The sequence below is a fragment of the Strigops habroptila genome, chromosome 4 (genome assembly GCF_004027225.2).
Source record: "Strigops habroptila isolate Jane chromosome 4, bStrHab1.2.pri, whole genome shotgun sequence".
In the NCBI taxonomy this organism is placed as follows: domain Eukaryota; kingdom Metazoa; phylum Chordata; class Aves; order Psittaciformes; family Psittacidae; genus Strigops; species Strigops habroptila.
The window spans coordinates 3408857-3513008 of NC_046358.1; the positions used below are offsets into that span (position 1 = coordinate 3408857).

General features: G+C 39.4%; 2 protein-coding genes across 11 annotated transcripts; both read right to left on the minus strand.

Annotated features, from left to right (window-relative positions):
- Positions 1-2972: 2972 nt before the first annotated feature.
- On the minus strand, positions 2973-28407 carry CTTN (cortactin). 6 transcript variants are annotated; one of them, XM_030484037.1, is made up of 15 exons: positions 28194-28348; positions 25022-25105; positions 24520-24593; positions 22937-23066; positions 19902-20012; positions 19477-19531; positions 17417-17527; positions 16126-16236; positions 14370-14425; positions 13219-13288; positions 12846-12994; positions 6559-6648; positions 6283-6466; positions 5285-5356; positions 2973-4706 (listed from the first exon to the last, which is right to left on the minus strand). In XM_030484037.1, the coding sequence occupies exons 2-15, from the start codon at positions 25103-25105 to the stop codon at positions 4570-4572; spliced, it is 1434 nt and encodes a 477-aa protein (XP_030339897.1). In that variant the 5' UTR covers positions 28194-28348; the 3' UTR covers positions 2973-4569. The 6 variants fall into 6 exon arrangements, with proteins under 6 accessions (XP_030339897.1, XP_030339894.1, XP_030339899.1 ...); XM_030484034.1 differs by lacking the exon at positions 28194-28348 and adding an exon at positions 25680-26172; XM_030484039.1 differs by lacking the exon at positions 16126-16236 and having other exon boundaries at positions 28194-28407.
- A 1508-nt stretch (positions 28408-29915) lies between these two features.
- PPFIA1 (PTPRF interacting protein alpha 1) lies at positions 29916-92536 on the minus strand. Of its 5 annotated transcripts, XM_030484032.1 has the most exons (32): positions 89194-92536; positions 87805-88068; positions 68083-68184; positions 67302-67466; positions 66362-66436; positions 65826-65927; positions 65354-65575; positions 64207-64353; positions 63179-63313; positions 62534-62608; positions 62034-62117; positions 61358-61489; positions 59130-59192; positions 57778-57857; positions 57385-57517; positions 56517-56740; positions 55889-56123; positions 52911-52940; positions 51982-52133; positions 51031-51203; positions 50098-50191; positions 43826-43907; positions 43497-43697; positions 42624-42686; positions 42100-42126; positions 40202-40377; positions 40016-40113; positions 37754-37929; positions 37114-37182; positions 35149-35314; positions 33832-33902; positions 29916-32492 (listed from the first exon to the last, which is right to left on the minus strand). In XM_030484032.1, exons 2-31 carry the CDS (start codon positions 88066-88068, stop codon positions 33844-33846), a joined length of 3804 nt encoding a protein of 1267 aa, XP_030339892.1. In that variant the 5' UTR covers positions 89194-92536; the 3' UTR covers positions 29916-32492; positions 33832-33843. The 5 variants fall into 5 exon arrangements, with proteins under 5 accessions (XP_030339892.1, XP_030339893.1, XP_030339889.1 ...); XM_030484029.1 differs by lacking the exon at positions 62534-62608 and having other exon boundaries at positions 31080-32492; XM_030484030.1 differs by lacking the exons at positions 52911-52940; positions 62534-62608 and having other exon boundaries at positions 31080-32492; positions 65354-65577; positions 65822-65927.
- Between the last annotated feature and the right edge of the window lie 11616 nt (positions 92537-104152).

Genomic DNA, 104152 nt, shown 5'->3' on the forward strand with positions numbered 1-104152 from the left:
GTTGCCCCCCTTTTCTGTCCGAGTTTCCCAGATTCTAGGACAAATTTGTCAAGTAAAGCTCTTTGGATCAATTCAAGATTCCCTTTTTGGAAGCCACCCAAGGCAGTACTCTGCACACTTAGTGTTGCACAGCTGAGATCGATTTTGGTTCTCTTCCACTTTCCATGTACTAATATATCAATTTCCCTTTCACCACCTAACTTTCTAGCAGTAAATCACAGTACAAGTAGTGGGCTCAGCGTGAGGAGAATCTGAGGAAGCTTCTTCAAGCTTAGTAAAAATTAAGCACCATGTCATTAGCATCCTGTGGATGCTTAGATATGGACAAGCATGCAATGACATGCCACATTACTGCAGCCTGAATCTTGAAGGCTCCATGTCCCTGTGTAACACAGAAAGCATGCAACAAGGTGAATACTAACTACATGAAGTTGCAGCAGTTTTTGAACTTATACCAGAAGGAATTAACTTGCTGGTTGGGTATTAAACATCTGTAGGTTGCACTTCGAATGCTCTTATTATAGGCTGAGGTCTCAGAAAATCACAGGTGGCTTTAGGTCTGCATTTGCAAAAGCTCTTGTCTAAAAGTAGGTGCTTCAGATGAACATTCTTGGTAACAAGCATTTACTCAATAGAAAGAGGACTTACTTAAAATATAGAATATGCTGAGGATTGTAAAGGTTGACTTTCCAGGCTCAGAGGAAAACCTGCAGAGGACACACAGACCACACGCACTACGAAATTTGCACTGGTATGTGTTTTATCTCTGCCAAACCACCTCTTTCCTGGGCTTCATTTTGTCGTTTCCCTGCCTCCCACTCCCCTGCCTTGGTTAGAAGTCTAAAGCCAGTTAGGCTGAACCTCACTATTGAATTAACAATAGTCAGAATTAATAATCAACAGCCACCAGTGTCCTGCAATGGGGGTTTTAATGCAGCTGCAGCTTCTGCCACACCACTGTGGCAATGCAGGACAGCAAAGGTTATCACCTCTCTGAGCATTTCTCCACCTCCCATGCAACTGCTTTTCAAACTATGTACTTACTGTTGCTAGTGATTATTACAGAAATAGGCCAATGAAATATTATACCATAAAGTATTTATATAACAATTACTTTGAGTGGTTTTACTATGTGCTTAATTATAATTAATTTAGAAGAATGACTCTTGAGTGTAAAATCAATTGATTACACAGTGAATAAAATGGGTGCTGCTGCTGCCTTCTGTCACCTGAAGCCCCAGCGTGCTTCGGGGTGACACTGGCATTGCATTAAGAAGCAATGTGGTGAACTCAAGGTGCCAAGAAAGTAAATGGCTCACCCGAAGTCAGACAGCAAATCAGCAAGACATCCATTACCAGAAATGAACAGCTGCTCACATCAGTACCCATGAGGAGGGCTGAGCCAGCCCTGTGATGGTAAATGCAGGTCATTTGGGATGGTATTTTCCAGCAGCAAGTGTTTTAGATACCTTGAGCAATTACTGCTGATAAATAAGAGCAATCTTAAAGCTTCAGGACTTGACTGCCTCTAATCTCATAGTAGCAACTGTACAATCATAACACTGCTACCTAAATATACGTGACAAGATATTAAATCAATGTCATATAGAACATCTTGCTGCACTGTGATAGTGAAATTAGTACTTTAGAGATGAAACTTTCTCCATCAGGTGAAGCAATCGATGAATAAGCTCCTGAAACTTAATACACATAACACTGGTGACAGTGTCACCTCATTTGTTCTTCCAGTAACTCAATTCCTCCCCATCTTACTGTGACACAGGAGATGGACACAGCCTGCGGTGTTTCCCCATGATGCTATTTATGAAGATTACCCACAGCAAGTTCACACATGGAGATGTTTGTTCTTTTCCTTTGAGCTTTTCCCTCCCTGCTAGAAGCTCATTTCTTGCCAGGTGGGGAGTTGTGGCAACATCCTCCAGCCTGTTGGCCCAGACCTCAACCCAAAACACATCAAAAGGCCCTTGGCATGGCACCATCCTGCCACCAGGGAGGGCCCAGGGGCTCCTGCCCCCACCACTGGGCTTATCATCCACACTGGCCCCCTCAAATCTGCCTTTAGCAGCATAAAGCTTTAATAACCCCACCCTCCACCCCTCCCATGCACAAAGCCTAACTGTACCTGCACATCTCCGTCTCACGTGGTGTGTCTTTATCTGCTAAAGCAATGTGTCTCTCACTGTATTTTAGGACTGGTGATGGTGAGCTCTGAAGCTTTGAATTTCCTGTTAATGTAGTAGCATTAAAGAATAATTAGAAGAAGGGTGTTTGTTAGGATTTTCTTCCTTAGCATTTCCAGCAGCACATGGTCAAGTATCAGCTTCTCAGGAAAGGTCAGGATTAGAAACTGTAGAATATGGGCTTGCCCAGGCAGGAAGGCAGGACACCTTCCTGCAGCTGCTCACAGGAGCAAAGCTTTGACCTAAGGATCCCTGTCATGACTAAGAGCAGAACAGCTTTAAAATGATGTCAAAGCTTATTTGGCTGTAGCTGATGGCTGTTTTCAGGAGCACTCGATGCCCTGCAGCCATCAGTATTCCCAGAAGCCAGGAGCAACTCCTCTCACCAAAACCACAGCTCACCTGTATTATTTCAGCAGAAGTTACAGGCACATAAAAGACAAAAGAGATCCTGATGCTGAGATGTTTATAAAGAGACATTTAAAAAGCATCTCTCCTTTAAGTTCAGCCTAAGTTAAATTTTGCATTAATTATTTCCACATGGGAGTAGGAGTAAAAGACAAAGGAAGTGAGTTTCTAAGGAAGGAAAGAACTTGGAAGGCAGCAGCAGCAACTTAGAATGGAGGTGCCCTTCACGCCAGCACCAAGCATCCTGCAGCAGCTCTCTGTAGGCAGTCTGATGTGCTGGATGCAAGCTGGTCCCAGGTAACCTTGAGACAAGATGGAATTATCTGTAACAGACTGACAAAGCAGTTTAAAAATACCAAAATATTCCATGCAAATGGTTCAAAAAGTTTATTGAATACTTAATTTACAAAAATCATATCCCTATGAGGTGTTCTAGGCAAAATTGGATAAAATAAACTGCATAGAAAACCCAACCCTAGTAATGCAAATACAACATGGAAATGAGACAGAAGGAGGAAAAGAAATATATCATGACACACATAGGACATTCATTGAGGATTGTCCCAACCATCCAAGAATTGGTTCAAACATGATGCCTTCTCCCAAGTTACATTTTACCATTTTATACGGGATTTCTATATTCCCTTGGTCCAAATTTACAGTTTATAATAAATCTTTGCATTCTTTCTTAGTTACTGCACCAGTTCTGCCATTCCCATTTGGATCAGAAGGTGGAAAGAGACAGTACATACACTGAACACGTGCGCTGTTAGATGCAACTTCCTATCTTTGGTAGGGACCCTAAATCTGCAGTGAAGTCGCTTTCTAGAAGGACAAGAATTTCAGGTTAAGTTTTGGCAAAGAACAGGTTTAATTGTTATTTAGTAGAACACTACTGGAAGTTTCTGTTGACCACAGGAAAAGTGTAATTGTCTCTTGTAAGGTTTAATTTATATGGGGTTTAAATCTAATTATTTGTATTAACATTCCTTGACTCAAATATGGTTGCATTAAATGTCATTACTGCACAGCCTGTAAGAGCAAAGGATGTACCGCACACAGCAATTCCATCCTGCCTTTTCCCCCTGTTTAAAGCAGCGAGGCTATTCCTGCAGGTGGTCACACAGATTTGGATGCCAGTTTCCCTTTGAACAAGGAGGAATCTCGCTGAGTGTCTCAACACTTGTATAATAACTTTTCTAAGTTTTCCTGGGAAAGAGGAGGGTGAAACCAAAACACAAAGTAAAGAAATTTGGGACAATCGGTGCTAGAGTGTTTGCAGCCCTCCTCTGGGATAACAGGAACAGGAGGAGCAGGAAAACAATAATAATAAAAATCAATGTAAAAGCCAAGGAACTTCACTTCAAAAGAGAAGGAAAAAGTAACCAGACTGTTTCCTTCCTAACAAACATTAATATTCCATAAATATTGGACAGTATTTGATTAACTGCCATTAGCTGCAAATTTCAAGCATTCTCTTTGCTTTGTCAAGCACTATCTGGAAAAGAAAAGATTATGCACCCCCTCAGCCCTCCTCCCTCCTACTTTAGTGGAAATGCAAATAACCTGCATAGCCATGATTTCCTTAGCTGAAAACATTTAGTGGAAGACTAACTAGACTTACACACTAAGTAAATCTGCTCACTTATGAGTAAAACATGCAATATTACAACAGACAGCCAGTTGTCCTCCAAAAGGCTTTTTATGACAATTGCTAATTTGGCAGAGAGATGTTTCCAAATGCATGAAAATCATTTTAAGAGCCTTAGTGAAGAACATGGTAGTTACAATATATTAGCGATTTCTGTGGCATAAACATTTTAAAAAGCATCAGCAAAGTATTAAATATAAAAGCAATATGTATATACCCCTCCATCCTCAGAAAAGCATCATGATTTGTAGTGTATTAAGTCAGATTTATTGACTGGGGAATTAAGGCATAACCAGTAGACAAGAGTCTTCATTGTCTCAGCTCCACATAGTTGGCAGGGAACAACCCGTAGCGGCCTTTGCAGACACCCCTCCACCAGCCATCATCGATCATTTCTATGTTGGTGATAATGTCATCTGGGTCAAAGGAGATCTCGTCGTCACCCGCTGCAGAGAGAGAGTTGAAGAGGCTCAGTATCCACACAGGGGCAGCTCAGCTACCAACCCACCACTGCTAAACACATCACAGACACCCCTCACCTTGCCCTCTCCCATCAGGGCACCGGGCAATGGCAACCTGTAAAGACACTTCCTCATCCTCTGGCGTGATGGTTCTTACCTACTGCACTTTAAGTGCAACAATTCCTACTTAATGCACTGAGAACCACTTTACTGTCTTGATCTCTCCTCAGAAATAATCAGTCACGATTTTCAACAGCTCTGTTTGCCCAGGGTTTAACAGAGTGTTAACAGTTGGTTAAAAGAGATTTTGAGAACTCCCACTCTTTCCAGAAACAGTGGCTAGTAGTTTTCAGAAGTATTTCAGTGCTATTGCTAAATCACTACATCTTCACAGTTTTATCTCATATATTACTACAAGAGACTACGAGATGGGGGTTGAAACTAGATGATCTTAAAGTCCTTTCCAACCCTAACTATTCTATGAAAGCCAAAGGAAAAATCCAGACTTATCTGTGCAGAACAAAGTTTTCAAAGAGCAGGTTAAAACCAAGAGCTTTGCTTACCAGCTTGATAATCATAAAGGGCTATGGCTGTAATTCCAAGTTCATTTTCATATTCATCATAAGCATTTTCTTCTAGAGAGAGAGAGAGAGATGATAGGAGAAAAATCAAAAGCATGAAGCACACTAGCTATCACCTGGAGTTCCTTCCTGTGGTGCTCCTCCTTTAATTCCACTGCCAACCCACATTGGGCAGGGAACAAACTATGCAGGTTTGACACGTGCTGATGTTCCTTCCGAAGTGGATTTTTTTCCCTACATCGCACAAAATTAAAGCCTGAAGGAAGTGTCCACAAGTAGGTATTTAATAGGGTATAAAATAGACATGATCAGCCTTTTAACACTTTTGTAAATGTGACAGAACAGCCACTGAGCTCAAGATCACTGTGTAAGAGACTATTTAATACAAGTGAAGCATGCATACAGAGGGGAAGATATGGGCCTGTTTTTGTTTAAAAGTCCCAGCTTTTGCTACCACAGCAAGCAGGTTCATTCTTCACACCTCATTTAGTAGCCAGAAAAACAGGAATTCAAAAAACACTTTATCTTGCAGTTTCAATGAGTTTTGGACATCCTTACTCCACTCCATTAAAGGCACACAGCACATCACATCCATTTCAGAGTCCAAGAATTGCTGGCACACTGTTGTGCTTGGCAGGCCAGCGCACATTTTATCTCTGTGCTTTCTTCACAAGCTGAGCTGCATTGCACAGGGGGGGAATGGTGACCATTTCTGAATTTCTTTTTGAACTGATACCCTAGAGAGCACCAGAATTACTGCAACATCATCTCACAAGAGTTAGTTAAGTAATTCCAACCTTGCTCTAGCTGTACCTTCATTTCCTAATTAAAGTTTGCTGGTGGAAAATCTGAGAAGTCTCATCAGATTGAGACTTTAGAAAACTAAGACAGTGTCCTATCAGCACAACGATTCATTAAGTCATTGCACAAGGAAGTAATCTTTATCTTAACAGGTTTAATATCAGAAATAAACATTTTACCTGCTTGGTAATGGTCTCCCGCCCCTGCCACTTCATAGACAGTCTCTGGTTCATATTCTGCCTGTCGCTGACTCACAGCTTCTTGGTAGTCCGACTCTGCAGCTTTGTAGCTGGGCTCTGGCTCACATGCAGCTGAATATGTTGTGCTGTTGTAGGTAGACTCTGCTGCATAGGAAACTGCATCCTGCAGAAATACAGGTGGGTTTGGCAGGGGGTTGTAAACAGGTTCCTACACTTAGGATCAAAAAGCAGGTACTGGAAGTGATTCTAACCAACCTCATAGACTGGGCTTGAGGGTGCCTTCTGCTCAGCTGGCTGCGTGGCAGGCGATGGTGGTGGAGTTTGTTTTTTGGCTTTAGCTTGTTCCTAAATTGAAGAGAAAGAAAAATTTCAGTGCGGTTTAATCACTGATGTCGTGACTCTGAAGAAGAAACAACCCTCCAGTAAGAAAGAAAGACAGCCAGCATACGCGGCAATAAACTGATGCAAGCAGGCAGCAAAGAGGACTGGACTGGCTGGATCATTAGATCTGCCTGAAGGTTTAGTGTTGCTGTACAGCAAAGCCTCAGAAATGCAGCAAAGTAGAAGAGAAAAAAGTGAAGTAACAAACCCTGTGCAGTATGTACACATGCATGTGCTTAAAAATGCTCTTAGGCAGGTTTCCATAGGAGCTGCAGGGTTTGTGTGTCCAATATATTCATTTTGTTCATTCTGCTGGGCCTCATGTCCTGTTTTAGCATAAGTTTAGAGAACATGAAGCCCACGTGTTCTAATTGTACAAGTGATCTATTATCTTTGATTAGAAATGATCCTGCAAGCTCTTGCAGATCTGCAAAACACCTGCCAAGGCAAAAGACTGAATAGCTCAGACAAAACTAAGTCCTAGATACTGACAGTGAGGGATTCAAACATTCAGAAGGGTTCTAAGCAGTAGAAATAAAACCAGTATTGCTCTTGCATTCTGTAACATGGATCCGAATCAAGTGTTCTGGCACTCCAGCAGTTCATGCTGTGCCATCCCACCTGCAAATCAAAGGGCAAGTCCACAATCATCACTCGAAAGCCATTCATTAGGAAGCCAGGATCCCATAGCACAAGAAGTGCAACATTGCTTGCACGAGTTGAGAGACTTCAAAAAGACAGCTATTTTCTTTTGCCTTTCTTGAGCATAGGCGATAAGAAAACTGTGGATCTAGGGCCTAAGTTTCTTCTTTATTGTAGAAAAAGAAGAGAAAATACATGTTATGAGAGACTGTGCACTCCAGTTGTGCACTCCATCAAGCTGTAACTCCCCAAAGGATTCTCAGGATAAATTGCAGTCCAGAGGTGAAGGGGTAGGACTCTGCTACAAAAAAATAATTCTTCCTTGCCTTTGTTTGGCACAGCTCAGGAAAAATACATCTTAACAAAGAAAGCAAAGTGTGTCTTGAGAACAGAGCCAGCTTTGAAGACAATTCAAAGCCCAGTGCTGTCCCTTCTGGAAGCAGTCAGTCCTGATGCAAACAATCCTCCCCCCACTTTTAACTCCTGTGCTACAGGAACAAAAGCAGCAGCAAAGTGTTTCTTAGAAGTGGAATCTAAGTTTGGGGACAAATTAAGTAGCATCAATCCATTAACAATGTCAAACATGGCAACAGTTTGAGTAATTTGTGCTAGGAAATGGGTCTGTACAGTCCAGACTACAGCTTAGGACAGGCACAGAGTAACTGCCATGAAACATTTAAACTGCATTGCCCCCCCTCAGGCTGGGTTTCTTCCTCACTGAAATGCTCCATGGGAATCCTGCCTTGTTCCCTAAGGTAGCAGAGGCTGGCTAAATCATGAGGCACCTGTCAATTCAAACCAGCAGCTAAAGAGCTCCCTGAACACCATTTCACTGTGTGACATATGTGAAAAGCAAAAGAAAAAGGATCACCAGCAAACAGGGCTCTTGGAGGAACGCAGCCCATATGTACTTACCCGCTGTGGGAGTATGTATGCCCACGTGCTTTCTTGAAGTGAGAAAACTTTCTGTCTCTACAAGGAAGTTCACTTAAGTCAAAGTCCATCCCCACGCTTTACAGTAACTGTGGACAGTGTGGCTTGCATCCCTCCCTTTTTCCTGCTCAGCTTGTGAGCAGGGGCAGTGCAGCCAGTGCCATTATAGTTTCCCCTGAAACTCATTCTCCCTCCCTCAGTGCCTGCAGCATCACACAATTAACCATGGAGATGTTCAGGCTGGAAGAACATTAATCATCTGGTTATGGTGAAATTTAAATACCAGCTTTGGGGGAAATATCCAATGTGTCCAGGCAACAGAGTCTTTGATGAAGCACAAGAAAAAAAATCAAGCATAATGGTGTGAATTTAACCCACACTTACAGCAAAAATAACAGTAAAGAAAGTAAGTCACTTCTGAGACAGAATTGGATGGGGGGGGAAGACATAACAGTTCAATGACTCATGAGAACCTGTGTTACTACATTTAAACCCTTCTGGAAAACTGTTTCCTCAGCAGAAGGAAAGCTCAATGAAAAGCTGAAATGGGTAACAAAAGCCTAAATTCACCCAAAATGAACGGCAAGAGAGCTAATGGAGAAGCTGAACCTCTTCCTCCACTACAAACTCATGCAATGAAAGGGAATGCTAAGCAGAAAGCCTGGTTACTTTGGCAAGACACATATGAGCAGTCATCTTCTCACTGGTTAAAAAAATGGCTCCAAATGGGTTGGAATAGGAATAGTCTAATGGAGAGCCACCCAGCATCTGTAGCATGAAGTGGATTGTTTCAACATTGAGATGATCAAGACAGGCAAACTGTTCCACAGCTCAGACTGAGAGAACTGAAGAAGTCACTGAAAGGCAATGAAGGCCCAGTACCAAAATGGACAGGCCACAGTGCCTGGAGACATGGCCATCACACGAAGTACCTCCTTGCATCTTGAGGAACATCAGCGTGCTTGCAGCAAAGGTGCAGAGCACAAAACATACATGAAGTACAGAAAAGATCAGTCTGAGGTATCAGAGTTGCCACATGCCCTAGGAAAGAGACACTTTCATGAAGTAGTAGCCAAGAGGTGAAGCACTAAGATAAAGTATCCTGCAACAAGAGAACTCGTACCACCTGAGACTTGGTAATGAGTCAAGTTTTTCACTTCAGAACATTCACTTTAAGGCCCAGGTGTTCAAGGATGGACTGGTTACAGGGACTGGTCTTTTGCAGAATCCCCTAGAAACAACCAAATCAAAGTAAGGAAGTAACAGTCCTTGGTTGAGGAACGTTGCCTATCAACTACCATCAGCATCCTGAAGGTGACCTAAGAAGCTTCAGAAAGGCCAAGAAGTCCTAAAACCACCAGACACCTTATCTCAGAATGAAGCAGAAGTAGTGATGATGGAATGGAGACACTGCCAGGTGAAAATACAAACCTCAGGGGAAATAAATGAAAGAGCAGAACGAATGCTGAGAAAGCCCATTTTCCCTTGGGACTGATATTTCTTAGCAAGTCTCAGCAGTAACTGGAAGCAAGGGCAAGAAAGGGATCTCATGGGTGCAGAATGGCCTTATTAACAATGCAACACTTGTGATATCCATCACCTTGTATCATGGTTCTTCCTTATTTGGAGGTCTGTAAAAGTATCTGCTAAATTAAATCCTGCAAAGATAACAGTGCTGCTTGCTGTAAGTCACAAGTCTTGATGCTATCCATATCCAATGTGCTGACAGAAGAAAATGAGTGCCAAGAAGAGGGCGATCTCCTGCAGGAGTGAATCTGCACTTTCAAGAGCAATGCACACCTCAAGGTTGTCTCCAAGTTGTGTCCAAAAAGAGTATTTGTTCCCATTCTTCATCACCCCATGGGATAGACCCTAGAGCTGAGGGACTACAGCTCTTTGGTTAGTATTGCAGTCTTGGTGGCAAGGACAAGGCCTTAGAGAAGGTGAGGAGTGAAACATCACTTTGCTAGGGAAGCAGCTAGGTGCTAGACCTAGATCCTGGCAATGTGTAAGCTTAAACACACTGAAACAAACATGCTGGGAACAGTGGACAGTACTTCGGGAGCAGACAGCCTGGCAGAAGCTAGAGGAGTTATAGGGCTACCAGTTGAACAGCTACACCAGAAGGTGATGACACATGCTCACAGCATTTTGCTGTGGCTCTGAGTGAGCAAGTGCTGAGGCATTCAACCGTTCTCATCTGAAAAGCTCCCAGAGCAACTGTACAGGCTGGATGCATTTCAGCTTTACTGCTCTGAGGAGAGGGGAACCAAGAGACTCTCCTCAAGGCAAAGGATCAGCTTTTCTCTGTGTGCTGCAGGATGGTGCCAGTGCTAAGAATGACACAGAGCAGTCCCAGTTGACTGATGCTCAGAGTGGCATCCCAAAGCAGGCTCGATGACCCTATCAAATAGAAAAGACTAAATTCTCAACTTCAGCTCTCTCCCCTCTTCTCCTTTAAGATTTAAGCGTTAAAGGTGTAACAGGACAGTAAAGAAACCCAGTGGTTAGGGTAAGGTATTAAAATTTCACAAAGTCCACAGGGATGAAAGGCAGCATTACAAGAAATTACTGATATACAAAGATGAACTCCCATTCATCTTGTGATATATGCATGCAGTGAGCATATGGCTTCAAGATGTACTGTGTGAGCATAAGGCAAAAGAGGTGATAAGCTGTAAGAAAAAAAACCAAAGCAGCTATCATCACTTTAGATGGAGCGACTTGAGTTATCCTATAAAGCTAGAATTTCCCAGATTAGTTTCAGATCAGAGCTAGGTTACCACAATCCTACCATGCATTTAGTTTTTCATACTTGTAAAACAAATTATTTACGTCAAGTCTGAACTTGTGATAAATCAGACCATACTGATGGAATGGGATGAACACCAGAACCCTGACATCCTGTAACAGCATCCCACTAAGGGGAAGTATCTGCCACATGTGAGAAACCAGTCATTGGGTCTGTCCCATTTGTTGTCAGGCAAAGGACCAAACAGATCTGAAAAACCATCTGACAGTCTTTCCCAGATTCCAAATGTCTCCCAGAGGATGTTGAGACAAGTTCATATGCAAGAAGATGTATTAGTGGGGTCTGCAGTTGGTGGCATACACTGGCTCTAACACTGAAAGATACTTTTGGCAGAAAATAAAAACACAGGAGGAGAAAGCGAGAGATAAGAAAGAAGGAAACAGGAAAACTCCCCCATAGCCAGCCAGGAAGAGCAGTGACAAGAGTCCCAGACAAGTATTCTCCTCTGGAAGGGTCTCTACAGCACAGCAAGAGGCAATGAAGATGTTGATGAGGATGACCATATGACCACTTTTCCTGTGCATCTCCTTGAGTACTATGTGCTTTCAGTAAGGACCTGCTCAATTTCCCTATTGGATATTCCTGCTTGGGACACTATTAGCACTAGTTGTAGCGTTCTATTTTGGTATCCGTGTTTTATAGTCTCAATGCACATGTATGGCTAAGTAGCATTTATTCAGAATTTAAAGGACTATCTCCTTTTGTGTCCTGTGCTTACTCTTCTCTAGTGTAAACAAATATATGTAGAACAAGAAGAGAAGGAGGGGAAAACAGGGACTATTCTTATGCCAGCACCAATTGCTTCCCATTCCCTGCCATAATATCAGGGTTTATTAGTATGAGGCAATGAAATCAGAGTAACAGCATGGGAGTGCAAGGGAAACTGCCACAGAGGCTCTGGACAAACAGTGCTGCAGCAGCTTGCGTGAAAGGTCACACAGCTGCAGACAGAGGCCCTCAGGATTACTGATAAGGCACCTCAGGCATTGTGTAACAAAACAAATCAACAAGAGACAAAGGGTGAGCTACTATTAACACACGAGTCCTCCCACCTCAGCAGCAGAGTTTCACCAAATATACAAATCCTATAAAGCAGCTGAGATGTAGGTTCTGACTAAGCATTTCCTGCAATTATTTTGCTTCTGAATAACACAAAAATCACAAAGCTTTTAACCATGCCAATGCTGAACTAAGATTCTTAATTCCCAAATTAAGATTCAGTTAACACCTGGAAGGTTATTTCCCCTAATCTCATGGGCATGTGCTATACCAATGGATGATACCACCTCCATCTTCCATAATACTGGTTCCAAAAAAACAGCATCACCAACTATCACCATGGTATTAAACTACTTGAACAAGCACTCATATAGGACCACATGTCTCTCCCCTTATGAGCTGCTCTGTGCCCAAGGGAATCTGGCATTTATTACCAAAAGGCACAGCAGAAAAAGGTCAGGCTGCAAATGCCTGTGGTCACGACGAGCTTACATATTTTGGGATAGGCTTAATAACACATACACTATTAAGTGTCCCCCTATCACCCTATCTGATGCCTCATATACATATGGTGCATCTATCAGATGGCTGGAGTTGCAAACAGGTAAAGCACAGGTACAAACACAGGAAAACCAAAGAGCTTTATATCCTGGCTGGAAAAAGGAAATCTCTTCCTTAAAAAGGAAATCTTTTCCTTAAAAGATTCTTTTTTCTCCCAGCATTGCATTGAAACACACAAGACATGCTGCTCAAATGGGATTTGAATCCTACTGACCTCCAGTTTCCTTCGAGCCTCTTCCTGTTCTTGTTTTTCTCTGGCCATTCTTTGTGCTCTCTCAGCTTCTGCCTTCCTTCGGTCTTCCTGCTCTTTTTCCTTGGCTAAGTTTTCAAAGTTAGCTCGGATGCTGCTTGTTTTATTAGCAACTGTAACATTAAATTAAAGTCAAATGTTAAGGTTCTGAATAAAGGTAGCCTGGAATGAGTTTCTAGTACAAATTTCTTCTAGGATTGAACATGTTTCTGCTTTTCTGCTCTCTGAGCTCGCAGCCCATTCAGGAAAGCCCTTTTATCCCTCTTCTATCCCAGTGATATCCTGGGCTTTGGAACATTATTACCTCCAAAGAAAGGATTTGGGGCCACTGCCTTACCAGCTTCTATTGGCTTGGTCTTCTGGTAAGTTGATGCTGGTTTCTCAATATCTTCAAAAGTTGCAGCATTCTATCAGCAAGGAGAAAAACAGTACATTAAAAAACAGCAATTCGTAAAGACATTCGGACAGCTTCAATCTGTGACATTTTATTGTGATATTGCCCCTGGTTTTCAGAACACCAAAACAAAATCAGGAAGAATCAAAACTTGACAAACGGAATAATCCTTTCTGTAAATCGAACTACGTAAGAATTAATCTCCAGGGGCAGGTTTAAACATATTCAAATCCTATTAATTAGAAAACAAATGTAGCTTATGAACAGGTGACTCATCAAAACTAAAAATGAGTCAATGTCCTAAACATTTATTGTGTAGCTGTTGCTGTTCTAACCTATATTGTGCAGGATTTTCATCAAGGTCAAAGCATTCAGTTCCCTTAAAGAAGCAGATATTGTTAAAACAATATTGTATTTGAGAACAATATCAAAACATGAGGGTTTTTTAAATGAATGGTCTTGAGTCCTGAAGGCACAAGTAAAAAGATCCTACAGACTTTCAAACTTTGTTACTTTCTCACTTTTAAATGTCCTACATAAAGCTGAGAATAAATTTATTCAGTAGATAAATCTCAATGAGGACTTCTTTGTGTTCTGTTTTATTAAATTTAAAAATGGACAGGTAGAAGGGGTATCAGCTGCCCTTTCACTGTTACAGAATACTAAATCAAATTACCCTAAAGAGAAGGTTCCTGATAATCAAAGTGGGCAAAGTTGGTAGATATAAGACACCTATTTTAAGCAGGTCAGTAGGATATCCTCGAGATACAAGACACCAGCTAGTTGTTAGAAGACATGAATGAAATGAATAGGTTTTCTCATTCTTTTGTATAAATTTTGCTATTCTTCCATTTCCATGCTTCAGTTTTCCCTACTTAAATATATATACTACACCTATGTACACAGAGACATGTGTGTATAAACTGGCATCAGTTCTGTGTGTAGAAACTGGCTTTTTAAAGATTTAGAAAAGCACAGAACTCTACTGTTAGACTGGAGAAGTATCCAGAAATAGGGAGCTGAACACTACAGGTCCAACCAGACTATTTTGTATCCCTACAGACTATTTGTCATGGCTCTCTTAAGCAACTTACCTTATCCATCCGATCTTTCTGCACACCATACTTCCCACCAAATCCTTTCGCATAATCTAAAAGCAGGATAAAAAGGTTAGAGCAGGGACTTTGTTGCCCCTCCCATCTTTCTGCCAAATGCAAACAGCCATTTCAAATGCAAATAAATAGCCATTTCAGCTGCATGCAGAGGTACAGTGACAGCTGCCAAAGAAAATGCAACGTAGTTTTTGATGCAGAAAGGATATACAAGAGCCTTCAGGTACACCAGCAGATGACAGATTGTGGGCCGCATGCATTCTCTGAGTAAACATTAAGCTGAGGATTGATAAAGTATCAAGCAAGGAAAAAGGGATGAGCCCTTCTAATGCATCACTTCTGTAACACAGCCTTTCACAGCACCAATTCTTAGCCCTCTGCAATAATCGTATAACCTAAGCGATTTTGCATTGCTCAAAGGAGCGATATCGAGTCTTCGGTGACCACAGAGGTGGTGTTTTTTTCTCTTTAACTTGGTAAATTCTATGAATGGCAAGAAAATAGAACAAATTTCTCATTCTAGTGGAATTGTTTGTGATACTCAACTGATGAACATTAAAGTCATTGGTAACAACTCTTGTTCTACACATGGAAAGGGGCAATTCCACAAGACAGCGTGAGCCTGCAACAACTCACCAACACAGAAATGGGGTGGCCATGCTATTCCGTACCACCCTTAGGCTGCACACTCTTCTGCTCACCTGATGCTGACTCCAGCACTTGTTAAGACTCCAAAATCAGTTTTACTCACTAGTGGCATTAACAACAAAAACAACAAATGCCCAAAAAGCAGCTTTCTGCTCTTTGTAGTGAGTTATCCCGAGAGAAAGGTCTGATGAGCATCAGAACCAGCACAACAGAAGCAGAAAGAGTGTGTGGCTTGAAAAACAGTTTTCTGTTGGCAGTGAGCTGTAAGAATGTGCCCTTAGACTCTGTAGATGGACAGGCTTTCCTATACATCCCTGAATACAATTACTCCTTCTCCTCCTAGCCCCAAAACCACTTGGGTCCCCTAGCCAGCTATTTTAGTGTATGTACTTGGGCTCTGCTAAGGCACATCTGATGGTGTATTTGTGTCACCATAGCACTATCAGAATGAACAACCTCATTTTCTTCAGCTTGGTATGTATTTTCAGCCAGAATAAATGTACTAAACTTACATTTTCCTGATCCAGACTTCTCACTTTAAGATAACGGAAAACCAGGAATTCATGGTTTGTACCCCAACTATTTCACAATGAATAAAGAGAGCATGAATAAAGAGTATTTGCTCACCCAAGAACCACAAACATTCCCTATTTCTTGTTTTAAAGACTACAATCATTTTTAAATGATCTTGCCATAACTCATTGCTTGTTACTGGTTACATGCATGGTCCTTAGCTGAATATTTTCCCCACCAATTTTTCCAAGCAAAACTTGACATTTACTCTAAAACTGGTCAGCATGATGCCATTAACATCATACTACTAATAATGTTATTATCACACTGTATATATAACTATTAACTAAATGCATGTTACAGAGCTTTTAACTGAACATTGGCTATCTCTTTCCTGAAAACAGGCTTGCTTTATGTAACATTGGAAGAGTGAAGTGGAAGAACATTGCTAGATCATGTAAGAATAGAAGCGCAAGAAAGTGGCTGCATATTACTAGCATCAATCTACTCAGAGAACTATTTAAGACTGTGTAAGAAGTGGCTGCACTGTTAAGAGAGTAACAAGTGAAAACGGTGCCTTGTTGAGATTCATGCTTGGCTAGTTTCTCCTTGTAATCAAACCCCAGAGCAGATGGGTCCTGCCTTTCTGTCTGTACACCAAATTTCCCTCCGAAGCCACTCTTATAGTCTGAAAAAGCCACATGACACTCAAATTTTTGCAGTATTTTCAATCACCAATAATTTTGGATAGTGAACAAATAATCTCAATATACTTTTGTAAGAGGAAATTCAGAGGAAGTTCCCAGTTGAGATTAGGAAGAGGTCGACATGATTTATCAGACTTAAGAACACCATTCTGAAGTCACAGAATAAAGCACTTCTTAACATTTTTCATAGATACTGCATAATGCACTTGTATTTGATCAACATTACAAACACAAATACACACATTGTATGTTCACCAGAACAAAATAACACACAAAAGGATACAAGAGACTAAAATGTGTGGTTATCAGTGTGGTTAATATTTGTACACTACAGATCTGACTTTTAAAGAGGTGTTAAGGTAGGGTAGAGAGACTATCCTCCAGATATTCCTACACAGCATTGTTTAAAGGAAGAAGGAATATTCCTGCTTCTGCACAGCTTGAGCTAAGAGCTATGATCCATTCCTACTGCTGCCTTAGAAGAGCCATTTTAATATACGGTATAAAATGAAGGCACAAAAAGGGAGGGGGCCTTCAGGTAATCCTCCCAGAACAAATCTGAGGATCACTTTTCATTTATTTAATTAAAAAACAAAACAATTAATTTCATTTCTTTAAGTTAAGGGTGGTGATAGGCAGAAGGCTGGGGAGCAATCGTCACTTTGCAACTTCTCCTCTGGGTACCTGTATTCCATAGGAATAGGCACCTCCACAGGTAATGAGAAAGGACAGCATTAGATATTAGATTTCCCCTGCACAAAAATAGGGGTACATATAACAAAAACTAGAAAAGGAAGATTATTTGTGGAAAATACAAAGAAACTGTTAATGTGTGGTTTGAACAACTCAAGTGAAAAAGGAAAAACCAATCCAGGCTACCTGCAAACTCATAAAGCTTCTCCAGTGAGAATTTATTACTGGAGCGATAAATCTGGAGAAGTCAGAGCTTCTGGGGACTCAGTATCAGATGTGTCAAACCTGCTTTGCAGACACCAGTACAACCAATACACAGCAACCATTCAAACACAGAAAAAGGAGACCCGGGTCAGCTACTGTAAGGCTGTGGCCAAAGATACCACAGGAGGAGGGTTCACACAGGGAAGAGAAATGTCAAAATGAGCGAAGTCAGAAAGAAAGGCAAGGAATTGTGAACTGATATACCTATCTGGGATTCGTGCAGCTGCACTTTCTCCTGGTGATCCCAGCCAAGTGCACATTTGTCTTGTCTGTCTGTCTGCACACCAAACTTGCCTCCAAACCCCTTTACATAATCTGTATGCATGAAGTTTCAGAAAACATTATTGCAGTTTATGACTGTAGAGAGTATTTAATACAAAAAACACAGTAAAATGTTATGGGATAAGTTGCCCTCTCATTAATGACAGTATCTTTCCCTCTTTCCCCTCCCTGCTACACTGCCTCGGCAGAGGGGAAGGACACCCATTCAGTAACTCTGGGATCACGGAGCAAGGAAGCACCACAAATCCAGTGCAGGTTACAGCACACAGACTCAATGATATTCAAAGATGTGAAGAGTCTGATGCACCTCCTCCCTCAAGCTATATGTAGAGCATAGATACAGAAATAATGAAGGACTTGATACCTCCTCTGAATACCACGGATCTGTGCAATTACACATTTATTTCAATAACATCCATACAGACACGAAGTCCTTCGGAAATGTGCTTGTGAAACACTCAGGGACAGAAAGGGCAAAAACACACATTTACCACAAAAAACCCCCCACCCTAACCAAAATACTTTTCCCCAGGTTTAAAAGGCTACTTGATTTGAAGTAGTAGTTTGAAATAAAATGATAAACCACTTTCTGTGATTCATGTTCTATCTGTTTTGCCTTGACATTCAAAGCCAACAGCATTTTTGTCGACTTTGTCCTTGTCAACACCATATTTATCACTAAAGCCCTTGGAATAATCTAGAGATAAGAGTGAAGAATTTTGTTTGTAAGTGTTCAATAACAAAGCATTACCTTGAAAAATTGTGATAATCAGACCTGCTAACATTACATCAGGTATTAAATGAAGAACTGACATCCCCGGTTAATCTTGATTCCAGACATTTAAGTCATAAATACTTCAGAATTCTTTAACTCTTCAGGATGGAAAATGAAATAGCATCATGTGTAGTTCAACTGCTGGGCACTATCAGCAATTCTGCTACTTGATTCCTTGATAAAAGTCTTAAGACACTTAGAGCAAAGTGAACTTCAAAACCTGTGTCAGCAACAGCCTGGATGCTCTTAAACAAACACCCCATGGTACTCTCTGGCATTTCTAGAGTGTAAATTGAGTTTCTTTGAGAGAAACAGAAAACAGATGGCAAAAAAGTCACAATTTTTCAATGAAATGGTTGATTTTTGATCAGACCTGCCTGGAAACCTGACTAGCAACACAATAATAACAACTCTAAATCTGATAAATGCTTCCAAAGTAAGGGCAGTTGGCTCATCACTTAAAACCTGTGGTTTAGGTTTCTTTTTCAGAAGTCAAAGTTTTCAGCAAGCTCAATTTTATTCAGTGTTAACTTTCAGCACATTAGGAGTGCAACAGATGTAAAAAACTAGTATTTTACAACACTGCCTTATCATGACTGCCTACTACCTCGGAGGATGAGCCCACTACCATATGTGCCTACTCGCCCTTCTGTGGCTCATGTTTCTCTGTTTTCAAACCCCACTGCACTCTTGTCCACTCTGTCAGCCTGTACTCTGTATTTTCCACCAAAACCACTTGAGCAGTCTGCATCGACAGTAAAAATAAAATTATGAAGCTTTTAATAGAAACATCTCAGCAGTTGAGGGGAATATCTACTCCTTATTTCCAACAGTGTGCAATACACTAAAAAACAACTCCAAGTCTTCCTAAAATGATCCTCACTTCTAAAAGTTATAATTTTAGAAATGATCATTTCTAAAATGATCCTCACTTCCTTGATCCTCACTTCTAAAAGAAGACTCATGATGACAATCATGATGATGCTATTTCCTTGTCTTAAAACCTCACCGACTCATGAAACAGCTTTGAAATTCATTTTTTCATCTTGTTTTCCTCCCAACTCCCTCACATGTGATTCATTGAAAACATCACTAACAATTGCCTCACTAAACAAGGTCTTTTCCAAACAGTAAAAAAAGAGTAGAGATCTATTCTACTATTTATAAAATACATGTCTCTAGAGAGATGACCACCTCACCACTTTACCTCTTTGGGAGGCATGCTTCTCAGTTTTGCCCTGATATTCAAATCCAACAGCTGACTGGAAGAGAAATGAAATTGCATGACAAAGAGTTAGATAGTAGTAGAAAAACTGCATGCACTTCAGTGGACACAGCACAGAAAGTTCCTGTGTCTTTCCATACTGCTCTGACCTTCTTGATCAGGAGCATAAATACCTACTTAATTTTAGGCCATATTCAACTCATCTTAATTTCCCATTAGGGCCTTTTTCTATCTTGCTTTAAACAGTTATTTATCTCCATAAAAGTCAAGGTTATTTTACTGCTAAACTTCAAATACAGCTGGAAGAGCAGACCAGCATTTTAAAGTACTGGAATTTTTCAGTTGTACATATAAAATGAGAAAGCTAACTACTGGTAGTAGCTGCAGTACGAGATGGAATTGCTTACCTGATCAACTCTGTCGGTTTGTACTCCAAACTTGCCACCAAACCCTTTCACCAAATCCACTTGGGAGCAATGCTTAGAAAGTTTGGCTTGATATTCGTGTCCAACAGCTGACTAAAAAACAAATGGAAAGCTCAGAAACAGCCAGCAGTTCTACACAGTTCTGCATGGAAGAGAAAACACTGCATCATGGAACCTGGGGATAAGCCTCATTACAAATACGCATCACTGCCAGTGTTCTTGTTGAAACTAACTTCCCTGGAAATTGCTACTCACTTGAGAGGTCTTTGAGACCATCACCATGCTACCAATAGAGCCTAGGCAAGGAAGTGCCAAGAAACAGTCTGACAGCAGTGACTGTATTTCATGATGACTGTTTTAAATCCTGCATTTTTACTTTGAAAGCACAGGAATGATAAACAAGAAAGATACAGAGTCTTGATGGTGTTCATGCAGAATCTGAATTAAGGATTAGTCCCAGATAGTAGATTGTGACCAAACACAACTAGAGCTAGGTTTGCCATTGACATTCTTTTAAGGACGGACCCTGATCTTCCACATAAAATCAGGCATCTTTTCTCTATAGATTCTCCTCACTTGTAAAATGGCATCTCAACGTGAAGTGGTGCTTTCACGTTAAAGCAGAGCTCCCCGTGCCAAAGGCATCCCAGCACCATAGCCTCCAATTCAAGCCTGTCCCTGGAACTCAGCTGAACACAGCAAGCTGAGACACAGTTACACCACACTGTGACTGGCTTCAGGTAAGACACAGGGATGTGTAATTACACACCTGCAAGTACATCCAGATAGCATTTGCTAGTGTTACTTTAATCTAGTGTAGGACACCCTTCTAGATCCTGGGATCGATGCTAGAGCCAAGCACCTTGAGGGGTGCATAACATAGCAAAAATGCTTTCTCTTGTCCAGTGCCAAAACTGAGCTCTGACCAGAGCAACTATGCCACTTCAACATTTGAGTCTCAAATGCATATGACTGAGAGGTTGCACCCTGTGACAATCACCTCTCATGACTCAACACCACCACCCATCCCTGCTATACGAGGCAGTTGGCATCTGCATCTGCAGCAGGGAGCCCTCCAAGCAGCTGCCCCAAGTTCTCACCTTTAAGGAAACTGTCTTCTACCAGCACCAGGCAGCTGGACCGAGGTGAATTCATTCGAGGACACAAGGGGTCTAGTGAATAACTTGGCTTTTACAGTATTTACAGGGAACATTCCCAGCACTCAGGAAAGCAAAACATTACCACACATAATGGGTAAAGTAATTGCCAAGTAACAGAACAAGGATGTCAATAATAGGACACTACCTTAACTTACAAGCAATATAAAAGCTCCTTTCTTTTTCTGACTCACGAGTCATACTCTTGTTCATTTTGCAGGTGTTCTGTAGCAGAATAACTGTTAAATGTCACAGAAGAGGCTCCCACTTCCCTTTCTTCTTCCCATTACATTTATGAAAGACATGAAGCTCTGAAAATGCTAGGGTTTATGTGACCTCTCTTTTGCTGTAACAATTGAAGTAGGTGAAGTTTAAGCATGTTGTTTTCTTTATGTGGTACCAGAACTTTCTGAATTTCACCAAACACCAAACATTACCACCAACCCCTTTTTAGAAAAGACTTGGAAAATTATTTTTCTTGGAAATCTGTATTTCAGAGTAATTTGCCTTCATAATTCCTCAGCACAACACCCTGCTACATTTTTAATCGGTTATGGAGGTCTGCCATATAAAATGAGGTAACTGTTCATTTTAAGTCAGCACCAAGGTTTTGCCCTAAATACAGCAAAAACCTGTACGACCACTATGCTGCAGTTACACTCACGGATTTAGGTGAGTCAAGCTTTAACACCAGCACACCTACACAGAGGTATAGATACCTTTGAAGGAGAGATCTTAATGAGGAGGTTTTAGAATTACAGCTATTATTAAAAACCTAATTTATGAACATCTCCTGCCACCAGTATCACTCAGGAGAGGGATAAAGTGCTGATGCCAGGAGCTACACAGGACTAATGACTGAATGTGCTCAGCACTTCTTTCCCAGATTCAAAAGTTAGGCTAGCCTATTTCACTGAGCATTATACAGCAATTTACTCTGAAATATGAGAATCCAGCAAAAATTTAAAGCTGCCAAATTACTACAAACCCAGAAAGTAAATAAAGTAAGAAAATCAAATCATTCTTGTTCAGGAAACAGTCTGGCTCTTACTTTAAGAGTACATGAAAGAAACTAGCCAGAAGTTGATCTGCCTGTCTAACTATCACATGGCTAATAGAATTACCTTAAGAATTATAATTTCTTCTGTTAATAGAGTGTAACTTCAACTGCCATTAAGTCCTTATGTAAAACACGACCATCAGAATGAAGTACAATGATTTTTTTTAAAATACTTGGATTACTTGTCACTGTTGACAGTTTACCACTGTTTAAGAGAGCTGCCCACCCTTTTCTTCATTCTCTGGCACAGAATCGAAACAAAACTGGATTTATTCATGCATGAAGTACTTTGTTAATTTAAAAATATACATTTAGAAACTTGAATCTTGGCTCCAAGGGAATCCACTCAGGACATAAGCATGCAGACTTGCTCTGAAGACAGAGCAAGCATCAAACAAAAACGTGGGCCCCTTGCACATCCCAGAACTTCTCATCATCCAGATATTCCTAATTTGCCACCTGAAATACTTGTTCCTGATGCTTTAAGTGCTTTAGTTCAGTTCTTTCGGTAAGAGCACCTTGATTTATCTGGGGAACAGAACATGATGGCCTGACAGAATTGGGTAGTAGTGGTTACAAGTGTCCTTGATAGAGCACTGTAAGAATGCTGCTTCTGCCATCAAAGGGACCCACCACTGTATATAGCTTATGCCATGACCTCAGCTCCTGCATCTCTGAAAATAGCAAAGTTGGAACAATTTTGCACCTTCACCAAGCTTAACTCACATACATAGTTGTGCTGGCCACAGGCAAGTGAGGCAAGACTTACAATATCATCCCAGGGAAGCATTCATACTTACTTTATCCATGCGATCTTGTTCAACGCCAAATTTCCCTCCATAGCCATGGGAAGCTTTTGGTCCTGTTTCAAGCTCCTTCTCTTTGAGGTTCTGGTGTTCTTGGAATACATTCTCTCTCAGCTCATGAATACTTTAAAGACAGATAATTAAGCAGCAAGTTTTACTAAGAAAGTTTCAGAAGATAACTTCAAAAAGATGCAAAGTAGAAAGATGATAAAAATATCATTTTAATTAAAGTTGGACAACTTGTATTTTTCAAACCCTTCCCGCTTTATCAGTGCACAAAACACTTCATGATATTCTGAGCAACAGAATTTATTCTTAGAATCATAGAATAGCTTGGGCTGGAAAAGACCTTAAGATCATCTAGTTCCAACCTCCTGCCGTGGGCAGGGACACCTTCCACTAGACAAGGTCGCCTTTTTGGACAGTTTTTCTACTGCAAAACATTGGGTTTAAGACTGAAGGGTATTTTGCTACTTGAACAACCAATTACTTAGAATTTCTATGTGCCTGAAACATGTTTTCTTCTAATATCCTAATTCAAGTTCTTTCCAACACTTATTATTTAGATGGCAACTTTTCAGAAGAGGGATCATGTCTTATCAGACAGTCCCTATGGTAACGGGACTCTGATTCTAACTGAGCGTTCTGGACACAGCTGTAATGTAAAAGAAGGATGGAAGGAGACATGTCCCGCCTCTTCCCCAAGTGTTCCCTTGCAATATGCAGGAATTGAACTCACTGTAGCACAGGCTACATATGAGAAGAATAAGCCAAGGTGGTAAACTGCACCTTTAAACACTTCTCACCGGAGTTTAAAGCTTCCTCAGGTGGAATTCAGCCAGTAAGCATCCCCACTGCACTCCAAGTGAGGCAGATGACATTGATCCCTGAAGTAACCCACTTAGTTCAGTCTCTCTCCCTTTGCAGCACTGATGACATTTATTCTTAGCTTTCTACCACGAGGGTTGCTGCCCCAGAAATACACAAGCAAACCCAAAATGAACGTCACAATCACAGATTTCCTTAAACTGCTTTAAAGCTGAGTCTCAGACACTTCTCACAAGAAACACAAGACTCAGAAGATGGATCATTTCTGTCTCATATAGCCCTCCCTGACGCACTCATTTGCTTTTCTGCCAGAGGGCTCAGTTTGTCACTCTGCCAAGAATTTTTATGAGTTTGGTAGCAGTTTTCTCAACAAAGCCTAAGAATTAAGGGACCAAATGTACCCTTAAAGTACCAAACTGGAGCTGCTCAGATCACCCAACAGAAACTTCTCTCCTGGCACTATTGGCTCCGGCCCTAAAACAGAATAAAGAAACCTTCCGGACACAAAGAGGTGGGAAAAATAACATTTACAGTCACAAAGAAAGAGTTAAGAGTCCCTACACCATATTCCTGATCTTCATTTCAGATCTGAAGATACTGACACATTTGAAAGACCAGCAATTCTGGCAAATAATCTTCTACAGAGAGTCTTATTTAATTATGAAGATACAAGTAACTGAGAACATGAGTTGATTAAAAGTCACCTGGGATTGTGACTATTAATAAATTTAAAAAGAGAGCTGCTTTACTTGATGTGCTCTTGATGGCCGGATCCTTTCACAGTTTTAGCCCCCCAGCGCTGTTCTTTCTCACTCACATCATTCTGCAAAAGACACACATAAAGAAGAGTTAAAACCCCAAAGACATCGCCAGTTATCTGCGCTTTAGAGTTCACAGCAAAAGCCTTCAGCAGGGTAAGAGTAAGAAGAGCAGCTACTACCACCCTCACATCTCTTCTGCTGTGAGCCCTGTGCTTTGTCCCCTGCTGAAATGCACAGGGCAGACATTCAAGCCCCAAGAGGCTACAGCTTCTTGATGCAAACCTCTTCCGTACAGACTTCCCTGCAGTACCCAGCCAAGATAAGGTAGTTTTGTTAATCACCCACAGGCACAAAATGCTAATTCTTTGTCTTTAGGCATATGCTCCTATCAGTTTATTTTGCTGAGATATAGCCCCCACCCTGAAGAATTACTCTTTAACACACCACGTTACGCACTTCTGAACGAATCAGTAACATTCAAAAGCCATACCACAAAATCAGGATCCGTCTCCCAGTCATCAGTTCCGTCAACCTGGTTGATACAAACAGCGAGGCCTGCAGTAGCCTTCCACATCTGCAACACCAGCAGAAGCAGCACTGTCACGCTCCAGTCACATGTCAACCCCATTTACACTACGTATAAAGCTGATGCAGATGCAATCCCAAACTCCCAACGAAGGATGTTATTTAACCCCATAAACAGAAGCTACATTTGCAGTGAAAGTCAATTTGACCATTGGCTCTCAAGCTGGCTTGAAAACCCCTTTTAGTTCTCCTACTGCAAAAAGCTTAGGAGCAATCACTGACATGATTTCAAAGAGAACAAGAAAGCCTTTCCTTGATCAAATTAACATCTATCTTCATTCACTGCATTGAAAGACTCCTCTTCAAACAGGTCTCCAAACCAACATCCATTTCCAAAGACTGCTGCTAATTCTAGGTCCTATGCATATATTTAAAGTGTAGGAATGAGGTTTTTTTCCCTCAACCATTAGCAATGATAAGTATGATATTATTCATTACCAGCATAGCCTACGTTATATTACATTATACCTACCCAACCTCATTGCATAATGAGTTTCAGCATTATGAAAGAAATCCAAAGAACTGTAAGAATTTGCATGCAACCTAGACATTAGTCCACCTGCCTGGAACAACCAAGTTACTGTGTTTCTCAGATAATCCCTCGTGAAACACGTACACAAACTCAGTGTCTTCTCTGACTTCCAGGTGAAACAGAGGGTGAGTGCTGGAGTACTGACAGCAAGAGACAAAGTCATAAAAAGGCAAGAAATAACATCTAGAAACAATTCAACACTTTGTGCCAGGCTAATTAATAACATTGGACATCTCACTTTCTGGAAACCTTATCCCCAGTGAAGTATCAAGTTGGACACTTTTAAAGAACACTTTTGTGACTAGTGAGCAGAACAGCTGAGCTGCCAGGAGCTAGTGCTGTATTTTATATCCTTTATTCTAAGTAAACCAAAACAAATGAACTCTAAAAAGCTTTCTCTTCTCCCAGCTTTTCAGGTACATGAGTTAGAGGAAGGATTTCTTTTTTCTCATTTCTATTCCACTACAGTTCAGTTCTTTAACATACCATCATTCTGTCCACTTACCCTTCTCTAATTAAGAAGAAATTATTATGGACTAGTTCATTCATAATATATGGATAATTCAGTAGGTAGAATGAAAATTCTCTTTTGGATGCATAGCTAACAATCCATAGGTAAAGTGCATAGAGAAAAAAAAAAAACAGCCTGGCAGAATGAGCCGATGAGCCACTTGTAAGGGGCATTCCAGAAATTTCAGGACTGGTAACAAGAACGAGAGCAACTGCTAGTCAAACACCAAGATAGCAAGTGAGAGAGTGGCCTGGAAGGAGGGTATAAGAGCAGAGCAGATGATATCCTGATAAAAGCTTTCCCCTTATGCTTCTTCGGGTTTCCCATCTCTGAATTCCTACAGAAATTAAAGAATTAGGCTTTGTTATATTACTTAATATTCTGAAAACTTGTGAGACTGCAAGTTTATAATACGAACCTTTAGAACACTGGCATTTTACCATTCTCCTTAGAATATCCTGTCTAAAGCCTTCTCATCATATCTCAGGCTCTCCTACCCTTTAGTTTGCCACATGGCCATCACTAAATCAAATCTCTCACAAAAGAAAGTGCTGGAAAGCAGAACCAAACCAGCTCAATAACGAAACTCAACGTGGGGTGCAAGTTCTAACTTTGTCACCAAACCTAAGAGGGATGGTTTGGATCCCTCCCCCTATGCTCCACCATGCTGCATGCTCTGCAATTCATACAGAAATGGAATTCAGGTGCCAAGAGCTGAAGTGCAGGTGTGCATGGTTACTCTGTATTTGGTGCAAAACACAACTTGGTTCATGCATTCACTCGATTCCTTTAGTTTGCTTTGCACATTCAGCTGTGTTCAAGCATTTAAAAGAACAAAAGCTAGATCTTCTAGGTCTAGAAATCCAGATTTCTTTGCTTCCCCCTCAAACTCTCACAAACAATAAGGAAGGAAAAAAGGACTTCATGTGCACACCCTTACAAAATCCAGAATCCACCACGTTTCTGCCTAAATTATGCACATGAACGCCAACATCTTTCCACACCTCAACCCTGCATTCGATAAAGTGAATTACAAAAGGGAGCTCAGCAGCTTAGTAACAAGGGATCCCAGTTAAGACCTCCGATTGCTGGTGGGGAGCTGACAGGAATAAGCCTGGTTTCTGCAGCAGCTTCCTATTCCAGCTTCTCTTCCAAAACAGAATGGGGAGAAACATGATCTCTTTATGAGTCACTGACTCACATGGTCAAATTTCTGAAGGAAAAAGAAAACGCTGCGGTTCAAAGTGAGACTAAATATACGCTTTGTGTTTATCTGGCCAGCTCTGCCCCTCACCGCTGTTATGACTAACCAGCGGTCACACCGCCCTACCCAGCACCTTTAGCGGCACCTCGGGAACTCCCCTCAACCCAGAGCCTAGGATAAACTCCTGGAAAGAACAAAGGGAGGGAAATGGCAACACTTTAAGCCCAGACACAGCACTGCAGGCGAAGGGAAACCAGCAGCAGCTCTAGGTCGACGCCAAGGCACCTCGCACTTGTCCTGGACCCTTGGTTGCCATTCCCCCTGGGCGCTGAGGGAGATTCCTCTCTTTTCCGAGGGCACAATAACCTCAGACCCCACTTTGGCTGGCCATAGCGTGGCTCACCCCCTTGCCCCCTTCTCCAAGCCCCCTAAAGCCCTCAGCAGACACTTTTTGTTCTTTCAAGTTACCAGCTCCGGGGCTTTTATCCCTGGGCAGCTTCATGGAGTTTAAAACAACAAAAGAAGCGACAGTCACGTACCCCCGGCTCGGCCTTTCCCCGGCAGAGCGACCAGCGCCCTCCGGCCGCCTCACAGCCCCTCAGCTCCCCTCAGGGCGGCCGGGCCTGCGGACAAGGCCGCGCGCCCCCCAACACCAACACCGACCCGGCCCGGGCCCCCTCAGCCCTCGCCCGGCCCAACGCAGCCGCCCCGCCGGGCTCCCCCCATCGCTCCGCACCACCTGCACAAGGGGGTGTGGGGGTACGGCCCGCGGGCTCCCCGCTCCAAAGCGAGCCGGGGACCCCTCCGCGACCCATCCCCGCCGCGCTTACGCTGGCGCCCGCCCTCTGCTGCCTCCTCCTGCGGCCGCTGCTGCCCTGGCTCCCCGCCGGTGCTTCCCAGGCTGGCGGCGGCTGCTGCTGCTGCAATTTCCGCTTCTCCCGAGCTCCCACTTCCTCTTCCCGCACGGCGGGGCGGCTCCAGGTGGGAGAGGGACCCGCCCCGGCCTCCCTGTAACACCGCCCCGCAGGGGGACGCGGCTGTGGGACGGGCAGGCAGAGCCGCGGCAGCTGCAGCGCTGCTGTGAGGCGAGGGGTGGGAAAGGAGACGAGTACAGAGGGGACTATATATATAATTATGTTTATAATATATAAATATATACATTTCTATATAAATATTGTATAATATTTATAGTGTAGCCGCTCCTCTCCCTAGCTCTTAAAAGCGCTTTGTCCAAGCACTGCCACATCAAAAATGCACCGTCAGGAATCTGAAAATGGCTACAGCAGATGGGGTACAGCTTGAAAGAGGCGTTTTGGCTTTTTCTTTTTAAATATTAATACTTACTTTCGCACCATCATTGCAACTACGTCGTCTTGAGGGATTTCGATGTGTCAGTGAACAAAAGATTCACATCTGACTGTTCCTGAGGTATCTAAATTAAACAGATGCTAAAAGGAGAAGCAAACAGGTTTTCAAATGCAGCTTGAACACTTTGGGAGGTGTTTGCCCACTATTTTAGTCCCATCTTTTAGAGGAAGGGAAACAGACCCTTAGGACTGACATTCCTAGTGAAAAACATTACAAGTAAATACACACATTGAAACAGTAATAATGGACAAGATAAAAAAACCCAGCCAATCAGTTCTACAAGTTTTAGAGAGAGGAATACAACTTACTAGTAATTCCCAGCTACCTCCAGACACCTAAAGCCAAGCATAGTCAGGTCACAGTATAAGTAGGCTCAACTATTGTATTTTTCTGCATTAAGGATAGGGTAATTTACCCAATAAATTGAGTATGGCATATTTTAAAGAAGTGGTAAACTTAATTCTGGTAGATGAGAAAGCAGGGTCAGTGAACCTCATTCCTTTTGGCATTACTTCTGGCTCTGGTGCTGGGGAGTCTTCCCCTGTCCCTCTGATTACAGGAAGAAACACCATTTATCTATCACTTCTCATCCTTGCCATATAAACCCACAAAATGCTGCTACCTACATTAGACTACAACTGCGTTTTTTGCAAAAATTACTTAAGAAATGAACTTCGTAAGATATATGACCTTACGTTTAAGCAGTGCACCAAAAGTAGAGCCAGGAAAATGGAATCACCAGGAAGTGAAAAAACATGTTCTTTTTAAAGGCAAAGTAACTCCTTAGTTTCAAGAAAAATACCGCCCCTTAAACATAACTTTGGGTCAATTCTTATTTACCTGAAAATTAATGCTGCTGCCCTTCCCTCCCAATTTTAGGTCTACCCAGTTCCAAGCTCACGTTCTGCTTTGAACTACTTCACATGACCTCTGCTCTGAGTTTTGGCATGATAAAACACTACAGTCCATAAAACACTGCAAGAGCAGTGTTTTACTTCTACATCAAGCTTGAAAGGAGAAAGATGAAGTAAGTTATAACATCTGTTTTGAGATTCCCTGCCCTCTGAACATGCAAAAATTGCAAGTTTAAAGTTGAGATAATTCTACCACCTCTATATTGCAGATTAGTTGGAAAGAGACCTATCAAAGTATACATTTAAAGACATTTGGCAATTTACAAGAAGTTATATTTAACCAACCTTTATTTAAACATTACTGTAACACACCCATATGCCTTCTACACATGCATTTGCATGTTTTTCTTTCCAGGAGGGAGGGGAGGTTATTAAAACTGAGCCAGAAGTGTTTTTCCAGATTTCTCTTAAGATAACTTTGCTGCGTAATGCAGAAGGAAGTCAACACACGGTTTTGCCAGTTTGTGAAAGCTTTTCTATTTCACTCATTTATTCTAGCTCTCATGTCAATTCCATTGTTCCATAACAGTTAAGGTTTTACAGCCTTAAAATAATAAACATATTTTCTTTTCACATTTTACAAGTCTATTCCGCATCGTTTTCACTCTTGAGAAGCAACAATACATGACTTCGAACACCTACTACCACATCAGTGACCAGAAATGTCTATGCAATCTTTTTCTTAACAGTGAGTCAGGATCTTCTTCTGCAGTTTCATTTTAGCTTTTTTTAGAAAGATAGATTCTCTGAGAATATAAAAGAGACTGCAAATGATCAGATAGCAACTCATACAGACAAGCTAGGCAAACAGAGATGGTTATTGAACAATGTTTAAAGCATCAATCACAATGTTTCTCCATTCCATGCATTCCACATCCTGCTGTTGATCTAGAGGACATGATGAAATATGCTTCTCTACTGCTTCCATTATTCTGTAACTTTATCCTTCTGTCTTCTCTTCTATACAAGAAATGGTTTACAAATATATTAAAATTGACATAAGCAGCCCTATTGTGACCCAATTTTGTACCGGTTCCCTTAACTCCTATGTTTCTCCCCCAATATCACTATGGTCATAATCTCATTTTATTAACAAAGCAACTGTTGCTGCTGTACAGAACAGTACTTTAATCTTCATCATGTGGACCTGAACACACTGAAGTTGTGTGATGGTTTTAATAGTAAATCATAGCTCTAACTACAAGTAGAAGTAGGCAATAGAGCAGTTTTCTTTGGAAAAGTGGTTTTCAAAAAGTGATTAACACACATGAGCTTAAACAATTCCAAAGAAAATGTCACATCTAATGGAGTATTTCTCTACTGGAGAAGAGTCATCATTTGAAACAAGATCTACAGGGCAGCAAACAATCATTAAGATGCTTTATTGACAATATCCGCTCACTGAAAAAGTATCTGCCTGCATACAATTAGATCTTAGCTTTTCAATAGTGTTTTATTGGCAGTGGAAAATGCATCAGTACTTTATTGAAAGAAAGCAATAAATAATACTGTGATAAAAATAGTTCAAAAGTAGACTGTACATATTGTTACATAATCTGAAAATACACAAAAGATTAATAGAAAAAACAGAACAGTAACAATGGATTTCAGTTTTACAAGCGAGTTAAAAAGTGGAAAACAAACAAGGATAAAAGACATGCTATATATACTGTTGCATAATAAATAATGCACCATCTGAACAGATTCTTGCTGGCTTTTTAATATGCCATTTACAAGTGTTGGATACATTTTCTACTCATACAGTCCAAAATGGCTACAACCATCAAAATTAGAGTCCAGACAACTCTTTAGAAGTTTACAAAACACAAATGATGACTTACATAAGAAAAGTAAGGCCTTTATTAGAAGTTGCACTGCTTTAGTTTTCAGCCCCTTGTACCTTCATCTTTCACTACTCATTGACATGAGACTGCAGCGCTTCAAGGATTGGTCCATTAAAACTAGTGTCACGAGCATCTTTCCACAAGTGTTTTAAATCAAAAAGATCTAGGACAAAAAACTCTCTGTGGCTTGTGGATTACGACCAGGAATTATTATGAAGTCTATCTTCCTCAGTTAAGGAAAAATAAAGAGTCCTTGGTTTATGGCTTGTCTTCAGTCACTGTGAAGATACGCTACACAAGTACAGCAGAGAGTGTTATGACCGAGTCAATCACTTCTAAAACGTGTTCCGTAGTGTTATAGTTCCTCCCAGCTTTTAAAACAAGTTACATTTTAAATAAAGACAAATCTCCACTACTTGACAAATCCTCTTTGTGGAAAGGTACAGTTCTGAAAAGAAGAACAATCATGTACCATACCTCCAACAACAACATAGGCTTACCTGAAAAAAAGCTGGACTTGTTTTCAGAGCTAAGCTAACAGTTCAAAAAGACAAAATATATACTGCTTGGTGTCATGATACTTTTACAAAGGTATTAAAATCCTTTTCACCTTCAGTTTCATTATTAAAAAACAATGATAATTACAGTAACTGCATAATTTACAAAAACCCTATATTACTTATAGGGACATATACATACAAGCATTACAGTACATTCAGTTGGAAAGACTAAACTTAGAATAAAAAAAAAAATCAGCAATGATTTGATTTGTAGACTGAATAGAAACAGAAAAAAAGTAAGTAGCTATATAAATGAGAAGTCACATAAATATAAGAAACATTTAGATTCTAAAATATTTTCTCTATAGTACTCATGAATTTATTTGCTAATTAAAAACTCTGTAATAAAATATCTCAAAGTGTCCATTTAACAAGTATTAACAGGTTAAGGTTTCCAAATGTTCAAAATGCTGCACATCACCGGTAGAAATAGTGTGGGTAAACTGTAAAAAAGAAACAAAAAACACTCAAAAAGAACAAGAAATAATCCATTAGCAGGTTTTTACAAGCATTTCATTCTAAGTTTGTCACAAACAGCTCTGCAGTGTAGCAGTCATGCATTGAATTATTGCCATGCCATGATGAATACAGTTTTATTGCCTTCTGAAATCTTCAGTTGTAATGCAAAAAGTAAAGCACTTGAGGTCAAATACTTCTGCTTCCTAGATTTTTATCCTAGGTCATCTGACTATAGAAAATCCTGTAACACTGGGGAGAACTTGGGGGAGGGGAAGACTTTAAACTTCAGTGTCTTGAAACTAAAAGAAATTTAAAAGATAGCCTCTGCGATGAGATTATGAACTGATAGAGCCACATGATCTGAGTTGCTATGTGCAAGAGTTTCCCTTCTCAACACTTCATATGTAAGAGCTCTTTAGAGCTAAACTTATATATGCAAAAAGGTTCAGAACTTGAAGAAAAGGCAGCCAGTACATGAGCTGGTAGGGATATTACTGGTGAGAGGAAAGGAAAGAAGCTGTAAGCAGAAGAGACAGATAATTTACAGCTCATGGAAAATACCAGCTAATGAGGGAAAGATTTTAATTTTTTAAAAAAATCCAATATAGTATAAAAAAAAAAATTAGTTTCCAGACAGAGGAATACTGTTCCCTGAGAAAATACAGCAGAGAGACGCTGTGTCAAATCCTGGAGTAATACGTATCTTTCATAAGCCAAAATACACGTATTTTGTGTTACAACACCCTTGTGTTATCAAGCTCCTTTTTTACTGTCAGCACTGCTCACAGCTACCCAAATTTAGGCTGCAGGTAGCTAAATCCAATCAGAGAGCCTAAGCAATCACAGTGAATCCAAGAATTGGAAAGCTATGTAATTACCCCTATAATAATTCAGTATTGAAATATGTTGTAGTGGGGTAACTTTGACCAAGGGAAGACTCTAAAATATCAATAATCTGAACTGCAGTGTCACACAATCAATTCTTTCCGTTATATGCCTAATTTATTCCTTTCCCTCCTCCCCACTTTCACAAGCTGTTCCAGCCAACCTTTGATTTCAACACTTTCTACATAACTATTTATCATGGGTCCTTTCTGAAGCTGTTCAAAAAAACCCCTCAAAATAATACACTGTTTACAAAAGTAAATATTTAAACACTCATAGTTCTCCTTGTAGCAAATAAGTTACAAGTTTTCAAACAAGTACCAATCTATGTTGAAAACTTGAAACCAGTTTGAAGTGTGTAAATTCACTGTATTAAAATACCTGACATTTTACTTCATAAATAGCTGCTTTACCATTATACCTATCAACTTTACTCACCAGGAGAAGGCTTTAACAGGAGTAGGTCCTTACTGTAGCAGAATCCAATCTTTGTGTTCCTGATACACTGCCTATTTCCAGAAGCACGGGAAGACATGCAGAACACAGCATGCATGTTAGTTTTCAAAAACAACCCATCACAGCAATGTGATTACAGCTACGGTACTCACCAACTCTAAGGTTACAAGTTAGAAAAGCAGGATTTATTTTACAGTTCCTATGTTAACCACTTCTAGTTTCAGTGGCTAACAAAATGATTTCTAAGTATGTCTGCATGCCAACTAGCACACAGAAATTGACAAAGGTAATTCTATAAGTGACCTATTTTCTACTTTATATAGTTTATATATTTTTCTTTTTTGCCTTTTTAATACATATATCTCATAGGAAGAAAGGGGTTTTATATGGTAAATACCTCACTTATTTTATTTTACAGCATTTTCCACAAATTCTGGAAAATATTTTGTGCTACTGATAGTATTTATTTAAAACAGCTCACATTTTTAGAGAGTAACATCAGATGCGCAGGTTGCTTCTTTGAGCTTTACTCATAAATACAATTTTCAGAACCTGAGGCAAGTCTCAGGTTATGCTGAAATTCTTACCCCGTCTGTTCCAATTAAACTCTTTTTCCACTTATTTTTACTTGTGTTTCGTAAAACAAGTTCATGTAAAAGTTTATTCTCATGGTACTAAAGAGACTGTTTTTAAACAGACAAGATACCTCATGTGACACTTGATCAACTTCCACTTCCCACCGGGGTTTTTGGAGGGGTTTTTTCAACACGTATCTCTGTGCATGTGCACATGCACATATATATATAGATCATTAAGTACACAGCAACGAATGAAGTAGTGGCTTCAAGTATGATCGCTTGCGTGTCCAGTGCAGGGGAACTTTACTCAAGTTTTAATAACCTCAAAATTACCCAAGCGAGTTTAGTCACATCATTGTTGAATGCATTTTACTGCATTTCAGAAGTAGGACTTACATTAGTCTAATTGCTGCTACTTAGGAAACTACACATCACATGACTAAAAGACTTCTACTAAAATGTCATTTTATTTTCCTAGTTTAAAATAAATATATTTTTAATTAAAACTCTCATTTTACTACTCCAATGAAGTAAAAAAGAAACTCCACATTTAGTACAACTTCCTGACATGATAAAGCACCCTGTGGTTAAACACAGTGTTATATATACAACCATGCACAAGGCAGATGCTTTTATGCAGCAAAATGGTAATTTGAACTTAATTCCCCCGTAATCTCAAGCAAAAAAATGCATCATGCTAAAAATAATACAAAATCAATACCATCAATCTGCATCTTCTTTGGCTGCATAGAGGGTGAAGACATCGAGGTTGTAACTCTGAAATTTGCAGGAAGAGTCTCTGCTGATCCAGCAGCTAAACCTCTTATGTCCTTTGGTCTAAACTTCTTTCTCCATGAAGGTGCTCTCCTAAAGCTCTTATCGTCATCCTGTTACATTGATAAACATCATTAGTGATTCAAAAAAGTAGGATTGTTACTGACATTAAAAGGATTACTGACAATCTTAACTAAATGTATCACCAGTGAATGAATTCATGTGAAGAACAGTTCAGGTGCAACAGCAGCAGAGGTCTCAATTTGCACCAATCTGTGTTCATTTGCTAGAGTGCTGGCTCTTCAGCTCAATAACTATGGAAATTCATGGGCCCAGCACACTGAGGAAAACGTTCCGTACTTCAAATGTTTGCATTTCATGATTTGCAGTAATTCCTAAGTGTCACATCACTCATTCTTCGGGGATATGAGGAGTGGAGCAGATCATAAAAGCTGCTCTGGGAACACTAACAAATAGAGGTTTAATTTGAACAATGCTTTTAACCTTCAATTCCGACTTGCAGGAATGATGATACCACTGTTGTGCTTTCTCATGCCGCAGATTAGAGGAAGTGATAGTGAGGGGGAGAAATAAGGAAGTGTAATAAATATTATATTGCTGTGAAGTCTTTTGCTTAAGCACTTGGGTAAACTTAACATGTAATTACCCATGTGCATTTTCTGCCCATTAATGCTTCTGCATCTTTGAAGTAATATTCCACATCAGAAATATACTAGAGCACTTACTAAATAGAACAGTTTAAGACCCACTTCCAAAAATGTCTTTTGTAGTGAAGGTATTGTGTCAATGCAAATACACCCGTCATGCATCTCCATTTGCCAACTTCACCTTTAGAAACAGTTCAATCCTTTGAATGCCATTTTACCCAAAATTTATCCCCTTTTAGAATAAGGAGACAAGTATCCACATTATTTGAGGGGATTGCTGTGATCAAACTGCCCTGTGATGCTAGAGCAGAGCAAACATCTGTTTCCTCAAAGCTCCTTCTCCTGCAGTTTGAAAGAACTTAAGGAAAAATACCTTAGAAAACTATTAAACTGCTTTCTGATGATGTTACTAAAAGCTACATCTCTACTAAAGTAGAGATGCATGCTGAGAACAGATCCGTCAGGATGTGCTACAGAAGGCCAACAACAAATCCATTTGGCAAAACATGAACACAAAACCAATCAAGGTCTCTCCTAGCAGCCTCCTTCCTCAACACACTGGAGTATGCTTCACCTCACTTGATCTAAAAGCCATTCATGCCAGCACTTTCACTCTTCCCCTCCTCTTCCTCATACTAGCACATATGCTTGAAATACACGGATACGTGGTTCCCCGATCTGGTTAACCACATTAGGGTTTTGCCACTTAGCCTTAGTCTGAACCACTTCTGCCTACACGTGCCACCACTTGAACTCCCATTAGCACAAAAGAACCAGAGGAGAGTCAGCACAGAGTCGGGGTTTCTCTTAAGGAAGTAACACCAGCTTGAAACTGTTCACACAGTTACAGCATCGAGAAGGTTAAAGATGTAATACTCTCTCCCTTATGCTATGGGTTCACAGGGTCTAGAAAAAAGTCTCACACCTAGTTTGTTATAGCTTGTCCATCTGCAACACTGGTCACTAATTTTCCCACATTTTAGATAGAAAAAGAGGATTCAGCCCGAAGTGCTGCTATTAGATATTAACCACACAAGCAAACTTGCAAATCATCTCAATACTGTCATACTCAAATGCACAAACCCTGCCACATTCAGAAACTCTCGAACACAAAGAATTTCAAGTTAAGGTTTCTGTCCCTATTCTGTCAACAGCTTAAAGAGGTTCAAGCTAAATTCTTTCACTTAGCAGTTCTGATAAAGATCTCAGGACCATAAAATGGGTCAACAGCTCAAGTAACTTACTTCATCAAGTCTTCTGTCAGTGCCCACAGCAAGAAGGTTATTAAATTCCCTCTCCAGAACAGCACGAGCCTAAAATTTATAGTATGAAAGAAATGGAAATCAATTCCAAAAGACTAGTACTTAGTAACCTATAGTAATTCTTAGAACTTAGTACAACCCACATTGTTTATTATCTTATCAGTTTAACAAACATACTTAGTACTTGAAAAGTTACGATTTAATTTGTAACTTATTAAAAATTTAAGGAAGGCTTAAACAGCTCTCTCCCTTCCCTTAGTTGTGACAAAGTTCATGAATCCTGGTTCAAACTTGATTATTTCAGAACAAAAAATAGCAAACACAAAAATGAGTTTTACACTAATGTGAACATGGGCTACAAGGAAAATACTCAACCAGTATCCTCTCTTCAAGAAAATTTATCAACCAGAATTGCTATTAACACTTAGAAAACAGTAAGAAAAGCACAGTCTTTTGTTTTTATCTTACAGGATAATGGACAGCTTTCCATTTCTAAAGTTTTTAGAGCTGGGAATAGAAAGACATGCCCTTAGCTAACCAAAAAACCCCATTCAGTTCCATTTTTAACCTCAGAGAGAGCACAAAAATCCTATCAGCCATAATGTAACTACTTCCTGCTTACCTGTGTGTTTTGAGTGGGTATTTGCAATAAGAGAGCTAATGCATTGTAATCAAATGATTCATCTAAGGCCACAAGTGCACCATGAACTCCGCTCTCTACAAGGTTATTTGCGTATTCTTTAAGACCAATGGACACCACCCAATGGATCATTCTTTCATTGCTCCAGACAAGGACATCTACAGAGAGGAAAAAAAAGTTGCCTGATTTAAAACAATACAACTTTTTTGAACAAAAACCAGAGTCCTTTCTTGATCTGTAATACTTATGTTGGGATTCATTTTCACATATACACAATTCATTATAAATGCTTTTAAGTAGTAGCCTTCAAGGAATTTTGTTATTTAATTATGTTGTGATCTAATCTGTCCCTGCCTTTTTGGCGTGCGTGAAATGCTTTGAATTGGCAACAAAACTTCATGCTTAGACTCCACAACTCAATGTTACATCCTTATAGCAGTTTTCCAATACCTAAAGGGGGCCTACAAGAACTGGGGAGGGGCTTTTTACAAGGGCATACAGTGATAGGACAAGGGGAATGGCTTTAAGCTGAAAAAGGGGAGATTCAGATTAGACATTAGGAAAAAATTCTTCCCTGTGAGGGTGCTGAGGCGCTGGCACAGGGTGCCCAGAGAAGCTGTGGCTGCCCCATCCCTGGCAGTGTTCAAGGCCAGGTTGGACACAGGGGCTTGGAGCAACCTGCTCTAGTGGAAGGTGTCCCTGCCTGTGGCAGGGGGATGGAGCTGGATGAGCTTTAAAGGTCCATTCCAACACAAGCCATTCTATGATTCTTTCCATACAGTAGTTTTCCTTGCACTCAGAAGGAGTAGTCCTCACTCAATCTCCTCTGCCTAGACAGAAGCTAGTCACAGTTAGAGAGGTTCAGCTGGGCATAACATTCATGCAGATGGTGAACACAGGATATTCTATTTTATACAGCCACTTAGGGACTTGGATGTCACCCAAGGCAGTTTAAAAACTTCACTACTCAAAAGAAAAATCTTACAGCAGTTTCTCATGCAGTTCCTACTGGATTTGAACAGAGAGCTTTAGTTATTACTGTTCAAAGCTTTATTATTTATTAGTCTTATAATCTTATCTACCTTTAAGTTCTGAAGGTGTTCAATTTAGTAATGCACACTACTACACTCTTCCACAATCCTAAATTAAAAATGGCAACTAAATATACTGGAAGTGTGCTGGAAGGCATTTCATACTGTAACAGTTCAGCAATCATTACACTCTCGTCTTTAGAAATTTTTAAAGGATAAAACATTACAAAGCAGCATTTACAGGTTCAGCCCAAGTGTCAAGCAAAATATATGTCCTTACAAGTAGGGTTTTTTACACTACTTCGGAATGTCTATACCAGCTGAACTGTTGTAATGATCCTCAGCATGTTTCTGGCTTGTGTCAACTAGCATTTTCCCCAAACAATTCCCAGGAGGAATTTAAGAGTTACATGTTCCAAGGAGCAATTCCTTATAGGCAACAGATGCAGTCATACCATTTAGGAGGCTAAAAAAGGCCTACCAGCCACAACACAGGCTTGTTTCATGCCAGTTAGTTGTGACTCTTGGCAATGCTCTCAGGCACAATTAGCAGAATAACCACCAAAAGGTACCAACATAATAGGAAAGGGGAAGAGTGGGCACAGGGCCTTCTAAGTAAACTGTGTTCAAGGTAACCTAAAGTTCTAGTTTAAGATGTCAGAAGAGTGTGCTGATATTAGGCAGGGGACAGAATTTCTATGGGAAGTCTTAGAAAATACTGTGAATTTCCACTCTGATTTTTCTTCTTCATTCTCCCTCGTTCAATAATCACCCTGAATCTGGAAGATACAAACACCTACATCACCTCAATACTTTTTCCAAGTGCTGCGTAACAGAAATTACCAGCCACAAGCAACAATAAAAATTATGTAGATGCAAAGTTATTATGTCAGAGCAGGTGAGGGGAAAAAAAAAAAGACCCCCAAAAAACACACAAAAAGAAAAACAACAAAAACATTTTCAAACCCCTCATCCTCTTAAAACATTTAGTTTTGTTTCAAGCTTCAGAGCAGTGAGAGTTTCAAAATGCCTGCATTTGTAGCACATCTCTGCCCAAGTGACTGATTTAGTGATGTGTTTCATGATCCCCTGGTTGGGGCCTACATCCACACCCATCTCCTGTGTTTAGCACTTGATATTTTATAAATAGATTTTTGAAGCAGACCAGTGAAAACACATTAGAATCAGACCAAAGTCAAGACAATGCACTAACCCTTAATTTCCTTCTGGCTTTCTTCTCTTTTCCTTTCAAGTTCTTTCCGATCATAATTCAGTCTTCGTAGGCACATAATTCCACACTGAAAACTGTTTCTGTTTAGAAAAGGAAACAAAGAAAACATTTAGAGATGATAAGGGAAACATTTACTGTAAGTTAGGCCATCAATTTAAACCTACTGACCTGTGAAAGCTATCCACCATTTTAAGCTGCCCACGCAGATCTTTTTTAGTTAAGTGATCCAGCATTCGAGCGTCAACAAGACATTCCATGAAATAGCTGCGATACTGAGGGAGCCCCAGACTAGGAAGCCATTCGTTGCCAATCCACTCATGGTTCATATCACCATATGCTAACGTCTATTTTTAAGAAATGAAGGAATAAGCTTATTAAAATGAGAAGCAAAAGAGAAAAGCTTTTTCAGAAAACTTCAAAGAAAGTAAGTTAAACTAGGCTTATTTAATTCTTAGCCTGTAAAGATAAGCATATCAGAATATTGAATACTACATGTATGTTTTCTGAAGCCATCCTCATGAAGAAAAGCAAGTTTAGATACTCAGATCAAGTAAAACTGCCTTAAATTTCATGTTGAACAGTACGAATATGCAAAAGCTAATAAAAATAGACTAATCTACACCATTTTGATAGCAAAAGCCACAGCATTTCACTTTAAGATGCTGAAAATAGTGTCTCTTGAAAAGTGGGGGGGAGGGAGAGGATATTTTATTTGTCACAGTACCATATAAATGCAAGATATCAAAAAAAAACCAAAACCACAACAACCCACAACTGTGGGGGCTTTTATTTTCAGAAACTGATAAAAACCCACTACTGAAGAACAGACAACTCTAAATCCTACTCCTTATCCTAAAAATAATAAGTAAGTATATATATATTTATCTCACTGCATTTTTGACCTGCAAATCACCAGGCATTTTCTGGGAAAAAGTCTAAAAATAAGTTTGTAACTATGCATCTGATCATTCCTTGAGTAACAAAACCCAGCAGCTCCTTTTTTTCCAGAAGTTAAAGGTAATAATTCATTTTTACTGTGCTATTAGAAGTCAAAAGCTTTATTCCTCCTGTAGAGGAAGCACCTTCTGGAAAGGAGCAAGGCCACGTAGAAATGCATTTCTCCAAGCCATCACTAGGTAGCAGACTGAAAGAGCATGTTAACTCTCGTAGCAGGGAAACAAGCTATTATAGTTATCATTAACAATCTGCAAATGAGTATCTGAGGTGTAGTTAATGGGACTTAAAACAGGTTTAAGCTGAAGAGCAGCCAAGCAAGAAGAGACTATACTGTCCAAAGAGATGGATCACAGGCAAATCCTGTGTTTTGTTTATATCCCTGTATAAAACACTCAACTATATCAATGCCTGAAAATACAATTAGGATTTGTCACCACTTTAAGGCAAAACAATTAATCAAGGAGGATTACAGCTAAGCAGATTTCTGTGCACTAATTCTATGTAGTGTTCAGTATGTCTTGTGGCACACCTGGGATGGTAGCTAGGTTGAGCAGGGACATTCTGCACAGAGCAGATATTCCTGTTGGACTTCTGGCTCCCCAGAGAGCTGTCCCCCCAGAAAAGGTCCCATGCTTTGTATCATTAGATTCTTTTAAAACTTGATCTAGTGTGTTCAATACATGGAATACAACAATACTTATTAAGAAAGTGTAGCTACATTTTGGCAATTCATAAGCTAGAGGATAAGTATTTTGGAAAGCTAATGATGAGAGACTTCTGAATATTTTTCCCTCTAACAATCCTATTATTAAAAACCCTTAAGCATAGCTTTTTATGAGGTACTATGTACATATGTATTCTACAGAGTTTAAATGATGAACCACTGAATCTTGGAAGTTCTAGAAAACATTAAAATATTTAAATCAATATAAAAGTGTATCTTCCAAGTGTGTATTATACTGAGATAAGCCTGTAATTTCCCCCCCTCCCAATCCCCAAGCCACACCAAGTCACTACACAAAACTGCTATAAAGGAAAAACAGATTCTTTCATGCTCTAATATTATGACAGTTTACATATAATCTGTAATATTACATAAAGTTTCCAACCTGAGCCCAGCTTCCCTCCTCATCTTCCTGTTACGTGGTTAGAAAAGCAAAAGAACACATACATATTAGTATTTAAGTTTAGTAAGGAGATCCAAGTTAAAGGTGCACTGCAAAACTAGTCTACTGCATTCCAAAAAATCTAGATACAGCAAGCATCATGCATTGTAAAAGAATATGAAAGCACTCATTTTCATATGAGAGGTTGCAAAACCCATCTACTGATTAAAGTTTTCTGGAGAGAAGAGATTTCTGCACAAATGATTCAATTTGCCTATAAATCAAATCAGAGCTCCATTTTACAGATTAGAAACTGTTTTAAGTCTTATCAATGCTGATTTTTTTCCCCCTCTTCTGGAAAAAACTATCAAGATGTAAGTTACAAGGTTAGTCATTAGAAGAAGCAAAGATCCAGAATTTTAATGCATTCATTAAAGAAAAAAGAAGACCAAAAGGCACTTGATTCAAGTGTTCAAAAAGTGGGAAAAGCACTCTAAGAAAAAGAAGTGGCAACACCATAAACTAACCGTTTGTTGGGTGGCTGTAAGATTTTCCATTTCTTCATGTGTTACCCAGACATTTCCCGTGGTCTAATATGACCCCATAGGGAACCAATCCCATCCAGTGAAAGGAAAGCAGTAACAAAGAGGAGAGGTTGCAGAACATATAAGCAATCGGTACACGTAAGGAGCAGGCATGGGCAAAAGCAATGGTTTCTAAAGTCTTAAGTAAAGGTGTATCTATTGAAAGCAATGGCATGGAATAAAAGCCTATTAACATGGATCACTTTTCTTCAAAGAAACAATACTGAAGGTGATAAACAGCTTACACTGATGTAATTAATAGGCAAACACTTGACTCTGCTCTAATCTGAAAAACACATTTGTTATCCCAGGAATCACAGACATAACTTTAGACTGAGGAACGACTCATGACAGGAAATTCACACTAAGTGTCTAAATTTACTATAGTATAGTGAGATAGGTGGACTCCTAGTTTATGTGGCCTGAATTGTTATTTGGCGTTAATGGCCTTATTATTCATGGATTAAAAGAGCCTCCAACTCATTTACAAATTCCTGTATGTACATGTATACTTCATCTGTATTATAAATTCTTCTGAGGCCAAAAGATGAGGCAAATAACATGCACTCTAAGTGTTCCAGATTACACACTTACACTGATATAAACTTCTCTTTCCTTCATGAAAGAAAATGTAGTTATTCCTTCAATATCCATGAAAAAACCCCATCCTATATTTAAATAATGTGATCCTCTACAATTTAATGTTTCCATAAATTCCTATTGGAAGTTCAAATCCTTTCAGTTACATGCTTTCAGTAGAATTCTTGGCAACTCCACACTTTTAAGACATATATAATGCTGGATCACATTCCTTACCGTCCTTGAGGTGGGAGGAGCAGACGGACTTGTTAGTGACATGATTTCTTGAATGGCCAGCCTCAGCTTCAGTCTGTGCAGAGGGTTACTAATTCCAATTTCACGCTGTATTTCTGTATCAGACAAGGCTGACATGATAGCACCGCTTTTCACATTTGCTCGGCAAGCAGCCACGTACCAGGCTGGCATCCCAACCCACAGCTGGAACATAAATAAAGGAAGTAAGCAGGATCTGGAAAACATTCCTGACTCCAAAACCTTAAATTCTTTGCAAGTGTGTACACTGAGGTTTTTAATTTGTATTTATTTCTTTTGGAGGGACCACTTACCTCCAACCACACCACCACAGTAGGCCCATCCCACTGCGCAAAAGGCAAACCTTGTCTTCTGGCTTCCTCTAGCAACTCATGCCTACAATTATAGAAACAGTTATTAATAACAAAGAGAAACTAGTAAATAGGTGTTACAATTTAAACACTGCATCCAATTTACCACCTTCTTTCCAACAGTTTGCTTTCTTCCTTTCTCAGCCTTATATGATACACCCACTAAGGCAGCCACACACATGTACAAGGACTATGTAGTGATATAAACTGAACTGGATAGGAAATTTCATGATCTTGCCATTCAGAAACTGGTATGAGAAACTGCTACTGACACTCTAACCAACCAACACAAAGGGGAGATGTCAGACTTTTTTTATCAATCAAATTCTTAATTGCTGCAATTTTCTGTTCAAACTGAACCAAAGTGGTTTGTTTTCAACATGCAGATGTGAAACCTGGGGAAAGGTATGAGTACATCAGATACCTATGCCATCAAAAAGGTAATGTCCACCAGGCTGTTGAGGCTGGAAACTGGGACAGTAGCCATTTACTTGGCAAATTCCAGCCTGCAACAGTGAGCCTGTCAGAATTTCAGGCACAGCTTCAGACAACCATTACATTCAGAGCCCCACGCTTTGGCAATTGTATTCTGAAAGGCTGTGTACTGAAACTCAGCTTTCATCTCCTGTGATGACACCATTTCCTTTGTTATTCTGACACACAAGAGGCTGAAGTTTAATATTGACAATTCAGCTTACAGAAACAATGGAAGCTCACAAGAGCCCTATAAATAGCTGCCAAAATTGTTTGATAAACCAAGAGACAAAAACTACTGTTGTGGGTATAAGCACACAATGTTGCCTGGGTACATCTGTCCAAAAAAATAGATAAAGTCTGGTAAAAAGCATATTTAAGGTGCCTTTGAAAGCTAGTTGTGTGCTTGCATCTCCACTCTCCTCAGAAGTTTAGAAAATACAAATTCAACTAATTGGACAGATTTTACAGTCTTAGACTTTTTATTCATGCCTGCAAGTGTAGAAGTAGAAGATAGGCAGCAATACTACAGATTCAAGATTCTACCTGATATATTTATCATTTTCTCATCATTTAAAACAAACATCTCCCTGCCTTCAGAGCTGTATGGTTGAATATATCTAAGATAATAAAATATTTAAAAGTTACAGATATTAAAAGCAACCACACAAGATATCTTTAAAAGGGGTTACTGACAGACTAGTAGCTTCCTTTGCTACTAGTGGAAAACAGATGTGCAGTACTCAGCTCTTTTAGACATGCCATCATACTTAGAATCCTTAGGTTATATTGATAGATAACTAAATATAAAAAATAATCAATGAAGTAATAAATCTACTAGCAACAGTTTTATCAATAGATAGTACTTCTCCAGCAGCATGTCAATAAATTCCTATTGCTCTAGGAGAGCCTCACAATACTTTATCCTAACTACATGTGCTGTCCAGGGATGCAAAAAGGGAAGGGAGGAAGGAAGGAACTGCCAGACAACTGGTTACAAATAACCATTCTAATGTACCCATTTTAAGAGCCAGCAATTAAGATGGAAATAGTGTTCAGCAGTGAGCAGTCCAATATCTAAATTTCACTAACAAAGAGAAGACTGTAAAAGTTAACACATATTTGTACACTCAAAGATACATATATTTCTAAATTAGGAATAAAAGGATCAGCTATTTTCCTGCTACTGCAGAACATATTAATCCCACAAATCACTAGCCCTGAACACACTCAGTTTTGCTTCACTTTGTTGTTTAAAGATTTAAGAACATGAGAAAAGTTAATAAGATATTATAAAATACTGCTTGATAAGAACAGAATAAAATGCTTAATACTGCATTTGCCAGAAAGGAATACAATGTTTTTTCTAAGTGGTTTAACTTCAAAATTGGAATCTCTTCTTTTTGGTGGTTGTAGTAACACAACTGTGCAGTGGAGGGAGGACCACTAGTGATGAAAGAGCACAGACATGCCCAAAGCAGCCTCAGGTCTGACTAGGATGACCCCACAAGAGCAGGTCATCACTGCCTCTCCCTCAGCTTATAAAGCTGCTTGGGGTATTTCATGGAGTGCAGAGACTTGCAGTGTCATTTCTGGTAGTTTTATAGTCTTGCTGCCTACTTCAGGCTAACCAGGAAACAGTAAATCACCTGGAGATGAGTAGTATAGGAAATGTATCTAAAGCATAAGCAAAGATTATGGTGCAGAATTGAAATTCATGGTGGTTACTGTATGCCGGAAACAATTGTGTGGCTGGAAGGAAGTGTTATGTGATGGAGGCAAACATGTAGAAATAGAAATAAACAAGAAGTGTTTATGAGATAACTTACTGCTGAAATTATCCAAAGATAAATGCATCTGTCAAGTGGAATATTATGGAATTTGTATATATGCAAGAAGAGATAGAAAACTCACTTGCATGGGAAACATTAAATGGAAAGTTCATAGGAAGAATTCAAAGGCAGGTGATGTTTCATCTGTAAATAACGCATCAATGTGTTTTTCCTGTAGAAGAGAACTTCACTTTTCCAACAACTCCCTTCCAGCTTCACCAAGAAACTCACTGCATTCCAGCAATACATGATCAGATTACGTAAAGAACATCTGACACAATTTCACAGGCCATCCAATTATACCACTTAAGAAGTGGATGCAAAATCCAGCCTCATATCTTTGTGAGGAAAAAAATACTGCAGGAGTGTTGGCAGTGTTAACAGATGGTATAAAGCTGGCACTGTGAAGGACACAAGAATGTCAAGGGAGTAGCTGGCTACTGGTTTAACTCTTAGGTGACAAAATGAAGGGATAGATATCTACAGACTTAATAGAAGGTTGGCTGAACATCATTTGGAACAGAAGACCAAATGTGGTGCTGCAAGAGGGGAACACTTGTTGTCAGACACATTCAAAAGGCATCTAACACCAGCTGTGGAGAACAAAGACACTGTGGTCATATGGGATGAGAAATGATGTCGAAACTGCAGGTGGTTGATGTAGATGTGAACACACAAGACCCTTTAAAGGCCATCTGCAGTATTTGTGTTTAGAATGGCTCTTGGCAGGCAAGCATACGCTAACCCCACAAGGAAAATAAAGCAGCCTGGAGCAACACTTTGTCACTGTATTAAGACAGCATGGGAATGGATACATCCAGAACTTGTAGCCAAAGGGGAATACTGTATTCCAGATTTGTTGGATGGAACTGATAATCGATTTGGAGGAAGTTCAGAGCAGAGCTGTGTGGTGGTGAAGAGAGTGATATTGATGGGAATGACAGACTTGCAAGGTGTAAAAGCTGAAAAGCAGCCACAGCAGAACACAAAGTGAAAATAGACTAACTTGAGGTAGAGCACCAGTGGAAAGTTAATATCCTTATTATAAACTGATTTCAGGGATGCAGTAAACCTTTTGTGTAAATTTTAAGGAGAGTTATCTTGAATTTAGGGGTTTTCCTTTTCAACTAATGCAGTATTAAGTTTGTTGTGTTGTACACAATAAAGCACAAATACAGTTGGGGCAAACACTGTCGATGGCACAGCTCACAAAGATGATGAACAGCATGAACAAAACACTAAAACCAAGTTAGACTTCTTAAACAAAGAGCAACAGTTTTACAGAAATATATCTACCTTGGAAATGAATTGCCACAAATATCTACCATTGCTAACACAACTTTCACGACCCAAATTACAAAACTAAATGCATTCTAACTAGGGTTTATTATTTCCACTATAGAAAATACACACCATGCAAATTAAGACAAGACACTGAACTAGCACTGACACTGAACTACACAACACTGGATTTATTTCAGCAACACATTTTCCACAATAAATTCTTTTGAATCTAGTATCTCCTTCGTAAGACTTCTGAGAAAGTCAGCTTTTAATATATTGCTAAAAAATCCAAATGAGATTTATCATACTTTCACAACCATCCTAAGAATATAATTATAAACTTACCCTGATTTTGCACTACCACATCAAATGGTAAACAAAAGGAAAATAAAACAATGAAGGAAAGATTTAAAACGAGGATTAAAGCGAACTCAAAGGCATACAAAACCAGACAAATAACACAGACTGTAATTTAGCTCTGTAACTATAAATAGATTTTCGTTAGTAGAGACATTGAATACTGCCCTCAGCCTGTTTGTATGCAGAAATCAGAAAGATAAGGAAGCAAATAGAGATTAGAGAAGACTAAGTAGAACTAGCTGTCACTGTTCCAAGCATTCAGGTAACTGGAATTCTTTTTGCTGAATACAAGAGTTTATAAGCGAACAGTCAGCCTTGAGAATTTGTTTTAACCCCACCCTGCTCCAATATCAAAGTGAAAAGCAATTCAGAGCAGCTTTACCACCTTTTCTCTTTAATAATATTCCTTCTTAAATAACTTTTAAGGCGGCAGCAAAGGAGATGAAACAGCTGGATTCAAGTATTTCTCTGGAATTTTTATGGTAGATTTGCTTCCTCATGGAAGTTCAATGGGCCCTGCTGCTGCACTCAGCAGTAAGAGTAATGAAACTAAACATTATGATATATATCTTCAGAGTTTTTTTTCCTACCCACTGTCACTGAAATATCTGAATCAGAGATAGCTTGTGAATAAAAACATACTCATATTTAATAGTGAGGCAAGACAATTTCAAACTCTAAGTTTTCATTTGTCTAATATAGACACTTGCCTTCTAAGCAACCAACAACATGCAGCCATGAGGTATACTTAAGTAATATCAGTAATTTTTGAAATGCAAAAGAATGTTAACAAAAAAAAGTAATGATTGCAACTGCATTTTTTGCATTTATTAAAGCAAGACAGTGTAGATTGATTTATTACAGAATGACATTTATTACTGGCATTGAGAAAGATCTATATTGTTCAAAGAACAGGCCTACCCCTATTTAGGTATGACCAGAGTAAAAGTATTTATTCAACCAAGATGTGGTCTGACTTTAAAGCTCTGTAGAAAAGGGAAAATACCAGATCATAATAATGTAGGATTGCCTTCAGTGTAACAGTTTGAAGAAAAACAGCTGAGCATTCTGTTATACAAACAAACCTAAATTCCATTCTGACTTTTCAAACCAACACACTGCTGGTTCGCATTAGCAGTCACCAGGCATTATTCTTCTTTGTTAATAGAACTCAGGTACTGCAACAAATCTCTCACAAAGAGAAAATAAGCACACTTGCTTTCCAATAGTCACTATTCTGTATTCAGAAGGCAAGTGAAAAAGCAAGACATGTCTGATCTTGGTCAGCTTTTTCGACACAGAGTAAAGGCAGCTGAACAGAACAGAAGCAACAGAAGTTCAAGGTAGACGGCTCAGCTCTGAGTGGAAAAATGCAAAGAATGCCTGATCCTACTTAGAGAAATTTGAGTATTTCCTGTATTACCATATAAGCATCAAATCAAGACTTCTACTAGTAGCAATATCTATTTTTCACCTATGCTTATAGTCTTTGCTTCATCCCTTCTAAGTCTGGGAACAATAAAGCATGCAATACATACTCAAAAGTTGAACATTAAACTAAAGATTTTCCAGGACACACACTGAAAAAAATTCTCATGACTAGGAAAAGGTAACTGTGTATCTAAAAGGTGCCATAAAAAGAGGGAATATTCACAATTTATGGAAAAAAAGAGGAAATCAGGTTTATGTGGTACAAGTAAAGATTTCAGCTGTTAAAATATACAAGAGAAATTGTCAGGACAACCAGAAGCAAAAAGATTACTGAAGAGAGCAGCAATTAGCAGCGGCAACACAAAAAGACAGACTTTCAGAGTCACCTGCTAGCAAGGAACCAGCAAATGCATACAAAAGGATCTCTGTACAGAATATCTCAGGCTTTCACTCTGTCAACACTTTCACACTCTGCAGCAAGTAGTAGCCAAAGGCAACTTGGGGAAATCTTCTAAATGAACCAAACCCACAGCAGGTATTAAATAAAACAGATGTGGGTGTGGGTTTGATTTGAGTCCACTTTTATCTCCAAGTTTGCTTCTTGCAGCATTTCAACATAAGCTTTCAGCACTGAAATGCATTTCAAACTTAGCATCACCTATGCTACTGTTATTATTGCTCTGGAAATAATCGTACTAAAAGTCTATAGAGGCTTATTAGCCATAGCACCATACTAGGCAAAAATACCTGGAAACAGAAAAAAACAAAAAAGAACACATTTTTAAACAAAGCAATATCTTAACAATAGAGGATTACAAATATTTGGTAACTTACTTTTTCTGCATTTTCCTGTTTTTTTCTGCCTGACCTCCAAGCTTGCTGAGACCTAATGCATCCTGAGAGGAACTATCTGCTTCTGCCATACCACCTACAAAAAAAGCAAGCCAAAAAAACCAGTCTTGTTGAGTTCTCTTGTTCAAATTTCTCAGTTTTGGCCAGTTGTAACTCAGAAATCACAACTGCTTTTCTGAAGTATTTAATCCTTTGTAATCTTACTGATCAGAAATGTACAAAGCCAAGTCTATAAATCCATCTATTGCTCCTTTTTCTAGTTGAATACATACCCATCAAAATGGTGTATAAAAATAGGAAAATCAGATTGGTAAGACTCAAAGAGGTACTGTCTGAAACCAGCTGGAGTCACATGTTTCAGAGAATCATGTTCATCATGTCACAAGGTGTCAGAGAATCTCATGTTTCAAACACCTGTAACATGAATTCTCAGTGTTTCCATATCACTTATGGTGCCAACATCAAGGACACTGCTTTAATGCAAAGAATTACACAAGAGAGAAAGGTAACCATAGCATTTACTAAGCCAGCTGGATTCGTTTCAAGGCAGTTCCTTTGGGTACGAAGTGAAGACATGACTGTTGGTGTCAATACCAACAAAATCCTTTCACTTCTGAGATATAGTTGAAATTTTTGCTTCACAAAACAAGCTGTAACAGTTCAATAAGGTTCAATAACCTGGCTATAGGAGACTAAAAGACAGCAACACCCAACTAGTTGAACTTGCATCCTACAATCATAAAATGATCTATCAGAAGATTCAGCGTCACTAGTTCCAAAAAATGCTGCACATCAGCAGCAAAATAATCAGTCATAAATATGCAAATACTGATACATACATCATAACATTTAGCCTTTCACACCCTCTCCTACTGTGAGATAAAATAAGAAGAAATAAAAGTAAGGCAAACCAACCTTGTCCTAACATTTCCTTGCTTGTTTGTCCAGGTCGTCCCTTTTCTTTCTTGCCAAACAAGCGGCCAATAGAGGATTTGATCCCCTTCTTTTTGGGGGCTTTATGAAGGGAATCTTGGCTACTGTTACTGCTACTAGGATTACTTGTTTGCCCATCCTGCGAGCCTGTTGAACTTTACAAAAAAAAGGAGTCATAAAGGAGCATATGTACAACACAACTACTAACATAAAATAGTAAAGGATAAGTTCTAGCTTCTGTGCAAGTTAATGAAAGCTCAAACTCACTAGTGACATCTAAGTTCAGTTTTTAATGAGTCATTAAAAAGAAATGTATCTACTAAAACACGTGTCACTAAATAGAAAAAACAGTGGAAACAACTAAATTGTGCAAGAAAGGGACATAATATTTATGTACTATAGCAGAGAACTACAAGTTAAGTCTTACTTTAAAAAATAGAAGTGTTTAAAATGTCAATTTTGGCCCCTCTGAATTACAGCACAAGTTCCTGACAAACTGAGGCAGACAAGGGAACTTTGACATAACTTGAGTGGAATCCACCCCAGATACTTGGCCACTTTGAAAAGAACATTTGTCAATCAAAATGATGCTAATTTTGTGATTTATTTCTAAGACCATATCTAAACTGCAACCTACAAAAGTCAACTGGAATTGTACACCTTTTACTTCCTAAACATGAAGCAAACAATGCAGACCTTGAGTACCAGAAGAATTCTTCACATAAAGCCATTTCTGATCATTAACAAAACCTGTATTCATATTATTTGTGTCACACAGCCACTCATTTAGTTTCACACTCTTTACTTTTGAGAAACGCTTCAACATCCAGACTACAATCCTATATGGTGAACAGCTCTGCAGTGGTAGGATTTTATTCTGATGATCTGAAATATTAAGTTGCTGGTAAGCCTGACTTATTCACAGCTACTTACTTCCTAATATCCCTGATATCTTCATGGCTCACTGTATGCAAAGCTCCTTTTTGGACTCTGTCCAAACGCAAAGATCGAGGTGAAGAAGGCGGTGATGTCTCACATTTTATTGTAGTTTTATCATCTCGTACCTCTTCTCTAGAAGCTGGAGACTAACGGAAAATGAATGAAAACTTAAGGGGTTAGGTGGAAATGCCAGAACACGAACGCAATTATCAGCACTACACAAAATACAGAGAGGAAAAATCAATTTTTTCAGTGTTAAAAGATTACTCTTGCCCTCAGCATTCTGCAGTCGTCTATTTGACTTTTCTGAATTTTCTGTTACCTTCAGTGACAAGCTATTAAATATCAGTCTTAGCCTGTGTAACGAGCAAGTAGCACTCATCTTTTATTCATTCAGAGAGCTAAGAACTCAAGTAATGTCTTCAACACCATGAAACTAATATACCTGACTTCAGTTTAAGCAAACTGTAAAGACAGAAAACCTGAGTCTTGTGAAAGAAGGCATCTCAGATCTCACTGTTACATGTTTAGGCAATCAGCAGCAAGATGACCAATTATATGAGGTCAGTTTCTACATACCTGTGGCTATGGCTTATCTCAAAAGTTTGAGGAACAGAAATCAGGCTTATTTGTGTGTGCACTTACACATCATTAAATATTTGTTTCATGAAGACTGCAAAATAGTAATTACAAACAGAAAGAGTCCAAAACACAACACGAGAGTCCAAAACCAAACACCACACACAACAAAGCCACACTTTAGGTAAAACGATTTACATTTCACATTTAATATCAAAGAGCACGTAATCCTGCTTTATTATAGAGCTACCCTGCAAATGCTTTCTTTTATGTTCCTGCTATCCATTAATGAGTTTGGGAACAGGGAAGGAAGGCACACCAGTAAATAAACTAAAGATTTTTACCTTTCTACGGTGTTTCCTTAAATCACTAGGCTGACAGAGGCATGCAAAGGAAAGAAATTTGGAAAAGCTGTATTTATTGGAAACTGTAGCACAGACTGAAACAACTCGTACAGACAAAACATATTAGGGAGAATATAAACAACAATTACAATGGCACAAAGGTACACAGCATGAAGTACTCTTCAAATCACAAATTACTTAAATGTATCCCTGAAGAGGGGTAAAGGAAGTATAAAAAACATAAAGCAAGACTTACAGTTGGTTAGCTACAAAAATACTGGAGATATTTGAATGTATTGCTACCACAGGCAAATTAGCACACAAAATGTGCATTATCTTCAGCAGGAAACCAGCGAAGTACATGAGGGGTACAAGGTATTGCATTTAAAAGGTGAGAGGATTTCCACTCATATATCAAGGACTTGCCTTGAACTATAGCACCTACATAGTAGCTATAGCAGGCTTAGTACCTTGTCTGCACTAGTCCCTTCTCATACATCAGTGATTTCTGCAGTTGTTTCCTACAAAGCACAAAAAACTTTAATAACTGTGAAGGACAGAGTGCCAACAATAGCTGATTTCTATATAGTAACAGTATTCTGGTGTTTTTACTAAGTTTAAAGACTGGAATGTTTGAGCAAGAGACTACCACCAGTTTTGTTTTACCCTCCATCCACTCCAGGAGCCACTGTATCTCACTTCATAGGTACTTCTCGCCTCTGCCAGTGCACAGAGCAAGGCAGTAACCTGGAGTTACATCAACAATGCTGAGAAAAGTTTCATTTATATCATTTGTCTAATAGTTATCATTGCATTTAGTGACAAATTATTTCAAAAGGCTGTAACCAAAAATAAAGTCAGTCCCCTCTGAAGCTGGAAGAAGAGGGAATATTGTGTTGTCTTCCTCCCACAAATGACAATTTTTAAGCATTTGTTTTTATTTGGAATACATGCAGCATTATATTTGTTATTTATTGTTTATTTCTAATACATGCTGCATTATGCAGCATGAATATGCAATTATTAATATGTAACCATTAATATGTAAAGCTGTGTTCAATCTGACCATATAGTACTATGTTAATAAATTGTAAGTTCACAATATCATAAACAGGTTTGCTTTGGAAGGGACTTTTAAAGATCATCTAGTCCCTCCTCAAATTCTTTAACAAAGCACAGCGGACTCATTTTCCCCTTGCTGGATCTTTTGTCTATTAATTCTGACAACCCATAAAAATGAAAATATTTAGCATATGGAATGAAAACAGGAACTGTTCAAGAGAGCTGAAGGTTTCACAATTTATCATGTTCATACTTTTTAATGATTTTAATCATCACAGGGTTTCAGCTAACTGAACTGCCTACCACTGCTACTGAAGTCAGCATTAAGCTCATTTGCATACATAATCAGAAACTAATTCAGCTTTCTATTAAAACATTGGGGGAAAAAAACCCCACAAGAACTCATTCAGCTTGATAATTCATAACAGCCATTCCCAAAGTTTCTAGAAAGCTCTTGTTCCTTAATACTAGAAGCGTAGCTTCCTGTTTTGAAGTTTTCATGAATCAGTTGCCAGGTACAAAAACACCAGACAAATGCAACTGCAAAAAACAAATTAAGTGCTTTTGATTCACAATTCTTATGATCAAAAGTGAACTTACTTACAGTTTACTCTTCTTCAGTTACATTAGATTTGAACACAAGACACACATTCTTCTGATCTAGCTTTCATGAAAATAGCTACTTAAATGTAAGATAAGTACTTAAACTACTTATTACTGTGAAAAGTTAGAATACAAACCACTCCACATTTTGAAATGCGCTTGACCCTGGATATGCAGCTCGAACTAGTATGAAGATGTTTTTTAAATGCAAGAAAGGCTACATGATTCCCTTTTATGGAAACGGGATAGACTTTTTGGTATATGTACACACTCATTTTAAAAAGCCAACAGAAGTAGTTAGCAAAAATACTTAGTTTTAAGTAATCCTATAAAGAGACCTAAATGAGCCAAGTCTGTCATTTATAGTCCACCTGGTCTTAGAGTGATAGACAGCATTCCTTGCCTATTGATTGGTACGGTTTAGGCATGATACAAGTACAGCAATCCAATACAGTAAGGTGTAGTAAGTATGGTGTTGTATGTACAACAAGTACAGTTTCCAAATGCACATGCAAATCTGGAGACAAGGTAATGCGTATAGAACTAAACCAGAGAAGGACCTTTTCCTAGAGTGTGCTTGAAAATAAATAACTGCATCCAAGATGCTCCTTAGTAAAAGGCATCCCAAATATGAGAAACAGATTGCTTAACATTTATGTAAAAAACAAGAAAGTAGAATACTTGCACCTTGTTTTTACAGATAGGTTTATGTGCATTAAGCAGCTCCTACAAGGAGCAGTCATATGAATGTCAAAAGAATGGATCCATCTTTCTCTACTCGCTGAACTGCTAAGCCCAATCTACTACTTCCTCAGCTACTAGGTCTATCAGATACTTCTTTTACCTATCAACCTTTATAGGTTAAAACGAGACACTAGCGCTCATTAATATGAAAACAGCTATGATACCTTCACAGTCATCAAGATTAATGCAATATATGCAAATCCCTTTTTAGCTGAATACTTAGTAGAATGGTGGAATAAAGCTTAAAGCAGAGGGAGAAAGTGACTGCTGTAGCACGAGTTGAAAATATTATTTCTTCTAGGAAGAGGAGTCAGAAGAAAGACCAGAACAACAGAATGAATACTTAGGCATGAGATGTTGACCAAATAATACACTTGAGTTCTGAACATTTTTCCTAATCATTATGACTGTATCTTACACTTTATATAGAAGTTGAAAGGAAGCAGTAGAAAAACCTAGAGAAAGGAAAAATACAGCTGAGTAAGGAGAAGAGGAAGGGGAAATCAAACGACTCATTGCCTACAGAAAAGGAACACTCTGCCAAAAAATTCAATTTAATAGATACTTACCAGTGTCATGATACCTAGTCTGTCCACTTCCCGAGCTGGACTATGTGGAATTCGCCTTGGGGTGGAGCGACCACTGCCAGGCGGGGAGGAACCAGCAAGTGAACCACTTGCATAAGGAGGAGGAATGGAGCTCATGGACCGGAATCGGCCATGGGCATCCAAACTTCCACTACCCACTCTGCTCTCAATCTCCTCTGCACGTTGCTCTGTGTTTTCCTTTTCTTCTTGTATAAGTCTAAAAGAAAAAAGGTTCAAAGGAACATGACATTCAAACAAGACCCATATGAAGAGTGGCTGACTCAGGCATTCGAAAGCTGTACTTATCACACATAACAGACACACTGAAAAATCCTCTAATCCAGTTGGAAAGAAGTGGTAAACACTCCTGCTATTACCACCGTGAAGCGGTTTCTGTCAAACTAGAAATATACAATCCCTTCCATAAATGGGTCTGAAGACAAAGAACCTGAAAAAAGTACTTAGGCATAAGCAAACTAGTTACTACTGTCAACCCCCCCACCAGGAAACTGAATGGACAATCACCATTTTCCAAATGACCACACAAAAAGTATTTCTAGTGACACAGAAACTCATTTTTAACCAAACCTTAACAGCAGATAGACCATACCTAATCTCTTTGTTGATGGCATCCAACTGTTCTTGAAGCATCATGGCCAAAGTCTGAGCATCAGCCTGACCACTTGGTGACAGCAGATCAACTGAACTGAATATAGTTTCCCTATCATCCTCAACATCAGACACATCAACATCACTTTCAAATGCTTGGGCCACATTTGCCAATACACTTGCTTGCTGGGCTCGCTCCCAGTCCTGCTCGTTCAGAGTTTGAACCTAAAAGGATAAAAATAAAAAATCCAAACTCAAATGGGAAAAAACATGGTATTTCTACTGTTTTGCAAGACGTAAAATAAGTTTTAAAGAGCCCACTTACATGCTGAATGCATCCATCAAGACAGCAATGTTTAGAGAAATGTAAAGAAAAGAAGGTGTAATGTAGAAAGCTTTGCCTCTTACAGTTAAGTGAAATGTAAAAATGGACAGCCCCATTGAATAACTTTAAATGTCACATATCTTGGCTATATACACCATAAATTACAGTAGCATTTTGCTATCAAATCCAATGAGAATTTTGGAATCAGCTTTATGTAATGAGAAATCACGTGTCCTGAAAGGGACTTGAAATTGCTTCCAGAGCAGTAACATGTTAGATTAGTGTATGGACACTAAAGCAGGACTGTTTCAAGTGATATTTTACAGGCTTATCATACCTAAACCAAATTGGAGTTCAAAGTAATAATTTTGCCATTATTTGTTAACTATTAAAAAGACTGGTAGCTTTGCATGACTTAGTAAAACAGGAGCTATAAAATCTATCATTATTATTGCTATGTAATCCTATTCTAAAATCTCCTTGCAACAGATCAGCCTCATCTTGCCAAAGGGTTATATTTATTTTCATTTCAGAGGTCTATTACCTTTGAAGGTTCATCTCTGAGAGCTGCCACACGTCCCTTCTGGGGACGCCTTAACACTGAGGAGGTGCCATAGGAGTCTGTATGACTGTCAGCCACAGATGAAGGTGTCATTGGGTATCTGAAATCGGGTCGGCTACAACACCAAGAAACATATTTTATCCTTATGAAGGTAGGGGGAAAGGGGAAAAGAAACCCAAACACCCACCCAAATCATTCCTCTTATCCCACCAGTGCCATTTTTTCTAAGCAGTATAAAAACTGCTTTATATGCTCTAGAAAGAATCCATTTGATAGCTATGACTAAAATATTTTCAGTTATTATAGACAAAAATACATTTATCAAAGGCACTCTGAAGAATTAGAGAAAACTGAACCAGAATTAAGTGCTGGTACCTATGATGAAGTGATGTGGCTCTGAGTCTCACTTGGTCATTTTCAGCCCTTAATGTTTCAACATTCACTACAAGTTGATCCTGTAAAAATAAACAGATAAAATACGCTTGGAAAGAAAAAAATCTGTGTAAAATAGTGATTTATAAACTAACACTTAGGGGTTTTACCTCATTCCTATGAAATTCAGAAATCACAGATTTTAAAACATAGCCTTCAATGATGTAAAATGTAAAAGTGATTTTTGCTGCAGCAATATAGCACCATCACAAATGAGCATCCAAGTGTGATTCTGTTGCCTCTCTACACTGTGACTCTAGGTAATGACAATATATATTTTAAAAAGTTACTAAATAAGATTCACATATTACTAACTTTACTTGAAATAAGTGAAAATACTGAATATGAAACAAAAAGATTTTTTAAGCTCTGTGCACAAAGGTTCTAAATGCATTCACTTTGAACTTGGACATTTTTACATGCTCTTAGAAACTCAGAATTTAACAACAGAGAAATCCAATGAATGGGAAAACAACGAAAGACTAATAAAAAGTGGCTGATGCTGAACATCTGTGCCTTGTGTGAACACTGCTGGCCTACACATATAAAAATTCAAAGCATATTCTGCAAAATATTCTGAACGTGTTCTCCATTTTATTACAGAAGCACAGCCTCTACAGCATGGCCTAGCTACTTACTAGAGCGATTTGGGGAGATGCAACACAATTGTGATGTAATAAGCAATAAGAAGTATTATCTCAGAACAGATAGTGTGACCACAAGATCTACTGCCACTGCTTAAGGACGCAAAGGAATGAAAGGCCCCACCACTATTATTCGAGAAGGGAACTTGTCAGTCCCAGGACAAGCAAAACACCAGAGAGCTGCTATTGCAATGAACAGCCAAGCTTAACACAGATTTCTCTCCCTGGCCCCCCAATTCTTTAAACTTTATCAGGCAAACAAGCATTTCATGATACCCAATGCTTTAAGAAAAAAATGATGGGAAAATCCCCAATATTAAAAGCATTTATCTTTTCTTTTTACTGTTCTGGTTTATATATAAAACAGTATAGAAGTTCTACACAATCTTTAAACTTGGACAAATTGTCAGTATCTCCAGCCACTTCACATATTCAGAAGTATGTTAAGTCTTTGAGTAAAGCACTATGTATTACCTATTAAAACGTCATAAAGCTGAGGCACACAATACCAGAACATGAGCAATAACAGCTCCCTACTTTTTAAACAGACCAGGTAATGTTAAGTTTTATGGGGGAATTAAAACCTGGTCCTGCTATGTAGCAATGCAGCAATTATTTTCGAGCATAACGTATCAGAAAACCACATTCTACCTTTTCATGCTGAAGTTCCTCTATTTGTTTTTTTGCATTTTCAATTTCTCGGAGAAGTGAATTCTAAAATAAAATATATCACAAATTATGTTACTTATAAAAGCTTTCAACTCTTAAACCATAAGCAAGACGAGTACCAAACAAGTCAGTCAACACTATGCAGGCAAATGCATCTTAAGTTACAGATACTTTATTGCTTTCATCATTTCACTTTGATTATAGTTGGAGGTTTATAGTTCCAGGTGTACAGTCCTCTAAAAAGTGGATTTAGTAACAGTGCAAGTTCCACAAAAATTTAATATCAACCTTTTGAAGCTCTGTTTGACAAAGCTAGTAAAAAAACCAAAGGAGTAACAAGGCAGCTAAACTAATTCAAAGTAATTCACCGAATGCTTACTAAGGCATTACTGGCTGTTACCATTAGGTTTTCATTTTATTTTCACTTGCCTGACCTGCAAAATCACCACATAGAAATTTCTTGGATGTACTGTATCTCCAGAACTGCAACACTCCCTGACTTAAGGGCCTTTGTTAATATCAGAACTGTCACCTTCACAGTTATACCATGACTTCTAAACAACTCCTGTAAATATAAATACTTATGGCTACTACAATCTCTACTCAAAACAGTTTCCAAATTCAGACTAAGAATCATCTGACAATTAAGAAACAATCACTTTTCCTTTCCCACAATTGCCAAAAAGCTCTGTTAAACACGTTTCCTTGAGGTAAGTAATACCATTATGACATGTTTAAGATGCAAATAAAGTTTCATACAAACAAATCATTCCAGGAAAAAAAGACCAGGAAATGAATCATTCCACGAAAGTGATCAGAAGAAAGTCTTACAATTTTACCTGCATGATTTTTCCCAACTTATCATAACAGAATGAGCTGGAAGCCACAGCAAGAGAATTTTTCTAGAAGCTGTTATGGTGAAGGACAACTAGATTTTCCTCATTATTAATGAACATAGTTAAGGTTTGGAAGGTAAAGGTGAGTTAGGGTCACCCCTAAGACACACAACCCAAATATTCAAGCATTTAAAAAAGAATATATGCAATCACCTGTTTCTCAGATATTGAATTTATAAAGACTATTACAGAACAACCTTGTTGATATCATAACAAGGCTCATAATAAGAACTTCTGAAGTATTAGGAGCAGTTGGTGATGTTGAAAATAGTTACGTCAACTAAAAAAACTCCAAGTTTGCAGCCCTGAATGCCAGATGAAAAACACCTTTATCATTAACTCTAATGGTGAGAATCAGTAGGAGCTACATTTGTTCTGCACCATTTGATACCTCTCAACTCTCAGAGCACAAAAGCAGGGCAAAGAACCAACTAAATCTTTGTAATCATCTCAGTGGAATACAATCCTGGAATTCTGGAAAGAATTCATGTCAGATATCACATGAGATACCTGACTGATGCTTTGGGAAGGAGAAATGAGTTGACATGAATGCAAGAGAAAGCAAACATCTAATAGAAGTCTGAATACATTGTTATATATTGCAACTGAAGCATTTTATTGACATGACTTTAAAACAAAAGCCACTTGGCTTTTATTGACCAGCTGGTCATTTCACTCTCCAGTAAAAGAAACAAAGTTGTGGTTTTGCATTTTTTTTAATCCAAGACAACGCAATTCAAAGTCAGCATCAAGAAAAGTGCTACTTTAGAAGACATTGCTTTGTTCGATGCAGAATAAGGGAATCTAACTTAAAGGCATGCATGGAAGAAGTGGCCATATATTCATATACCCTGTCTCAAAATTATCTACCTGGGAAGAAAATGCAAGACTGTTTCAACTTGCAAGAATCTCACAATGACTCAGGGTTAACTGGCACAGACAAAAGTAGTGGGAAATAGAAGAAACTGAACTGAAAAGGTCAAAGTTCTAGTCTTAATTCTTTAGACTTGTGTATTACACTGGATAAGCCTATTAATGAAGTCCATGCCAGCCAGCTAAGAAAGCATAAAGCTTCTCAAAAGATACCTTCTCAATACTGTAGTACAATGCCCAGGGACAACCTCAAAAAGAGTCTGAAGAACCTATTTTCAAAATCTATGGTAGAAAACAGCCTTAACATGAACTATTTATTAATAAGGATTTAGTATTTCTTTACTAAAGTTACAGACATTAAAACACACATTGCAAAACACACAAATCACTACACAATGATGAGCATCTCATTAACATATACGCTGGAATGTGACTTGTTACCTTATCTTCCAAGGCAGCCATCCTTTCCTTGAGATGAAGTTGGAGCCTTTCATTCGATTCAGACAGAAGCTTATCAACAGTTTCTGACAAACGTTTATTATGCTCTTCATTCATCTTCTCTCTCTGTCTAGCCTAAGATACATAAAAGCTACTGAAATAACTTATAATTCACAATGTCTGTAACAATTTCCAGGTTGTAAAACCAGCGAGCTTTCTTTAAACAAAATGCATTTCCTTTAATAGGCATATTTTTCCAAAGGAATAAGCAACACTTGCATGTACCTCCATGACTCTGTAAGGGAGTATAAGGGACACTTAAGACTCTAGTAACTGTTCAAAGATCAGAAGCTTGAAAAGCTGAGCTTACACTTCAAGAAAAAGCACATTTCAGAATCAATTTTTCCAGTCATTTAATAGGCAAGTTTTTGACTTGTCTCCTCATCAGAAAGTATGTTTGGAAATATCTCATTGCTAGCCATAGTTTCAAACTTTCATTGGAAACTTTAAGCTTTTTCTTGAGGTCTAAGATTAGCCATAGTTCAGGGGCTCGCCTCTCCCAACTATCATCCAGCCTGAATCTCCGGCTTTATTTTCAAGATGAGGAATAAAAACAGCTAAGAAGGGGATTAGATTCTTTCTCTCAGCTTTGCATCTTTGCTAGAAAGATGTACGGTACCCTTTGCAGTTCTTGATTCTTTTCTTCTAGCTGTGCTTCCATCTGTCTCAGTCGTTCCTCTATATTGCCATGTCTCTCCTCAGCCTGTCAATTTGAAAACAACATTAGAATTTGTTTGTTTTACAAATATAAAAGGTTTCAAACGCATAGAAACATGGAAGCACAATAATATATCTAACATGCTTTGTGCAACTGCCATTTATGGTAATACACAATGCAGAACAGATGCCTTTCTGTCACTGAAAGAACCTAGCAATAGTCCATATGGTAACAAAATGATGAAGCCTCTCACCCAAAGAGTACCATGAATCAACTCCTATTTGCAATGAGCTTGCAACAGCAGAAGTTCATTCATATCCCCAAGAATTAAAAATAAAATAAACTGAAATGAATGCATTTTCAGCTTTTCTTCACCAGCCTCGACAATATGACCCTTTGTTAGTAACCATGACAAAGCAGAAAGCAGCAAGCAGAAACAAGGACTAATATACAAATTCTACCTTCCTAAGCTTGGTGGTAAGTTCCAATACTTTAGCATCTTTAGCAGCAGAGTTCCCAGGAGACAAAAGGTCAGACTAAAGAGCCAGTTAAGGATAGGAAAGATAACAGGGAAAGAAATGAAACTAAGACTTTAAAAGGAAACACATACACACATGCTTGAAAAGGCTTATTTGTAGTTATTACATATAATTCTTCAGACTTCATTATTCTATTTGCAGCCTTCTAAAAGTCTTAGTATTAATGAGTACCATTACTTCTCTCTCTCTCCCCACAGTCCTCACTTGGTTAACAGTGAAATTTGGCATTCCCCTTCAGAAATAGTTCTTGGTTTAGAAGACCTTATGCCTATTATTGACTGAATTTTAATAAAAAGCAACAAAATAATAACTCAGAGATGTTTTCATCATGTAGCAGGAAATCTACTCAAGTTCCAAAGAGAAGAATTTCTTTTAAAAAGGGGGAAAAAATAAATAGAGAGTGTTCAGAGAGATGAACAGAAAACAGAAAGCAAGGAGAAGCATTTTCTGAACTAGTTAGGAGAAAAACAGAAACATAATGTAACTAAACCCACACTAAGAGCAGATTTCGTGCAGCAGGACACCAAGGGAGAAGAATCTCTTGAGGACACTGTCCAATTGACTCACCTTTGAAAGTGCTGCAACTCTCTGTGCCAGCTCAGCCTCCACCTCTGGCAAAGTTTCAGCTTTTCTCAAAGTCTGCTGCAGCTTTTGCTCAGCCAGTTCCAGTCGTTCTTGCAATTGCCTGTTCTTATCTTCACTCTATGATCATCAAATGTTTAGTGTTAAAATGATAATTCATTTCAGCAAAGAGGAAAGTAAGGCTACAGATTACTGCCTTTACTAGACCTATGGAGAACAAACTCTCCAAAACTGGCTTCATAACCAAAAATGTGGCATCATCCCCTTCATTACAATTTTGTGTATTCTGAAGGCAACTATATTATCAAATAAACACAGTTATGGTATGGGAAGCAGCACAGAACAAGTTGTGTATTTTCTATATCAAAGCTGTGCTACGACTTGAGTTACAACAAGGAAAAAATATATTTTAAATAACACTACACAGTTTGTTTTTATTCAAAGTCTGTACAACTTCTTTCAAGAATTGCACTAAAAGGGACTTCTCTTCTTGACTACGTGTTGCCTGCCTCTACTTTGAAAGTGATTGCCTAAACAACTACTTCTGGTTTATAAAGTTGGACTACTTCATGACAAGCATATGTCAAATTTCCTGTACAAGAAGGCAACATTTTCTTCTATTACAGGCTACAAAAATCACTACACAAAGTTTAAAACTCTTTTAGCTTAGAATGAGTAATTCTCACACATGAAACTAAAGATGCTTGGATACACATATAAGAACTTGAAAATCCACAATTCATAGGGACAACAGCCCTCCTGCACTGTGATCAAGTGCAACAAAATGCTCAAAACCATTTGCCCCCCCCAATAAACTGTCTCATCTTCACTTCCAGGGTAAAACTGTGGAATGCACTTTTCCAGTTACTGAAAAACAATCACTAACAACAGCACTTTACAAATGATATTTATCTTCCTAAAAGCAAAATACTTTAGTACAGTATGAACATTAATTATTTCCACTAGTTTTATGCTGAGCAGAATGTACTTTATCTCTCATTTCAAACTACAACCTGTCGATGCATGGAGTCTTTAGTGGCAATTTCATTTTCAAGTTTATCATTGAGGTCATGCACAGATGTAGCTTCACGTTGTGCAGCGAGGTAGCGTTTCTCAAGAGTTGTGATTCTCTCTTCCATGTCTTCCTTTTGGGCCAGAGTCTATGCAAGACACAAGACAGAATTCAGAATATAAAGGATTACTATTTAGTGATCAAACTGGGAGAAAAACCCACAAACCAAAAGTAATAATAAGCAAATAGAAGTCCGATCGACTCTGTTATTTTTTTCAGTAAGAAATGAAGTAGAAATAATAGTCTTACTTAGGCTTATAAGTTCAATGACTCTTTCATTTTCTTTTCAGAAATCTGGGGAGGGGCTTTACAAGGGGATGTAAGTGACAGGACAACGGGGAATGGCTTTAAACTGACAGTGGGGAGATTTAGATTAGATATAAGGCAGAAGTTCTTCCCTGTGAGGGTGCTGAGGCACTGGCACAGGTTGCCCAGAGAAGCTGTGGCTGCCCCATCCCTGGCAGTGTTCAAAGCCAGGTTGGACACAGGGGCTCGGAGCAACCTGCTCTAGTGCAAAGTGTCCCTGCCCGTGGCAGGGGGTTGGAACTAGATGAGCTTTAAGGTCCCTTCCAACCCAAACCATTCCAGGATTCTATGATTATATTACACTACAGATCTGCTATTTGCCTTTTTGATGGTACAAACACAGCAAATCTTTACTTCCTGGGGACATACAAAGAGTGTTCTTGAATTTAACTAAGCTCTGCTTCTATTTAATAATGATACAGTACACTGCAATACATTGGACCTTGGAGATTGGTGACTGATCAGTAACAGGAACTGTCAATCACATCACTGACATTTAAGTGATTCCTTAACCACATCTTTAAAAAATTCAAACTCCATGAATAGGCTTAGCATTTATGTCAAGATCAAGAATCTTTTCAAGAACATGTTCAAGTTCACGGTGCTAAATCTTCTCTAACTTAATATATTCATGAAGTATCTAGTTAGTCCTAGATTTTCTTCTCACCTATCAAACCAAAGACATTAAAAAGCATAAAGGTATAACTGAGCACCAGCAAGACTGAAATTCTATATAGCAGTTACATTTGTGACTACCCAAATTCTGACAGTTTATTCCTCACCTCTCGTACATCTCTCTGTAACTTCGTATTCATTTCTTCAGATTTTATTAAGTCTTTTCTAGCTGTGTCAAGATCTTCTTCCAGCTCTGTTACTCTGCTAGACAAAGTAGTAAGACGTTCTTTCATCTGTGTCTGCTCTTTGTTTTGCTTATCTATGATGTCCTGGAGTTCAATCACTTTAGTAAGGTTTTCATCGTGGCATAAAGAACCATCAGAGGATCGCTATCGAACAGGGGAAAAGAAAACATGTATTTGCATGTTACACAGAAATGTGAAAAACAAACTGTTACCTGTAAACACCCCTCCCCAAGATCATTTTATTATTGGATAAACTGCAAAAATTGAAGTTGTGGTAACAGACTGTTTAAATAAATAACCAAAAATCTTTTATTATACTTGAAAATTAATGATTCATCATCAAAGTTCATGATTAAAAATCAGACAACAGCTAAAAAAAAGTAACTAGCGGTACCTTCCCATTTGTAGTTGGTGTATTTTCTTGTTCATGATTCATATCCAGCATCCCATCTGGAAGTGTTTTCTTCTGATTATTTTGCTCTTTCAGAATCATTAACTAAAAGAAAAGAAAAGTTTACATCCATATGTTTCAAGTCAATTCCTTTCTCAGTAATAATATAAAGAACAGCTGCAAAAGCAAAGGAGCAAAACAATTACTGAGCCTACTGCAAGGTATGTATTAATAAAATATGGCACAGGCCCTCAAAAGCTTATGCCACTGCAACCCAAAAATTCTTACTTTAAAGCTACAGGAACTCTTTTCGTTGTTTTGATGGGAGGGGATGGGTAGGGGGGGTTGAGGTTTAGGGGTTTTTCCCCCTTTCCTGCTCTTTCAAAGTGACTAAGAACTATAGTTATCCTGTTTGTCAAAAAATCTTATACAAGAAGTCAAAGTGAACCTTAATAACTGAATAAATTACTGTGTACAAATATTGGCTAAAAACATCCACAATGCACACATGAAGACTTCTTTTAAATAAAGAAACATACCTCTTTATGTGTAGTACCTAGTTCTTCTTCCAATAAGCTACATCTTTCAAGTGCTACTCGTAACCTCTCCCTTACCTGAAAGAGTAATTCCAAGTAATTTGAAACCATTCAAATTAACAAGAAATCCGTTTAATTTATTGCCATGCAGACATGCCCTTTCAAATAATAAAAGGCACTATTTCCATTACACTTAAGAGACCTGCATAATCTTGAGTCTAATTACAATATACACTCTAAAAAGCCTTCCAGAGAAGCAAATCATATCTTAAAATCTAGCTTTGCCTTTTTTTTCCCATTAACTTATCCTATCTCAACATGACCTGTACGTTAAGGCAATAATTAAACACAGCCAGAATTTGCTTATCCTTTTATAAGGCACAGAGTGTGAATGCTTTATTTACAACACGGAAGAGACTGAATTCCACTTAAAATAATTTGCCAGTCTTTATATGCAAGGGTCACAGAAGCTAGGCAAACTATGAGTTGGCAGCAAAATTCACAGTAAACTTTACAACTTGCATATCCTGTTCCCAACATCAGGCACAACTGAAGGGCGGAGTTCCTTTAATTCAGCTTTACTGTATATCAGAGTGTAGGCAGATTCCCCTCCTCCTGTTCTCTCTAGTCCATTTCTTGTATTATACAATCAAAAGGTTAAACCCTGATATTATCCAGGTAAGCAAACGTACGCATTCCTACAACAAATATATCACCCCTGAACCATGCTTAGTTTACACTAGCACACTTGAAGCACTAGAATAAATTACTACTTCAGAGCAACAATACTAATTTAGGAGAGAAGTTACAGTTATAGCAAAGCCACCACCTTAATACAAAGAAAGTTCAGAGACTTCTAAAACTTCAGTATGAGCAACTGCATGATCCACACAAAATGAAGAAGGGACAGGATGAGAAGATGCTAGCTACCATATTTCATTACCTTTTCATCAAGGGCTTTATGGTGCTCGAATAAAGATTTTAGTGCTTTGAGAACTTCTACTTCACTAGAAACTCCTGCTGGAGACTGAGCTTGTCTCTTTACAACAGTCATTCTGAGAGATCGCTCATGCCTGGAGACAAGACACTCCAAATGTTCCAGTAAGAGCTAAACAGAAACAAACAAAAAAGGAACAATGTTTATTTTTGTTCTGCAGAGCTACAGAAAACTTTGCCTCCTAAAACACCAGGTTTTGAGTTTTAAACTTCAAACCTGAAAGCCAAAAAGTATTGCATCAGGAGTAAGGACCTGTTCTTAACATTTCACCTGTGAATGAATTTGTATCAGAGCTAATGCATTTCCTGTGTGTCTCAGTCTACTTTTTTAATGAGATTCCTACTTAACCAAGGTCTTCTCAGTTCTGCCACCAGCCTGAGGAACTGCGTGCTTGTCAGAAGGATACACATAGGAAATGCTCTAAATCAGAGAGAAACCGGCAGCAGTGCAAGATGTTGAAACAGATCATGCCTACTGACAGCTTGCCTGCTCTATTCCTCTGATCTTGGGTGTTAGATGATTACAAAACTTTAGCAGCAAGAAAGCTGAATGACAGCAGTGCAGTCTTGCAAGCTTTTCCTGATTCTGCACTATTGGGAGCTGTGCATAAGCTTGCAAACTTTCTTTATCAAAATACTTCCGACGGATTCATGTGCAAATATCAGGGAAAAAACACTTTTAGTTGGAAGCTTTAACATGGTGATCTTGGAGAAGACAAGGAACTAACCCTGGTATTATTTCTTTCTGCTTTCAGTTCAGCGATTTCTTCTTCCCTTTCCAGCAGCTGCTCCCTGCATACATTCAGCTCTTTTGTAAGCGCTGCAAATTCCTGAAATAAACCAGACAGAAATATAAGCACATCAAATATCAGGATACGGTGAGAGTGGATTCATGCGAACACTTGACATGATTTCTTGAAGTATTCATTTCAGATGTATAAAGCCAATACAGTTGTATAGTCATGCTAAACAGGCTTATGTTCAAACACTTACAACCGTCACACTGTCAACTGTAAAGATAAAGGATGTTTGACCAGTACTTTTGAAGACTTATTTGTCTCCCCATGCAGTTATCCGAGTTGGGGTTTCCCTGGTAAGCAAAGGGAAAACCCTATTCGTAATGCACTTAGTTATTGTTTCAGAAAGTTGTGGGGTTTGAGTTGGTTTTTTAATGGCCGTTGAGGGAGACATGAAAAAACAGAGCACTAAGCACAGTAAAATACAGAAACTAGTAAAATATGACAAATTTCAAGTCAGTGTTTGTGAGAGACAATGCGTAACACTGGCAGCTACCAGAATACACAGGTTACCTCTTTATAGTAATAGAGCATTCTTGAAGCTTCATCACAGGAGGACTTGGAACTTTACCTAGTTCTCTACTTAAGCTACACACAGGAATTTCATTTATACTTACTTCCAAATCTCACATAACGGAACTGAAACAGCCCTTTCCCTACAGTCCTGCTAGAAATCTCCAGAGGGTTAGAATCAGAACGTTCTAAAAGCTGAGCCCTTAGGCTCAAAGCCCTCAAAAGGCTTTCCCTTCAAATTCAATAAAGCTTTCACCAAACCAAACAGAAGTGAAATAATACATGGAGTGAAAAGTTATCAGGGAACAGGAATTAAGCTAACTCACATCAGTTACTGCATGTTTATTATGGTGAACATTGAGACTAGTCAATATTAAAGAATATATTTCTACATTTTGGGGTTTCTGTCAGGAAGATATGATAGCATTGAGTACGTTAAAGAGGCCCTACATCTTAAAACATTTCCACTCTTTATCAAAAGCCTCAATAAAAATACTCAACATTAAAGGCATTTAAATGTTCTATAAACTCAATGAGCATACTCCAGATAGAATAACAGATACAACTATACACAACATTTATAAGCAAATATTGAGCATAACCTTATCTATCCACTTATTCTGGCAAAATTTAAGTTGTAATCTGAACTATGTTAGAAATTGTTATTAACAGTAGCGTGAATGTGAACAACTCCATACTTTAGAAGAGGGATTTGTAGGAAACTGAAGTAAAAAAAAAAAAACCCCTTGTGTCATCAATGCAACTTAGAATGTGAAAATAAATACACACTGGTCATTCCAATGGCCAGTGAACACTCTAGAAGCATTTGTATAAGAAAACACTGAAATGCCAGTAAATAAATTAGGCTTCTCTATTGTCTAAAGTAAGGAAAACACTAATAAACAAAAGTCACATCTAATAAACAGTTGATTAGTACAGCTGAGCTGGTGATGATCAAGATGAACAAGACAAATGGCCAACTAAGATCAACATAATACTGTAGAGACACACTGTGTGTACAAACACCATTTCTCTAAATCTTCCAAATCCTGCAAGATACACTGCTTAGCAGACAGTAACTGTTAAGTAAAGCATAAGTAACTTACGTTTTACTTACGTAACAGACAATAAAACATATCAAGTAAAAACTTAAGATGGAGCTGTTCTGCAGTAAAATTCAAAGTGACAGAACACACATGCTTAAAAACAAAACAACACATCAAATAATTATGTTAGCACATCTGCAAATTCTGACTCGCAGCCAAAATAGGCAGACATAGTCAAAAGATACTGTCTGCAAAAGACACTGTCTGCAAATTCCAAGATTAATTTGGTAAACTTCATTCTAAAACATACATGTGACTGGAAAGACAAAGAAGAAGTTGCAAAACATATACCTACAGTGAATTCCTTTGAAATTATTAATGTATGAGGCTTTTAGAAGTTGCTATGAAAGGACAGTAAAACCACCATCACAGAACGCACCTCCAGAATCCCTCTTCCCAAATATAAATCTGTTCATTGGAAGAAAGATTCAGTGGAGTCCCCCTACTTCATCAGCAAATGACTGCAAGGAAAATTCTTGATTTCTTTTCCTTTTTCAACTGCAAAAGAAAACCTCTATTTGATTTGTTTAGCATAATTATATTCAAGATAAATATTCTACTGCAGTATTTAGAAGAGAAAAAACCTGCCCTATTATTTTCAAGTAAAAATCCCTGTAAATACACTTACTAGAACAACCTGGTCCCTAAATAAAGGTACCGGAACTTTTAAATACACAAAACAAGCAAAGGAAAACCTACTTCAAGCTTCACAGGAGCCAATGGAAAAACTGACTCTTGAGTTTTCCCTGTAGAACACTCCTTCATGTCCAAACTTCTCCCACACCTTCAACATCCCACCTGTGGGAGCTTCCAAAACTCACAGGCAATTGACAGCACACATGCCTTGTGTTCCAACACAAGCTTAGGTAAACCACAATGTGGTTCCAAAGTCACAGTTCCTCACATGCCATCCCTACTATGTATTAGGTAATGACGTACTACTGAAACTACTAGGAGTACTAATAGATTCAAAGTATTCACAAAAGAGCTTCATATGAACTTATTTTCTTGGTGGCTTTTTGCCCTTTTCAAATTAACAATATAACAAAAACCTCAAAATGCCAACACTAACATTTACAACCATCAACATGGAATAAGAAAGCACGGAATGGAAAGTTCTCTATTTTTCCAGTCTCTATCTCAAGTCTGAAGAACAGGATAAAGACAGCATTAAAGACTACCAGATGCTGTTTCATCATCCTTTCTCAACCTAAAAATCACTGCATAGCATTAATACACATTTTATTATCTGCATGAGCTTCATCTTCTGAAAAACAGCTGTATATTTGAAAAGAAGTCTATTCACCCTTCAAATGATTATAGTACAGAGAGTTCTATTCCATTGCAGACTTCTGTGCAAATATAAATTGTAGCACAAACATATCATAATTATGACACAAACCATCACACTGTCAGATGACCCCAAAGGAACAATGCACACAGGAATTTACTTTGCTGCTGCATAAATAGACTGACATGTAGTTCTGGCATTGCACAATACCTCCATTGCTGTTTGGTTTGATAAAATATGGTTGCTTTGAGCCCATAAATTGCCTCTAGTTTCAGTTGACAATGCCAAGAGAGATGTCTTTATAGTTTTAATACTTACCTTCAACAGTAGATAATTTGTGATTTCCTCAAGCAGTTCAAAAAGGAAACTATTCGCAAGTTAATCATCTCAAAAAAGTCTGAGTTGTTTCTTAATTTCTTCCTTGGCATTAGATGAATGTAGAGAAAGAATTAAAGGAAAAAGAAAAATCCCAAGAAACTTTTCTACTTATCCATAAAACTGTATTACTCTTCTGTAATTAAAAGAGATTGAGAACATCAGAACGAAGTTTTGCTCTACTTCTGGTTGCCATCAGAATAATAAATACTCATCTCTGAGGATGACAAGAATGGGACTCAGAATAAGCACTTTAGAGCACTTACAAGAACCAGTCAGAGTGCCAAATATATCAGAAGAGCATCTCTTGTTGATTAGAACTTAGTGACAAACACCCATACTCTCTATACTAAATCGAAATGTTTACTGAAGTAACTTTCTAAATTAACAGAATCATTCCAAATATGACACTCACACTGCCAGAAATAAATACTCTGACCAAAAAGCTAAATTTGGCAAGTAAATGTGCTACTTTTCAGCAATACGTTTTCTGGGGGCTTTTATTCTTCTCTAACTACATGATTTTTTAAAGCTAGAGCATTTCTTCCACATCAACCTTCAGAACTGACCTTCAACCTTTAGTATTTTAGAGGCCACAACAAAAACATCCTTCCAGAAGCTGGATCAACTAGTGTCTAGCTGTCAAGCCTATACGTATTGCATGGCTGAGCTGACAGCACTTGGTTACCTGCAGAATCGTGGCCCAGGAACATGACAGCTTTCAGGGAACAGGCCTCTTCATGTTTATTACAAGCATAATTTATAGGTTACATACACAGACAGTGGTACATCACAAAACAATAAATGCTACATGACAGGAAAGACAGTATTTAACTTAGGGGAAAAACTTGAAAGAAACAGAGGTAATGCCTGAAAGTCAACTAACAAACTGTGTATTAGCGATGCTCTACAGACAAAGAACTAAGTTTGCTTGAAATTTGCTCAAGCAAAAAGAACTTATTCTACAATAAAATGCAACACAACTCAAGTGCATAAGGAATCATGAATTACAGGCAACAACATTTCTAGAAAGCTTAATTAAAGGATGAAAAGATATAGAACGAGAAACATACTTTAAATTCAAAGAAAATACTATTAAATACTATTAATATAGTATCTTCTAGCAATACAAGGATGAAGATGCAACTGTTGCATCTTTAGGAACATCTCTGCCAGAAACATGTGAATGGAATTTATATGTTTAATCTCCAAGTAATATTCTGTTTCACTGTTAACATTCTGTTCCGTACCCTGCATATCAAACAACCTACTCAAAAACCTGAGAAGCTGAAGAGAGCACGAAAAGAGCAACTGGGCAAAGCATAGGCCATTGGGGATGAGAAACCAACAGAATCTGAGGTAAGTTTCCATCACATTACATAGACTCCATATAAACCAGAATTATTCCAATTGAAGTGGGCATGAAAATGAAAAATACACACTCTCAAAAAGACAGAAACCTAAGAAACTCTGATCTTAACAGGGTATTTCATAGCCACTTCATTTTAAATCTAAGGGTTCTAGATAGCACAGTGACCAGTATCTCCAATATATTTGGAAGTTCCTAGCAAGCAAATTTTTGTACCTATTAAGTCACACCAGTTTAGGGTTGGTTGGTCGTTTAAGCTAGCAGTCAGAATTACACAATAGTTCAAGGGTATTTTAGAGTTAAAACTGAAAAGAACTGACAAGTTTTACTCCTTAAATCCAGCCTTCCAAGAGAACAGTTACACACACTTTAACAACAGAAATCCGGGAGAAACAACAAGCAACGCAAATTGCACTTTGCCTGTTCTACGTAATGAATCACATTGCTTCCAACCTTTCCCTATCTCTGGCAGGTGCTAATGGGAAAGAAAAAAATATCAGCCTGGAGTGTATAAAGAAAAATACTTTGCTTTTCACCTTCATTTCCAGTAAGCACCAAGCAGCCTGGATTTCCTAACCTGGAAATATAAAACTTATTTCAAGCATTAAGAGAATCAGTTCAATGAAATAAGTTTATCTTTTGTTCTCAAAACCCCAACAACTTAAAAGGGAATGTAAGAAAATACTTAAAGTAATATTAAGCTATGTTTATGGGGTTTTCCTACTAGAGCTAACTACCCACCAAAGTGAGAATACATCCATTATTAGCTAGAGTGTATCAGCCTCCTTTCCTATTTCTCCTTATGCACAAGGTAGTTCATAACTCAAAAGACCACCACCAAAAACACAAATGGAGATTTCTTTAGTATTAAAAAACTCTCACATTCCAACTAGTGGCATTGAGATATTTTATAACGTTTAATACCACCTTTGATCAACTCTCAGAAGTTCCTATTTTCCTTGACTCAAAAAACGTAGCTTTTTTTTTTTCTTACCTCCCTCTGGCAGAAGCTGTAAAACTGCATGAAAACACTCAAGCAGAATATTGCTGCCAGCTGACAGACAGTGACTAATTCTAAGCCTGAGAAACTTATCATTCCAGCCCTCTTTTTCAGTCTAGTATTCTTCAAGCTTACTTCTTGGAGTGACCTATCTAGGCTTTGTCATTAACACTGCTCAATCCTAAACAGGCAATTAGGTTTTAAAGTGTTTACAGTTGCATAATGTTACTGCTCTGGAATGAAACTCCCTGTTTCCAGCCCACTTAGGAGCTGAAAGTAAAATCAACTGCCTAGCTTTGACAAGCAATGAGCAAAAGAACTCTTAACACACAACCAGTAGGTACCAAACACATGCCCAAGAGCAAAATGGAAAAGCTTATGGTAAGACCAAGTCTCCATGGTAATAAATAAGTTTCCAGCTACCTGAGTTGCTGAAATTTATTCACTGAGCCTGAACTACAAAGCACTAAATCTGGACTTCATTGGAAGGAGCTTTCAGGAAGCACTGCATGCTGAAGTGCAAGAAAACATAAATGAAGGGTGGTATTTGGCAGCTTTACAGGAGGAATGCAGAAGTCACAGGAAAAGGGCAGTAGAAACACATCAGTTCCATGTTCTCCCTCCTGTAGTTCCCCTTCCCTGATCTAACATATTTCTGATAGACATGTTCTATTTTGGGTGGCAAGGGTAAAAGTACCAGAACATGGTATTCAAAAGTACTCAAACATGGCTGGACCCAGCCTCTCAATCCTTGAAGGATCAGAGGTTTTCCTTTCACTGCATTAATCAATACTTAAACTTTACACATGCTACGGGAACAGTCTGGAAAGTGAGCCTGTAAACCCCAGTACACAGAGCAAAGCATAGGTTAAAGACAGGCAAAGAGAGGCCACCTACACTCAGATCATTAACTACAGCCTGTATAAACCATCCAGACTAGCCCAATCATTACCACCTATACTCTTGCATTTAATTTTCTCTAAACCTCATAAAACAGTGCTGTTATGTATACAGGACTACGGGCAAAGCCTCATGCAAAAATGTATCTTTGTGCATAACTGGAGAGGCAACAGTCACTGATTATCTACTGTACTTTGCACTGCAACGTACGCATGGCAATCTTTGAGGATCTTCTAAGCTCCACCATTAATTAGACCTACATACAACACAGTGAATACAACAGTCATATGTGCAACAAATAGTATCTACAAGACCGCTTGCTGGTCATGTGCTGAAAGACAAAACTAAGCCACAGCTTCATCCTACAACTTCTTTGTAGATCTGTGGACAACATCATGTTCCAAGTCAGACAATTTCATCTAGTTACTCCTCTTTCAGTCTAACAACTGGTAGTTTGCTAAGCATCCTTCTGTAGGGCAATGAGACCTGTGATCATTGAAACATTAAGAAGCCATCATTTTTCCAGGTAGTTTCTTAATCTTTTCATCAGCCTTAAATCGCTGCCAGCATCTGAGGCTTGTTCAAAGTATAGTGGATCACACGAGGTATCTTTTAGAATCCCAGACTGGTTTGGGTTGGAAGGGACCTTAAAACTCATCCAGTTCCAACCCCCTGCCACAGGCAGGGACACCTTCCACTAGACCAGGTTGCTCAGTTAACCCAGAGTGGACACAACCCAGTTTTACCATAGCCTTTTTAATACAGCCTTACTTTTAAAGCTACTGATCTGTAATAAAGATTACATATGGAACCAGTGAACTATACCAAAGTACTTCCTCTCCCAAAGGTTTTCTCCAAATACTTTACTGGGGGGTTGAACCCTGCAACTTAACAGAATACACAGACAGTAAAAAATGAACTAGAAATAGTTTCTAGCTTGAAGCTATTTCCTTCTCTTGTCTTTGTAAAATACCTCTAAAATGTTGTCCCTCCTCAGGCAACACTGTGAATCTTCTGAGTAAGTAAGTCCAAAAGCAGAACCATTACAACAGCTGGAAGGTAACAGCTGCCTAGCAGCAAGCATAGGAAATACAGAAGCACTCTCCAGACTTGCCTGAAACTAGGCATCTATTCATATGCAATAGTAGAAAACCTTCTTCTATCACATGCCTATAATCTTTTCATTGTGGTGGTTATGCAAAGTGTTCCACCTTAGCTGGATGTACATGAATGCATCCCCTGAAAGGGCAGATAGGGAACAAAAGTATTTGAAACCATACCAAGCTTGTTCAGCTTGGGAAAATGTACAAGATCAGCTAAAATATGTATCAGGAAAACTTTAGTCATCGTTGAAAAACAGGCTTTTCAACTTGGGATGTGTCTGGCTACGGTGTGCAGAACTAACTGTTGAGAGCAGTCAATAACAGAGTAATCCTTTCCAATACTGTACTTGTCCAACTACCAGTATTCCAGAACACTTTACCTTAACGAAGAAATAAGTTCACAATACTTGGGGGGTGTTTGAAAAACAAATGCCTCTCAGTTACACTCTGAATCAGTGAATTCTGTGGGTTTCACAATACGAATTACCACATTCCTGCACCCCTAGCCTAGTCTATTTTGATTAGTAACTAATACAGTAAGCAGAAGCACAACTTCTTAGTTGTAGCTTTAGGCATCTCCATTTTTGGAGTCCATGTCAGTGAAGAAACCTACCCACACCCATACCCACTATGGCAAAAAGAGAATACAGTTGTACTTAATTAAAAAGGAAGAATCCTGCATTACCAGTTTGACAAGCTATGGGACAAAACTAGTTTCCATCTTTAATATGACACTGGAGAGCTTTCATTTCAGTTCTTCCATTCCACATAAAGTTGGTCAAGATGTCCTGGGATCCCACACACAGCATACAATGCTCCTCAAAAATGCCAAAATGTTCAACTACTGCAAGATATGCTGAGAAAATATAGCAAATTCAGTATTTTTCCTGGGACCCCCCCCCACTACAGGTGCTCAGCAACTACTATAAAAGCTACAGCAAGATCCTTTACGTCATAAACAACATTGAACTATCAGTTTCCATGGGCAAAGGAAGAAAAAGTAGTGTATTTCTATCAACTCTACACATACTGCACTCACAAGAAATAGCACAATTCTGGCTCAGCTCTCTTTTAATATGAAACTCCCATGAGGTTTAGAAATTTAAACTGATTTAATCCTAAATACTGCGTTCTAATGTGTTTAAAAAATTCATCCTCACATGACTAATACTATTCTTTTGGAAATAGAGCCAGGACAAGATCAGTCATGCATGATCATTCCAGTGACAAGATACTTCTGCTTGCAAAAGCTGCAAGCAGCAGCTGAGGCACTGCCCTGCCCTATTCTAATCATTCATCTTGGCCTCTAGTTGTCAGGTTTAGCTCTGTGGCTAGTAGTTGTAAAGTACTTTTTCACACTATGTTAAAAGGGAATGCTTGGGAATATCTGAATAAGGCTGGCCAAGCCACCTTATTAAACAAGCATCAACACGTACTTCCCCCTCCGTGCTCTCCTATTATATATATTTATTTATTTTGCCAAGTGATGAACACTTCAGTCTTATAACTTCAAACTTGTTTAAGCAAGTAATACTGAAGGAGGACAGACACATGCCTTCAGCAGGAAATTCAACTTACAAGCTCTTTACATGTTCTTTTTCTATTTCTTTGTACTCTATCATCCCAGTTTACATGCTAAGTGAATTTACTGGGCTAACTGAAGCTAAATATATCCAAATCTGCAATATTCAGAATAAATGCAACTGGACCATTGCATGGAAAAGTTGCTCCATTTTTACAAACAAAGGCAACTCAAGGCCATGCAAAAAGGGTAGTCTCAGGCCTTGCAACAGACAAGAGAAAAACTTGCCTCACCAACATAGATTGTGTGTCAAACAGTTGGTTTATGGGGTTTTCTTAAAGCTTTTTAACTTTCAAAGTAAATTTTGTCTTGCCACAAAAGATGCCCATAATCAACAGTTCCAAACTTCGTAACTACCTGAACCCAAAAATCATGTTACATCACAAAACCAAACCAGGGATATGAGTAAGACTGAAAGGCGGGAAGGAGAAAAAAAGACAGAAGAGACAAGACAACCTGTTAACATGCTGTAACCAGTAACAAATGCTGAAGCAGAAGCTGGATTGGTGAGGAACCTGGTCTGAGGAGACGAGAAGCTCCTAATCAACACTAGGCTACAAACAAGGGAAAGATGATGCAACAGGGAAATACTGCAGCCTCCTAATCCATTGAGGCATGGGCATGCTTGGCCCATTTCTCCTCTACTACCTCCCAGGACTTAACCTTTTATAACCATTGCACAAATGACAGAAGAGTTATGCAGTGTCTGAAGACTACAGTTCCAACAGGGGATCAGAGTTGCACTAACGTAAGTATCAGCATAACTAATACTCCAGGAGGGGAAAAGGACAGCTTCTTTCCTGCATGCACACAGCAGCGAAGAGCTAAAATCCTGAAAAGCTTTTTCAGATCCATTTTACATGAAGTAATTCCAGATTGTTAAAACAAAGGCTCAGCTTTTGGAAGACGATGTTGAACCACACCCCCAAAAGACATTCTGAAAACTCAAGCTGCATGTTCTAAAAGACATAAATTACAAGATGCACCTGCCTTGTGCTCTTCAACGCAAAGCTAAAAGAATGTTAGGACCTTCCAACCTTTCCCCCCTTCAACTACAAGAAGGTGATAATACTGCATGAAAAATACATTACTCGGGAATAAAAGTAATAAAATCCCCCAAAATTCAGAGTGGTATCCCAAGGCACCTACGACATTATCTAAACCAAGCTTTTAATCATTCACCCCAATGTAATATGGGAAATAAAGGAGCTTTGAAGAGATACTCTGAAGTTAAAAGCTCACCTGAGACACGCACGAACATGTAAGAACCACAACCAGATTGACCCATAAATCCAAGAGCACCCTCCATACATGCTCTGTTATTCCAGCGTTGGTGTCTCAGCTGCAGAGTCATCCTTTTCTCCCATTATTAGATTATCCGAAGAATTTTAGTACTACAGGTAACTCTTTTGAACAACTGAATCCCATTTAATTTTTTTAATTACCTTTGATTTGGAAAAATAGGCTCTTTTATTTCTGGGTTCCCAAATTAAAACACAAAAGGTAGCCTATGTCTTAAATCCTAGTAGTAGCAAGATATTCAAGTGCGAGATGTCAGGACTTTCAATACAATACACAAGAGAACCTTAAAGAACATGAAATAACACAGCGTTCAAGTCCCCCTGGGGAACAGTAAACCCACAAGTCTTACTTAAGCACAAACTACAGTGAAAAGCACAGCTAGAAACACAATTTAGGTCCAGCATTATCCATTCGGCAAGGTTAACAGAGACCCACAAACCTCACCATGGTAAAACACCATTTCAGCTCCTGGGGTTCCCATTTATGGACAGCAGTGCAAAGAAGAGGAGAGTCTGGACTATGACATTCTATTGGCAAAAGCATATATTGCCAAATTACTTCTGTGACAGGCTCACATTTGACATTAGAGAATCCACAACTCAACCCCACAAATCCACGATTTAAACCCCTGCCATTGATCAAGTCAGAAGTCCTTTCAGATGAATGCAGATCCCTTTTCACATTTTTCTTTTTTAAAACAACTTATTTACACACCAAATAAGCTTTCAGAGTAAGCATTTTGTGAAGCACACACTAAAACAAGCAAGCAATTCCACTTTCAGATACCTCTCTCCCTCTTTGGTGGCTTGTTTCATGATCGTGCTCAGAAACAGTGCTAAAACAGCTTAATAAAATTGGTTATTATTTACTGAGATAACCATGGATCCAGAAGCATTAAAATGACCCAGTACCAGTAAAATAACAGGATTTTATGATCCTTTTTATGGAGTGAGCCCTCTCCACATGAAAGAAAGTTTTAGCTTTTAGACCAAGGATTTGGGCAGCCAAAAATCTTTTTCATGTCATTCAAAACAAACACATTTCTCAGTACAGGAAATTGTCAATGTTGAAAAGACAACTATTCATAAACTTCAACTGCAAGGTCGTTTCTTACATGAACATTCACAATGAGATCTTTCAACTATACGTCAAGCCAGTCTAAACTTTGTATAGGTCAACGCTAATTCTTTGTTTAAACTGCACATCTTAAGGTGGCTTTGTTTTGTTTTTTTAACTAGGTAAAATATTCAGCTTATATAATTATATCGTTATACTGTGCACTGTTCTGTGAATTTGAGGGGGGAAAAAAAGAGTCTCACTTCTTTCAACAGTAAAGATTTTATTAACCCATGGTCTACATTCTTTATGCAGTTTTACCAGGTATTCTACCCTGCAATCCTTTATAAAAAGGTAAATATGCATTTAAAAACAATGTTTCCCTACATATAAACCGAACAGAACCAAATTCAATATATATATTTATATGAGAAGCAGGATTAAAAGAAGCAAGCACTGTGCTTCAGAATACTTCTAGACAGTTAGATGTGAAACAGAGTTTGATGCCAAACCCTACCATGTACTAGCAAAAGGAGTAAGGCACAACACCGCATGGCTCAGAGCACACCCAAATAGAGACTGCTGTTCTACAGAGGGGGAAGAAAAAAAAAACCTAAGTAGTAAAATAATAACAAATAATTTAAAAATCAAAGCCTGCCCATTTTCCTATCACAACAAATAGAAAACGCTTCTTTTCCAAATGGAAGCTCTTTTTTCTCCTCCATAAAACTAGAAGGACAGACATATCAAATTTTCCAAGCTTTTTTTCCCTATGGCCCTTTAAACAAGTGATGGTGCTTGTTTAAGATCTGCCCTGAAGACATCTGATTATGCCTAATACTGGTAGCATAAGGATCTTTTCATTAAGTAATCTTGGAGCACTTCATAGAAGTTCCAAAACAAAATACTATTTCTTTAACATTTATAATTCTGAAGACATAACCATATGAACTACAGGAAAAGATATGTTGACTGTTCTTATTCATATGTACCCATCAAAAGTCATAGTATCTCTCAGATGCAATCAAAATCATATTCCCGTTAAGATTGTCACTACCATCCTCAAAAACCATATCCTGAGTAGACATGAGCATAAACACATGGGCAAAGTTCAAGGCTAGCCACTGTGGAATAACAGAAGAGAAGATTAAGCAACAAAGCTTCTCTTCTTAAAAGTGCTACAGGCAACAGAGCCTTGTCATGCCCATAAGAAGAAAAGGAGCTGATATTCAGTAGAGCTTATACAAAACCCAAGGTAAAGTCTGAAAGAGATAAAGGTCACAGGCAAAATACCAAGTTAACCAACTCTTCACATCAGGTTACAGAGAACCTAAAGAAAAACACATCAGAATGAAACTGAGCATTAACTTTAACTAGTATTGTAATCATAGTACTCCTCCAATTCTGAATATACCAACTGGGAGAGTCATCTCCTCAAGCGACCTACAGCTATGTACCCAGCTCACTACAGAGTTATGTGGAGTTTACAAGATGCAGAAACACTATTTCCATGCACTCCCGTGAAAAAGTCCAAGTTGAATAAAAAACTCACTCCACTCAACAGCAAAATAATAATTCTTCTTTCAGCCTGGAGAATATGAAAACATTTTTCCTGGCAAGAACTGCCACACATTTCCCCATTTACACTTGTGGAGACTCCACAGGCAGGCTTACAAAAAAATACACTTGGAAAGTTATGAACACCCAGATTACCTGACATGCACAATATAAATTTATCCCTTCTCAGTATTTGTAGCTCAAGATCCACATGAGCAAGAGATTATGATAAGTATTCTCTAATATATGTCAACAGACACCAGTCAGCCTTACAGACTTAAAGTGACTTAAGCTCCCTAAATTGCTAAAGCAGCTTACATAGAGACCTCTATCATATTCCTTTAAAGCAAGAAAAATTTAAAAAAGCAAAAATAACTGTGAAGTGTATTAATTGAGCTCTGGAACACAGTGATAACATAGGAAGAGTAAACCCCAAAATTACTAATAGCTAAAATGTTCTCTCCAAAGATTCAAGTTCTCTGACATTGTTAACTATAAGGGATTTACACGTATCAAAGCACAAACATTCACTATTAAGATCAAATCCTATAATGAATAAAACCCACATCCACCTCTCCTAAATAAGTATCATAAAGGAGAAAACAAAGTCACAGACCAGTGGATGTTATAACATTAAGAACTTCTAAGGAGGAGAGGGGAGAGAAGAAAATTGTATTTAATTCATATTTATCTTTAAAAATAAAAATCCAAGAGTCTAGAAGGAAATTACAACTATGTAGCCACCCTGAATCTATAAGTCTTGCTAACAAACATCGTGAAAGTAGTTTTTAGTTATACTCTTAAAAAGAAGAGAGAAAAATGCAATGGCTTGCAAGCAAAGAATTCTCAGAATACCAAAATAAACACTACCTGTGCTACAAGAGGCTACAGGCAAGTTAGCATAGATGTGGATATATGTGAAGTTCACCTGGTTCTAAATACACCCTGAGATTTTAAAACAGCTTGTTTTGATTACAGCTCTTTTCACCCGAGCTTATATACAGCTGTCAGACTGCAAGTTAAGACTAACAAACATGAATAAATCCATTATCAGGCATTTGTACACAGAAGAGTAGGCAAAAATAATCACCAGCTCATCTTTCAAGGCTACATCCACTATTAAAAACAAAGAAAAAGAGCTTTTCTGTGGAGTCATCAAAACACTCTTCCTACAAATAAACTAAGGAAAATAAAAACAGTAGGTTTAGGCTTCACACAGTCTTTTTATTAAAGGGATTGATAGAACACTATAAAACCACTGAAATTCATCCTCAAATACAAGAAAACTTCAAACTAATTCCAAATCTTATCTAGCCAAGAGGTCTTTTTATAATCAAGACAAACTAAAAGCACAGTATAAACAGCAAGTTGCTAACAATAGGTAAGCAGAAGTCTGCTGGGTAGGGGTGGGATGTTCCAGTAAACTCACCCAAACCTCTTTAAATGAAAACCAAGAAGTCGGAACAAATGCTAGAGACTTGGTCCTCAATATACTCCTCAATGTGTAGCTACTCCTCTTTTTGACCAGTTATAGAGCATACTTCCAGATAACTTGATATTCTTAATGTTTTGGACAAAAATTGTCTGTTTCCATGCCTTGCAAAGAAAGAAATGTTAGGGAAGTTGAGGTTTATTGATAAAGTAAAGAACTCTGAACATTAACTCCTACCTCCACCTGACTTAAACTACTCTAGATAAAGACAAATCTATCCAGTAACTTACTAACAGCAAGAACCAAGTAAGATTTAACAACTGAAACTCAACATAGACAAGACTAAGATTACAGCTGTCTGAAAACGCAATGGGAAGAGTCATGTTCATCTTTTGAGGGAAGTGGAGGCTGTATCTCCTCTGACATACATTTGCACATCTGAAATCCTTTTGGATCTCTATCATTCCTGGACACAGGCGTCTCTGCTGAGATTAATGTCTTTTTATTTAGAAGTCAGTACCACATCTTGCAAAAGTAAGAACTAAAAGCTATGTCACCTCAAGGCTGAACAGCTGTGAACACTGTAAATGGAGTTGCACTTAAAATGCCAAGGAAATTTCAGCTGCTGCAAAGTTTGGCAAGCCCTTTACTTAATGTACTTTCTGCAACTGTGTTCTTCATATTATGTACAATTCAAAACCTTATTTCTACGTCTATGACATCCTGTATTATTTAAAACTTGTCTGGAGGAAATCCAACCACCACCATTATTAGAATGGCAACTAAATCCTTGAGTTCATCATTATAAAACAATACCAGCGCAGTCTTTGGACCAAATGTTTAGCTATTTCTTATATGTGAGACATTGAACAGTATTTCAGAGACTGTGTAAGGAAGATAATTCTACAGGGATGTACCTGACTAACTGAATACAAATATAAACCAACACATGCTATTTTTAACTGAAATGTGCTGTAGTGATAAAGTATTTCCTATAGATAGAAAGCAACTAGACATGGCCTGCTGCAGGCTCATTTTAAATTAAGACATGTTGGGCAATCTAGTAAAGCCAAAGCCAAACCAAAATTATAGGCAGCTTTTTTTTTCCTCCACATTACAGTAAAATGTTCTTATTTACACACAGAGCCTCCAACAAAGTTCTCATCTGCCCCTATATATATATATATTGCTGAATGCAGAAATTCTGAACATGACCAAGTAGAGGGAAAAACTTCTTTTACTTACCTTGCACAGAAATTAAAACAAAGTATTTAAGACCAAAATATTACAAGTGCAAGATTAAGATGGATCTTAGTGTTGCTGTACTAACAGATGTACAAATATTATGTTTCTGTAAGAGTTTTATAAGCTTACATATTAAAATTGCCATCCTGATATAAGTTGCTGTGAATTCATCAGCTGTGCTTTTACTTGTGCTAGGTACCAGAGTCTCTAAATTAAACTCTCGTCTCCTCCATCCAAAACAAGCATCTTGCTGTCATTTACAGAAACATCATCAGAGACTGGAGTGATAGGATAAGGGGTGATGGGTTCAAACTTAAACAGGGGAAGTTCAGGTTAGATATAAGGAAGAAGCTCTTCCCTGTGAGGGTGCTGAGGCGCTGGCACAGGTTGCCCAGAGAAGCTGTGGCTGCCCCATCCCTGGCAGTGTTCAAGGCCAGGTTGGACACAGGGGCTTGGAACAACCTGCTCTAGTGGAAGGTGTCCCTGCCTGTGGCAGGGGGTTGGAACTGGATGAGCTTTAAGGTCCCTTCCAACACAAACCATTCAATGATTTTATGATTCTATCATCTATGTTAAATTCTACCAGCAAAATGAACCCTACCCTGCAACACCTCAATAGCAAGAGCTGCTAGTCACTTGGACCTTGCCAAACTTCAGCTCAACATTTTACATCTAAACGCAGCAGCATCCTGTATGTTTCACAGATTAACTTTAAGCACTCAAACCTTTCCTTAGAATTTTGTAGAACACACTCCAAAAAGGCACATGAAGGGCATAATTCAATCCACTAAGACCATAATTAAATCAGAACTGAATGTGTTTACATTAAAAATAAAACTTCTTTAAGTTCTCAAAGTAAAATGTTCTTTTTTTTTCCCTGTGAAAAATTCTAGGCAGAGTAAAATCAATTTAAGTTCTGGCACAGCAATTTCTTGTCATCAAGTTCACGTTCCAAGGTCAGAGTGCAGTTTGACTGGGGTAATCTGTAATAGAAGGTAACTCCCAGAAAACAAAAAGCATTGCCAAGAATCCAGTTATTCTATCAAGACTGTGTTGATGTGTTTCATTTCCAGCTGTCCATACAAAAAAAACCACAGTCAATTTTACCCTGTGTAAATGTCACAGATAAAGTACATCTATAGAAGATTAGAATGCTCTTCTCTCTGCAAATTAGACATCCATAAAGAAGTCTTCTTACTCCAAACAGCTGTTATGGGCTTATGTGAGCTAGAACTGATGCCTTTAAATTACTGGCTGACCACCACACTATAGGTATACCAGACAAGTCAACTTCTCTGGCACTTCAGGAAATGCACATCACTGCTGCAGTATAAACTGAATTCACTTCTATGATCTACAAGATGGGCAAATACATAAGTACCCATTTGCCATTGTCTAACCATATACACACTAGTCTGAGACTCTTCCTTAGGCAGAGAAACTCAGTGAATGTCAGGAATTAAGTGCAGAGATGCCATTAAAAATTGAGTGCCTTCATACTAGAAACAGAGAAGTAGTTTTGGTATAGAAGAAATCAATCTGGCATTCCTTCTTTTATACAAGGAGTTTTCATCAGTCATCAAAACAGTGTAACTGGCTGATTCAGCTAAATGTATAACACAGGAAAAGCACACATACAAACAAGTCAATTCAATACCCCTTAAGACAAAGCACTCCAAAAATCAACGACAAAGATGTGTCGCAAGCTACATACCAAGTCTGAGGGAGAAATAATATATTGATTGCATTGTGCTTTAGCAATTCATGCAATTATACTAGTATTTGTACACCTAAACTGATCTTCTCACCTCTTTCTACTAAATTGAAAGCAACAACGATAAAAAACCTTTTTAAAACGTACACTACTAAATCTCTTCTTTCCTGAGAAAAATATAACACAATTGTCAGTAAATTTAAAGTTATCCTGCTTCTAGCCCTCCTTGAAATCCACAGCTGAACAATGGGTCATTTGAGGCAGTGTTCAAAAGAATGCTCAGCTTGAAATAATTAACAAAAACGTTTGAGTAGTTTCAGATATTACACTCACCACAGAGTTTTCCCAGGGAACACTTATTAGAGCTCAAAAAACCCCAACTACCCAACATTGTTTCTCCTCATCAGAAATTTACACCTCTGAAGTAACTGACTGTTCAGCATAACAAAAACTTGTCAAACACAGCAGTTACTTCTGATTGTAGCAAGGCTAACAGAACATTCTTGCCTTTTGAAAGCACCATCAATTATCACCTTCCACAATCATTCCAGCTTAAGCACCACAGAGGACGAGAGTGTCATAGTTTCACACCATGCCAGCAGTTGTTTTCACCAGCAATCTACAAAAATCCATACGCTGCTGTATGTTTATATACACTGCAGCAAAATTTCCCTCTCAACCCAACTATGAGACTTGCTTTCCTACAGATTTCACGTGAAACTATGCAATTATGACATTCCTGAAAATGGGAATTGTTTTTTTCAATTGCATTAATCCTTTAGAAATGTTTAGAGAGAAATGTTTACTTAAAAACTAAGCAGCTTAGGAGATTTCGGAAGGAAAGCTGAGAACTGAAAAGGGAAAAGAGGAACAGTACAGTTTAGAGCTTGGGTGATTCTACCCAGCCACAAATTCCAAGTTTACAGATCACACAATTGGTTAATGGCATCCATTAATGTACCTGAAATAGCAGCTAAAGAGAAGCCACAATTATTACAACCAAAAAACAACAAAGAATGATTTTTGCCTGCAGCACATGATTTAACCCAGGGAGCAACAAAGGTTGGAAACTTGTCCTTTCTGATTTCCATCATACCACTGTAACACAACTAGATTAACATGTATTACTTTCTAGTTTCTATCCCTTAGTAATTGCTAGTACATACCAAGGGTCATATAGTAATTATATGATAATGAGAGTAGAGGAAGCAGAAGGGTTTAAACCTGTTGTTTCAAAGGGTATCAACAGTAACTCCGGTATTTAAGGATATGTAAACATCTGTAAAAATAATAAGTATTCTTGTAATAACATATGAAAGTATAACATCAACATGACATATCTGGGACAACCAACCACGTTAGAAAGCGCAAGGCTATCAACAGTTAACTGAAAGCAGCCTCTGCTTTGCCTACAACCAAATGCTTTCCCAAGTGTTCAAAGTTCAGCTGTATTCTTTTTAACCAGAATGAATAAAACCAGAAGTTCTCTAGACACTAATCCCTTTTTCTAACTGCACACTACTGCCCTGTGTAACACATTTAGCACTACAGGCTTTATGTTGGTACACTGCATCCTCCAGAAGCCAGTCCAAAAGGAAGTAAATGAATTCAACACCACACTCAGACTTCTCCACTGCCATGACCACTCAGCATGTATTCACAAGGTAGCAGTCTTAAACTTAGCAAGTTTTTAAGTGAAAGTCCATTATGGTATCAATGTCTTGCTTTCTTTCGCAGAATGTCTGAAGTACGTGAATGAATCAGGCAGTTGGAAACAACATTAAAAAACAGTGACAGAAGAAAGTCCATCAAGTTCTACTAAACGAAAGAATGCAGACACAACCTCACACTCAGGCTAAGCCAAAGGAATGCCAGAAACCAGGAAAGCAGACTGGAGGGAAAGGGCTGATGTGTCCTGCTTGCCTTGCTTTTGTATCTTTCTCCAAGTGAGCAAGCACCAACAGATACTTCAGGGAAGTACTAAGCTAGATTCATCTTCCCCTAACATAACCCAACTTTGCAGCAAATTAAATATACAAAAAGCCAACAAAATCCCACAAAGAATACAAATATTATCGAAAAGTACCTTCCTTTCAAAATGTCCATACCTGTGGCAGTGCAGTATTGAGCTGTCTCTGCAAGGAATCTCTCTCATGACCAACTTCATGCAGCTTGCCCTGGGTCAACGCTAGTGTCTCCTGAGTTTCTCTTAGTGTCTCCAGAAGGCGATCCCTTTCTTCCAACATGGATACCATTAATTGCTCAAAATGGGAATCAGCATCTGACTGTAACGGGGAACCTGAACCATGGCCTCCATTTCCCCCAGAGGGAATCTCTGCCTCACTGATGGTTGGCATCACCTCACACATCATCTTGAAACAAAATAAGACAAAACAAAGACCATAAATTTAAAGTCAAACAAATCTAAACAGCATAAGCAAAAGAACTTGGGATACTACCCATAATACCAACTTAGCTTTCTCAATGATAGCATCAGCAAAGGTTGCCAGCACCTTAGTGTTTGCCACTGTTTCATTAAGACTGAGAGAGAAAAGGTTTACAATCCATTTAATCAAGGCATCACTTCCTAATGAGAATCCTGTGACTTCTTGCAAAACCAGATTTCTACAGCTGTGTTTCACACTGTGACCTCATTTTAATGGATTTATATTTTTGTTAAAAGTAAACTGCTGCTGAGATCTTTAAAGAAAAACAAAGATAAGTGTGCAGCGTGCCATCAAAAATTACAGACTTCAACCAGTAAGTGATTACACTGCATATTTTGAGAAGCATTATCTGCTTCTTCCAACGCTTGGAACATACAGAGATAGTATCTCAAACAGTACTTTGAGTTTATGCTGGCTGTAGAAAGTCTATGGTAAAAGCGATGCATGTAAATTAGTGGTAAATCCAAACAGTCCAATTCAGGTGATACACTGGTAAAGAAAGATAAAAAGCAAAAAACTCATTACAAAGTGGCAGCAGCCGTCACTGTGGATAACAAAAGGAAAGCTAAGCAAAAATAATGAAAGGCAGAGTCTGAATCCAGCTAACAATGCAAATTAAGTACTGTACTATTGTTAAACTTAAAGGACTTTTAAGAGACCCTAACAGATCCTTACAAGAGGTTAAATGCATCAAGCCTTTAAAAAAGCATGGGGAAAACAAACTGATTTAATTACTGCACGCTCTCACTGAACCATTAAGACTTCTTAAGTTTTTCAGCCAGCCTCTCAACATCACAACCCTGCAATAACCTAAGGCAAATCAGAAACAAATCGATTCCTCAATTCTCTCTCAAGTACGACAAAGTTTGTTTTCAGCCTTAAATTTTACACTCGTACGTGAACGTTTTAAAGAACAATTAAACTTATTTTGAGCCTGACTGTGGGACCTCTCGATCCCTTGAAAGACTTGGAACAGCCTGAAGTGCTCTGTAACATTTTCATGCATGATTACCATAAGCTCTGTATTTTCAACACCACTACATTATTTACCTTGCTCAATAAAATAAAAAGGCTTGGAAAACAGGCCCCAGGTTTCCTGCAGTACCAGTTCTTCTCTGTTTTCAGTCGGCTTTTGCTATCCCCAAAAACCTTTCAGATCGCAAAGCATCCATTCAGCTCTAGTCCAATGTCTATTTAATTGGAACACCCCGTGCACATGAACACAAATAAACCTGCCAAGAAAAGAGCAGATCCAGTAAAAAGCAGCAGCAGCTTCAGCTAACTGGCCAAGTCCCCACAATAGAAGAATGTGAAAATAAACTGTCTCAGCTTCCCATCCCTCTATTACTGGCCCATAGGTCCTGCAACAGCTGGGATGGGGGAATCATGTGCTGAAGAAAAGGAAAAGTAAAAACTTGTACAGTCTGATGCAGTGGCGCAACAAGCGTCAACAGTTCATCGCTCTTAAATTCCACTCAGGTCACAATCGCGTTATTAAACACAGTACGGACAGCATGGGAAAACGGCACGGGCTTTCTCGTAAAGGATTTGGAAAAGCCTCCCTTCTTTTCTCTTCTGTTAATTCCAGCGGGAGGCTCTCCTTCCAGTTCCCTGGGTCTTAGTTCAAACATTTATAATCCCAAGAGCAAGGCGCTGGTATCGCTTTGGCAGGCGAAGAGAAGAGACCTGTTGTTTCCTCTGCGTTAGTCCTCCGCCCGCTCTCGCCCTGGCCAGTCCCACCGACGATGCTTCAAAACCGAGATATCCAGCCGAGAGGGGTCAAAGAAACCGGCCGAGAACAGCGCCAGAGCCAGGAGGCAACAGGCGGGGGAGGAAGGCCCCGGAGTCAGGCGGGGGCACCGGCAGCTCCCGCCCGGGGCTCGCCGCTCCTCTTCGCCGCGGCAGGGCCCGACGAACAAAGATGCCGCTTGAGGACACGGAGCTTTTCTGGTCGTCCCCCTCCTCCGCTCCTCACGGGGAGCGCCGGGCCGGGCCGGGCCGGGCCTCCCCCCGCCCCGCCGGAGGCCCCAGCAGCGCCGGGAGCGCGGCCCCACAGCCCGCGCACAGTGGCCGGGGCTCAGCGCAGCTCCACAGGAGCGAGTCCGGCCGCGGAGGCCCTGGCACCGAGAGAGCCCTCCCTCCGGCCCCTACCGACCGGCGGGGCAGGCTCCCCCGCGGCGGGAGGACTCGTGTCCCTGCGGGCCGGGCCCGGCTCCGCCCGCCGCCGCCGCCGCCTCCTCCACGTCCGTGGTGGCCGGCGAGGGGCCGGCTGAGGCCGGGTAGGTGCCGCTGCGTCCCGCGGCAGCCTAGGCCCGGCAATGCCGCCGAGGCCTCAGGGGGCGGTAAAGGCCCTTCACGCTTCGGAGAGCCCCAATCGCTGCCGCCGGCCCCCGACCCGCCGCCGGCCCCGAACACCGAGCACCGCGCACCGCCGCCTCCCGCTTCTCCCAGCGCCCTCCGCGGCTCCTGCATAAATCAGTGCGGGCCCACAATGCACCGCGTGGGGAGGCTCCTTTCCCACCGTCGAGGACCCGGGTTCGAGACCCGCTCCGCCACGTAAGGCTGGGCTGCAACCTCGGCGAGCGCCTTTCCTTTCTCTTACAAGCGATACTCCCGCCGCCCACGGGTGTCCGCCCGAAAGGAGGGGTGCCACGGCTCTGGCGCTGAGCCCCGGGGTAGGAGGCGTGCTCGGGTGAGGGCTGAGCAACAGGGCAGGACTGCAGTCATCACCGCCGCGTGTGCCAGAGTTGCCCCGCAATCGCAGTCCTTCCCGCGGCCTGCGTGTCGCGGCATGGCCCTGCCGGGCGGGTCTGCCCGCTCCTGACAACAAACAGCCGCTGCCTGCCGCGAGCAGCGCCCGCTGGGCGGGAGCAGGGCTCCGTCCCGAGCCCTCGGCCCCATCTCGTCACCTCAGCCCGCTCCAAGCACCTCAACCTCTGTCCCATCGCCTCAGCCCTTTCCCGCTGCCTCAGCCCGCTCCTGCTGGCTCAGACCTCTTCCACCACCTCAGCCTGCTCCAGCCACCTCAAGCCCCATCGCCTCAGCCTGCTCTCATCACCTGAGACCTCTCCCATCGCCTCAGCCCACTTCCATCACTTCAGCCTGCTCCCATCACCTCAGTTTACCTTCTCACCATTGACCTGCTCCCCTGGGCTCAGCCCATACCCTCCACCTCCATCCTTGCAGCGTTTACTTGTGGGTCACAAAGCTGCGAGGTGATGGTTTTAACCAGTTAAATGGTGTAACTAACAGCTCTGGTGAGTGAAATGGCTGGAGGTGCCAGCGCCTGCGTGGGTCTCGGGGCTGCAGAGAACAACGTTTGAAGCTGTGTAAGGAGCCTTGTGCAACCATAATTCATACAACATGTGTGTGTGCTGTCCAAAGACTTGGCATGAGCGCCCAAGGCCTCTCCCACCTCACCCTGTGAGGAAGCGATGCCACCATGTCCTCAGCACAGCTCCAGCATGACTTCGCCCCTGTAGCTTATTCTCCACAGGAAACAGGGTTTGGCTTTACTGACAAAAGAACTCCTCTTTTTTTCCTGTGTAAGCTGTTTCCAAAACAGCATATAAACGTTTTCCATTTGTGTTTATATAGCTTTTACTCTGATCCTGGGGGATTGTTTTCCTAAAGCTTTTATCACGCACATAAGGTTGGAGTTTGTAGGCAAAGCTTAGAAAAATCTCTTTTCTCTCTTCAGTCTGGGTTACCACTATGAATAAAGCATTTGCATTTTGGACGTTATGTTTGCTTTTATAGTGGAAAGCTCTGAAAAGCATCAAGGAACAGTTACACATGCAGAGGCATGTCATGCCAAAAAGTAGCAGTCCCTGCACTGGAGGTTGTGCTGATTTGTGACTGAATTATGTGACACTTAATTTGTAAACACAACATATCAGCACCTAGGGCTGGTTAGAAAGGGTCATTAATGAGTCACACTTCCTTCCCCAAACACAAAAATCTTTACAATTGCAAAGTTACTACACTGTGCTCTTTCCCTTTGGTATTTGAACCTTTAGGGTGAATTCAGGTCACATTTCTAAGCCATGAGGTCTACATTTATTTTTTATTTTCCTCTTGAAGTTTTTGATGTAATCGCATGACTTTGGGAGCTGGAACTTTAAAGAAAAAGCCAAATATTATAAGGGACATTCAAATCACGAGTTCTGCCAAACACTGGTTAGCACAGATGTAATGCTGAGTAATAAATACACCATTGAAGTGTAACTGTATAAATGCTGAGATGTGATTTTTCAATGTAGAAAGAGTAGCAAAAAAATTCCCAAATCAATTGCGCTCTTCCTGAGGAAACCTCCCAATGTTATGAATTAAGCTGTGTTGTCAAATAGTTGCAGTATAAGCCAATGCTATTACCAGATAATTCTTTCCTTCCTCTATAATGCAATATTCAGGAGAGTAATATAAAAATAGAAGTCAAATTGATACCAGCCTAGTAAAGTGAGACTTTAAAAACTGAAAACATTTTAAAACAATCAAAGAAATTCCTCCTGCTCATTTTTAAAAAAAAGGTAACTTTTTGAAATATTAAAGGTTTTTTGCCTTATCTTCATTTTGTTGTCACTTACACTGCAAGTCTAATAGCAAAGTGACAGCCTGCTTAATTTTTAGCAGAAAGCCCTCAATATTGAGAATTACTGATTTCACTGTGAAATTGTTTAGTAATAATAGTCTAGACACCAGCTCTTCAAATAAAGCCCTGCAGGCAGAGTAGTCTTTCTACCTGTAGTGGCAGAACAGCCATTTTGGACATTACATCCACTGATCTAGGTCCAGTTTATGCAATTCTAGATTTCATGCTTACACTTGCACAAAAAATATGTGTGAAGCAAAGAAGAGTGTTACATGTTAATTCTGAGAGGAAAAAAAGCTCATTTTATAGACAAACTGATAAAGGTGTATCAAGAAATGCTGATTTTTCTGTTGTTTCAAAATGGAGACCTGCAGCTGAACTGTCATGAACTATTGCATGATAAACTTTCAATAAAATGGGCAGATATAACAAAGTATGCACAAAAAAGCTACCATCAACTGTATTCCATCAGCTGGAATAGGCTTCTTTATTACCAGGAAAGCAAAACTTTTCCACTGACAAAAAAGAGCCCAGAATTTCATCCCAGCCAAAGTTTCCACACTGCAGTGGCTTCAAGAAATTTATTCAGAGGGAACAATTTGTAGGATTGGGACCATAACTACATTTGGGAAAGAGATTGAAAAACTACAAAAACTACTCATGACAAAGTTATTTTCAAGAGTTTAAAGGAATTATCTTGTTGCTACTCATTGACAAGCAATGAACAGTTCCAGCATAGGGCAGAGATCTGAGTATGAGAGCCAGCGTAGGTGACTGGTTCCCAGTGCTGGGGTTTTCCCTGTGGCAGGATAGCTGCTGAGCACTAAGTCTTGTCTGCAGACCTTACAGGTTGTGCCCTGCCCCTTCCTAAACTGTGGTCTCAATTCTTGCTCCCTGCAAATATGTTCCTCAGGTGTGTCAGCTGTGGGGTGAGGGCGATGGAGTCATGAGATACCTTTACCGATAGGACAGTGCTCATTATTTTGTCCTTATCCTTTGGGAGTCACGAGTTCAAATGTGCTGGAACTGTTTGACCTGGCTTTGCCTAACTGATGTTGCAAGTGGAGGAAGCCCTCCCAGGTCTGAACCCAGGCGGACAGTGCATGCCAGGAAAGGCAAAATCCTCACTTTTCATCTTTATTACTTTTGCTGTACCACCGTGGATGAAGAGGACTTCAGCCTAAGGAACTGTCAAGGCAGAATCTCCAAAATAACGTGTTCAAGCAGATCCAGAACAAGGCTGAAAAATAAAGTGGAATTTACAGCTGCATGAACAAACACAATTTCACTTCAACTCATCCCACATAAAAAATGAAAACTAATAATGTTAGTAGAAAGAATCTGACCTGATTTTATTTATATTTAACATGAGTCAAATGGAGACTTTGTGAATGTAAGGGCAAAAGGTCAAACACTCCAACAGGCACAGAGTTGATTATCAAATTGGACACTGCAATACATCCAGTCGGATCAACTGATTTCAGAGCCAGGTTATGTGGAATAAATTAATAAGTGAACCTTGGTATTCACCTAGATCCTGAAAAATGTCATTCCAAGTCATCCCAAATGGAGAGAAAATGTAATGCGGTTGGTTTTAATTTGGAAACTAAGTTTTGTTTGGTCCTTAAATGGTTAAAACCAAATACCAACTACCAACTATAATCACACTTCCTTATGAAAGCAAAGAACCTACCACACAATTCCGAAATGGAGAGTGAATATGAATGAACTCCATATACTAATGTTCACTTCAACCACTTTGTTAACAAGGCACAGACACTCTCACATTCAGTTTTCTCAGCTCCTCACTTCTGTGGTTGGACTTCCCATCTAGGAGGCAGAAGGTTCTAGCTGTAGACCCTCCTCAGCCTCAAGGAGTTGTCACCTTTATCTTTGTCACCTTCAAATCATGTATCACTCTCTACACAAGTTTCAGAGGAGAGATGGAAATGTAAGTGGTTAGGTACTTTCTTCAGAAATGGGTTTCAGCCTCAGGTTGGAACAGAGTTCCCATGGCATATAAATGTCTGCTATATAAAAAGGGAGGCACTGTCTCCTCAAGTATAAAGAGCTAGGTACTCACTCATGCCCAGAAGGATGGCTTAGTCCAGGAGGGAACATGAATCCAGAATATCCTAGTCTAGGAATATGCCTCCCACATGACATGCTGCAAATACCTTCATTAGACACCTTGCTTTGTAAATGCTACACTCAAAGCCCAGACTGGGGACACAGCAGGATTTCTGAGGCACCTCAAATATATCTGAGAGGTCTCATTTTGAAGCCATATTGCTGTCCCTGTTTGCAGTCCTCCATAGCCCAGAGCAGATCAGCCTAGGGTCAGGGCTTCAAATGCTGTAAACATGGCTGAATAATCAGATCTTTGCACAATGCTCTGTGTTGCACGTAATACACATGAAATAATCAACTCAGGAGAACTGCCAGGTCCTGCAAATGCCAAAATACCGACATATTTCTGATTCCTATTTACTTTGTAGTACAGGAAAACTAAAGTACAGGAAAAAAATGTTTTCCTGTACTGTTTATTAAAGTACAGGAAAAATGTTTCCTTTCTTTTATCTCCTGGGCATGATATACTGAGATGTACTGTACGGGATGCAGAGCAGTAGCAGCTCAGAGCTTTTTAACTACATGGCTATGATGTCTCTTTTGTGAGTTCAGCATGAGGTCTGTCTCCCTGTCCATGTCATTTAGTGAGATGTAACACTTGCAGATATGTCCAGAAAGAGCCGTGCTCCACACCAGCTGACAGCAAAGTAATCAGTTCAGAGACCCAGGTTAAATCTCTCCCCACTCTTTACACCTCGAAACCACGTGATGAAATTCAAACAAAAGCTCTTAAAACAGGGAGGAGGGGGGGAAAAAAGCGCTTTCCTTTCGTGTCACATGATAAATTAGATCCTAATGTTTATCCAAGCTCAGCAAAACAGCAACCCCCTTCCTGCCAGCGAGGTGTCGTGCTCCGGCCCTACCGAGCTGCCTTCCCTGTCCTCCTCTGAGGACAAACACCTGCTGCCACCCGCTCACCATGAGGAAGAGCTTCTCACCAGAAGGTGAAGGAGCAAAGCACTCCTCCGTTCCCTTCACAGCAGTGCGGGGCTGCATCTGCTGCTTTCTCTGCCCACAGAGTGATTTATGGATCGTTTGCACTGAAATTTCCTTTGTGAGCCTCAAAGCCACCGTACAAAACCTCTGCTGAAAATAGTCCAAGATCGCCCACATGGTTTTCCTTCCAAGTCGAGCTGACAGTACCTTATTTACTCCTTGTCCTTTATAGATGACTTAGAAGCAAAATGCGTTTTGAACACATTTCAGGCATTTTATACCAAAATGAATAGATGAAAGAACAGGATTTTTGCCAACAGCACTGATTATTCTTTTGTCAGTACATAGATTTGACCTGGCCTATTCTGTTACCGTAACAAATGTCTCCAGAGGTTGCTAGACAGAAGAGACGCTTTGCCTGAGGGAGAAGGAATGAGAGGGGAAGAGGCTGGAAGGTGGCCTATAGAGAAGAGGACGGAGGTAATTAATGGTTATGCCCGTGTATAAAGATAAGTGCACTAGTAAACGTGTCAGCCCTTCGGCAACAGAAGCCATGACATCTAGAAACCATGCCTTGACATAGTTCTTCTTGACATCAACATTTATATAACATAAGTCCACATGGAGCTACATTGGATTTAGGCAAGTGTAAATCAAATCAGAATTGGTTGCTCTGAAATTTCAGAGGGTTTTGAGTTGGATTTACTGCATCTCAGAGGAAGAAAAGTCTCCACAAAACACATAAGAAATTGGAGACATGCAGAAAACTCTTAAAAGCCCAGATGACCTTACATGATTTATTTTAATGGGAATCATATGTTTGTGAAGACCATAAATATTTTCCAAATTTAGCTGCTGCTCCTGCAGCCAAAATCACATATGCCCACTCAAGTACAAACCCACTGAACTCGAAAAGGATTGCAGCTCTGTTTCAGCTTCAGTTGTGCAATCTGCAGTTCAGAGTTATTGCAGCTGTTGTCTTTTTTTGTATGGATTTACAGCAGCAGAAATCCCCTTGAGCTAGACAGAATTTCTGAAGTAAAGTATCATCTATTTCAATCTGGAGTGAAATATACCCCTAATGGCTAATGCAAATGTAGTTTATAGTAAGTGAATGTACTGATTTCAGCACATCTTTAAATAGTTTTTGGAACTACAATGAAATATCTACCTAAAAGTGCATTCAGTTATAAGATCAGGGCAATAGGGTTGCATGTTATTTAGCTGCACATTTTCATTAAAAAAGAATACTTTCAGGAAAGGCCAGATTCATGTGACATAGTTGTGAATAATACTGGAAGGAGAAACTGTCTGGAGTCAGGAATTCAGAACCAGCTGTGATAATGCAGCTCCTGACTAACTAGAACAGGTTTGGATACATTCCACCTGGCTGACCACCTACATCATGAACCTATTTACCCTCGTTTGCCTCTGTAATCAGTGGAGCAAGAGAGCCACTCCATGGGAATGATTCAGATCTTTGGTGTGGTCCATGAATCACCTGCTCGGGATGCTTGTCTCTTCTCATTGACTACAGAGGGAGCCCGGGGCAGCCGGACTCCTGCTGTGGGAGCCACAGTTAGATGTCTAAACCAGCTTGAGATGACTCTGGGCTGGGATGCTGGATACGTGCAACAAAGAGCACAGCTTGTTTGTAGGCAACAAGTAAGATGAATGTGACTGTCCATAAAAATAAGTAGTGCTGTTACCAGCCTCATTGCTTTGGATTTAGCAGCCCAAGGTTTGCCAGTATTGTTATTTTTAACTGGTCTGGAATGAAGTTATTGTATTTCATAGAATCCTGGAATGGTTTGGGGTGGAAGGGACCTTAAAGCTCATCCAGTTCCAACCCCCTGCCACGGGCAGGGACACCTTCCACTAGAGCAGGTTGCTCCAAGCCCCTGTGTCCAACCTGGCCTTGAACACTGCCAGGGATGGGGCAGCCACAGCTTCTCTGGGCACCCTGTGCCAGCGCCTCAACACCCTCATAGTAAAATTTGCCAAGACTGGAGCCTAGAGCTTCAGAGCCATGGCAATATCTCAGGACATGCAAAATATCAATTAGCAAGAAAAATAATTATGTTGTTTGTATTCCAAAACACCTTCATACACATGCACTGATCCCAGAGTGAGCTCTGTAGATATTGAGCTTTTCACCTGTTTACTTTGCAAGAGCCCAAGAGAGATAAGGAGTTGGTTTCTAATGCAGATCTCTTCAAAAGTGAGGCTTCAGCTTTAGAATGTTTTGAGATCTGTTAAGAGAAAAACATAAAATTGAAAGATTGTATTATTTTAATAATATATGCAATGAGCTTTCTAAATAATCTGACTAGAGGAAAAGGGATTTGCATGGGAAGTGACACTTCCACTCCTGTAAATCAGAGATTGAAGGGGAAAAAACCACTTTCTCTTTCACTTTGCTACGCAAAGGCTCCTACTGTTTCAAGCGGCACTGGAGTAGGCACTAAGCAAAGTGGACCATGATTTCTATGTACTCAGGATTCTCTGTTATTAATCCTTCCTACTGTAGTAGTTAAAAGCATTTAAAAAATACAGAGATCTCAAATAGCACTTAAGCCTATTTTTAATCCTTAACTGACGAGATTTCAAGTGATAACATACAGTTCATTATGTGCACATTGCGCGCATGAAATTGTATGCAGCAATCACTGTCTTCATTATTCAGATGCATGCTGAATTGAAATACTAACCTGTGTATGTGAAGATACTGTTGGTAAGGTATTAGTCCCAAATTGTATGTGTGTAAACAAGGAAAGTGGTTTTTCTCTGCAACCGGCATCGGTTTATAGGCAAATGAAAACGTAAATAAGGCTTTCAGTGAATCACTAGTTTATGGACATGAGTCAAATGTTTATTTTCCCTAGTTTAGAACTCCCCACAGTCTTCATAGTATTTACTATAAATATTAATTGCTAAAATGAATTGGCTGAGCTGGTGAATAAAAACCAGCACCGGCCTCATAATGAAGTCATAAAGAAAAGCGCAACAGGTAAGTTCTAAAAACTGTGGAAATCTGCAATGGCAGCAATGTGCTTTGCCAAAAACATCCCCAGTTTCAAGCAGATCCTAAAGCTCAGATGAAATTATCTGCCTGTAGATATGCTGTATTAAACTGCTATCAAAGAAAGTGCATTTCCCAATATTATTTCCCTGTTCTGATTAATAGCAATCCTGCCTAGGCAACCAAGTCATTTAAAACTGAATTTCACCTTCGGCATTTTGAGAAGAAGGGGGTTACTGGGTCAGGATGTGACATGGAAAATAAGCATAGGTATAAGCCATATCATAGTAAACATTCAGCTCAGACCACCTACCAGCAGCCTTAAGCAGCACAGTGACATTTAAAAGCAATCAGTGTCAGAAGAGACCCTTCAGGGAAAACAGACAATGCTTTAGAAAAAGCAGCTCTGCTTTTGCCAAAGGGAAACAACCAAGACCTTTGGGAACAGTGCTCAAGTCAACCTGAAACAAGTATTAAGGAAAATAATGGAAATACAGTAAGTGCTTCTCCTCTTTTGCAAAATTATAACAATGTCTTTGTAAGTAAATTCCTTCCCTGCTTGCTTCTGTTTAGGTTTGTCCTTACCCTTCAGTGGTGCCTGTGTCAGGAAGCGTTCACTACTCTGATGTTTAACTAACAAATACATGAAAGGTAGCACATCAAAAACCATGTCAACATATTAGCTGCACATGGTTTCATCTGTACCTTTTGAATTAAATCATGACTTTGAGCAAAATTCCTTGCAAATCCATAAACTCAAGCATGCAGCAGTGGGGAGGAGAACCCACAGTGCCTCACGGAGAAAGCAGGACACCAGCAGCATCCTCTGAAATGTCAATGGGAGCAGTAGCTGCCTCTGCACCGCCCTGCTTGCACAGGTTATCTCTATCTCTGGATTCACATTTCCCTTAAAGAAAGGCCATTTCAGAGTTCCTGTCTGAAATTGTAATTTTAGTGCTCCTAAGAGATTCTGGTGATGAGAGGTGTATGTTAAGGGTGCCTAAGTCCTTGTTGAAGCATCCTTTCAAGCAGTAAATAAAGCTACAATGAGGCCTTGCATCCCTTCTTGGCTTGCCATCAGCAGCGTGTCTGTTACTAGCCCAGCCAAATTGACCTTCCCCCTGCACAGCAATCTCCTCTGTGAGAGGAGGGAGCATGCAAAGGGTTTAAAAACTGAGGAATGCTTTCTGTAGCCCTTGGAGTTAGAAGTTATGGGGATCCAGTGCAATCAGTATGCATAGTCTAAATACCAGTAATTCTCCTCTCCACTATAAAGGCAGAGTACTTCAGCAAAATCTCCTCCATCAGTGTTATTAATCACCACATACGATAGCTTCAGGTAGCTACTACTGAGCAGTACTTGCATTGGAAACTGAAGCTAATGCTGCCCTAAGTAATTAGTGGCATGACATGGCTTTCTGTCTGTCCCAAAGACACAAGTGCCCAGTCCCAGATGAGGCTTGGCTTTGTGTGTACAGTGGTACCCATGCCACGGTGGTGTGTACAGAAACTCATGGCAGAGCAGCATCCTGAGGAGACAGCGGTGTTGACAGCAGGGATAACAGTGAAAACAGACTCCCACCATGCACCCCATCAACATGGACATCTATGAGCATGAACACCACAGTTTTTGCCTCTTGTAACTAGAGTCAGACTTCACATATGTTATGCTTTTTAACTTAACCCTGTGGATCACTCCTCTGAATTCAAGCATCTTACAGGAGGTCTTCATGTACAGTCTTTGACTCATTTTAGCTACCAACAAAAGATTTGTCCCTGTGTGGTGCCAGGTAATACTCTGAGTCACTCAAGTGTTCTTTTTGCCTTTTTCTGTTTGCCTGAATTCTTTGTTCCTCTGTATGGAGGTATTTACATAGCTTTCATCAAATCACAATTAATTAATGCTAGCACTTATTAAGAAAAAAGCCATTTACAATCTAGCTGCTGAAAATAAGATTTCATGACACATAGCTTGCAAGAGTAAAAAAAAAGAGAAAAGGTATGAAAGGTAGCTCTCTTCCTGCTCTTGGTGAAGAAATCATTATTTCTAGGAAGGTGGACAAAAGCTGAAGAAGCCTTGTTGTTGTCTTAAGTTAATCCTTAAACAAAGTAAGAGTGACAAAAAACCATTTAGGAAATGGCTGAAAACCACATGTAAGATATAAAGGGGAGTAACTTGTAATAGAAAAACAAAAGCTGACCTGACATTGTTCATCTGTGCCATAACAAGCAGGGCAAATGCTCTATTTCAAAGCTAAATTCCTTGTTCTCCTGCACACAGTTCATCTTAAAGACCCTTTGACCATCCCATCTGTTTGCACTGTAATTCACATTCAAAAGAGTGAGTCAACATAAACATTGACTCACAAACAGGTTCTAGCTTAGGCCTTAGGTTAAGCTGCCACAATACACTTAAGCTTTTGCACAAAGAGCTAGAGGAACATTGGTCACTTTTCTCTTTCATGTTACATACAATCAATCAGTCAGTACTCCAAATACGGGTCAGATCCTCTCACAAATCCAAATAAACTTGTAACTTTAACAATTTTAAATGCCAGTGCCTAAAACCTCCAAGAATCATTAGCATTTCTTCATACACTAATATGAAATATTTAGTCTAGCCAAGATGAGGTTAATTTGGCAGTTTCAGTCTCTTAAACTGTTGCCCTTGCCACAAAAGCCATCGAGGAACTTGGTGCTAACTTATTCTTTGGTCTTTTTACCTGGGAAGCCAAAGGCTGAAATGGCAGGGACTCATCAGTGTTCTGCTGTAATCATTTAGGGGCACCATAAAAGTATATACAGAACAAGAAGGAAGGATTCTTCCATTCACTTTGGTCAGGTATATCATTTCTAAACTGCACTCTCCAATGATTTCTTTGTTGTCTACAGCTGCTCCTGCAGGAGCAGAAGTAACAGGGAAAAGAACAGAGGGTTAATGTCAGCATCACAGATTTCATATTAACCCAAAATATTAGATTGAAGGCAAATGCTGAGCATTATAAGTAACGGATGACTGCTCTAATGTATCCTAGGAATTAAGCCAATTCTTGCATTTAAATCTGCAAGATTAAAACAATGGCTTAAAATCACTTTTGCTCTGCCTGCTCTTGAAGAGGCAGCAGCTGGCCCTGAATTTGTACTTCATACTTAGTGTTGGCCTAGAAATTGTTGTTTCTAGTAAAACTAGAGCTGTTCCTGGGGATTGTCATAGGGACATATTTCTTTACAGAGAGAGCATGCAGCTTACAAGTGACAGACATAGATAAATTTGAGAAGCAGTATTGAGAAATAGCCCTGTCAGGAAAGTCTTGTTTTCCAGGTTATATCAAATAACTTAAGGGTGTGTTATGTACACATATGTATACACACGCTATATACACACACAGACGTGGATATACACATACACAATTTAGGAGGCACGTCATTTTTGTGTCCAGCACTTACTTTTTCTCCTGTAACAAACTGTGCAGTTTCCTTTCACCAAAATAACATGGCACAAGTTTGATTCCAATATACTGTTAAGCAACGTACAAACAGCAGTGTTCCTTGCATAAGTATTCAGCTTTTACCTGCTACATGGATATTCACCTAATAATAAAGGAAATATTCAGTATAAGTGATACAACAAAGATAAGTTCTGCAGTACCGGATTTTTGCTGTGAACGGAATCATCAAATTTTATGCTAGCCAGAATCTACAGTGACAATTTGAAGTTTTAGGTACCAAATCCAGCAATGTTTTGCTGTATTCAGCAATATTTTACTGGATTGGGTTGTTTTATCATATATTCTGCAGATAGGTCAGGATGTCCAGTAGCAATGGGAAAGGTTCTTGACTCCCACTTTTAAGTGCTCATAGAGAAAGCATCTCTTACCTGTCTCAGTTTGCAGCCAAAATGCTGCAGAAAAGCCTGTGTATAGGGACAGCAGGTAGTTCTTAGCAAGGTTACGAGTGCAGGGGAAGGGTTTTTCAGCTCCTAGGGTTCGGTTTGGTTGGGGTTTTTTGTCTGCCTGTAATAATGCCACCTTTGTAGTACCAAAATATGAGACCAAAAGAAGCTGGCAGCATCCTTTGTCCAGCAGGTCCCCATTACTTCTCTTTGCATGAAAAGAAACAGGAAGCTGCCACTGTTGCTGTAACATTTGACATGATAACGTTTCAAAAACAGGATGTTCCCTGACCTGCTTACAGGTACCATGGCAATTCCATCCGTGCCCATTTTTCCCTAGCTGAGATTGTTGAATGCATTAAAAACCACTGGAACAGGCTGTCTAAATAACTAGGGATGATTCAAGAAATGTCAAAGTCCTCTACAAGCCACCAAGAAAATGAGTGTTTGTCCTCCCTCAAGCTTGTGTGTTATAATTGTTCCACACTTCATGATGTGTGTGGGGACAAGTTTGCAGGAGGGAGATAAGAGATGAAAGTAACCTTTTAAAGGAGAAAATGGGACAAGCGTATGGCGCACTTCAGGTACCATTTAAATAAAACTGATCTAATTTCTCCATAATTCTTCCTCTAATTCCTCTGAATTAGCCTGTGGAACTTCTCAGACCTCACAAAACAAATTGACCTGAACAACAGACATCTGGTGAGGCCTCTTCTGGAAGAAGACATGGCACAACCATAGAATCATAGAATAGTTTGGGTTGGAAGGATCTCCAAAGGTCATCTAGTTCTAACCCCCTTGCAATGAGCAGGGACATCTTCAACTAGATCAGGTCGCCCAGAACCATACTTGAATCACCCATTAGTAAAATGGTAACCCTTAAAATCATCAGTTCAACCTAAATGCAAGTATCTTTAATAATAATACTCTACAAAACAGTAAGACTACTAACCTAAGAAATGCACATTACATGATGTGTGAAAACAAATTCAGGATTTTCAAAGGTGTTGATTGATAATGAAATCAAGTACTCCAGCTGGTTTTGTGATGGTATCTACTCCAAGACTGTTGGTCTAGACACTTCTGCAAACCTTAATTTACAGAAGTAAAGATGGGTGAGATCTGTCTTTGGCTTTCAAGCTGCAAAATGATCTGGTCCTTTCACACTACTCAGTAGCTTATCCAGTGGAAATGATTACTGGAGAATCAGGAATTTCTAGGGCTGAGGATTTCTCACTCTGATGAGGATTCCTGTACGTTCCCACTTTAAGCAAGATGAGGAGAAAGGAGGATATACTCCCAGGGAGAAAGTCATGATCAGAGTATCCTATGCCACACTCCAGCTGTTTTTAGTTACCCACAGAGGCTGTAGGGAGCACAAGGATCGGTTATGCTGAAGAGCTTAAGGACTGTTTGGGATCTTGGCGAAGCACGAAAT

Excerpts from the sequence above, each read along its gene's own strand:
- CTTN (XM_030484034.1), bottom strand. The coding sequence starts at position 25,874 with ATGTTATTAATTAGCCTGGCACAAAGTGTTGAATTGTTTCTAGATGTT. Across the intron at positions 24,594-25,021 it reads AGACGGATCCTGATTTTGTG|AATGATGTGAGTGAGAAAGA; the intron begins GTATGGCTTTTG and ends TGTCTTTTGCAG. Across the intron at positions 5,357-6,282 it reads GGGAGACCATTACCAAGCAG|AAGAAAATGCTTATGATGAA; the intron begins GTAAAATGTTTA and ends CTCTCTCTCTAG.
- PPFIA1 (XM_030484032.1), bottom strand. The coding sequence starts at position 88,068 with ATGATGTGTGAGGTGATGCCAACCATCAGTGAGGCAGAGATTCCCTCT. Across the intron at positions 68,185-87,804 it reads TCAATACTGCACTGCCACAG|GAATTTGCAGCGCTTACAAA; the intron begins GTATGGACATTT and ends GGTTTATTTCAG. Across the intron at positions 37,183-37,753 it reads TACCCACTCAAAACACACAG|GCTCGTGCTGTTCTGGAGAG; the intron begins GTAAGCAGGAAG and ends TATAAATTTTAG.